This window comes from Oncorhynchus keta, chromosome 35, assembly GCF_023373465.1.
Source record: "Oncorhynchus keta strain PuntledgeMale-10-30-2019 chromosome 35, Oket_V2, whole genome shotgun sequence".
Taxonomy (NCBI): Eukaryota; Metazoa; Chordata; class Actinopteri; order Salmoniformes; family Salmonidae; genus Oncorhynchus; species Oncorhynchus keta.
This window is the reverse complement of record NC_068455.1, coordinates 75,770,709-75,914,887: the sequence shown is the minus strand read 5'-3', so window position 1 is coordinate 75,914,887 and position 144,179 is coordinate 75,770,709. Positions and strand designations below refer to the sequence as shown.

Genomic DNA, 144,179 nt, shown 5'->3' with positions numbered 1-144,179 from the left:
AGTCTGTTGACATGTAGAACGGAATACGGTACTTCCCCCTCAACACGCGCTCTCTCAACTCCTATAGGGGGAGAGAGATGGGAGAGGTCAGAGGTCAGTCTAGACATGTAGAACGGAATACGGTACTTCCCCCTCAACACGCGCTCTCTCAACTCCTATAGGGGAGAGAGATGGGAGAGGTCAGAGGTCAGTCTAGACATGTAGAACGGAATACGGTACTTCCCCCTCAACACGCGCTCTCTCAACTCCTATAGGGGGAGAGAGATGGGAGAGGTCAGAGGTCAGTCTAGACATGTAGAACGGAATACGGTACTTCCCCCTCAACACGCGCTCTCTCAACTCCTATAGGGGGAGAGATGGGAGAGGTCAGAGGTCAGTCTAGACATGTAGAACGGAATACGGTACTTCCCCCTCAACACGCGCTCTCTCAACTCCTATAGGCGGAGAGGTCAGAGGTCAGTCTAGACATGTAGAACGGAATACGGTACTTCCCCCTCAACACGCGCTCTCTCAACTCCTATAGGAGGAGAGAGATGGGAGAGGTCAGAGGTCAGTCTAGACATGTAGAACGGAATACGGTACTTCCCCCTCAACACGCGCTCTCTCAACTCCTATAGGAGGAGAGAGATGGGAGAGGTCAGAGGTCAGTCTAGACATGTAAAACGGAATACGGTACTTCCCCCTCAACACGCGCTCTCTCAACTCCTATAGGAGGAGAGAGATGGGAGAGGTCAGAGGTCAGATATGTAGAACAGGATATGGTATTTCCATAGATAGATAGAGGACTCATCTTTGTATCTGTGCCATTATAGGGTCTGTGACAGCCTCAATGGTGCTGCCTGTGCTATCTCCATTTTAAAGTAGTACATTTTCTTCTTCACGATTGGCTGATCCCTCCTGATGACCCAGTTAAACATGACTCCAACCAATGATGTTGGAAGACCCTCCCAGTTGACTACATTAAAATGGTGGAGGTCCTCAGTGGCGCTGCCCATGGTAATACTGCCTTTTGGCCACTAGAGGCCTCTATCATTCTCTATGAGTATTTCCCCCTCAACTCATATAGGGGGAGACAGAGGAGCGATTAGGGGTACGAGGTCAGGGGTTAAGGGTTAGAGGTCAGTCTGTAGAACAGAATACAGATCTCACACACACACCTGTCTATGTCACCATCCCTCTCACACAGCCCTCTATGTCACCATCTCACACACCCGCCCACCCCTCCCTCCATCTCCCCACACACACCTGTCTATGTCACCATCTCACACACCCCTCTCTATGTCACCATCTCACACACCCGCCCACCCCTCCCTCCATCTCCCCACACACACCTGTCTATGTCAACATCTCACACACCCGCCCACCCCTCCCTCCATCTCCCCACACACACCTGTCTATGTCACCATCCCTCTCACACACCCCTCTATGTCACCATCTCACACACCCGCCCACCCCTCCCTCCATCTCCCCACACACACCTGTCTATGTCACCATCCCTCTCACACACCCCTCTATGTCACCATCTCACACACCCGCCCACCCCTCCCTCCATCTCCCCACACACACCTTGAGGTTCTGTCCATCGAAGGGCAGCGACCCTGACACCAGTGTGTACAGGATGACCCCCAGGCTCCAGACGTCCACCTCGGGTCCGTCGTACTTCTTCCCCTGGAACAGCTCTGGGGCGGCGTAGGGAGGAGAACCGCAGAACGTGTCCAGCTTACTGCCCATTACGAACTCATTACTGAAGCCAAAGTCTGCTATCTTGATGTTCATGTCAGAGTCCAGGAGTAGATTCTCAGCCTGGTGGGGAGAGGAGAGAGAGAGGAAGGGAGAGAGAGAGGAAGGGAGAGAGGAGAATGGAGAGGAGAGAGGAGAGAGAGAGGAAGGGAGAGAGAGAGGAGAGAGAGAGGGAGAGAGAGGAAGGGAGAGAGAGAGAAGGGGAGAGAGGGAGAATGGAGAGGAGAGAGGGGGAGAGAGGAGAGGAGAGAGGGGAGAGAGGAGAGGAGAGAGGGGAGAATGGAGAGGAGGGAGGGGAGAGAGGGGAGAATTGAAAGGAGAGAGGGGGAGAGAGGGAGAATTGAGAGGAGAGAGGGGGAGAGAGGGAGGAAAGAGAGAAGAGAGAGGAAAGAGAGGGGGGGAGAGGGGGGAGAGGAGAGAGAGAGGGGGGAGAGAGGGAGGAAAGAGAGGTGGGAAGAGGGGGGAGAGGAGAGAGAGAGGGGGGAGAGAGGGAGGAAAGAGAGGAGAGAGGGGGAGAGGAGAGAGGAGAGGGAGAGAGAGGAAAGAGAGGAGAAGGGGCAGACAGAGATGCACTCAGTAACCTGTTTATTCTCTAGTTCCCTATGCAAAGTTTGTGTTTGTCATTTTCTAAAAAGGAAGCGAAAGAGTCCAAACATCAAACAATGAGCAGACAAATGGTCAGTTAGCCTGGTCCCAGATCCATTTGATGCCAGTTAGCCTGGTCCCAGATCCATTTGATGCCAGTTAGCCTGGTCCCAGATCCATTTGATGCCAGTTAGCCTGGTCCCAGATCCATTTGATGCCAGTTAGCCTGGTCCCAGATCCATTTGATGCCAGTTAGCCTGGTCCCAGATCCATTTGATGCCAGTTAGCCTGGTCCCAGATCCGTTTGATGCCAGTTAGCCTGGTCCCAGATCCATTTGATGCCAGTTAGCCTGGTCCCAGATCCATTTGATGCCAGTTAGCCTGGTCCCAGATCCGTTTGATGCCAGTTAGCCTGATCCCAGATCCATTTGATGCCAGTTAGCCTGATCCCAGATCCTTTTGATGCCAGTTAGCCTGGTCCCAGATCCGTTTGATGCCAGTTAGCCTGGTCCCAGATCCGTTTGATGCCAGTTAGCCTGGTCCCAGATCCGTTTGATGCCAGTTAGCCTGGTCCCAGATCCTTTTGATGCCAGTTAGCCTGGTCCCAGATCCGTTTGATGCCAGTTAGCCTGATCCCAGATCCTTTTGATGCCAGTTAGCCTGGTCCCAGATCCATTTGATGCCAGTTAGCCTGATCCCAGATCCTTTTGATGCCAGTTAGCCTGGTCCCAGATCCATTTGATGCCAGTTAGCCTGATCCCAGATCCGTTTGATGCCAGTTAGCCTGATCCCAGATCCTTTTGATGCCAGTTAGCCTGGTCCCAGATCCTTTTGATGCCAGTTAGCCTGATCCCAGATCCTTTTGATGCCAGTTAGCCTGGTCCCAGATCCATTTGATGCCAGTTAGCCTGGTCCCAGATCCTTTTGATGCCAGTTAGCCTGATCCCAGATCCATTTGATGCCAGTTAGCCTGATCCCAGATCAGTTTGTGCTCTTTCCAACTCAGTCTTGTTGCCACTGATAGGATATGGACTAGCGTAATCTAGCCTCTGATTTGGGGTCAGATATTAAAATTCCCATAATGTTTTCAGCGTTAAGAATGTGACTCAATGAACCTGATCCCAGATCTGTGGTTAAGACTGACTACCAGTGGTGTAAAGTACTTAAGTAGTTTTGAGGGGGATAACTGTACTTTACTATTTATATTTTTGACAACTTTTACTTCACTACATTCCTAAAGAAAATAAATGTACTTTTGGAGTGTACTCCATACATTCTCCATGACATCCAAAAGTACTCATTTTGACAGGAAAATGGTCCAATTTCACACACTTATCAAGAGAACATCCCTGGTCATCCCTAATGTCTCTAATCTGGTGGACTCACTAAACAGAGAACATCCCTGGTCATCCCTACTGCCTCTGATCTGGCAGATTCACTAAACAGAGAACATCCCTGGTCATCCCTACTGCCTCTGATCTGGCGGACTCACTAAACAGAGAACATCCCTGGTCATCCCTACTGCCTCTGATCTGGAGGACTCACTAAACAGAGAACATCCCTGGTCATCCCTACTGCCTCTGATCTGGAGGACTCACTAAACAGAGAACATCCCTGGTCATCCCTACAGCCTCTGATCTGGAGGACTCACTAAACAGAGAACATCCCTGGTCATCCCTACTGCCTCTGATCTGGAGGACTCACTAAACAGAGAACATCCCTGGTCATCCCTACTGCCTCTGATCTGGAGGACTCACTAAACAGAGAACATCCCTGGTCATCCCTACTGCCTCTGATCTGGAGGACTCACTAAACAGAGAACATCCCTGGTCATCCCTACTGCCTCTGATCTGGAGGACTCAATAAACAGAGAACATCCCTGGTCATCCCTACAGCCTCTGATCTGGAGGACTCACTAAACAGAGAACATCCCTGGTCATCCCTACTGCCTCTGATCTGGAGGACTCACTAAACAGAGAACATCCCTGGTCATCCCTACAGCCTCTGATCTGGAGGACTCACTAAACAGAGAACATCCCTGGTCATCCCTACTGCCTCTGATCTGGAGGACTCAATAAACAGAGAACATCCCTGGTCATCCCTACAGCCTCTGATCTGGAGGACTCACTAAACAGAGAACATCCCTGGTCATCCCTACTGCCTCTGATCTGGAGGACTCACTAAACAGAGAACATCCCTGGTCATCCCTACTGCCTCTGATCTGGAGGACTCACTAAACAGAGAACATCCCTGGTCATCCCTACTGCCTCTGATCTGGAGGACTCACTAAACAGAGAACATCCCTGGTCATCCCTACTGCCTCTGATCTGGAGGACTCACTAAACAGAGAACATCCCTGGTCATCCCTACTGCCTCTGATCTGGAGGACTCAATAAACAGAGAACATCCCTGGTCATCCCTACTGCCTCTGATCTGGAGGACTCACTAAACAGAGAACATCCCTGGTCATCCCTACTGCCTCTGATCTGGAGGACTCACTAAACAGAGAACATCCCTGGTCATCCCTACAGCCTCTGATCTGGAGGACTCACTAAACAGAGAACATCCCTGGTCATCCCTACAGCCTCTGATCTGGAGGACTCACTAAACAGAGAACATCCCTGGTCATCCCTACAGCCTCTGATCTGGAGGACTCACTAAACAGAGAACATCCCTGGTCATCCCTACTGCCTCTGATCTGGAGGACTCACTAAACAGAGAACATCCCTGGTCATCCCTACTGCCTCTGATCTGGAGGACTCACTAAACAGAGAACATCCCTGGTCATCCCTACAGCCTCTGATCTGGCAGACTCACTAAACAGAGAACATCCCTGGTCATCCCTACTGCCTCTGATCTGGAGGACTCACTAAACACACTGTAAATGATGTCTGAATGTTGGAGTGAAATTATTTATAATTTTACTTTTTATACTTAAGTACATTTAAAACCAAATACTTTTACTCAAGTAGTATTTCACTGGGTGACTCACTTGAGTCATTTTCTATTAAGTTGTCTTTTACACAAGTATGACAAATCGAGTACCTCTTCCACCACTGCCGACTACAACGCAGAGCAATATATAACTTTAAACTATACATGGCAGAGCGAGGAGCAGAGAAGGCTGTGTTGCCTAGCAACAGGAAGGTGTTCTCGGCACGAGCGCTCAGCGTGAAATAGAACACGATGACATCATCGGACAGGAGACAACTCTGAACACACAGACACCGATGGGCAAGTGACTGTTAGGAGCCTGTGTAAAGGTCATAGTTCAAGCTCTTCCGGCCGTAGCCCCCAGCTACTTAGCGCACACACACGCGTTATAGTGTGTAGAGGGAGAGTCTCACCTTCAGATCTCTGTGGACAATACACTTCTGGTGACAGTACTGGACCGCTGACACGATCTAAACAGGGATGGAGAGAAGGATTGAGAATGGGGAGGAGGAAAGCAAATAAACCCCATCTCTCATTCAGACACACACACACACACAGACACAGACAGACAGACAGACAGACACACACACACACACAGACACACACACACACACACAGACACACACACACACACACACACACACACACACACACACACACACACACACACACACACACACACACAGACACACAGACACACAGACACACAGACACACACACGCTCCTCACCTGTCTGAATTTGGCACGTGCCTCCTTTTCTTTCATCCTCCCGTGAGCGACCAGGTAATCAAACACCTCCCCTGGAGGACAGAGGAGAGGAGCGAGGGGTAGAGGAGAGGAGAGAGGGGTAGAGGAGCGAGGGGGGAGAGGAGAGAGGGGGAGAGGAGCGAGGGGTAGAGGAGCGAGGGGGAGAGGAGAGAGGGGAGAGGAGAGAGGGGTAGAGGAGCGAGGGGGAGGAGAGAGGGGGAGAGGAGCGAGGGTGGGAGAGGAGAGAGGGGGAGAGAGGGAGAGGAGCGAGGGGGAAGAGGAGCGAGGGGAAGAGGAGCGAGGGGGAGAGGAGCGAGGGGGAGAGGAGCGAGGGGGAGAGGAGCGAGGGGGAGAGGAGCGAGGGGGAGAGGAGAGAGGGGGAGAGGAGCGAGGGGGAGAGGAGTGAGGGGGTGAGGAGCGAGGGGAAGAGGAGAGAGGAGAGGAGGGAGAGGAGCAAGGGGGAGAGGAGCGAGGGGAAGAGGAGAGAGGGGGAGAGGAGAGGAGGGAGAGGAGCAAGGGGAGAGGAGCGAGGGGGAGAGGAGAGAGGAGGGAGAGGAGCAAGGGGAGAGGAGCGAGGGGGAGAGGAGAGAGGGGGAGAGGAGAGAGGGGGAGAGGAGCGAGGGGAGAGAGGAGCGAGGGGGGAGAGGAGCGAGGGGCGAGAGGATCGAGGGGAGAGAGGAGCGAGGGAAGAGAGGAAAGAGCAAGGGGGGAGAGGAGCGAGGGGGGAGAGGGGAGAGGAGCGAGGGGGAGGGGGAGAGGGGCGAGGAGAGAGAGGGGCGAGGAGAGAGAGGAGCGAGGAGAGAGAGGAGCGAGGAGAGAGAGGAGCGAGGAGAGAGAGGAGCGAGGAGAGAGGAGAGAGAGGAGAGAGAGGAGAGAGGGGGGAGAGGAGCAAGGGGCAAGGGGGAGAGGAGCGAGGGGAGCGAGGAGCGAGGGGAGCGAGGGGAGAGAGGAGCGAGGGGAGAGAGGAGCGAGGGGAGAGAGGAGCGAAGGGAGAGAAGAGCGAAGGGAGAGAGGGGGGAGAGGAGCGAGGGGGAGGAGAGGAGCGAGGGGGAGAGGAGCGAGGGGGAGAGGAGCGAGGGGGAGAGGAGCGAGGGGGAGAGGAGGAGGAGGGAGAGGAGCGAGGGGGGAGAGGAGAGAGGGGGGAGAGGAGCGAGGAGGGAGAGGAGCGAGGAGAGAGGAGGGAGATGGATGATAGGAGAGAAAGGATGAGAGAAGAGAAACAGTCACAGAAAGGTAGCAGTTCTTTAGTTCACCTGAGGCCGTATGAAGGCTACATAGCTATCAAATAGTGAAACATGATTTGAGGGTCAAAGGGGGAAGGATTTAACTGTTGCACACAGATGACTCAGGGGAAGTATTTTTGACACGGGCACACACTCACCTCCACTGGCATACTCCATGACCAGGTACAATGTCTTCTCCGTCTCGATCACCTCAAATAACTTCACTGTTGAAGGGAGAGGGTTGGCGGGAGGGAGAGGGGGGAGAGGGGAGGAGGGAGAACAATTTGATTTAGATTCAATCACCTATAGCAGCATAGCTTGGTTCAAGATTCTTTGGCGTGATTCTAGTTCATTGACTTGATTCTTGATTCAGATTCACTTGACTGTGACAGGATCACTAATAATTGAGTCAGCTCACCTATGTTAGGATGATTCAACAGCTTCATGATTCTCACTTCTCGGAAGAGCTGAAGAGGACAGAGAAGATAGTCAGCACTGTGTGTGTGTGTATATCTCATATCATATCCTACTCTGCTACAGGGGATCCCTGTAGTCCCCTCATGAAATGTAATTTAGGCTGGATTCCTGTAATATATATATATATATATATAAATGTAATTAAGTCTCGTGTCCTGTAATATATATATATATATATATAAATGTAATTAAGTCTCGTGTCCTGTAATATATATATATAAATGTAATTAAGTCTAGTATCCTGTAATATATATATATATATATATATAAATGTAATTAAGTCTCGTGTCCTGTAATATATATATATATATATAAATGTAATTAAGTCTTGTGTCCTGTAATATATATATATATATATAAATGTAATTAAGTCTCGTGTCCTGTAATATATATGTATATATATATATAAATGTAATTAAGTCTAGTGTCCTGTAATATATATATATATATATAAAACCAGCCTATATGTATATATATATGTAATTAAGGCTGATTTCCTGTAATTAGGTCTCTCTGAGATCTAGACCACCAGAGAGAAATGGATGGAGAGAGCGAGAGAGACAGCGGGAGAGCGAGGGAGAGAGAGCAGGAGAGAGCGGGAGAGAGAGCAGGAGAGAGCGGGAGAGAGAGCAGGAGAGAGCGGGAGAGAGCAGGAGAGAGCGGGAGAGAGAGCAGGAGAGAGCGGGAGAGAGAGCAGGAGAGAGAGCGAGAGAGAGCGGGAGAGAGAGCGAGAGAGAGCGGGAGAGAGCGGGAGAGAGAGCGGGAGAGAGAGCAGGAGAGAGCGAGGGAGAGAGCAGGAGAGCGAGGAAGAGAGCAGGAGAGCGAGGGAGAGAGCAGGAGAGAGCGAGGGAGAGAGCAGGAGAGAGCGAGGGAGAGAGCAGGGGAGAGCGAGGGAGAGAGCAGGAGAGAGCGAGGGAGAGAGCAGGAGAGAGCGAGGGAGAGAGCAGGAGAGAGTGAGGGAGAGAGCAGGAGAGAGCGGGAGAGAGCAGGAGAGAGCGAGGGAGAGAGCAGGAGAGAGCGAGGGAGAGAGCAGGAGAGAGCGAGGGAGAGAGCAGGAGAGAGCGAGGGAGAGAGCGAAGGAGAGAGCGAGGGAGACAGCGGGAGAGAGCGAGGGAGAGAGCGGGAGAGCGAGGGAGAGAGCGGGAGAGAGCGGGAGAGAGCGAGGGAGAGAGCGGGAGAGAGCGAGGGAGAGAGCGGGAGAGAGCGAGGAGAGAGCGGGAGAGAGCGAGAGAGAGAGAGAGCAGGAGAGAGCGAGAGAGAGAGAGCAGGAGAGAGCGGGAGAGAGAGCAGGAGAGAGCGGGAGAGAGAGCAGGAGAGAGCGGGAGAGAGCGAGGGAGAGAGCAGGAGAGAGCGAGGGAGAGAGCAGGAGAGAGCGAGGGAGAGAGCAGGAGAGAGCAGGAGAGAGCGAGGGAGAGAGCAGGAGAGAGCGAGGGAGAGAGGGAGAGAGCGGGAGAGAGCAGGAGAGAGCGAGGGAGAGAGCAGGAGAGAGCGGGAGAGAGCAGGAGAGAGCGAGGGAGAGAGCAGGAGAGAGCGAGGGAGACAGCGGGAGAGAGCGAGGGAGAGAGCGGGAGAGAGCGAGGGAGAGAGCGAGGGAGAGAGCGGGAGAGAGCGAGGGAGAGAGCAGGAGAGAGCGAGGGAGAGAGCGGGAGAGAGCGAGGGAGAGAGCGGGAGAGAGCGAGGGAGAGAGCGGGAGAGAGCGAGAGAGAGAGCGGGAGAGAGCGAGGGAGAGAGCGGGAGAGAGCGAGGGAGAGAGCGGGAGAGAGCGAGGGAGCGAGGAGAGAGCGGGAGAGAGCGAGGGAGAGAGCAGGAGAGAGCGAGGGAGAGAGCGAGGGAGAGAGCGGGAGAGAGCGAGTGAGAGAGCAGGAGAGAGCGAGGGAGAGAGCGGGGGAGAGAGCGGGAGAGAGAGCGGGAGAGAGAGCGGGAGAGAGCGAGGGATAGAGCAGGAGAGAGCGAGGGAGAGAGCGAGGGAGAGAGCGGGAGAGAGCGAGGGAGAGAGCGGGAGAGAGCGAGGGAGAGAGGGGAGAGAGGGGAGAGAGCGAGGAGAGAGCGGGAGAGAGCGAGGGAGAGAGCAGGAGAGAGCGAGGGAGAGAGCAGGAGAGAGCAGGAGAGAGCGAGGGAGAGAGCGGGAGAGAGCGAGGGAGAGAGCGAGGGAGAGAGCGAGGGAGAGAGCGAGGGAGAGAGCGAGGGAGAGAGCAGGAGAGAGCGAGGGAGAGAGCGAGGGAGAGAGCAGGAGAGAGCGAGGGAAAGAGCGAGGGAGAGAGCGAGGGAGAGAGCGAGGGAGAGAGGACCCACCTTCTGCAGACTGGAAGAGTTGAGTTGTGTTTTATCAATAATCTTAACAGCCACCTAGAAATGATACACTACGTTAGACTCAGCAGACAGAGAGACCAATGTGCACAACACCTTGACAAAACCAAAGAATTCAAACAAAGGGTCAGGTGACTAGAGAATGAGCAGCACTTCCTACTCCACATTTGACTCAGATGCATTTTCCTCCTGAAATGTAAAGAAAGAACTGCCTGTCGAGGAGAACACTTGCATTTTGTTCGGGAAAAATGTAAGAGACAGTACCTCCATGTCGCGTAGATCTCTCTCTCTGTGTGTGTCTCTCTCTCTCTGTGTGTGTCTCTCTGTGTGTGTCTCCTTTCTGTGTGTCTCTCTGTCTCTCGCTCTCTCTCTCTCTGTGTCTCTCTCTTTGTGTCTCTCTCTCTCTGTGTCTCTCTCTCTCTCTGTGTCTCTCTCTCCGTGTCTCTCTCTCTGTGTCTCTCTCTCTGTGTCTCTCTCTCCGTGTCTCTCTCTCTGTGTCTCTCTCTCTGTGTCTCTCTCTCTGCGTGTCTCTCTCTCTCTGTCTCTCTCTCTCTGTCTCTCTCTCTCTGTCTCTCTCACTGTCTGACAGTGAGTTAACTGCCTTGTTCAGTGGCAGATTCTAAGACAGACAGACCGACCCAGTTCAGAATGCTGAACACTGTCTGTGCCTGGTGGAACACAGTGAGGACAGAATGTTGACTGGTCCAACAGAACACCCACTTCAACTCAACGGAGAGAGACAGTTGGGCTGCATCTCAATAGTCTACAATGGCTTCCTCTCCTCTCCTTCATCAAGTCCTTCAGGAGGAGAGCGGTGGGATAGAAGAATGAAAATCAAGAATGAAAATCAATAATGGTGTGTGAGAGAATGCGTGTGTCTGAGCTGAGGGGGACTGTAGGGGTGGTTCAAAATGGATCCAGTCAAAATGCAGAAGGAATTGAGATACAGCCCAAGTCCAAAGTGGAGGCTACACAGGAAGTGATGCAACAAGACAGGAAGCAGTTCCTGCCAGAAGAGAAATTGGTGTCTCTGTGTGTATGTTGAAAAGTGTGTGTGTCTCTGTTACCTCTTTCCCGGTGAGGACATGGCGTGCCAGTTTGACTTTTGCGAAGTTTCCCTTGCCAATGGTCTTCAGCAACCGATAGTTACCGATGTGAGGGGTCTCTTCCGCCGTCGTGGCAACCGAGTTCCGACATCGCGGCATGCTGGGACGGCCCCCCGCCTTGGTGTCCTGTTAGAAGAGAGGGAGGGAGAGGAGGGGAGAGAGTTGTTTAAGTACAGGGATCATCAACTAGATTAAGCCAATTATTTCTTGAGCGGAACCTACTTACAAATAATTGGTAGACTGCAAATTGACCGCAAGAAACCCAAACAGATATTTGAATGAAGCATTATATTATCTCAAACCTTGCTAACATATATGTATATGATCACAAACACTGACTTTAAAAAATGGGCCTGGGATGCTGGACCATGTTTTACTCCAACACTTCCCACAGTTGTATCAAGCTGGCTGGATTTGCTAAATAAAAATCAGTTGGACCTGATTAGCTGATGTTTTTACATTTATTTTTTGGTCTGAAAACTTGGGCAGCCAAATAAAAATCCCCCAGCAGCCAGTTGGAGAACCTTCAGTAGGTCATATGGTTGAGTGTAGTCTGGCCCAGTAGGTCATATGATTGAGTGTAGTCTGGCCCAGTAGGTCATATGGTTGAGTGTAGTCTGGCCCAGTAGGTCATATGATTGAGTGTAGTCTGGCCCAGTAGGTCATATGGTTGAGTGTAGTCTGGCCCAGTAGGTCATATGATTGAGTGTAGTCTGGCCCAGGAGTGTGAAGGTGAACCGAAAGGCTCTGGAGCAACGAACTGCCCATGCTGTCTCTGCCTGGCCGGTTCCCCTCTTTCCACTGGGATTCTCTGCCTCTAACCCTATTACAGGGGCTGAGTCACTGGCTTACTGGTGCTCTTCCATGCCGTCCCTGGGAGGGGTGCGTCACTTGAGTGGGTTGAGTCACTGACTTGGTCTTCCTGTCTGGGTTGGCGCACCCCCCTTGGGTTGTGCCGTGGCGGAGATCTTTGTGGGCTATACTCGGCCTTGTCTCAGGATGGTAAGTTGTGGTTGAATATATCCCTCTCGTGGTGTGGGGGCTGTGCTTTGGCAAAGTGGGTGGAGTTATATCCTGCCTGTTTGGCCCTGTCCTGGGGTATCACCAGATGGGGACACAGTGTCTCCTGACCCCTCCTGTCTCAGCCTCCAGTATTTATGCTGCAGTAGTTTATGTGTCGGGGGGCTAGGGTCAGTCTGTTATATCTGGAGTATTTCTTCTGTCTTATCCGGTGTCCTGTATGAATTTAAGTATGCTCTCTCTAACTTTCTCTTTCTCAGAGGACCTGAGCCCTAGGACCATGCCTCAGGACTACCTGACATGATAATAATAATAATAAATGCCATTTAGCAGACGCTTTTATCCAAAGCGACTTACAGTCATGTGTGCATACATTCTACGTATGGGTGGTCCCGGGAATCGAACCCACTACCCTGGCGTTACAAGCGCCATGCTCTACCAACTGAGCTACAGAAGGACACATATATTATATTATATATTATTATATTATTATTACATGATGACTCCTTGCTGTCCCCAGTCCACCTGGCCGTGCTGCTGCTCCAGTTTCAACTGTTCTGCCTGCGGAGCATACAAGTATCTAAGTATCTGACTGAGCGGTGGAAGGCAGCAGCAGGCGCGTAAACATTCATTCAAACAGCACTTTAGTGCGTTTTGCCAGCAGCTCTTCGTTGTGCGTCAAGCATTGCGCTGTTTATGACTTCAAACCTATCAACTCCCGAGATGAGGCTGGTGTGACCGAAGTGAAATGGATGGCTAGTCAAAGGTATATGAAATACAAATGGCATAAAGAGAAATAGTCCTATAATAACTTCAACCTAAAACTTCTTACCTGGGAATATTGAAGACTCATGTTTAAAGGAACCACCAGCTTTCATATGTTCTCATGTTCTGAGCGAGGAACTTAAACGTTAGCTTTCTTACATAGCACATATTGCACTTTTACTTTCTTCTCCAACACTTTGTTTTTGCATTATTTAAACCAAATTGAACATGTTTCATTATTTATTTGAGGCTAAATTGATTTTATTGATGTATTATATTAAGTCAAAATAAGTGTTAATTCAGTATTGTTGTAATTGTCATTATTACAAATACATTTTAATAATCGTCCGATTAAAATCGGTATCAGCTTTATTTGTCCTCCAACAATCGGCATCGGCGATGAAAAATAAAATCGCTCGACCTCTAATCAATACCCCGGTCAACAGCTCTGCACCCCCCACAGTCACAAGCCTCCCCCATTTCTCCTTCACCCAAATCCAGATAACTGATGTTCTGAAAGAGCTGCAAAATGTGGACCCCTACAAATCAGATGGGTTAGACAATCTGGACCCTCTCTTTCTAAAATTATCCACCGCAATTGTTGCAACCCCTATTACTTGCCTGTTCAACCTCTCTTTCGTATCGCTTGAGATCCCCAAAGATTGGAAAGCTGCCGCGGTCATCCCCCTCTTCAAAGGAGAGACACTCTAGACCCAAACTGTTACAGACCTATATCTATCCTACCCTGTATCTCCAAACTGTTACAGACCTAAATATATCCTACCCTGCGTTTCTAAAGTCTTCGGAAGCCAAGTTAACAAACAGATCACAGACCATTTCGAATCCGCTATGCAATCTTCTCCGCTATGCAGACTCAAGAGCCTTGGTTTCTCAAATGACTGCCTCGCCTGGTTCACCAACTACTCCTCAGACAGAGATCAGTGTGTCAAATCGGAGGGCCTGTTGTCTAGACCTCTGGCAGTCTCTATGGGGGTGCCACAGGGTTCAATTCTCAGGCCGACTCTTTTCTCTGTATACATCAATGATGTCGCTCTTGCTGCTGGTGATTCTCTGATCCACCTCTATGCAGACGACACCATGCTGTATACTTTTGGCCCTTCTTTGGACACTGTGTTAACTAACCTCCAAACGAGCTTCAATACCATACAACACTCCTTCCGTGGCCTCCAAATGCATCCTTCACTCATGCTTCTAAACATACCCTTGTAAAACTGACTATCCTACCAATCCTTGACTTCGGCGATGTCATTTACAAAATAGCCTCTAACACTACTCTGCAAACCGGATGTAGTCTATCACAGTGCCATCCGTTTTTATCACCAAAGTCCCATATACCACCCACCACTGAGACCTGTATGCTCTCGTTGGCTGGTCCTCGCTTCATATTCGTCGCCAAACCCACTGGCTCCAGGTCATCTATAAGTCTTTGCCAGGTAAAGCCCCACCTTATCTCAGCTCACTGGTCACCATAACAACACCCACTAGTAGCACACTCTCCAGCAGGTATATTTCACTGGTCACCCCCAAAGCCAACTCCTCCTTTGACCACCATTCCTTCCAGTTCTCTGCTGCCAATGACTGGAACAAATTTTTAAAAATCACTGAAGCTGGAGACTCACATCGCCCTCACTAACTTTAAGCATCAGCTGTCAGAGCAGCTTACAGATCATTGCACCTGTACACAGCCAATCTGTAAATAGTCCATCCAACTACCTCATCCCCATATTGCTATTTATTTCTTTGCACCCCAATATCTCTACTTGCACATTCATCTTCTGCACATCTATCACTCCAGTGTTTAATTGCTATGTCGTAATTACTTCGCCACTATGGCCTATTTATTGCCTTCACCTCCCTAATTTTACTACATTTGCACACACTGTATATAGACATTATTGTGTTAGTGACTGTATGTTTGTTTATTCCATGTGTATCTCTGTGTTGCTGTTTGTGTCGCACTGCTTTGCTTTATCTTGGCCAGGTATCAGTTGTAAATGAGAACTTGTTCTCAACTGGCCTACCTGGTTAAATAAAGGTGAATTGTTTTTAATTTAAAAATCACACACACACACACACACGACAACTGTGGGCATCTGAACAAGAGAGAGAGAACAAGAAAGAGAGAGAGAGAGAGGTCCCTCTACAGCTGTAGCAGCAATCAGACCAATCTGGCTAACCTTTTAGACGGCAGCCTCTGAACTCAATCCCAGTTCAGATGAACAAACCAATCTGGCTAATCCAGCCTTTAAGAGGACAGCCTCTGAACTCAATCCCAGTTCAGATGAACAAACCAATCTGGCTAATCCAGCCTTTAAGAGGACAGCCTCTGGTGTATCACACAAACAACTGTATTTCTGACATCATTATCCTTAGGACATGTTATCGAGGTCCTGCTGGGGTGTGTGCTTGACGTCAACACACACACACTCCCTCTCCTACCTTATTTGCTAACGAGACTCACATTCTGTTCAGAACCTCTCTCTGCCGCCTCTACAATTATGTGTGTGTATGTCAAAGAGCTGTGTGTGTGCATGACAGAGAGCTGTGTGTGTGTGTGTGCGTGTGCTGACTGTCCTCGTGGCGCATGTCAACATTTGCTAGACTGGTGAGAGGAAGTTACAGCATTATCCCCATAACACTGATAAGAGCTGTGTGTTTGTGTGTGCGCATCCGTGTGTGTTTGAGAGAGCGGTGTGTGTGTGTGTATTTTATAGTGTGACTCTTGCAATATCCTCTCTAGCACCCCCACTCTCCATCTCTCCCCCCCTTTCATCTCTCCATCTCCCCCCCCTCCATCTCTCTCTCCATCTCTCTCCCCCTCTCTCCATCTCTCTCTCCCCCTTCTCCATCTCTCTTCCCCCCTCTCCATCTCTCTTCCCCCCTCTCCATCTCTCTTCCCCTCTCCATCTCTCCCCCACTCCATCTCTCTCCATCTCTCTCCCCCCACTCCATCTCTCCCCCACTCCATCTCTTCCCCCTCTCCATCTCTCTCTCCCCCCCTCTCCATCTCTCCCCTTCTCCATCTCTCCCCCACTCCATCTCTCTCCCCTCTCCATCTCTCCCCCACTCCATCTCTCTCCCCCACTCCATCTCTCCCCCTTCTCCATCTCTCCCCCCACTCCATCTCTCTCCCCCCCACTCCATCTCTCTCCCCCTCTCCATCTCTCCCCCTTCTCCATCTCTCCCCCACTCCATCTCTCTCCCCCTCTCCATCTCTCCCCCTTCTCCATCTCTCCCCCACTCCATCTCTCTCCCCCACTCCATCTCTCCCCCCCACTCCATCTCTCCCCCCACTCCATCTCTCCCCCACTCCATCTCTCCCACCCCTCTCCATCTCTCCCGCCCACTCCATCTCTCCCACCCCCTCTCCATCTCTCCCCCACTCCATCTCTCCCGCCCCCTCTCCATCTCTCCCACCCCTCTCCATCTCTCCCGCCCACTCCATCTCTCCCACCCCTCTCCATCTCTCCCCCCACTCCATCTCTCCCACCCCTCTCCATCTCTCCCCCACTCCATCTCTCCCACCCCCTCTCCATCTCTCCCCCCACTCCATCTCTCCCACCCCTCTCCATCTCTCCATCTCTCTCTTCCCCCCACTCCATCTCTCCCCCCCCTCTCCATCTCTCCCGCCCCCCTCCATTTCTCTCTCCCGCCCCTGCCCCCCCATCTCTCTCCCGCCCCCTCTCTCTCTTCTTCTCATCCCCTCGGTACTATTGTGCAGGATTTTCTCCGCTCTCATTCCTTAACAGCTGCACGCCAGCCACACACACAAACAAACTCACCTGTTATAATTATAGATGTGCAGACAATTGATGTCATTGTTTTGTTCTCACATTACTTTCAGCTAGCTAGCACTGACTCATAACGCTAGTTACAGAACCAAGACACACACACACTGACTCATAACGCTAGTTACAGAACCAAGACACACACACACTGACTCATAACGCTAGTTACAGAACCAAGACACACACACACAGACTCATAACGCTAGTTACAGAACCAAGACACACACACAGACTCATAACGCTAGTTACAGAACCAAGACACACACACACTGACTCAAAACGCTAGTTACAGAACCAAGACACACACACACTGACTCAAAACGCTAGTTACAGAACCAAGACACACACACTGACTCAAAACGCTAGTTACAGAACCAAGACACACACACACTGACTCAAAACGCTAGTTACAGAACCAAGACACACACACACACTGACTCAAAACGCTAGTTACAGAACCAAGACACACACACACTGACTCATAACGCTAGTTACAGAACCAAGACACACACACACTGACTCAAAACGCTAGTTACAGAACCAAGACACACACACACTGACTCAAAACGCTAGTTACAGAACCAAGACACACACACTGACTCATAACGCTAGTTACAGAACCAAAACACACACACCGATTCATAACGCTAGTTACAGAACCAAGACACACACACACACACTGACTCATAACGCTAGTTACAGAACCAAGACACACACGCACACTGACTCAAAACGCTAGTTACAGAACCAAGACACACACACACACACACACTGACTTATAACGCGAGTTACAGAACCAAGAAATGTTTATCCCAGTGTGTGGGAACGGTTTGACTCAACCCTCATTACTACTGTCCTTTCCTAGGGAACACGCATACACTCAGTGAACAGCCACACACACGCACGCACACACGTTAGAAGAAGAGAGTATTTGAAGACCTAAAGACACAGACAGACACCTACATAAGTCCATAGCAATGATAAGTCCAATGGGGGGAGATCACACACACACACACATACACCCTCCTGTGTCCTGGTCGTGATGGATGTGTTGCCATGGTGATTTGTTGCTGGCTGTAGCTGCCCTCACACCATTTCCCCTTCTCCTCCCTCTTGTGTCCTCTGTCATCCCTTCTCTTCCACCTCGATCTTTGTATTCAATGATGGGAGATGGATGCAAGATATTCTGTCATGCACACACACACACACACACTCCGTATTTATATTACTTAGACGCTGTTGCACACAGAGAAAGTCAGCCATGAGTAGGGTGAACTAAAAATAAAATGTCCACCTACACACCCTCATACGCTCTCGCTCACGGACAGGGATGTGTGTGTGTTATACGAACTCCATAGAGTAAAGGGTTTGTGTTGGTACTTGTCAAGGGAGAATGCATTTGCGTTGAAATGTGTGAAACTATGAGCTCGTTAACAACAGGGGGGGTTATTTAAATAAAGAACCACCTTATAGCATGAACAGCGCCATCTAGTGGTCAGAACCTTTATGTATATCTTTTTTTTTAAACGAGGCAAGCCACTTAAGAACAAATTCTTATTTACAATGACGGCCTACCTAGTGGTCAGAACCTGATCATATCAGGATGCAGGATGGGACTTAAACCCAACAAATTCAATGACAAATCTCTCTGAACAGGGTGAAAACACCATCACCAAATTCACAGAGAATACATTACATAGGAAGAAACAATACTCCAAGCGATAGCTCCATATTAGATGTCAAACATAGAGAACGGACACTATATACACTTGTTGTTTGGTTGGGGTGTTGCAGAGGTCCGTGGGGGGCTTTTGACCACTTTTTGGGATTCCTCATGTCGTACTCATTGTTAGAAATAGTTTTCGTCCAAATCATCTGTTAGGTATTATAATTATTTAATGTTATATGATTTTTTACATTTTTTATTCAACAAAATATTTTATCTTATCTGTTTCTAACTACAGAGACATTTCCAGAACCATTTGAAGTGTCATGAAATGACCTACGAAACAGAAACAGAGGGAGATGGGGGGGTGTCCTACGAAACAGAAACAGTGGGAGATGGGGGTGTCCTACGAAACAGAAACAGAGGGAGATGTGGGGGTGTCCTACGAAACATAAACAGAGGGAGATGGGGGGTGTCCTACGAAACAGAAACAGAGGGAGATGGGGGTGTCCTACGAAACAGAAACAGAGGGAGATGGGGGGGTGTCCTACGAAACAGAAACAGAGGGAGATGGGGGGTGTCCTACGAAACAGAAACAGAGGGAGATGGGGGGTGTCCTACGAAACAGAAACAGAGGGAGATGGGGGGTGTCCTACGAAACAGAAACAGAGGGAGATGGGGGTGTCCTACGAAACAGAGGGAGATGGGGGGGGTGTCCTACGACGCATAAATAGAGGGAGATGGGGGGGTGTCCTACGAAACAGAAACAGAGGGAGATGGGGGGGGGTCCTACGAAACAGAGGGAGAAAAGATTTTAAAAAACACAGAAATAAACTAGAAACAAGAAAGCAGCCAAGTCCTTTTCCCCCTCTCACACCCCAACCCAACATACACAGGACGCACACCTACAGGACGCACACCTACAGGACGCACACCTACAGGACGCACATGCCAGGTGGTGTCTGAGAAAAAAATTATAATAATAATTGCCCAAAAACTCCAGCCACCCGAGACATGGACTGTTCTCCGTGCTCCCGTCCGGCAGACCGTACTTGCGCATCAAGGCTCAGATGACCCCTGACCATAAGACTATCCACACTGACTCTATGCTCATCCACAGGTCTCTTCCCACTCAGAGACACACACCTACACTGCTGCTAATAGGATTATTAATTAGATGTTCATTGATTACCATTAGTATCAATTTATCCTGCAACTGGTCACTATTACTCCTGTTTACATGTATATATTACCACTAGTATAGTCCTGTTACCACTAGCATAGTCCTGTTAACATGTATATATTACCACTAGTATAGTCCTGTTACCACTAGCATAGTCCTGTTAACATGTCCAGTGGGGCAAAAAAGTATTTAGTCAGCCCCCAATTGTGCAAGTTCTCCCACTTAAAAAGATGAGAGGCCTGTAATTTTCATCATAGGTACACTTCAACTATGACAGACAAAATTAGAAGAAAAAAGTCCAGAAAATATCATTGTAGGATTTTTAATGAATTTATTTGCAAATTATGGTGGAAAATAAGTATTTGGTCAATAACAAAAGTTTATCTCAATACTTTGTTATATACCCTTTGTTGGCAATTACAGAGGTCAAACATTTTCTGTAAGCCTTCACAAGGTTTTCACACACTGTTGCTGGTATTTTGGCCCATTCGTTCGTTCATGCAGATCTCCTCTAGAGCAGTGATGTTTTGGGGCTGTTGCTGGGCAACACGGACTTTCAACTCCCTCCAAAGATTTTGTCTCATAACCCGCAGTCCCAGCGGTTACATGCACAATTTATATCTATTTGTATTTATTATGGATCCCCATTAGCTACTCTTGCTGGGTCCAGCCAAATTAAGGCAGTTAAAAATATATATTTTTAAACATTACAATAGATTCACAATAGATTTCACAACACATTGTGTGCCCTCAGGTCCCTTCTCTACAACACAAAATCCATGTTATCGTGTGTGTATGCATATGTCTGTGCCTTTGTGTGTGTCTCTCTTCACAGCCACCCTGTTCCATAACGTGCATTTTTTAAATCCATTTTTAAAATCTAATTCTACTGCTTGCATCAGTTACCTGATGTAGAATAGAGTTCCATGTAGTCATGGCTCTATGTAGTACTGTGAGCCTCCCGTAGTCTGTTCTGGACTTGGGGACTTTGAATTGACCTGCATTGTGGGGTATGCATGGGTGTCCGAGCTGTGTGTCAGTAGTTCAAAACAAGGAGCTCGGTGCATTCAACATGTCAATCAATACCTCTCATAAATACAAGTAGTGATGAAGTCAATCTCTCCTCCACTTTGAGCCAGGAGAGATTGACATGCATGTAATTAGTATTATATCTCTGTGTCCATCCAATGGCCAGCTGTGCTGCCCCTGGTTTGAGCCAACTGTAGTCCCTCTGTGGCACCTGACCACACGGCTGAACAGTATTCCAGGTGTAACAAAACTAGGCCCTGTAGGACCTGCCTTGTTGATAAGTGTTAAGAATGCGTCGCTTTATTATGGACAGACTTCTCCCCACCTTAGCTACTGTTTCGACCATGACAGTCTTCAATATGCGCCTCGTAATTTGATAAGGAGGGCGTGAGCAGTGTGTCCCTGACGTGTCCGTCTTCACTTGTAGCTTACTCCGGAGCGGAAAACGCCTGCGAGAAGGACCTGGTCACGCGATGGGCATTGGCTAATTAAGAACTGAGATATCTGAGAGAGCCATGTGAGCGAGAGGTGCTTCAGAGCAAGGTGATTGACAGCCGGGAGAAGGGAATTATAATGATTATATTCAGCCCAAGGGCACAACGGCCACTGTGGCTGCAAAAGGCAGGGATTTTTGGGATGTTGCCGGGAAATTCGAGGTCTGGTGAGAATATGATCAAGCACTTGACAAATTGTGAATGAGAGACTGATGAAGTGTGTACAGTCTGCACAAGAAACAAAGCAGAGCTCATGCCTTTAATGATGATCAGATACAAGTTGCATGAGTCACATCATGCAGCCTTAGAATGTATAAAAATCAAAACATTATAACAAAGTTTGAAGAACTAAAGTTACATAAATAACTAAATGAAGCATACAGGAACACTTGTTTCTTTGTTAACCGATCAACACAGCCGCATGTGCGCGGTCCCTCGGAAATCGTTGCCAGAAAAATCTCATTTTATTTCATACATGTTCAATTGTATTCTCCATACTATAAAATAAACTAAAAAATAATGCCATGGAATTCTAAATTAACTAGTTGTAGCCCACAGCCATATGGCATCGCCAGATCAGGACCTAACAGAATATCACACTTGACTCAAGTCATTCAATGTTTAAAATAACTTTGTTAACTAAAGAAAAGAAAATACCCTACTAAATAGGCCAAGCCTAACTAATACATTTGTTTACCCTGATTTTACCAGATAAATTGACTGAGAACACATTCTCATTTACAGCAATGACCCCGGGGAATAGTTACAGGGCAGAGGAAGGAGGATGAATGAGCCAATTGGAAGATGGGGATGATTAGGTGGCCAGATGGTATGAGGGCCAGATTGGGAATTTAGCCAGGACACCGGGGTTCTTTCCCCTACTCTTACGATAAGTCCCATGGGATCTTTAGTGACCACAGAGAGTCAAGACACCCTTTTAATGTTCCATCAGAAAGACGGCACCCTACACAGGGCAATGTCCCCGATCACTGCCCTGGGATATTAATTTAGACCAGTTTCAGAAACTCACTTTATATCTCAGAATATCACTCTATTCTGCTGCATCCTCCTCCTGTCCCACATCAAGTAGCCTATTGTACATCTTGTCCCACATCCTATTGGATCTCCTGTCCCACATCCTGTCCCACGTCCTATTGGACCTCCCGTCCCACGTCCCATTGTACCTCCTGTCCCACATCAAGTAGCCTATTGTACCTCCTGTCCCACATCCTATTGATCTCCTGTCCCACATCCTGTCCCACGTCCTATTGGACCTCCCGTCCCACTGGACCTCCCGTCCCACATCCCATTGGACCACCCGTCCCACATCCCATTTTATTAAATTGGCTAACATTTCTAAAAACATGTTTTGACTTTGCCATTATGGGGGTATTGTGATGTCATTATGGGGGTATTGTGATGTCATTATGGGGGTATTGTGTGAAACATCCATTTCATCCACTTTAACTGGTGCATCAAGTGACAGAACAACTTATCCAACACACAATTAAGGGCAACACACAGCTCAACTGGGAAGGCCACTTCTCTGTCACTCACACTTACTTAAGCCAGAGGTTGTAGCTGCCAGCTAGCATGCAATATTGGTGTATAACCAGACCGACTTACAGGAAGGAACCCAAGGGCACACATTTTTCACCTAGGTCGGCTCGAGGATTCGAACCTGCGTCATTTTGGTTACTGGCCTGCCGCCCTGGTCAAAAGTAGTGCCCTGTAGAGAGTGAGATAAGGTGCGCTGCCATTTGGCACGCAATCTTTATCAACTAAAAGTGTAACCCTACGTAAGCGTTTTATAGACATTGTAATGTCCTAAAGATGGCTTTTTATTATCCCTCCTTCCTGACTGTCACAAGCGGGGAACTCCACAGCCGCTCAGAGAAAACAGACCTTTGGAATAGCTGATTAACAACTATACAGGAGAAGACAGACATGTAAGACAGACAGGTAACTGGACTTGGCAGCCCTTTCCAAAGACTGACAGTTAAAAAGGAACACACCTTGCTGTTACAGCCTTCTAGACCAGAGGTCATTCTGAACAATAACACTGCTCTGCACAACAGACGACAAGGGCTGGGTCCTATTCATTAGTGCAGACCGTAGTAAAACTGTTTGCAACAGAAAATAAAACTTGCAGAAAATGTCCATGATTCTAGGGCTGGCATAATTACTTTTTGGTATTTTCTTAAAACTGCATTGTTGGTTAAGGGCTTGTAAGTAAGCATTTCACTGTCAGGTCTACTACACCTGTTGTATTTAGCATTTCACTGTAAGGTCTACTACACCTGTTGTATTCAGCATTTCACTGTAAGGTCTAATACACCTGTTGTATTCAGCATTTCACTGTAAGGTCTACTACACCTGTTGTATTCAGCATTTCACTGTAAGGTCTACTACACCTGTTGTATTCAGCATTTCACTGTAAGGTCTACTACACCTGTTGTATTCAGCATTTCACTGTAAGGTCTAATACACCTGTTGTATTCAGCATTTCACTGTAAGGTCTACTACACCTGTTGTATTCAGCATTTCACTGTAAGGTCTACTACACCTGTTGTATTCAGCATTTCACTGTAAGGTCTACTACACCTGTTGTATTCAGCATTTCACTGTAAGGTCTACTACACCTGTTGTATTCAGCATTTCACTGTGAGGTCTACTACACCTGTTGTATTCAGCATTTCACTATAAGGTCTACTACACCTGTTGTATTTGACACGTGACAAATAACATTTGATTTGATCAAGAAAACAAAATGTCATATAACTATAAAAATATAACAGCTGACTGGAGATGGGACGGCCGGGCCAATCGAGAGGTTGACTCTTAATGTGTTTAAACTTGGTTGCTCCTTGCTTAAACAAGCAAACGAGTATCCGGTTGCCCTGGTAACGCACCCCACAATGCAGCAGCAGCACGTAGAAATAGAATGGATAGAATGGGATTGGAACCTCTTAACACTGGCAATTTGAATGGTAAAGTCATGGCTACACTTGCAATGGCTGCCTGGTATTGGGATGCCATTTCCATGGTAACGTAGAACAGGTCAGAGTATTCAACCAGGGTTCCGAATCCACCTAGGGGTCCGTAACGGTACTGCATCTTTAATGATGTCAAATTAAATCTCAACTCCTAACATTGAAGCAAATTAACACTCACTGGAGTATCTGACAGGCGTTGAAAGAGCACCAGGCTTCCATTGAGACTAGTGCCGCTGACTGCCGGTAAGCTTTTATGACTTGGAAATAAACGCAGGGCTCACCTTTGTTTAACCAGCTCAACAGCTGCTCTCAGTGAAAATGTGTTTAGAGTTAGCTTCCTAGCTAATAGGCGGTTACAGTTTACACTTCCTCTTCCAATTATAATGCAGGGAGGTGAAAATGGAGAAAAAAAACAAGCTACCAAATCTATTAATTGTTGATCATTTTTCCTTGCCATTATTATTCACCCGATGATAAAACAAGACACTGGGATTCATTTGGATGTATTTTTGCTAATGTATGACAGTGGTCCCTGGGTCGAGGCTTTGCCAGGGAGGGGGTACCTGATGTATAATGTTAACTGATGTGGCTCGTATTCTGTGATGTCAGTTGAGTCAACAAATCACAGTACAAAATGTAAACCTATTTTGCTCCTATGGGTACAGTCGCTATGGCCACCAGTCCACCCATTATGACATCATTACCAACTTGAATGGGGATGCCCGTTCTATTCAAGGCTTTTGGGCCCCCTGCCCCAGTTCCTAAAGGGAAGTGGACTGCAGCGTGACAGGATGCAGAGGCTCTCTTTGTAGGGGGCTTTTCTGACCCACTCAGGTGGGTGCTACATTTCAGTAGTGGACGATCCAGCCTACCTGAGCTGTGACTATCAAAGACGACGAGGTGCCCGATGAAGAGCTCCGTCCGTAGCTTGTCTGTCAAGACGTCTGGACTTTCCCGCCTGGCGGTACCATCTATGCGGCCTCTCAAGATCGATACTACCTTTCTGAACTGCCTGTCATCCAAAGCCGTGGAAAACCAATTGTCCAAGATCTGCCAGATCCCTACATTTGTTTTGTTCAATTGTTTGTGGATTTTAAAGCGACTTAGATTCTAATTGTAATGAAAAGCGCTTTTTAAAATGAATACGTTAATTATTTTTCTATGGCAGCCAGGAGCAGAGGAGAAAATGTGGCTGGGGTCATTTAGTCAATTACTGTTATCCAAAATTACAGGACCATCACAGCTCAACCCGATGCTTCCGTTTGTAAATGGATACGACTGTTGTTGAGCCTGGAATAGACTTAGTCTACCCGTACTGCCAGTGAGTGTGAGTAAATGGCTGTGTGTGTCCTAGTCAAAGCAGACTAGGCAGCTGCAGAGGTTGGTTTTATAGTTGACTTTCTCCACATTTTGTTACGTTACAGCCTTATTCTAAACTGGATTCAATTGTTCCCCCCTCAATCTACACACACAATAGCCCATAATGACATGGCAATACCCCATAATGACATGGCAATACCCCATAATGACAAAACAAAAACAGGTTAAGACATTTTTGTAAATGTATTAAAAATAAAACTGAAATACCACAATTACATAAAAGTATTCAGCCCCTTTACTCAGTACTTTGTTGTTGAAGCACCTTCGGCAGCGATTACAGTCGTGATTCTTCTTGGTTATGACGCTACAAAGTGTCTCCCATTCTTCTCTGCAGATCCTCTCAAGCTCTGTCAGGTTAGATGGGGAGCGTTGCCACACAGTTATGTTCAGGTCTCTCCAGAAATGACAGAGCCGGTTTAAATCCAGGCTCTGGCTGGGCCACTCAAGGACAGAGACTTGTCCCGAAGCTACTCCTGCGTTGTCTTGGCTATGTGCTTAGGGTCGTTGTCTGGTTGGAAGGTGAACCGTCGCTCTAGTCTGAGGTCCTGAGCGCTCTGAAGCAGATTATCAAGGATCTCTCTGTACTTTGCTCTGTTCATCTTTCCCTCAATCCGGACTAGTCTCCCAGTCCCTGCCGCTGAAAAACAGCCCCACGGCATGATGTTGCCATCACCATGTTTCACCATAGGGATGATGCCAGGTGTGCCTTTCCACTTTGTCATTATGGGTTATTGTGTTGTTGCTGTAGATTGATTAGGGGGGTTATTTAATATTTTTTTTTAGAATAAGGCTTTAACGTAACAAAATGGAAGGGGTCTGAATACACTGTATATCTCTTCACCCCCAATAGGGAGTAGGTCTCCACTACCATTTCTGCTTCAAAACCTTTCCTCGACTCTGGCCATCATGTCCCATATCACAATAAGTAAACAAACAAAATGCCAAACAAATAACAGACTTAGTCTTATTATTTGACCCCCCCAGAAACCCAATTCAACCACTGGAGAAGTCCTCTCGCAAGGATCTCAAAACAGTTTCTAAACCACAATGAATTTAAAAACACAAACGTTTGCGTATGTTGTGGTGGACTGTCATTACAATTACTTTGTGGAGATCTGGGAAAATGGTGTTTGTTGTGTAGCCACTGAATGGCTCTGAATTCACTGTCAGCATGCAGTCAAAACCACAACCCCTTTTGGAGCTAACTGGTGCTCTCAAATTGGATCCTGATGATGTCGACCGCTCATGGGAGTTGTATCGATAACAGTGACCATGGTTACGACAACATCCCGTTATTATTCTGAGATACTCAATAGATACTACAGTTAGATACATGCAGCTTATCTTCTGTGACAGCTTGTTGTCCTAGATGACGAAATAACGTAGTGCTCATCAGAATACATGTCTTCCATCAGTAGAAGGAACACATTAGTAATCTAGTTAACACTCGGTTAAGTTGTCTGTTTCGTTTAGGGCCTGGGGAGAAACACAACAACAGTGGTAAGATAAATCCAGTGAAAAAAATGGCAAAATGTCATAAGTTCGACCAGTTTAAAGGAAATAAAAAAGCTTTCTCTGATAAAATGTGTTGAAGATTACACACGTAGTCACATTTTCTCAAGAGACGCTGAAAGAAATCATTCCTGTTACCATGACAAACAAGTACATTTGTTGTATCATTTTACTGCAAGAATTGCATAATTCTGCATGAGTTAATATTACTCTACATGTCATTCTTTTTCTTTATTTAACTAGGCATGTCAGTTAAAAAACAATTCTTGTTTTCAATGACGGCCTACCGGGGAACAGTGGGTTAACTGCCTTGTTCAAGGGCAGAATGACATTTTTTTTTACCTTGTCAGCTCGGGGATTCAATCTTGCAACCTTTCGGTTACTGGCCCAACGCTCTAACCACCAGGCTACCACCAGGCTACCACTAGGCTACCACTAGGCTACCTGCCAGCCCACATGTGAGAGGTTATACTCTGTGTTCATACTTCATTTACTATTTAATTTAACCCATATGAATTTCAAATTTGGAATAATAACATTTATTAAATGACACAGGGATACTCAAAAGGTACAAGCATAAAGCTAATCCTGAATAAGACCTTAAGTGGGATATGAGCTAATACCCGCAATACTGTGGTCATTGCTAACTTAGCTACCTAACATATTTTCTCAGAATGTAAGTTCTACTAAGTGGCTTGCTAGCTAGCTAGCGTTAGCAATGTTGTGGTCAATGAGAGAACAAGCTAACAAAAGTATAATTTCAGATTCAAAACTGACTCCAGCAACTGGCTCTGTGTTTCAGGAATCACAGCATAAAGTACTCCTGGTGCCCTGTTAAACATGCATTTGTTTAGAAAACGCTGTATTTCCACATTGCCCTTCAAGCGATTTAAAACGTGAGCTCGTCCAACGACATCTGCTCTCCATTGGTTGCTGAAAACTTAGAGAAGGGTCAATTACAAGCCAGGGTCATGTCATCTGATGTGAAGTGTTTCCCAAGCAGATTCACTGTAGCCACTAGGCCGTGTGTTATGTGATGCTGTGGAGGGGTCAGGGTCAGCCCTATAAACTGAGTTTGTAGGTGAAAGGGCACGAATGGACGTGAAAAGACTCACAGTAGGGATGGGCACAGTTAATCAAATATCCAGATATATCCAAACGGAGGTTAGTATTCGAATGCTTGTTCATTGTTGTACATCACTCATCTCATTGGTATGTACTGTACTTGATACCATCTACTGCATCTTGCCTATGCCGTTCGGTACCATCACTCATTCATATATCTTTATGTACATATTCTTCATCCATTTACACTTGTGTGTATAAAAAAATGTAGCGGTTGTGGAATTGTTAGGTTCGATTACTCGTTGGTTATTACTGTCGGAACTAGAAGCACAAGCGTTTCGCTACACTCGCATTAACATCTGCTAACCATGTGTGTGACAAATAAAACTTGATTTGTTGGGAGGGAGGGGGAGCTATTTTGACAATAAAAAGGTTTGATTTAACAACTGTACAGTATTTCCCCCACTTCAAAAAGCAATTACAGGCTCGCACCGAACAGAGCTTCAACAAGACCTGAGGCACAACAATGCAAATAAACTTCTGGTAACATAATCTGTTCTATCAAGGTGAAAAATCAGACTTGTCTTTCTGTTGGCAACCTCTGCATGTGCATTTGAGTCATTCTGATTGTTTTTTTTTTTTAACTATATACACACACAAATATTATTCAAATGGTGAAATAATGACAAATGTCCATCCCTAACACACACACACACACAGAGACACCTACACACACACACACACACACAGAGACACCTACACACAGTAAAGCAGATGGAAAAATAAAAACTGCTATTTTTACCTCAACTTACTGTTCAGTGTTAGCATAGCACAATTTCTAAACATGGTTGTGCATCAGTCTTTCGCTCATGTCAGTCGCTCAATTAGCCTACGTCAGCAAACAACTGTTTTGATTGGTGAGTTAGTCTAGCGGCCTGCACTCTACACTTGAAGTAATCATTGTCGAATTACAATTGCAATTTTTTTTAAATAAAAGTTTCTCTTTTTTATTATGGTGTATTGTGTGTGTAGACTGATGAGGGGGGTACTTTTAGAATAGGGGAGTAACATAACAAAATGTGGGAAAAAGGGGGGAAGGGGTCTGAATACTTTCTGAATGCACCGTACACCAGGTGCCGACACTTAGAACCGTGTTTGACACGATGTCATAGCATGTGTCACACTGCAGGGCTCCAGTGTGTCCGACCTGTGAGCTCAGAGGGCCATCTCTAAATAGAGCCACAGCCAGAAAGAGAATAATCCCAAGTGTGTATGGGGGACCCATTATACAGCCTGATACAAAGCTTAAAAAAAAAAACATTGCATCATTTTCCTCAGACATGATTGGCTAGAATCACTCACTTGTATAGATAGTCTGTATCCCAAATGGCACCCTGTTCCCTATATAGAGCCAGAGGTCACGTTACAGTTCTGCAATCTCCATTTTCAAAACAAAACCATCAACAACAAAAAACCTGCGTTTTAGAAGTAAAAATGTATTTTTTTGTAGGCTACAACTGAAAAAAAAGAGAAGTCACGACAGTCATGCCCTTTTCGTGAATTGTCATCCGAGTAGATCAGCGCAACTGAAGCACAAATTTAATCTGATGCAGAGTGTGAAATACAAAAAAAAAACGAAGCATTTTAGGTTCTGCATTTACAAAACTAAGCGAGATACAGTATCTTATGCATCATTTATATTTTGTTCTCGTGAAAAACGATTTCTGCGTTAACGCAAACCCCCCCCCCCGATAGAGCACTACTTTAGACCAAGGCCCACAATGCTCTGGTCAAAGGTAGTGCCCTAGATAAGGAATAGGGTGCCACGAGAGACTGAAACTAAGTGTGTCTACTCTGCCATTCTGGCTCCTCCCCAACTGATATCAATGGCTGCCCTGAGAAAACAAGCTTAGTTTGGTCATGACACTAAGAAGCTGATATGAGTTTCACTATTCGCACTTCGACCTTTGCAGACATCTGCATTCACTTCACCTTTGTGGTAGTCATCGCACCAACATCAATCAATAACACACACGTTCAAATTCCACCCAGGAAGACGTTACCTGTTTGGGTAACACACCCTGGATGCCAAGCCAATCACTGAGGGCTATGATTAAATGACAAATCATGTCCCCCGGAAACAACGAGAGAACCAGTGACACACACTGTTAATCTGTTTGTATAGCTACTATAAAAATAAAAATAAACCCTCCATGACCCCACCACCATCAGCCCAACTCCCTGGTTACGTCCCAAAAGACACCCGGCAACATCGCCCGTCCAAACATTTACACATCTAAAGTAAAGGAATTAAGAATTTGTGTGTATTGTGAAATTGTTAGATATTACTGCACTGTTGGAGCTAGAAAGATAAGCATTTTCACTACACCCGCAATAACATCTGCTAAATGTGTATGTGATCAATAAAATGTGATTTGATATACGGAGCACTACTTGCCAAACGTCTTATCGACCCTGCACAAAAGCAGTACATTATAGAGGAAAATGGCCATTGGGCCAGACGCTGTAATATTGAGGACCTGGCGGGTCCCTTCCATACTAAAATGCTGTGTGGTTTGTTTCAGACGTGGCCAACCGACAGCTCAAATTGAGAATCTCCTTCCTTCCTTCCTGGATGGAATTTGAACCTGTGTGCGCGCGGGCAAGCGTGCTCGTGTTGAGCGAGTTCATCGGCTGAGCTGACAGCGCAGCTTCGTGCCATTTCCAGCCCAGGCAACCAGTGAGTGTTCTCTGCAGCTCGAGTCACCTGAGCCAGGTGGGCCAGTGGGAGGGAGTGACATCACAACAGGGCAAGTCCCCACAACACCAGAAGCAGAAATCCAAGGACCAGGGCAGTATTCATCAGGCACCAAACAGAAGAAAACTGATTGAAAACAGGGAGGAATCTTTCTGGACTTCCCCTTTTCCATTAGGAAAAAATAAAACGTTGTTGGAAATAGTGTACGCTGATGAACATGACCCAGCTTACTGGTTTAAACTAGCCTCTGAACACACAGCCAGGGGAACTGAAAGGTACAGGAAAAACAGACAACTGTTAATGCCAACAAAGTGGCTTGGTGTGTTATTATGGGATGTTATGACAACCTATAATAATAATAATGAATGAACATACTGTAATTTGATTATGACAGATAGCTAGCTAGCTAAAAATGGGGTTTGGTCAGTTGGAACATTAGTGGTAAAGATGAATATTCAGTCATGATCAACCGTCTAGGACAATGGTCACAAAGTAAACAGGTACACCTAGCTAGGAGGTTTACAACACAGCATTCCTATTATTAAGAGATTCATCTAAACCATATGGAATATACATTACAGTGACATAGCAATACCCATAGAACTAGAATTACTATCAATAATTACATACTTTTAGTCATGTTGTGTATGTGGACAAATGCTCAAATGCTCGAAGAAGATCGCATTCCAAAATCATTGGCATTAATATGGAGCATTAATATGGAGTTGGTCTACTCTTTGCTACTTGAACAGCCTTGATGTGGGGGGGGGACTTGCTTCCATTCAGCCGCAAGAGCATTCAGATTCATCCCAAACATGTTTGATAGGGTTGAGGTCAGGGCTCTGTGCAGGCCAGTCAAGTTCTTCCACACTGATCTCGACAAACCATTAGTGTATGGACCTCGCTTTGTGAACGGGGGGGTATTGTCATGCTAAAACAGGAGGGTTGGAAGCACAGAATCATCTAGAAAGTCATAAACGCTAAAACAGGAAAGAGCCTCCCCAAACGGTTGGAAGCACAGAAAGTCATAAACGCTAAAACAGGAAAGAGCCCTCCCCCAAACGGTTGGAAGCACAGAATCAACTAGAAAGTCATAAACGCTAGGAAAAGACCTCACGGTTGGAAGCACAGAATCAACTAGAAAGTCATAAACGCTTCATTTCCCTTCGCTGGAACTATGGGGCCGAGAGCCCAAACCGTGGAAACACGTTTCATGAGGCTCCCAACTAATAGTTATTGTGCTGACGTTGCTTCCAGAGGCAGTTTGGAACTCGGTAGTGAGTATTGTAACCAAAGACGTCACACGCTCCAGCACTCTGTGGTCCCGTTCTGTGAGCTTGTGTGGTCTACCACTTTGCAGCTGAGCCGTTGTTGCTCCTAGACACTTCCACTTCATAATAACAGCACTTACAGTTGACCGGGGCAGCTCTAGCAGGGCAGAAATTTGACAAACTGACTTGTTGGAACGGTGGCATCCTATTACCCACGTTGAAAGTCAAAGAGCGCTTCAGTAAGGCCCTTCTACTGCCAGTGTTTGTCTATGGAGATTGCATGGCTGTGTGCTCGATGTTATACAGCTGTCAGCAACGGGTGTGGCTGAAATATCAAAATCTACTAATTTGAAGGGGTATCCACATGCTAGTGTAGTTTGCTATTCTATTTCTGTGCCAATACAAAAGGACATGAAATGACAAGATAAAAAAAAATATATATATATATATATATACCTCAATTGGGTTTCAGGTCGGGAACACCAGAATGAGTGTGTGTAGGAGTTGGATACCAATTTGATTTCTCGGTTGATGGTAAAATAAAACAAGTTTACATAGCCAAAACAATCAGTCTGGATCAATGCCAGTTGGCTTGGCTAGTCACAGAACCGCACTCACAGTGCTGGTCACACGCAGTTCATTGCCAAACAAGGAGCATAAAGAAACAAGCTACTGTGTTTGACGTTAGCAGGAGAGGATAGTTTGTTTTCTAGCTAAATGTTAGTTGACAAGAAAAAAAAAATGTAGTTAAGAGAGTTTAGCACCGATTGTTCTGGGTAGATTGATAGCATTAGCAAAAAACAAACAAAAAATCTTACCTGGCCACCTGACGAATTGTCAATGACGGCCAACAATGGCGTCCTGGCCGACATTTTCAGGGATGTTGTAGAAAATAAGTGTCGAGGGGGAAGACGAATATAGTTTCAGGATCTTGTGTTCATTTAGCTAGCAGTGGTAAAAAAATAAAATAAAAACACAGTCTACTAGCTATCTGTGTGTTAGACACACACACACTGTGTGATCAACAAGTTGAGTCCTTCAGTCGTACATGTTTCCCATGTCAACACAGGGAAACCGGGGGGGGGTCCAGAGTTCAGCCGTTTGAACCCCCTGGGTATATTACTATTTCTACCGGTAACACACGGCTAGCAGATAGGTCTCAGACGGATAGCCACCAGCAATTAGCTATGAGTCGTCTATAGCTCGACAACAACAGATACAGTTCGCGTTAATAAAACGTTTTTTTTAAAAACAACACATTCACCGTCGGCTAGTTGTGGCTACATATGAGGAAGCACACATCCTAAGTGAAAGTTTATCAGTGTCAAAGTCTTACAGGCAGCTTTTTTCCCCCCCATTCAATGACAACTAAACGTTTAACGGAAATCTCACCAGGTAACGTTAACGGTGGGGGGGGGGGGTTGTTGTTAAAAAATACAAAAACCGGAGGACTTCAACTTCAGGCCAAGTTAGCCCCACGCTCGACCCGACGTATATAACGTTAAATATATATATATATAAATAAAGCTTTCGGGGCTTGCCAGCACCGTTGATTATAAAAATAGAAACTCGACGTTATTCTCCAATAGCCGGTTAACTAAACCACCACCTGGCCTAATGAAACGTGCTACTGAGCAAGGAAATCAGAAACGGGTTGATTAGTCCATGTATACACTTGTGAATAGTCAGCTCGTTGTCTAGCAACGAAACAAAATCTACAACATATTTATAAATCCTTGGAAATCGCTTCCCGTCTTCGTGATTTTAATAAAGGTCGTTTCAAATGCTGCACTGCAGCCCTGCGCGGTCCGATCCCTGAAAACGGTGTTTATTTCCGCGAGAGCCGCTGAAGAAATCAAGTTGTGTTTAAAAAAAAACAATAATAAATCGATTAAATTGGCAACAGGGTTTGAGTGTCAACGAACGAGCTGCGCCCGAGTGGCACTAGCAAATGGAGCCTAATGCACACAATCGAGCCCGATACCGGAAAAAGCCCGACACCGGAAAAAGCCCGAGCGAACAGGTTGTTACTAGTTACCACAGCCACAATGTAAAAATGGCTATCATAAAAAAAAAATGTTTAACAAACATTTTTTTTTTTTTAAGTCTTAAATTGAAGGTTTGCATAAAGTTAGCAGGGTGGTTCAGGCTAGGGTTAACGTTAGGCTTAAATTTGGATTTTAATAAGATTCATTGTAGAAATGGGCGGGGTTTAGCCAGAATTGATGACTTTGTGGCTGTGGTTACAAGTGACGAACGAGCGAACATGGCCGCTTGAACCACGACTGAAGGGGCGGGGGGCGCGCTCTGACTTCGGGTAAACTCGGTATATTACGGAAAGTATACACCGTACAGGTGTTGAATACAGCTGCAACCAGAATATTCACTTAATGTAGCGACGCCTTCAACTGTGAAAGCAACGCAACGCACATTTATAAACCTTAATATCCCTGGTCTGTCATGAATGTTGTATACAATTATACTTGAACTTACCCTGCGAACCATGCAATACGAACCAATGTCTTGCAGGTGTTTTTACATACATACATACGTGCCAGATGATAGAATTGTCTACTACAGTCCATGCACTGTAAAAAGGCAGGTAAATAATACTGTCCTGTAGATTGATTTAAAATTCATCTGACGGACCAACCACACAGAAAACCGGTAGAGTCTAAATGTAATTGTATTCAACATTCTGGCTTGTGAGGAAACTTTCCTTTTGCAGTGCCTCGTTTCAGACCGTATACCAATAATCAACTTCAAAAATACACATATACCACAACGGTCATAGGAATGATGATGGTGTCTAAGAATCGTTGACAGACATGTTCTCCACTTTAGCTACCTACTCACCCATAGCGAAGACATGTCTACAAACAGACTTTCTCAATTCGTATTTCCTCAAGTCCTTGCATCTCCTCTACTCAACACTTTCTCAAAACCCATTGGAAAAAAAATGTCAGGGGGGGAAGGAACTTGGACCACCTTCTACAAAGGAGAGAGGAAAAACATGATAGCTATCGACTCGTCTCTCAGCAGAGGCCATTGTAATAGATCTACAGCCATCTCAAGTCTAGGCTACACGAATCAGCCTGCTATGCGTCATTCTCTTTAAGACTATACAAGGGAGTCTCTTTTAGTATCTTTCAGTTTATTCAGCATGAATGTACAAAAATAAAAAAAGCTGCCTAAGAAAAGAAAGCAACACCATTTTGAAACTAGATCCATACCAATAAACCTGACGATATATTTGTTATACAATGGGGAAAATGAAAAAAAAAAATGTATTCACAGAATTCTCAAAATTGTCATTAAAAAAAAAGAGCAATTGTCAAATAATTAAGCTTCAAAATGTTGATTTCATACATTGTGACATCATGAGAATGGTCACAAGTGTCCAGATAAGCACAAGATTCCTCCACATCCTATTTATTGAATATAGTTTCTCAGCCCATATCGAGATAGCGTTTAAAAGGCCAATATCGGCTGATAAAAATCGGTCAGGCTCTAATTAGAATGTGAGTACCGGAGACACAGAACTTGGGTAGCTTTAAAAAACATACTAATTGGAACGTAGAAGAAAAAAAAAATATATATATATATATATATTTATTTCTATGACTAAGTTTTAAAGTATTTTTTTTTGTCTACAACCCACTTTCCCAGTCCGATTGAGTTATGGAATTCAATTGGAAAGTGAGCAGAAACAGACTGGCAACCCGGCTTCAAATTATGCTTCAGTTCCACTATGGTTAATGACCATCTAAAGTTAAAAATATAAAATATAATAAGCAGCTTGTACACACGTCACACCTCTAGGCTGACCAAAATAATTTTAAAAAACACTGCACTTGAAGTGCAAACTGGTTCAGTCAAACCATAAATCCTCACTTTATAAACCCCAGGGTTGTATTCAATAGGAACCAAACTGTCCAAAATAGAACTACTTTAATTTGTCCAATAAGGAACCCTCATTTTCTATTGCAGTTTTGCTACAGTGTGCACTAATGAACACGACCCAGACGGCTCGAGTTCCAAAACGGCAACCCATTCTCTACATAGGGCTCTGGTCAAAAGCAGTGCACTACAGAAATATATATTTCCTGGAAAGTATACATGTTTTAAATGTATCAATAACATCAGTCTGACCATTCCCTCATCACCCTGAGAGACGTTTAAAAACAAACTACTAGCACTTCCTGTTTCTAATGACGGGAAAACATCTGACTTTGAAGATCTGTGAGATTTCTCTAATACACCCATAGGGGCTGTGTGTGGGGCCAGAGCCCTGGTCCAAAGTAGTGCACTATAATAGGGAATAGGGTTCCATAGAGCCCTGGTCCAAAGTAGTGCACTATATAGGGAATAGGGTTCCATAGAGCCCTGGTCCAAAGTAGTGCACTATATAGGGAATAGGGTTCCATAGAGCCCTGGTCCAAAGTAGTGCACTACATAGGGAATAGGGTTCCATAGAGCCCTGGTCCAAAGTAGTGCACTATATAGGGAATAGGGTTCCATAGAGCCCTGGTCCAAAGTAGTGCACTATATAGGGAATAGGGTACCATTTAGGATTCCACTCATGTGGTTTATGTTGTGTTCATAACCAAGTGGGAAGTAAATAGCACGTGAATAAATCCAACTGGTTTCAACTTTGATTGGCTAATGGCAAACAAGCTGCGTCAACCACAAAACTATAAGTACTGTTATCATGCTGACAAACAAATCATAGTGAAAAAAAAACAAAAAAAAGATGAATAGATAGCTTTTTATAAATAATGTTTAGTTATTGCATTTAGCTGCCGAAATTGCGGTTATTGGGGTCATTTCCTTACTTAAGGGGAGGTCAGAATGTGGGAGAAGTCGGAGCTCAGGGATAATATACAAGTGTCCCACCAGTAATGACCTTTTGGAGAGGCATTCAGGTGGATTTTTCCCAGTTGTACGTGGTAAATTCCCAATTGGTTATGAACACAGCATTAATTCTGGTCCAGCAGTTCAGCGACAGTCAGGGTCGTCAGGTCGGAATAGAAGTTCCCCTCGTTGTTGCCCCCTCCAAATACCAGCAGGGTTTTGGGGGTACGGTCGGAGTTTCGTTCTTTGCCGTCATCCTTGAATGAAAGGTTTTGATTGGCTAGCGCCATGGTGATGATGGAATGTCCAGCTCTGGGCACGGAGAGCTGTGGGTGAACCAGTTCAGTCCAGGTGTTGGTGTCTGCAACACACACACACAGTGTTTAGAGCCTGGTTCTGGAGGAGTGTGTGTGGCGAGAAGCAGGGTGTGTGTGTGTGTGTGTGTGTGTGTGTGTGTGTCTGACCTGTGTTGAAGGTAAAGGTGTCATTGAGGGCCTGGTTCCCATTGTATCCCCCGTGGACCACAAACGTAGAGTCAGAGAGTAGCACACAACCATGCCAGCTGTAACACACATCCATGTAACTGCTCAGTTACAACTTTCATAGTGAGGAGCAACAGTATCCAAAAGCAGAAAACATTTATGAAGACGGACAAAGCATTGCATCGATTACAGGTTCTCCCTTATATAATAAGAGAACGATTCAATGGCACTTCCTGGGTTAAAAGGGTTCACTTTACATTAAAGGATGAATAAAATGTCTGTCTGAATTATGAGAGACTCATTGAGTCTTTAAACGGTTTCTGTAACCTACATTCCCGTGTATTAGTTAGTCCTTTAGTCCTACCTGCGAGGAGAGGGAGGTGAGCCATTGGTCTGAACAGATGAAAAGTCCATCAGTCCTGAAAACAATCCATTAACTTTAGTCAGGATCGTCCATTAAGCAACACTTGCCTCTGTTTTCCAGGGAGTGTTGGGATCCATAAATCAATAAAGATAGTGACTAATAATTAAATAAACAGTGACTCATAATTAAATAAACAAAGACAATCTCATTTAAAATGTTAGTCCAATGCCTTCCCTCTAATAACTAACCGGCCAATTGTATCGCAGACCGTCAGACGAGCTGGAGGGCCACGAAGAGTAAACTAAATGACACACAGACCTACTGGACAAACAAGCCTGTGTCTCTTACCCAGGTCAAGCATGTACATGTCGTTGAAGCAGAGTGGAGTGTCCCAGCCTCCGAACACATAGATCTTCCCCTGGGTGACGCAGGCCGAGTGACTGGAGAGAGAGGGAGGGGGGGGGAGAGAGAGAGAAGAAGGGGGAGAGAGAGAGAGGGGGAGAGGGAGAGAGGGGGGAGAGAGGGAGTGAGGTCATCCCATGTCCACTACTACTATTATTATTGCTGTTGGTCCCACCATTTATTTACATATATATTGTTCGATATGTATACTTTGACAATGTAAGTAATAATGAACTTGCCATGTCAATGTGAGAGAGAGTTAGAGAGAGCGAGAAAAGGGAGCGAAGGAGACAAGAGGGAGAGAAAATGAGGGTAATCCTCTGATCTGTACTATAGAAGTTATTTGTACAGCTAATCTGCGCTTTAACTTGCTAAAAATCAACCCAGGTATTAGCTGCCAGTCTGTTTGTGCCATCGTACCTACTTCCTATGGTCATGTTTGGTTTGACAATAGGCAATGGATTTTGACAAGAGACCAAACAGATCTGAGCCCAGGCTACCCACGTGGATGTGAATCAAGAGTTAGAAAGAGGAGCGCTCTTTCTAACTAATGGTCTGAAGCGTTTTCGGTTTGGATCCGTCCATCTCACCCTGAGCGGGGGGCGGGCTTGTCGCCTGTGACGATGGGCTGGTACCAAATGGAGAGATGTGGGTCGAAGATGTAGAGGGAGTCACTGCAGCCGTCGGGTTCAGGGTGAGGGCGAGGGAACACCCCTCCCAGGACAAATAGTTCACCCCGAAACATGCTGCAGCTGTGATAGGCTAATGGAGGTACTTTTCCCTGGGCCTGGAGAGGAGAGGGAGAAGGGGGGTGGAGAGGAGGGTAGAAAGATCATTCATGTTATTACATTTGCACAGATGCAAGCTTACACCTATCCAGTCCCAGATGATTAGGTGCATGTGTCCAGTCTCACCTCCACTGTGCTCCACTTCCAGCTCTGTGTATCAAGGATGTGAACGTCGTTGAACCACTTTTTGTTCTTAGAACCCCCGAACACAAAGATTCTTTTGGAATCGGGGTCGTAGGTCGCAGTATGGCCAATCCGGGCCTCGGGGGTGGGGCCTTCTGCCAGCGTCTCCGCGGGAACCCATGACATGTCCTCTGAAGGGTCGACAAAAAAAAAAAGGAAGTGAGGGTGTCAAGTGAACCAATTAAAAACAAAGATCCAAAGTACAAGATAAACACAGCTAGCTAAAGTGCCTTCAGAAAGTACTCACACCCCCTGACATTATTCACATTTTGTTGTGTTTCGACGTGGGATTAAAATGGATTTAATTGTTGTTGTTTTTTTTAACAAACACAAAATACTCTTGTCAGTGAAAGAAATACAAACACCTAAAAAAATATATATATATACAATGATTAATAAAAACACAAATAGCTCTTGAATAGATAAGTATTCAACCGCCCAGGTCAAAACACGTTAGAATCATCTTTGACAGCGTTTTACACCTGTGAATCTTTTTAGGGACAGCTTTGCTCAATATTGGTTATTTATTTATTTTTAAACTTAAACCGCTGTCAAGTGGGTTGTTGATCATTATTATACAGCTATTGTTAAGTTTTGCTATAGAATTAAGATGATTTAATTAAAAACTGTAACTAGTCTACTCAGGAACATACAACATTGTCTTGGTAAGCAACTCCATTGTATATTTGGCCTTGTGTTTTAGGTTAATGACCTGCTGAAAGGTGAATGTCTCCCAGCGTCTGTTGGAAAGCAGACAGAACCAGGTTTTCCTCTAGGATTTTGCCTGTGCTGAACACTATTCAGTTTCTTCTTATCCTAAAAATAAAAATCTCCCTAGTTCTTGCCGATCACAAGCATTCCCATAACACGATGCAGCCACCTCCAAGCTTGAAAATATGAAATGGTACTCAATGATGTGTTGTGTTGGATTTTCCCAGAAGATAATGCTTTGCATTCTGGACAATAAGTAAGTTTCTTTGCCACATTTTTTGGCAATATTACTTCAGTAGCTTATTGCAAACAGGATGTATGTTTAGGAATACAGGCTTCCTCCTGATCACCCTGTCCTTTAGGTTAGTATTGTGTAGTAACTACAAGGTTGTTGATCCATCCTCAGTGTTTAATGGCTGTGATAGGAGAGAACTAACTGTTTAACAGTCACCATTGGCCTCATGGTGAAATCCCTGAGTGGTTTCCTTCCTCTCTGGCAAATTAGTGATGAAGGACGACTGGGTGTATTGATTCACCATCCAAAAGTGTAATGACTAACATCACCAGGCTCAATGGGATATTCAATGTCTGCTTTTAATTTTTTTAGCCATCTACAAGATTGGATGCCCTTCGTTGCGAGGCATTGGAAAACCTCCCTGGTCTTTGTGGTTGCATCTGTGTTTGAAATTCACTGCTTGACTGAGGAACTTTGTGTGGGGTACAGAGATGAGGTCATCATTAAAACAAATCATGTTAAACACTTACTGCACATAGAGTGAGTCCATCCAACTTGTGAAGCACATTTGTACTCTATTTAGGCCATAACACAGAGGTAGAATACTTAGACATTTCATCTTTTCATAGATATATATATATATTTTTTTAAACAACTAAATTCTACTTTGATATCATGGGGAATTGAGTGTAGATCAGTGACACAAAATCTAAATGTAAATCACACTTCAATTCAGGCTGCAACAACAAAATGAGGAAATAGGAAAGGCCTGTGAACACTTCCTGAAGGCCTTGTACCCTCCATTACGGCTCTGTTATTGGTATCGACAGGGGGCTCTATACACCCTCCATTACGGCTCTGTTATTGGTATCGACGGGGGCACCCTCCATTACGGCTCTGTTATTGGTATCGACAGGGGGCTCTATACACCCTCCATTACGGCTCTGTTATTGGTATCGAAGGGGGCACCCTCCATTACGGCTCTGTTATTGGTATCGACGGGGGCACCCTCCATTACGGCTCTGTTATTGGTATCGACGGGGGCACCCTCCATTACGGCTCTGTTATTGGTATCGACGGGGCACCCTCCATTACAGGGGCTCTGTACACCCTCCATTACGGCTCTGTTATTGGTATCGACGGGGGCACCCTCCATTACGGCTCTGTTATTGGTATCGACGGGGGGCTCTGTTATTGGTATCGACGGGGCACCCTCCATTACGGCTCTGTTATTGGTATCGACGGGGCACCCTCCATTACGGCTCTGTTATTGGTATCGACGGGGCACCCTCCATTACGGCTCTGTTATTGGTATCGACGGGGCACCCCCATTACGGCCTGTTATCGACGGGGCACCCTCCATTACGGCTCTGTTATTGGTATCGACGGGGCACCCTCCATTACGGCTCTGTTATTGGTATCGACGGGGCACCCTCCATTACGGCTCTGTTATTGGTATCGACGGGGCACCCTCCATTACGGCTCTGTTATTGGTATCGACGGGGCACCTCCATTACGGCTCTGTTATTGGTATCGGCGGGGCACCCTCCATTACGGCTCTGTTATTGGTATCGACGGGGGCACCCTCCATTACGGCTCTGTTATTGGTATCGACGGGGGCACCCTCCATTACGGCTCTGTTATTGGTATCGACGGGGGCACCCTCCATTACGGCTCTGTTATTGGTATCGACGGGGGCACCCTCCATTACGGCTCTGTTATTGGTATCGACGGGGGCACCCTCCATTACGGCTCTGTTATTGGTATCGACGGGGCACCCTCCATTACGGCTCTGTTATTGGTATCGGCAGGGGGCTCTATACACCCTCCATTACGGCTCTGTTATTGGTATCGGCAGGGGGCTCTATACACCCTCCATTACGGCTCTGTTATTGGTATCGGCAGGGGGCTCTATACACCCTCCATTACGGCTCTGTTATTGGTATCGGCAGGGGGCTCTATACACCCTCCATTACGGCTCTGTTATTGGTATCGGCAGGGGGCTCTATACACCCTCCATTACGGCTCTGTTATTGGTATCGGCAGGGGGCTCTATACACCCTCCATTACGGCTCTGTTATTGGTATCGGCAGGGGGCTCTATACACCCTCCATTACGGCTCTGTTATTGGTATCGGCAGGGGGCTCTATACACCCTCCATTACGGCTCTGTTATTGGTATCGGCAGGGGGCTCTATACACCCTCCATTACGGCTCTGTTATTGGTATCGGCAGGGGGCTCTATACACCCTCCATTACGGCTCTGTTATTGGTATCGGCAGGGGGCTCTATACACCCTCCATTACGGCTCTGTTATTGGTATCGGCAGGGGGCTATATACACCCTCCATTACGGCTCTGTTATTGGTATCGACAGGGGGCTATATACACCCTCCATTACGGCTCTGTTATTGGTATCGACAGGGGGCTATATACACCCTCCATTACGGCTCTGTTATTGGTATCGACAGGGGGCTATATACACCCTCCATTACGGCTCTGTTATTGGTATCGACAGGGGGCTATATACACCCTCCATTACGGCTCTGTTATTGGTATCGACAGGGGGCTATATACACCCTCCATTACGGCTCTGTTATTGGTATCGACAGGGGCTATATACACCCTCCATTACGGCTCTGTTATTGGTATCGACAGGGGGCTATATACACCCTCCATTACGGCTCTGTTATTGGTATCGACAGGGGGCTATATACACCCTCCATTACGGCTCTGTTATTGGTATCGACAGGGGGCTATATACACCCTCCATTACGGCTCTGTTATTGGTATCGACAGGGGGCTATATACACCCTCCATTACGGCTCTGTTATTGGTATCGACAGGGGGCTATATACACCCTCCATTACGGCTCTGTTATTGGTATCGACAGGGGGCTATATACACCCTCCATTACGGCTCTGTTATTGGTATCGACAGGGGGCTATATACACCCTCCATTACGGCTCTGTTATTGGTATCGACAGGGGGCTATATACACCCTCCATTACGGCTCTGTTATTGGTATCGACAGGGGCTATATACACCCTCCATTACGGCTCTGTTATTGGTATCGACAGGGGGCTATATACACCCTCCATTACGGCTCTGTTATTGGTATCGACAGGGGCTATATACACCCTCCATTACGGCTCTGTTATTGGTATCGACAGGGGGCTATATACACCCTCCATTACGGCTGTTATTGGTATCGACAGGGGGCTATATACACCCTCCATTACGGCTCTGTTATTGGTATCGACAGGGGGCTATATACACCCTCCATTACGGCTCTGTTATTGGTATCGACAGGGGGCTATATACACCCTCCATTACGGCTCTGTTATTGGTATCGACAGGGGGCTATATACACCCTCCATTATGGCTCTGTTATTGGTATCGACAAACTATAGTTTTGGCAAGTCGGTTAGGACATCTACTTTGTGCATGACACAAGTAATTTTTCCAACAATTGTTTACAGACAGATTATTTAACTTATTATTTCACTGTATCACAATTCAAGTGGGTCAGAAGTGTACATTCATTAAGTTGACTGACTTTAAACAGCTTGGAAAATTCCAGAAGATGTCATGGCTTTAGAAGCTTCTGATAGGCTAATTGACATAATTTGAGTCAATTGGAGGTGTACCTGTGGATGTATTTCAAGGCCTACCTTCAAACTCAGTGCCTCTTTGCTTGACATCAAGGGAAAAATCAAAAGAAATCAGCCAAGACCTCAGAAATAAACTGTAGACCTCCACAAGTCTGGTTCATGCTTAGGAGCAATTTCCAAATACCTGAAGGTACCACATTCACCTGTACAAACAATAGTACGCAAGTATTAACACCATGGGACCACGCAGCCGTCATACCGCTCAGAAAGGAGACACGTTCTGTCTCCTAGAGATGAACGTACTTTGGTGCGAAAGGTGCAAATCAATCCCAGAACAGCAAAAGACCTTGTGAAGATGCTGGAGGAAACAGGGACAAAAGTATCTATATCCACATTAAAACGAGTCCTATATCAACATAACTTGAAAGGCCGCTCAGCAAGGAAGAAGCCACTGCTCCAAAACCGCCATAAAAAAAGCCTGACTACGGTTTGCAACTGAACATAGGGACAAAGATCGTACTTTTTGGAGAAATGTCTTCTGGTCTGATGAAACAAAAATAGAACTGTTTGGTCATAATGACCATTGTTATGTTTGGAGGAAAAAGGGGGAGGCTTGTAAGCTGAAGAACAACATCCCAACCGTGAAGCACGGGGGTGGCAGCATCATGTTGTGGAGTGCTTTGCTGCAGGGGGGACATGTGCACTTCACAACATAGATGGCATCATGAGGCAGGAAAATGTGGGTAAATTGAAGAAACAGCTCAAGACATCAGTCAGCAAATGGGTCTTCCAAATGGACAATGACCCCAAGCATGCTTCCAAAGTTGTGGCAAAATGGCTTAAGGACAACAAAGTCAAAGTATTGGTGTGGCCATCACAAAGCCCTGACCTCAATCCTATAGAATATTTGTGGGTAGAACTGAAAAAGTGTGTGCGAGCAAGGAGGCCTACACACCTGACTGAGGTACACCAGTTCTGTCAGGAAGAATGGGCCAAAATTCACCCAACTTATTGTGTGAAGCTTGTAGAAGGCGACCCGAAACGCTTGACCCAAGTTAAAAAATGTAAAGGCAATGCTACCAAATACTAATTGAGTGTATGTAAACTTCTGACCAACTGGGAATGTGATGAAAGAAATAAAAGCTGAAATAAATCACACTACTATTATTCTGACATTTTACAATCTTAAAATAAAGTGCTGATCCTAACTGACTTAAGACAGGGAATTTTTTCTAGGATTAAAAGTCAAGGAATTGTGAAAAACTGAGTATAAATGCATTTGGCTAATGTGTATGTTAACTTCAACTGTATAATCCTGTCTTAAGGTGAACTCACCAGTACACAGCTTCCACATGGGGTCCTTGCAGAACTGCATCCTGGATCCCTGGCCTCCAATCAGAATGGCTGTCTGGGGGTCGATGGGGCACAGGCTCTGACCCCAGCGGCCCGACGGGTTGACCAATGGGGCTGCATCGATGAGGCGGCACCGGGGTCAATACACTGGTTGGCAGTCTACACACAATAATCTATCCTTTCCACCCACACACACGTTAACTCACCAGTCTGTGTAGTGGGTGTCTTGGCCGGTCTACCCTTGCCCCTCGGAGGTGGAGTGTTCTGAGGGGTGAGAGCCGCACCTTCCTGACCCTCACTCTGGAGGAACAGTCTGGTCTGACCTCCTCTGCTCTGACCTCTGACCTTTCTGAGGGGGGTTGACTTCTCTGAAAATGACGACACCACTTCGATGGGACACGTGTTCTCCTTCCCTCTGTTCTCTTCCTCGTCGTCTTCCCCCGTTTGTCCCCTCTTTCTCTTCCCCTCCCTAACAGGGGAAGGGGCCACAGCGCTCTGGAATAGAAGAGGAGAGGGAGGAAAGAGAGGGAGGAAAGAGAGAGGGGGTGGAGAGAGGGAGGAGAGAGGGGGTGGAGAGAGGGAGGAGAGAGGGGGTGGAGAGGGAGGAAAGAGAGGGTGGAGAGAGGGAGGAAAGAGAGGGTGGAGAGAGGGAGGAGAGAGGGAGGAAAGAGGGAGTGGAGAGAGGGAGGAAAGAGGGAGTGGAGAGAGGGTGGAGAGAGGGAGGAGAGAGGGAGGAAAGAGGGAGTGGAGAGAGGGAGGAAAGAGGGAGTGGAGAGAGGGAGGAAAGAGGGAGTGGAGAGAGGGAGGAAAGAGGGAGTGGAGAGAGGGAGGAAAGAGGGAGTGGAGAGAGGGAGGAAAGAGGGAGTGGAGAGAGGGAGGAAAGAGGACAGAATGGAAGAAGTTAAACTGCGACTCAGTAATGACGTTGCCACAAGCAGGGTGAACTGCAGAAACTTTGGACGTGAGCCCGATATTGCAGTCTACCTCGTGCAACGCCGACTCTACCTTTGAGTGACATAAATTTAATAGAACGAGGTTCTAAAGTAACAATGGGCTCATCTCTTTTGAATTTCAAGATGGCGTCCTCTCCTTTCCCCAACATTCACTGGTGTGGAAGAACTTCCCCACAGCAGTGTTGAATGGCTCCCCAAAGGGCTGCCCAATTTAGTTCTTAAACTGTAGCACACTACACACCTTCATCATCAAACCTTTACATCATGGACTCAGGTGTTTTAGCGCCAGGGAAACAACTACAATGTGTACCCTTTAAGAAACACTTGGCCTAGAAGGACTGTGACGAGCCAGGCGTGTGGATCTCACCTCTGGGGTGTACTCCTTCATGGACAGGGTGAGGTCAAGGTTCATCATATCCCCTTTGGCCTGTAGAACAAACAGAGTCAAGTCCATCGTTGTTTGGATCGTCTCAAATGTAAACAAACATAGTGTATATCTGCGTGCTCTGGTTTAGAGATGGTATTCCTGCCACTCGATAAGATACAGACAAATAATTCCCGATTTAATTTCTCTCACCATCCCACTTTCTCCATCTCTATAGATTCCATAGTAGTTTAGGCCTCCTCAGGAGGTGCGTTGAACAAGGGGAAAAGTTTGTGAACGTTGACGAACATAGTCCATTAGTTATTTTGTTAGCTGTGACTGTTAGCGAACAGTCGGAGAAGGTAGCGTGCAGCGAACGTAAGTGTCTGTTTAAAACTGCCGCTTAACAATAAAAATCAACTGGATGTAGACTTTACACTGAACAAAAATATAAAAGGCGACAAGTGTTGCTTCATGAGCTGAAATAAATTACGGAAATGTTCCATACGCACAAAAAACAATATTTCTGTCAAATGTTGTTTTACATCCCTGTTAGTGAGCATTTCTCCTATTCCAAGATGATCCATCCACCTCACAGTTGTCGCCTATCAAAAAGCTGATTTAATAACAGCATGATCATTACACAGGTGCACCTTGTGCTTGGGGACAATAGAAGGCCACTAAAATGTGCAGTTGTGACATAACACCATGCCATATAGATGTCTCAATTTGAGGGAGCGTGCAATTGGGATGCTGACTGCAGGAACGTCTACTAGAGCGGTTGCCAGATAATTGAATGTTAATTTCTCTACTATAAAACTGCCTCCAACATCGTTTCAGAGAATTTGGCAGTACGTCCAACCAGCCTCATGTAGAGCCAGGCCCAGCCAATCAGAATACGTTGCCAGATAATTGAATGTTAATTTCTCTACTATAAACAGCCAATCAGAATAACTTTTTCCCCACAAGGTCTTTATTTCAGAAAGAAATACTCCTCATACTCCTGAAATAGACTTTGTGGGGAAAAACGTATTCTGATTGGCTGGGCCTGGCTGGGCCTGACTCTACATTGGCTGGGCCTGACTCTACATTGGCTGGGCCTGACTCTACATTGGCTGGGCCTGACTCTACATTGGCTGGGCCTGACTCTACATTGGCTGGGCCTGACTGCCAAGTGGGTTGGTCTATGATCCCACCGGTGGAGAAGCACCCCTGCCCAGTCATGTGAAATCTATAGATTAGGGCCAAATGAAATTATTTCATATCGACCGATTTCCTGCTATATGAACTGTAACTCTAAAATATTTTAAATGGTTGTGTTTATATCTTTGTTCATTATATAGGAATCGCTAAATCATTTTTAGATTGAAGTCGCTAAAAGCCACAGTAATCCTGACAAAAAGCCGTTTGATGTTTCACTAGCACTTTGGAATGTTTATTCAATTCGCTCAGCTGAAATTGTTACTCTGGCAACATGTTCGCCGCAAACAGAAGCCTTGTTGAACTCGCCTCCGGTGTCCTCCTTCCAAGCTGACAGTCAACAACTCACTCTGTCCCATCTGTCCATCCATCCATCCATCCACTCACCAGGTGTCCTCCTTCCAAGCTGACAGTCAACAACTCCATCTGTCCCATCTGTCCATCCATCCATCCACTCACCAGGTGTCCTCCTTCCAAGCTGACAGTCAACAACTCCCTCTGTCCATCCACCCACTCACCAGGTGTCCTCCTTCCAAGCTGACAGTCAACAACTCCCTCTGTCCATCCATCCACTCACTCACCAGGTGTCCTCCTTCCAAGCTGACAGTCAACAACTCACTCTGTCCCATCTGTCCATCCATCCATCCATCCACTCACCAGGTGTCCTCCTTCCAAGCTGACAGTCAACAACTCCATCTGTCCCATCTGTCCATCCACTCACCAGGTGTCCTCCTTCCAAGCTGACAGTCAACAACTCCCTCTGTCCATCCACCCACTCACCAGGTGTCCTCCTTCCAAGCTGACAGTTAACATCACTCCCTCAGTCCAGCTCTCCTCTTCCCACTGCTCCCATGTTAAACACCTGAACCAGGAACAAGATAATGTGACAATCCCACTACAACACTTTACATCCCACTATTACCTTATAAGACGGTGGTTCTCAATACTGGACCTGGAGATAAAGGATGAACATTTCAGGTTTTTTCCTTAGGGTCCCCAGGACCAGGATTGACAAATACTGGTCTAGGAGACATGCAAAATAAACTTTAACTTTGGACAAGTCAGTCAGTGAGTGTGTGCCTTCTTACGGGACATTCCAAAAATATCCTTCCATGTAATTGTCTACATCATAGCTCGCTGGGCCACGTTCAGTAAGCAAATGTTGTGTTACGTTTTCAGATAGCAATGTCACGAATAGAATGATTTCTTGTGCTACATGTCAGGGAGGCATTTTTGCTTTTCGTGACATTTCCTCGACGTTGTGTTCCTCGACGTTGTGTTTTTCTGAACGTGTCCTGGCCCTGGAAATATAGGAACGTACCGATTATACGGTGTCAGTTTTCCTATGGTGATTGGAACTCTGTCGGCGTCGTTGAGTTCTGCGTTGACGCAGACCCTGTCTCCCCATCGCCCCCTGGAAAACAGCACCACCTGCTGGCAACTCGGTGGTACTGCAACGGAAAACTGGGCTGACCCGTTTGCACTGTAAAGGAGAGTTAAATATGAACTACTTAACGCTACCTATTACTTAAGTAGCTAGCTGGTGCAAAAACATACTTACACTTGAGCTACTTTATATCATGCATTTTCCTACATGTTGACAAGACTTCATGTGTTGGGGGTAACCATACCAGAATCTAGCGTTGACTGCTGCACCATGCGTGATTATGGAAGTTTGTGATAGCATAGCTAGCTAAATGCATTTAGAAAAACATGCAACTCACACATTAGTGTTATCGATTAACAAACACAAATCATTTGAAAAGGCGATACATTTACGATAAATAGCCATCTAGTATCGAATAAGATACATAAAACTATCGTTACACGGTTGGCTAGCTAACGTTAGATAATTTACCATAGGAGCTTTAGGGGCGCATCATTCACTCCCAAAACAACGTAGACCCCAAAATCATCCATTTGCGTTGTCCTTCTCCTCCCGAAGCAAAGCTTGATATTTGGAGATAGAAATAAACTCAAACCATGAAGCTAATTTGATTAATTCTCAAAAGTAGTGGAGATTCTAATCAAATATCTCCCTGTCTAACTTCTCATCTCCCGCCACCGTAGAAGCATAAAATACAAAACCCGCGCCACTTCTCGAAGTTTGACACCTTCCGTGTAGCCAATCAGACGGCTGGGTTCAGCAGCGTCGGATGAAGACATGGTATCCGGCCACTGAGGCATTCCATAGGCGGGATATTCAGATTCCTGTGTTCAACAACTTTGAACGGTCTCCAAATGAAAGAACTGTTCAGAATTTCAAGTTCTGCTCTTGAAACTGTAAATGTTATGGTTGGTTGAGTTGTATCTTTAAGTCTATAAAATATATCCAGTTAGTAAATTGAAGAATACGACTTTGTTCTTTAACTAACTTTCATAGTTACATTTAAAAAATACAACAAATAAGTAGACTCTAAAGTGTAATTTTATGATCCGATTTCCTCTCTCCACTTTTTGGAAGTTAATACAGACAAAAAAACAGACATCTGAAACCAAAATCGTATAATTTTGTAATAATGATATATAATAATGAGTAGCTTTCGGGCTCCTGAGTGGCGCAGTGGTCTAAGGCATTGCATCTCAGTGTAAGAGGTCTCATTACAGTCCCTGGATTGAACCCAGGCTGTATCACATCCGGCTGTTATTGGGAGTCTCATAGGGTGGAGCACAATTGGTCCAGTGTCGTCTGGGTTTGGCTTGGGTAGGCCATCATTGCAAATAATAATTTGTTCTTAACTGACTTGCCTAGTTAAATAAATGTTTTTAAAAAATAGTTATTTAGTATGCAAGGTGAGTTGTAGATCATTCAGTCTGACTGTAGTCTTCTGTCGTGTCGCCCTAAACTATATAGCCCGGGCTGCCTGTGAGGGCCTTCCTGGCGTGAGCGACGGCTAAATCGGCTCAAAAAAAAGTTACATAGGTTAAGCACGTGGAGCCTAATGAGTAGAATTCTCGGTTGTCATGCAAAATAAGCTGTGTTTCCATTAACTTGTACAGTGATTTTTTTTTTGTTGTCGACATTTAGAAAATTCATATAGAAAATAGATGCGGCAACTGTCTGCTTTACAGTGCAGGTCCATTTAACTATCTTGTGTCGATAAAAACAGCTGGATGTAATGACGTCACATCAACAACAAAACAAACCCGTAGCAAGGTTTCCAATCAATTTCAGACAGTTTTCATGCGAATATATAAATAAAAAATCTGCATAAGATGCGCATTTTCCCACCAGAGAAGTTTGCATCAAACTGATTTATAGTCTGTCACAGTGTACGCGTCATAATACCCATAAAACGTAGCGGTAAAACCACGGAAATGGCTGTAAAAATAGTTTTTTCGACTTACATTTTTCACCTCGTGAATTGTACAAAAACTTCAAATAAAATATGTGTTTGGTGTAGCCTTACAATGGCGTAACGTTTTGATAACCGTGTAATTCTCTTATCGGACAATATGAGTTTTATCAATATATTCACCTCAATTAACTCTCAAAATGTGGAATGACCTCAGCAAGAGCACAAATTCCTGCAGAAAGCTCCTGCGCATCATCTCAAACCGAACTACGGTTCACCAGCGCGATCAGAGATCTGTGCGCAGTCCATGATGAATCCATGTGCTGTCCCCTTTCTCAGTGGTAGAGGTTAAAAGTATTTTTCTTGTTCATTTCCAGCGCACCTCTCCAGGGTGCTGTTGGAGAGTAGCATCGCAGCGGCGCTCCACCAACGCTCCGTACCCCAAAAAATAATCAATTATAAATCATGTAGCAGGGTTGGATACGTTACTTTCTAAATGTAATCCGATAGTTACCGGTCTAAAATTGGAATCAGTAACGTAACTTTTGGATTACGCAAATTGAGTAACATAATCTGATTACATTCCGTTACATTTATATTACTTTCCGCTTAAACGGCATCAGAAGAATACACAATTGTATGTTACCAATTGAATGACATTTATTGCAGGATAAATCAATGTTAAAGTTTATATAGCTGGCCATTATATATATATATGGATGTTAAGTTGTACTTTATGGGTTGGTTATGTAGGCTTCTTCTAACCCATCACTTTCTACTACATACAATATAAATTATATATCAATTATATATTTACATTAATAACCACAGTCTATAAGAATTTCAGTTATAATAATTATATTATAATTATAATTGATGTTATACCCCTCGATCTTCAATAATAGGACTTGGAAATATGGACGTATAGATTAGCCATTGTTTTACCTGAGCATAACCCCAAAACTAAGGATTTATTAGCCAGCCCTACTCTGTTGTTTATGATTTTGTTGTCATGGAGGACTGGTTGGAAAAGTTGAAAAATTAGTTGAAAAATAAATGCTGCCCTCATGGAATGGCATGTTTTGAGCACTACTGAAAAGTGCGATTTACATGTGAAAAATGAATGCCATGTGCTGCATTTGTTATAGGCCTATTGTTTACCTTTTTGTAGTGGACACTTTAATATCTTGATAATATGCAGCTGTTTAAAGGGCAAATCCACAGATGAAACAGTAACAAAGCGGTTGCCCCGCCTCTGTTTTGGTAAAAAGTGGAAATATGGGCCTGGAGAAATGTAACCACTCTCAGATTAATAGACAGAGCTATGGATGCAAGGACTGACCATCCATCATATTAAAATTGTTTTATGAGGCTATACATTGTTTGTTTACATTTACAATGTTTAAAAACATTGGAGTAAAACAAGTTTATATTTTGGATTCTTATGGAGTGTGACAGTAGAGCTAAGCTCATGAGGCATTTATAAGATATATTCTTCAAGAATCAATGTATATACAGTACCAGTCAAAAGCTTGGACACACCTACTCATTTCAGGGTTTCTCTTTATTTTTACTATTTTCTACATTGTAAAATAATAGTCAAGACATCAAAACTATAAAATAACACATATGGAATCATGTAGTAACCCAAAAAGTGTTAAACAAATCAAAATATATTTTTGACTCTTCAAAGTAGCCACCCTTTGCCGTGATGACAGCTTTGCACACTCTTGGCATTCTCTCAACCAGCTTCACCTGGAATGCTTTTCCAACAGGCATCTGCATTGTTTTCTGTTTGGGGTTTTAGGCTGGGTTTCTGTATAGCACTTTATGACATCGTCTGATGAGGGCTTTATAAATACATGTGATTAATTGAACGACATCGCCACATAGGCTGAACACTTGTTGGCTGCTTTTCCTTCACTCTGCGATCCAACTCATCCAGTTAAGGTGATTGTGGAGGCCAGGTTATCTGATTCAGCACTCCATCACTCTCCTTCTTGATCAAGTAACCCTTACACAGCCTTGTGGTGTGTTTTGGGTCATTGTCCTGTTGAAAAACAAATTATAGTCCCACTAAGCGCAAACCAGATGGGATGGCGTATCACTGCAGAATGCCATGGTAGCCATTCTGGTTAAGTGTGCCTTGAATTCTAAATCAATTAGACAGTGTCATTAGCAAAGCACCATCATACCTCCTCCATGCTTCACGTTGGGAACCACACATGCGGAGATCATCGTTCACCTACTCTGCGTCTCACAGAGACACAGTGGTTGGAACCAAAAACCTCAAATTTGGACTCAACAGACCTAAGGACAGATTTCCACCAGTGTCCATTGCTCGTGTTTCTTGGCTCAAGCAAGTCTTCTAATCTTGTCCTTTAGTAGTGGTTTCTTTGAGGCAATTTGACCATGAAGGCCTGATTCACACAGTCTCCTCTGAACAGTTGATGTTGAGTCCAAATTGAGTCAAAATTTGTTACTTGAACTCTGATGCATTTTATTTGGGCTGCAATTTCTAAGGCTGGTAACTCTAATGAACTTATATTCTGCAGCAGAGGTAACTCTGGGTCTTCCTTTCCTGTGGCGGTTCTCATGAGAGCCAGTTTCATTATAGCGCTTGATGGTTTTTGCGACTGCATTTGAAGAAACTTTCAAAGTTGTTGAAATATTCCATATCGACTGACCTTCATGTCTTAAAATAATGATGGACTGTCATTACTCTTTGCTTATTTGAACTGTTCCTGCCATAATATGGACTTAGTCTTTTACCAAATAGGGCTACCTTCTGTACACGCCCCCTACCTTGTCACAGCACAACTGATTGGCTCAAACACATTAAGGAAATACATTCCACAAATTAACTTTTAACAAGGCACACCTGTTAATTGAAATGCATTCTATTCCACCTCGTGAAGCTGGTTGAGAGTGTGAAGAGCCCGGGATCTCAATCCCATTGAGCATGTCTTGGACCTGTTGGATCAGAGGGTGAGGGCTAGGGCCACTCCCCTCAGAAATGTCCGGGAACGTGCAGGTGCCTTGGTGGAAGAGTGGGGTAACATCTCACAGCAAGAACTGGCAAATCTGGGGCAGTCCATGAGGAGGAGATGCACTGCAGTACTTAATGCAGCTGGTGGCCACACCAGATACTGACTGTTACTTTTGATTTTGACCCCCCCTTTGTTCAGGGACACATTATTCCATTTCTTTTAGTCACATGTCTGTGGAACTTCTTCAGTTTATGTTGTTGAATCTTATGTTCATATAAATATTTACTTTAATGACATTTGCTAAATCCACCTGCTAAAAGCCCTCCTCATCCCGAGTTGGTTTGTCATCCCAATGCCCGGTAGACCGTCCCCATGTGCAGTTGCAAACCGTAGTCTGGCTTTTTTATTGAGGTTTTGGAGCAGTGGCTTCTTCCTTGCTGAGCGGCCTTTCAGGTTATGTCGATATAGGACTCGTTTTACTGTGGATATAGATACTTTTGTACCTGTTTCCTCCAGCATCTTCACAAGGTCCTTTTGCTGTTGTTCTGGGATTGATTTTCACTTTTCGCACCAAAGTACGTTCATCTCTAGGATACAGAACATGTCTCCTTCTTGAGCGGTATGACGACTGCATGGTCCCATGGTGTTTAGGTACCTTCAGGTGTTTAGAAATTGCTCCTAAGGATGAACCAGATTTGTGGGGGTCTCACATTTTTTTTCTGAGGTCTTGGCTGATTTATTTTTTGATTTTCCCATGATATGAAGCAAAGGAAGGCCTTGAAATACATCCACAAGTACACTTCCAATTTACTCAAATGATGTCAATTAGCTTATCAGAAGCTGCTAAAGTCATGACATCATTTTCTGGAATTTTCCAAGCTGTTTAAATGCACAGTCAACTTAATGTATGTAAACCTCTGACCCACTGGAATTGTGATACAGTGAATTATAATCTGTCTGTAAACAATTGTTGGAAAAATTACTTGTGTCATACACAAAGTAGATGTCCTAACCGACTTGCCAAAACTATAGTTTGTTAACAAGAAATGTATGGAGTGGTTGAAAAACAAGTTTAATTGACTCCAACCTAAGTGTATATAAACTAGTTTTAATGACTCCAACCTAAGTTTATGTAAACTTGTGACTTCAACTGTATTCAACCCCCTGAGTCAATACATGTTAGAATCCCATTTGGCAGTGATTACAGCTGTGAGTCTTTCTGGGTAAATCTCTAAGAGTCATTACAGCTGTGAGTCTTTCTGGGTAAATCTCTAAGAGTGATTACAGCTGTGAGTCTTTCTGGGTAAATCTCTAAGAGTGATTACAGCTGTGAGTCTTTCTGGGTAAATCTCTAAGAGTCATTACAGCTGTGAGTCTTTCTGGGTAAATCTCTAAGAGTCATTACAGCTGTGAGTCTTTCTGGGTAAGTCTCTGAGATTTGCACACCTGGATTGTACAATATTTGCTCATTATTCTTTTTAAAATTCTTCAAGCTCTGTCTAGTTGGTTGTTGATCATCGCTTGAGAGCCATTTTCAAGTCTTGCCATAGAGTTTCAAACCAATTTAAGTCAAAAATGTAACTCGGCCACTCGGGAACATTCAATGTGATCTTGGTAAGCAACTCCAGTGTATATCTGGCCTTGTGTTTTAGGTTATTGTCCTGCTGAAGGGTGAATTTGTCTCCCAGTGTCTGTTGGAAAGCAGACTGAACCAGGTTTCCTCTGGTACTCAGTGATGTGTTGTGTTCGATTTAACCCAAACATAATGCTTTGTATTCAGGACAAAAAAGTACATTTCCTTTGCAACATTTTTTAAAAGTATTACTTTAGTGCCTTATTGCAAACAGGATGCATGTTTTGGAATATTTTTGTTCTGCACAGGCTTCCATCTTTTCACTCAGTCATTGTGGGGCTTGCACAGCAAGAGACCCAATCTTAGATATTCAACATACTACTACTTATTATTCTTTAGCTCGCTACAGCTACACCGTTTAAGCTAGAAACGCTGTTCAAACTTCAAAACTTGCCGAAACGGTCTCATTCGAGTTGCTTGTATACAACTTTTTGAAATCTGTTATAATGTTTTACGTTTTACATTTGTTTGTCCGCTTTTATGGCATTTCTTCTACATTCTAAGGCTCCCCATTGTGACATCATCACTTCCAACAGTGAAAACATGCAACTTTTGACACAAATCAGCTAATTATTCCACTTTGCAACTACTTAAGACAAACAGTTCAAGCATTTGTCTACTTCTCGGCATTTGGGGAAAAAGTTGCAGCAAGTTTTAAGTAACTGCATCAACAACATTTTCTGTAACATTTTTGCAAACAATGTCCATTTTGCCCACTACCCCCAACAAGTTAGACAAACCGTTAGAGCTTATGGAATATTAGGCTACTTCTCTGCTATTCGTATTTGTTAGCATAAGATCTTATGATACAGCTGTTCGAGTAACTGCATTACCACATCTTCCAACTTTTCCCAAACAACTGTTGTCGTACTTCTCTGCTTGTCAAACCCGAAAATGGATTAGAAACGTTGTGTCCCAATCTGTAACTAGAGCCGTTTTAGTAACTCATCACCTGTTCTCTTCTAGCAACGGCTTGAATTATGAGGAGAGTGACCACAATTAATTTAAATTTTTTAATTTTACCTTTATTTAACCAGGCAAGTCAGTTAAGAACATATTCTTATTTTCAATGACGGCCTGGGAACAGTGGGTTAACTGCCTGTTCAGGGGCAGAACGACAGATTTGTACCTTGTCAGCTCGGGGGTTTGAACTCGCAACCTTCCGGTTACTAGTCCAACACTCTAACCACTAGGCTACGCTGCCACCACAACAACACAAATATTGACGACAACAACAACTGAACCACACAACTACTGACCACAACCACACAACTACTGACCACATCTAGGGATGCACCGATATCCGATATTTTCCTTGCCAAAAAACTCAATACCAATTTTTTTTTATATATAGCAGCCTTTTAAACATTCTAGTCCAGTTAAATAGTTGAAACACTTACACACACACACTGACCAAAAAGTTATTTAGTTGGCATTTACGTGTGTACATTTACGGACGTACCAGTAAAACATAATCAAAACCTATTTCTTTCACTTACTTGCTGTGCTGTTTCGTTCATTTGTTCAATTGTTTCTTTCTCAACCAGCATTTCATCAAATCAAATTGTATTGATCATATACACATGGTTAGCAGATGTTCATGCGAGTTTAGCAAAATGCTTGTGCTTCTAGTTCCGGCAGTGCAGTAATAACCAACGAGTAATCTAATCTAACAATTTCACAACAGCTATCTTATACACACAAGTGACATCGGGTGTTGTAGGTGTCTTGGAGGGCAGATAGTTTGCCCCCGGTGATGCGTTGTGCAGACCGCACTACCCTCTGGAGTGCCTTGCGGTTGTGGGCGGAGCAGTTGCCGTACCAGATGGACCACAACTACTGAACCACATAACTACTGACCACAACTTCTGATCAAATCTACTGACTATTGATGGGAATTTAAAATTATTTCACTATTTGAATAATACAAAGTACAACTTTTTGAACTTCTTTCACTATTGCAAAAATAATACATAGTTACCATCTAGTTTAGATGTAGTATTGTGGAGTAACTAATGTTGTTGATCCAGGCTCAGTTTTCTCCTATCACAGCCATTTTAACTATGTAACTGGTTTAAAATCATCATTGGCCTCGTGGTGAAATCCCTGAGTGGTTTCCTTCCTCTCCGGCAGCTGAGTTAGAAAGGACGCCTGTGTAACCGATGTGAAATGGCTAGCATGGTTAGCGGTGGTGCGCGCTAAATAGTTTCAATCGGTTTTCACCTACTCCATCTGAGACCTTGAATACTGTTTTTCTGCAACTGTTTTTGTGGAGCGATTTACGACGCTTCGTGGGTGACTGTTGTTGATGTGTGCAGAGGGTCCCTGGTTCTGCTCTTTTTGCAGGACCAATATCTGTTACACCTGTATCTTTGTAGTGACCATCTGATCATTTAATGAATAATCTCACCATTGTCAATCTGATCAAGTTTGCTTTGTATGTTTCTATGTTTTGTTTGGTCATTGTATTAGAGTGGGCATTCTATGTTACATGTCTAGTTTGTCTATTTGACTTGCTGAATGGTTTCAATCAGAGGCAGGTGTTCGTCATTGTCTCTGATTGGGAACCATATTTAGGTAGCCTGTTTGGTGTTGGATTTTGTGGGTGATTGTTCCTGTCTCTGTGTTTGCACTAGATAGGGCTGTTTTGGTTTTTCCACATTTCTTGTTTTGTTAGTCTATTCATGTATAGTTTCTTGATTAAAGAACCATGAATAATAACCACGCTGCGTTTTGGTCCGCCTCTCCTTCAACTCACGAAAACCGTTACAACCATGCTCAGAGGGATATTCAATGTCTGCTTTTTTTATTTTTTATTTTGACCTATCTACCAGTAGGTGCCCTTCTTTGCGAGGCATTGGAAAACCTCCCTGGTCTTTTTTGTTGAATCTGTGCTTGAAATTCACTGCTCGACTGAGGAACCTTACAATTATCTGTATGTGTGGGATACAGAAGTCCCGTTCAAAAATCATGTTAATCACCATTATTGCGCACAGAGTCCTCTGGAGAGCAGCCTATGTGAGCTGAAGGAGGACATAGATGCTTTTCTCCATGATTGCCGCCACAAGAAATCCAACACATCTAGCGAAAATGTATTGATGAGGTCAGTTCCTATCTGATTATTTTTAGGTTTTTTTTGTGACATCTTCAATCAGTTGAATGGACTTCATTTGGGATCTCAAGGGAGGGATAAAACAGTCATTTCCCTACACTGCTCAACTATATTCAGTCATCATCAGTACAGACCACTCCCGTGAGTTTTTAGATAAACTGAAAGCTAACTTTGCAATGAGATGAGCGTAAACCCTAATCCCCTACACCACATATGTCAGAGTCAAGGCCCAGTAAAACACATCCAAAACCGAGAATTTTTTACGGCCCCTGGGATGATCTTGATTTATTATTAGTTTCGGCCCTCAGACCGCAGCAAGCCGGCAGCCCGCAGATCTTTTACACGCACCAATACTACATTTGATCAATGCACATGGTGACGCAGAGCAGTAGGCTGCTTCATTTCAATATTTTTGCACAGCAGTTGTCAGCATCACAGTAAAATTAACTTTCAGATACCCATCAAAAATGGCAAAACGGAAGGTGGACACTGAGAACCGGGGTTTCAAACAAGGTGGGAGTCGGAGTATTTGTTCACGGAGGTAGCTGGAAAACCTGTGTGTCTTCTGTGTGGAGAAAGTGTGGCGGTACTGAAAGAGTATAATCTGAGACGACATTATGAAACGAAACACGCGGACAAAAACAAGAATATGGACATGGAACAAAGGCTACAAAAGGCAGAGGAATTAAAACGAGGCCTCAAATCTCGACAGGCTCTGTTCAAAAAAGCCAAATCACAAGGCCAGGCTGCTGTCAAGGCCAGTTTTATTTTGCAGAAGAGATCGCTAAATCAGCCCGGCCATTTACGGAGGGGATTTCACAAAAACTGCATGATTAAAGTAACTACGAAGTTTGCCCAGAAAAAACTTCTTTTAAATGTGATCTGAGCAGAAACACTATTGCCGAGAATTTAGACCAGTTGTCCATCAATCTAAAAGAATTGTGAAAAAGGGAAAAGATTTCATTGATATTCTTTGGCTGTGGATGAAAATAATACATTTCTGACCATTGCCCAGTTGTCAGATGTAGTCATTGTGGAGTGGACTCCAGCCTAAGCGTGACAGAGGAGTTTTTTGCCATTTTCCTATGCATGGCACAACATCATTGGGCATGATTTGTATGAAGAGGTGTCAAGATGTGTAAATGAGATGGAGCTGCCTTGGGAAAAACTCGTGGGTTTGACAACCGACGGAGCACCTGATGTGTGGACACAGGAGCGGACTGGTGGTAAGATACGGAAAAAGATGCAAGAGGAAAACGCGACAGGTGAGCTGACAGCTTATCATTGTATCATACACCAGGAAGCTTGTGCGGAAAGCCTTGAAAATGGAGCATGTAATGAGCATCATGCAAGCGCACAGTTAACTTTATCAGAGCCAAAGGTTTGAATCACCGCCAGTTCAAGGCATTTCTGACGGAGTTAGACTGTTGTTGCATGGTGATTTGCCTTATCACACAGAGGTGCGATGGCTAAGCCAGGGAAAGGTGCTTCAAAGATGTTACACCTGTATCTTTGTGAGGAGATTTGTCTGTTCTTGGACAGCAAAGGGAAAGACACAACACAACTCCGAGACGAAATGTTTCTGTGTGAAATGGCTTTTCTGTGTGACATTACGAGTCATCTGAATGCAATGAACTTGCAGCTGCAGGGTCGGGATCGTGCATTCTCATCTCTGATATGTACAGTACAGTGAAGGCATTTAAAACCAAACTGACTCTGTGGGAGACGCAGATGCGGAAAGTTTGAGCCACTTTCCCAGCTGCCAGACCATGAAAGAGAAGCTCTCTACCAGTGCGTTCCCGAGCGCACAGTTGGCTGATAAAATAGGTATGCTTGCCGCTGACTTTGACGCCGATTTGCTGACTTTGAAGCACAAAAAGCAGGTTGGAACTTTCGGTAACCCATTTGCTGTTGTTGGAAAGCTCACCACCAAACCTCCAAATGGAGTTGATTGACCTCCAATGCAATGATGCACTGAGGGCAAAATATGCGGCAGTGGGTGCTGCGGAGTTGCCCGTTTCCTCCCGACACAATGCCCCAGCTGCATCCAGGCTGCTCAAACGTTGTCTATGTTTGGCAGCACATACCTGTGTGAACAACTGTTTTCTTTGATGAACTTGAACAAAACATCACACAGAAGTCGACTTACTGCTGAACACCTCCACTCAATTCTGAGGATTTCCTCAGCTCAGAGCCTACTGCTTTTTTTATTTTCGAACATTGATGAACTTGTGGAAAAGATGGGACACCACCAAGTATCACCCTCAACCTTTTGTTGAACATTACTGTGCAATCACATATTTAGAGTTTTTACTCAGTTCAAGTTTAAAAGTTAAAGTTTAATATTTGTTTTCACTGCATGTTACTTCTCCTTAAACAAAGTGTTGTTTTTGATTAATAGATTTTGCACTTTATTTTATTGTATTTCAATCCAATTATATTTTAAAAATATTTCAGAAGGAGTGGATGATAGAAAATTGCTATTATTGTTTTTTTCTTTGAAGTAAATTTAACACATCTTGCTAAAATGAAAATATAGGCTACTGATGGTGCCTTGAATACCGGTTTCTTTCATTTAATGTTCATGTTATGGGGATTTTTATATAAAGGAAATTTGTCTTTTGTGTCTGTTGAAAATTAAAGATTACTGACAGAGCCATAAGAAAATATTGCTTTATTTATCTGATCATATTGGAATATATTTGTTAGGTTTTCAGTAGGTTCAATTAGGTTCACTAGACTATATGCGTCATTTAAAAATTTTTCAATGAACATTCGAACAGTCCGGCCCTCGGCTTGTAGCTAAATTTTTTATTTGGCCCTCCGTCCATTTGACTTTGACACCCCTGCCCTACACCTTCTCTCACATCTCCTGTCTACTTCAAAGCCTCTCCTAATTAGCATCAAGGGCAGCCAGTCTAACCAAATGGTGCTTAGATGGCCTGCTGGAGACATGGGCATGGCAGGGTTCCGATGGAGACTGCGGATGACATGGGCATGGCAGGGTTCCGATGGAGACTGCGGATGACTACAGCTCAGTCAAGGAACTCCGTCAAACTGTCTTATGTCCTCAAGCAAACGGCGTAAATGAACTGGAAATGAGGTGTGTGTGTGATAGGATTTAGTATTTAGAATGTGAATGACATATGACCCTCACCAATTAACAGGCATTATCCTCACTAATTAAAAGGCATTATCCTCACTAATTAAAAGGCATTACCGTCACTTGTCCGAGGAAAAGTAGGAATATGTTGTTTGGTATCTGTGTGACCACACAGTTTTCACATAGATGTTGGAATATGTTATGAGAGTATTCAAAATACCAGTGTTGTAGTACTGTTATGAGAGTATACACAATACCAGTGTTGTAGTACTGTTATGAGAGTATACACAATACCAGTGTTGTAGTACTGTTATGAGAGTATACACAATACCAGTGTTGCAGTACTGTTGTGAGAGTATACACAATACCAGTGTTGCAGTACTGTTATGAGAGTATACACAATACCAGTGTTGTAGTACTGTTATGAGAGTATACACAATACAAGTGTTGTAGTACTGTTATGAGAGTATACACAATACCAGTGTTGTAGTACTGTTATGAGAGTATACACAATACCAGTGTTGTAGTACTGTTATGAGAGTATACACAATACCAGTGTTGTAGTACTGTTATGAGAGTATACACAATACCAGTGTTGTAGTACTGTTATGAGAGTATACACAATACCAGTGTTGTAGTACTGTTATGAGAGTATACACAATACCAGTGTTGTAGTACTGTTATGAGAGTATACACAATACCAGTGTTGTAGTACTGTTATGAGAGTATACACAATACCAGTGTTGTAGTACTGTTATGAGAGTATACACAATACCAGTGTTGTAGTGCTGTTATGAGAGTATACACAATACCAGTGTTGCAGTACTGTTATGAGAGTATACACAATACCAGTGTTGTAGTACTGTTATGAGAGTATACACAATACCAGTGTTGTAGTACTGTTATGAGAGTATACACAATACCAGTGTTGTAGTACTGTTATGAGAGTATACACAATACCAGTGTTGTAGTGCTGTTATGAGAGTATACACAATACCAGTGTTGTAGTGCTGGATTGTGGTCTCAAGACCAGGTATTGAGTGACTCGGTCTTGACTCGGTCTTGACTCGGTCTCGGACAATGCGGTCTCGTAATTTCTTCCCGAGACCAGCAGAGTAGTAAACTCATAATCATCGACCCCCCCGTGTTCAGGCAACACATAAAACAGTGTCGTCAGGCCTGATACACATTTATAAAGTATGCTTCCTACTTTACTCATAACATTATTCTCTAGGGCTGTCCCCTACTAAAACAAATATTGGTAGACCAAGCATTTCGCTACACCCGCAATAACATCCTGCTAAATATGTGTATGTGACCAATAAAAGTAGATTTGATGCCGGTGTGCCCGGCACCAACTAACATACTCCGTTCAAAGGCACTTCAATCTCTTGTCTTGCCCATTCACCCTCTGAATGGCACACATACACAATCCATGTATCAATTGTCTGAAGGCTTAAAAATCCTTCTTTAACCTGTCTCCTCCCCTTCATCGACACTGATTGAAGTGGATTTAACAAGTGATATCAATAAGGGTTCATAACTTTCACCTGGATTCACCTGGTCAGTCTATGTCATGGAAAGAGCAGGTGTTGTCAATGTTTTGTATACTCAGTGTACATGATTAATTTAAATGTCCAATTTATTTTACCTTTATTTAACTAGGCAAGTCAGTTAAGAACAAATTCTTATTTACAATGACGGCCTAGGAACAGTGGGTTAACTGCCTGTCCAGGGGCAGAACGACAGATTTGTACCTTGTCAGCTCGAGGGTTTGAACTTGCAACCTTCCGGTTACTAGTCCAACGCTCTAGCCACTAGGCTACCCTGCCGCCCCAAAACATTGATGTTTCAATCGCGGACTGCCCCTTTAGCATGTTCCTAATAAAACTCCTCTTCACCTGCTTCTGCTTTCAGATCTATTTCTCAACTTACTGTATCGGTGCAGTAATAGCAAATGCTGTGTAAGCTAGCTGTACCAATAAATAAGCACCTATCCATCTGTGGTAATAGCTTCAGGCGACCACTAGATGGCGGTGTAGGACCACTACATTGTGCAATACAGTACAGTATCCGTCAACCCAGTCCTGGTCCTGCAGCCACAGAGGAGCTTTCGAAGTGAACTCTCCACTCTACATTGTCTGAATATCAGCAGAGAGGAAGAGGGAGAAAGAGGGAAGAGTGTCATTACACGACCTCATACATCTCTCCTTCTTCAGTGCATTTCTATCCTCCTCTCATCCCCCTTCTTTCTTTTCCCACTCATCCTCTCTCTAAATCTCTCTTTCCCTTCCTCTTGTGACAAAACAAGCAAGTATAGTGTAGAGAACAATTGTACCATCTAAACCGCTGTGAAATATATTTTTCATAACCAAACATATTGTATATTCAGCTGTTTGAAGATGGTGTACTAAAACTGTTAAAGACAACAAAAAAACAACTTAAAAACTTTATAAAAATGTGCAGTAAATTAACATTTACTTATCTAATACTTCCTTCGGGAACAGAACACCTGAGTGTGTCCAAAATGGCGCCCTATTTCTGATGTAGTGCACTACTTTTGATGAGGACCCATAATGCTCTGGTTGAAATGTAGTGCACTGCTTTTGATGAGGACCCATAATGCTCTGGTTGAAATGTAGTGCACTACTTTTGATGAGGACCCATAATGCTCTGGTTGAAATGTAGTGCACTACTTTTGATGAGGACCCATAATGCTCTGGTTGAAATGTAGTGCACTACTTTTGATGAGGACCCATAATGCTCTGGTTGAAATGTAGTGCACTATTTTTGTTCAAGACCCATAATGCGCTGGTTGAAAAGTAGTGCACTATTTTTGATCAGGACCCATAATGCGCTGGTTGAAAAGTAGTGCACTATTATAGGATTAGGGTGCCGTTTGGGACAGTACCCTCCGTTTGGGACAGTACCCTGTTGTAGAGAGGTGGAAAGGGGTTAAGAGGGAGTAAGACAGAAACAATATATCTTCAGGAAAGAGTTGCTTATACACTATTTGTCCTGTTTCACCGCATGCAAAAGTGGGTAATCTGTACCTGTGTGAAATGGAAATGTGTTTTTTTGCATATCTCAACTCCCTCTGAGAGTGGGGTCACAGCCAGGGACCAGGCATTATTGACGGTGACCCTGGAGCAATTAGGGTTAAGTGCCTTGCTCAAGAGCACATTGGCATATTTTTCCCATTGTCGGCTCGGGGATTTAAACTAGCAACCTTTCTGTTACTGGCCCAAATCTCTACCTGCTATCCTTCCATCTGTCCAATACTTTTCCTCATACATTTTGACCTAATGCTGCTCAATCATGATATAATATATCATTTGAATATGTTCTGCCTGTGGATATGGAACCCTGAGCTGTTCACCGGATGTGCTGCCTTGTCCCGGAACTGCTGTTTTCAGCTCTCTCTCTACCACACCTGCTGTCCAGACCTCTGAATGGTTGGCTATGAAAAGCCAACTGACATTTACTCCTGAGGTGCAAGACGTGTTGCACCCTCTACAACCACTGTGATTATTATTTGACCCTACTGGTCATCTATGAACGTTAGAATATCTTGGCCATGTTCTGTTATAATCTCCACCCGGCACAGCCAGAAGAGGACTGGTCACCCCTCAGTGCCTTGTTCCTCTCTCGGTTTCTTCCTAGGTCCATGCCTTTCCAGGGAGTTTTCCCTAGCCACCGTGCTTCTACATCTGCATTGCTTTCTGTTTGTGGTTTTAGGCTGGGTTTCTGTAGAAGGACTTTGTGACATCTGCTGAAGTAAACAGGGCTTTATAAATCAAATCAATTTTTATTAGTCACATATGCCGAATACAACCGGTGTAGGCCTTACAGTGAAATGCTTACTTACAAGCCCCTACCCAACAATGCAGTTAAACAAATATGAATAAGAAATAAAAGTAACAAGTAGTTGAAGAGCAGCAGTAAAATAACAATAGTGAGACTATATACAGGGGGTACTGGTACAGAGTCAGAGGGGAGGGGCGGAGCACCGGTTAGTTGAGGTCAAAATGCATTTGATATATTGATATTTTGGGAGATACTGATTCACTCCATTTTAGAGGGGATTTAGAAACACTTCAATTAAGGGCTGTGTTTCATGTAGACTTACCCTGGCATGGTGCTTCGTTCACTCTCTCGGACAAGGTTCATTTTATCAATATATTTGCCTGTATTTACCCCCCTATTCCAAATTAAATGCTAATTAGCTGCTAATGAGGCTATCATATAGATCTACAAATGCCTTATCTCTGGTTTAACTATCTAATGTTAGCTACATTTAGTAATAAATAAATTGACTACATTTGATCAAATTGACAACTTTGTGAACTATCTTGGGAAGTTCTAAATTTACACAATACATGTTCATAAAAACTAGTTTAGCTTTCTTTGGCTTTTATAAACCAACAGTATAGCTTACTAGTTAACTAGCGAGCTCACTGAGATGATGAAGCTAGGCGTTCTTGATAATGTTTGTGTCTGTTGGGTGGTAAAGCCTACTTCCAAGTGCTACTTGACTTGTAGCTTGCTGTTTCAGAGATTGACTACTTAGCATCCTCTCTGGAGTCAAAAGTGTTGTTACTCTACAGGCAGGAAGACATTGATCTGTTTGCTGTTACAATCTAGCCAGCAGATCATAAGTACAGCCAGTAGGCAATAGGGATGTGGACAAAATCTAGCCAGGCAATATTTTCTCTACAGGCAATATTTTCTTTGGACGATATTATATCGATACTCTGACTCCCAAGTATCGATTTGTAAAATAATTAATAAAGTACGTATATTTGTTTTGCTAGATGCCGTTAGCTACCGATAGTCAGCTGTAACAGCACCAAAACTCAAGTACTTTTCAACCTATAGCTTCGTTCTCCATCTACTTTTTTAAAATGGTGAGCCAACATGTTTTCATCACTTTTATTTCCATGATCAAAACACATTTTCTGATGCTCTCTCGTCTCTCTGCCGGAGACATATTGGGAGCGATATGTTTACGAAAATATCAAATAGCAGCAATAACATCGCAATTTCAGATCGTGAATGAGCAGCATGAGCAGCAACTGAATTGATGAGAAACTCTTGAGAAAATGGAAGGAGATATTTTTTGCAATTGTATTTCGTGGCATCAACAATCAGCCTGCCCCCCTTCCTTTATCACCATGAGAGACATTCCTAATCAAACGATCAGATATTCCTGTTTCTAATGAAGAGAACTACAGACTTTGAACAGCGGACCTATTCATTTCTTACAATCCTCTGTGCTGTTTGATCATTACCTCAATCATTCAAATCAAATTAAACTTTATTTTACAGAATGTTTTCAACATTAAAATCGATCATAGATCTATATCAGTTCCTGCGTGGTTAGGTTCTGCCTGAGACCGAAACTTCCCCCGTGTGAGTCCGTATATGTGCAGTTAGGTGTTCCTTGCGAATGAATCCTTTACCACAGTAATCACAGCTAAATGGTTTCTCTCCTGTGTGAGTCAGGATATGTCGCCTTAGGTCCCCTTTCTGATTGAAGCTTTTACAGCAAAAATTACAGCTGAATGGTTTCTCTCCTGTGTGAGTCAGGATATGTCTCCTTAGGTCCCCCTTCTGAATAAAGCTCTTCCCACAGTCACCACAGCTAAATGGTTTCTCTCCTGTGTGAATCCTCATGTGCATGGACAGATTTCCTTTTTGTTTGAAGGTCTTGCCACAAAAGGGGCAGGTGCAGAGTTCCCCCATTGGTGGGATCAGATCCAATTGTGGGCTGCTGTCAATTCCTACTGGGTTGCTGCATATGGCTGAACTGTGGCTGTAGGCATTCTTCTGATTATCTGGAGGGCCACAAGGAATGTTGATACCCTTAAGGTGGGTCACAGTGCCAAAAGGTTCAGGATCTACTGGTATAGAGTCACTCTCTCTGTTCTCCACAGTCTGGGTTTGGGGAAGAGTCAAGGACTGAAGTGGGTCCTCCTGATCACGTTCACTTTTCACACAGGAAGGAGTGAAATTGAATTCTATGATATCAGGCTCCACCCCTTGAAGCTGCTCTTCCTCCTGACTGGTCCTGACTTCCTCCTGTTCCTCTTTAATCTGTTTGGTCTCTGGGTCCTTCTGTCCCAGACTGGGGCTCCACTCCTGCTCACAGTGCTGCTGCTCAGGGGGAACCTCCTCTTCAGAGACAGAGAGCTGCAGGGAGTCTGGAGGGAAGGAGAGGAGGTGCAGACACTTGAATCATACATTTGAATGATATATTTCTAAGATCTAAACAGCCTTTAGACAGACTGTATCTCTTTAGATGTGCCTGAGTTCAGGTAGCTTGGGCCAGTTTCTAGACAGATATTGTATCTCAGTCTAGCAGTATAAAACTAACCCACAGTGTGAAGTATATACCGTCTGTGCCTGTTTGGCAATGCTTTTCCCACATTGGAGGGTATATCAGTGGTCAGTGGTCAGTGCTGATAACAATGCTTAGTTTGCATTGTCAGTTAGTGCCAAGGAAATTATTCAATCCAATCATTATCACCATCCAATTCAAAACCTATGGTTGAACCGACTCAACTTAGCTCTGGGATGTTTAGATATGGCAGAGTGTGTATTCTTAGGTTTTCCATTAGCTGTAACTGTCTGCTGAATGGTGATGGATGAAGAAAGGGGTGGGAATAAACTATTGAACTGTTGGGAGAAAAAATATTTTATAACCTATGATGTCATATTTTGTAAATAAACTGTTGTTCGTGGTTACATGTCAGCGTGCTCCGAGAATAAATACTATTATCTATTTTTGATAAGACTGGTCTCTGTCTATTTTATGCAAATAAGAATCTTACAAATTCTCATAAAATAGACTAAGTGAATTCAATTAATGAAAACATATTGGAATAATGAAATGACACTAACAGAGTAAAGGTCAATACATCAAAACTAAGAAATAACACATGGAATAATGTAGCAACCAAAAAGTGTTAAACAAATCTAAATATATTTTAGATTTCAAAAAGTAGCCACCCTTTGCCTTGATGACAGCTTTGCACACTCTTGGCATTCTCTCAACCAGCTTCATGAGGTAGTCACTTGGAATGCATTTCAAATAACAGGTGTTCCTTGTTAAAAGTGTATTTGTGGAATTTATTTCCTTCTTAATGCATTTGAGCCAATCAGTGGTGTTCTGATAAGGTAGGGGTGGTTACAGAAGATGGCCCTATTTTGTAAAATACCAAATCCATATTGTGCCAAGAACAGCTCAAAAATAACCAAAGATCTCTCTCTTTTTTTTATTTAATTCGTAGGATATGAAGCCTATGTCGGGACTTGCCAGACAGTGACTCTAAAGTGAGTGACTCGTCAGTGTAGCCTAGCGAATCGCTGAGAGATATGTTAATTTGTCTCCCTAATTGGCATATTGGTGTGCTTTTTGGAGTGTTTTTTCCATGTCCATGTTAGTCACTGCGCTCTGTAGAGTTCCTATTTTCTCATGTCAATTAACTCGTGACATTCCTGCATTACTTATTATATTAATTTAACCAACAAATACGATAGCCAGTTTAAAAAGCTTAAGGGTACACAACTGTGTACATATCTGGTTGTGTTGGCAAAATCACTACATATCCCAACAAGCCGATGGATCTCAAAAGTGAACTTGGATCCTTCGCCACCGTCGTCTTACACGACAGATATCTCAAACCAGTCATGACTATTCAATAAAACAAACCCGAATGTCTTATTGTATAACTAGCAAAGGAGTTTTGAAGATGAGTGTGCAGTATTTATAAAGTTTGGCAATGAGGACGAAAACTAGCATAGTTCAGCTAGCCAACTAGTTTAGCCGGGGACACCTGGGGAAAACAACCTTGGGACAGGATATAGCTGGGCGCGCATGCGCACTATGCTAATTCAGGAGCGATTGTAGTTTTTATGCCCTGATACCAGGGGCTGGCATCGAAATGTGCGCTAAAAAAAAATAAGACAAATAAATCAGATGACTTATATTTAAGGTGAGGAAATATATATAAAATCCCGAAATCAGCTGTAACTGTCAATAAATAGTCAAACAAAGCTAGGGGTTAATAGCTCACCACTACTTTAATTTATTTTTCAAGAAAAGGTTGTTTTAATAAAATAACAATTTGGAGAACAAAAATCATTGTGGCATTTAATATATTGCAGTAAAATGTAAATAAGTTGAATCTCAAGAGAAGATGTTTAATGTTTAAAAGGTTTCATGTTCTCCACTTAGAAGATTGTCTGGATCATATAGGCTAGGACCATATCCAAAACAACTAAACAATATCCAAAACAACTAAACAATATCCAAAACAACTAAACAATACACTGAATTACTAAATGTTCAGACATTTAGATTGAAATGCAAGTCTTTCTCAGAGAAGATGGAAACTCGAGTCGCAAATGTAAGGGGGCTGCAGCACTCCTACTTCGCCCGGCTATGCCAGAGGCCACCAAAATAAAGCTCATTCAGCAAAAATGTTTAACCAGGAAGGCATGGCTGGTTCCTTTTTCTATTTGGCTGGCTAATCAACATACACGGAGTAGAATTTGGTGTTTTCACAGAAGCCTAGTAATTACTACACGTGCTTAATTAAGTCCCTTTTTTTGTTGAGCCCACAACTTTACGCTGTGTCCTTAGAACTGGGCATCTGGCTCGCGCCCAGTGTTGTGCCGAAAAGCCACCCCCCCTTCCCGTGAACGGGCACGCACTCAATTCTTCATTGCTGCGATTGCTCGCTAGGATTCTGGCAGAGGGAGCTTTCGGCACAACACCAGGAGGCAGCCCAGCTCCAAAACGAATGCAATCAACTTTCAGCCGAAACACGCAAACACAGGCGTCCGGGCGGGATTAATCGAACCCCCTCAATGTTTATCGCTCATTAGGGGACGACGCAAGCTATCGGTAGATCCACATACGAACCTATTCTACATAGTTTTATGTCCGGTGTGATCCGCAGCAGGCTCCGTAGACGATTATTCTCCTCCTGGTACTCCACCACCATTTTCTCTACTTCCCCGAAAATCTCCACAGCAGCCGCAGTTAAACGATCATTTAAAAACACACTCAACAACTGTAGTTTATACATTTTCAGTCGAATGAGAGTTGGGTAGCCTAATTCAGATCTTTCAGTGGGTATTTCTTTACTCCAATTCTACTTCCGTGTTTTAGTCAAGGAATCTTCGAAAATCCGTTGTTCTATTGGCTGGCGAACCCAGAAACATACAACAGCGCCACCAGCTGGATGGGAGTTGAATACTGTGCAAAGCAGCCTACATAATCAATGATTCATCAGGAGTCGACTGTTAATCATTACTCTACACAGCATTACATCAATAATCATGAATGAGCAGCATTATGTCAAAATTGACGAGAAATACTTTTGGACAAATGCAAGGAGACCTTTTCTGGAATTTTATTTCATTTCATGTATCGATAACATCCGTCTTGACTATTATCTCATCACCCTGAGAGACATTCTGAGTCAAACAACCAGATATTCCTATTTGGAATTATATAAAAACATGATAAAGACGTTGTCCATGCCTTTATCTCTTCAAGGCTGGACTACTGCAACGTAGTCTTCACCAGGATCTGTCAGGAGTCTCCAGAAACTCCAGTACATCCAGAACAGCCCTGCCAGAATCCTGATGAGGAAACACCATCACATCCCTCCCATCCTGGCTCCCCGTCTCAACACCATCACATCCCTCCCATCCTGGCTCCCCATCTCAACACCATCACATCACTCCCATCCTGGCATCTCTGTACTGGCTCCCCATCTCAACACCATCACATCACCTCCACCCTGGCATCTCTGTACTGGCTCCCTATCTCAACACCATCACATGACCTCCACCCTGGCATCTCTGTACTGGCTCCCTATCTCAACACCATCACATGACCTCCACCCTGGCATCTCTGTACTGGCTCCCTATCTCAACACCATCACATCACCTCCACCCTGGCATCTCTGTACTGGCTCCCTATCTCAACACCATCACATCACCTCCACCCTGGCATCTCTGTACTGGCTCCCCGTCTCAACACCATCACATCACCTCCACCCTGGCATCTCTGTACTGGCTCCCCGTCTCAACACCATCACATCACCTCCACCCTGGCATCTCTGTACTGGCTCCCCGTCTCATTCCAGATTAAATTCAAAACCCTCCTGCTGACTTTCCAGTGTATTCATGGTAATATGTCCATGTCCCTTGTAGCATCATCTCTGTTATTTATGTCAGTTGCCCTGTGTAATTGTGTCCATTAATATATATTTTGGGGGTTTTCATTTTATACACTTAGAGATTATTCTTTTATAACTAAAATCGCTTTACAAATGTAATCAATTATTATTTATTTTTATTATTATTATTATTATTATTACAGCAGACCTTTACATTTCCTACAATACTCTGTACGGTTTGATCATTACCTTGTCAATCAAATTAAACTTTATTTACATACACTGTTTTACAACATTAAGTCCATGGTACAGTATATGTATTTATCTGAGACCCACGATATGAATGGTCTGGGGTTGCTTTCCTTTCCTACGAGAGTTGTCCACATCCTGTCTTTTTATTCCCATCTTGTGACTGAAGATTTTCTTTCTTCTGTCTGTTTTTCTCTCTTTGTGGATATTGTCCATATGCTTCAGCAGATGAGTCTTCCGAGTGAATCTTTTACCACAGACTGAGCAGCCATGTTGTTTTTCTCCTGTGTGAGTCTGTCTATGTTCGGATAGGTGCTCCTTGCGATTGAAGCTTTTCCCACAGTCACCACAGCTAAAAGGTTTCTCTCCTCTGTGAATGCGTATATGCCTGGTAAGGTGCTCCTTACGATTGAAGCTTTTCCAACAGTCACCACAGCAAAATGGTTTCTCTCCTGTGTGAATACTCATGTGCCTAGACAGATGTCCTTTTTGTTTGAAGGTCTTCCCACAAAAGGGGCAGGTGCAGGGTTTACCACCGTGACAGAGTCGGACATGGGCCTTCAGTTTACAGGTGGAGGTATAGAGTTTTTTGCAGAAGAGGCATTCACTGGGTCTCTTCCTGGTGTGAGTCACATGCCTCTGCAGGTCAGCTTTCAGTGCAAATGTTTCACCACAGTCACGGCAGTGGTGAGTTTTTCTAGATGTGCTGGGTTTGAAACACTGTTTCTCCATTGGTGGGTTGAAACTCAACAGTGGGTTGGGATCCAATAGTGGGCTGCTGTCAAGTCCTACTGGGTCGCTGCTTATGGCTGAGCTGAGGATGAAAGCATTGTTTTGATTATCTGGAGGGTCACACAGATTGTTGAGATCCTTTAGGTGGGTCACAGTGGCGTAAGGTTTGAGATTCACTGGTTTAAAGTCTCCCTCTCTGTTCTCCACAGTCTGGGTTTGGGGAAGAGTCAGGGGCTGAGGTGGGTCCTCCTGATCACATTCACTATTCACACAGGAAGGAGTAAATATAAAGTCTTTGGTATCAAAGAACCCTTGAAGCTGCTCTTCCTCCTGACTGGTCCTGACTTCCTCCTGTTCCTCTTTAATCTGTGTGGTCTCTGGGTCCTCCTGCCCCAGACTGGGGCTCCACTCCTGCTCACAGTGCTGCTGCTCAGGGGGAACCTCCTCTTCAGAGACAGAGAGAGAGAGCTGCAGGGAGTCTGGAGGGAAGGAGAGGAGGGTCAGAGGTCATCGATAAAGCCTTTAGACATCATTGTTGGGGTCATTTCAAAAGGTGAACTGAAATTCAAATTCTATGATTGTAAGACTATAATCTATTTTCAATTACTTCCTTATAATGTGAAGAGAAGAAGCTATTTAGTAAAAAAATAAGAAGTTTGAATTGGTTCAATAACGTGTGTTATTGTGGGTTTATAACCTGCTGTGTCCAGTCTGTTTGTGACTTGAATACCCAGTTATATAATGGTCAAGTGATTGTGGCTCTGCATTACGGTGGATAATATCCCATTGTGCCGGAGCTACAGCACCTGCCTGTACAACCAAGAGTGAACAATAAACTAGATGCTCCAGACGTTGTCACTGCCAAAAATGTGTTTCCACTTTGGATATTGGTTTCATATTTGGATTTCCCTTGTCAATCTCTCTTTGACGGGAGATCCTAGGATGATGAAAGTGATATGTCTACAATCAGAAGATGGTCACAACTTGCAGGCTTGTTTTTGAGTTGCTGTGCGTTTTGTTGCCAACCTATTTTGCTATCTGACAACTTTACGGTTTTCACTTTTTAATTACCGTTCATATATTTATTTATTTTTTCCTCAACTTTTTCACTCCGGACGCTTTATCTGGACACGATTCGTCAGGACCTCCAACAGCCGAAGCTAAGTAGTAACATTAACATGATGCCTTCTAATTGCAGTCGCTGTACTCGCCTTACGGCGAGGATAGCTGTGCTACAAGCCCAGCTTCAGACGCAATCGTTAGGCAAGGGTAATCTCAGTGTAGGAAAGGATGAAACAGCGTCTGTGCCACCAGTAAGTTTTTTTTTATTTTTTTTATTTCACCTTTATTTAACCAGGTAGGCTAGTTGAGAACAAGTTCTCATTTGCAACTGTGACCTGGCCAAGATAAAGCATAGCAGTGTGAACAGACAACACAGAGTTACACATGGAGTAAACAATTAGCAAGTCAATAACACAGTAGAAAAAAATGGGCAGTCTATATACAATGTGTGCAAAAGGCATGAGGAGGTAGGCGAATAATACAATTTTGCAGATTAACACTGGAGTGATAAATGATCAGATGGGCATGTACAGGTAGAGATATTGGTGTGCAAAAGAGCAGAAAAGTAAATAAATAAAAACAGTATAAAAACAGTATGGGAATGAGGTAGGTGAAAAAGGGTGAGCTATTTACCTATAGACTATGTACAGCTGCAGCGATCGGTTAGCTGCTCGGATAGCTGATGTTTGAAGTTGGAGAGGGAGATAAAAGTCTCCAACTTCAGCGATTTTGCAATTCGTTCCAGTCACAGGCAGCAGAGTACTGGAACGAAAGGCGGCCAAATGAGGTGTTGGCTTTAGGGATGATCAGTGAGATACACCTGCTGGAGCGCGTGCTACGGATGGGTGTTGCCATCGTGACCAGTGAACTGAGATAAGGCGGAGCTTTACCTAGCATGGACTTGTAGATGACCTGGAGCCAGTGGGTCTGGCGACGAATATGTAGTGAGGGCCAGCCGACTAGAGCATACAAGTCGCAGTGGTGGGTGGTATAAGGTGCTTTAGTGACAAAACGGATGGCACTGTGATAGACTGCATCCAGTTTGCTGAGTAGAGTGTTGGAAGCCATTTTGTAGATGACATCGCCGAAGTCGAGGATCGGTAGGATAGTCAGTTTTACTAGGGTAAGCTTGGCAGCGTGAGTGAAGGAGGCTTTGTTGCGGAATAGAAAGCCGACTCTGGATTTGATTTTTGATTGGAGATGTTTGATGTGAGTCTGGAAGGAGAGTTTGCAGTCTAGCCAGACACCTAGGTACTTATAGATGTCCACATATTCAAGGTTGGAACCATCCAGGGTGGTGATGCTAGTCGGGCATGCGGGTGCAGGCAGCGATCGGTTGAAAAGCATGCATTTGGTTTTACTCGCGTTTAAGAGCAGTTGGAGGCCACGGAAGGAGTGCTGTATGGCATTGAAGCTCGTTTGGAGGTTGGATAGCACAGTGTCCAATGACGGGCCGAAAGTATATAGAATGGTGTCGTCTGCGTAGAGGTGGATCAGGGAATCGCCCGCAGCAAGAGCAACATCATTGATATATACAGAGAAAAGAGTCGGCCCGAGAATTGAACCCTGTGGCACCCCCATAGAGACTGCCAGAGGACCGGACAGCATGCCCTCTGATTTGACACACTGAACTCTGTCTGCAAAGTAATTGGTGAACCAGGCAAGGCAGTCATCCGAAAACCGAGGCTGTTGAGTCTGCCGATAAGAATTTGGTGATTGACAGAGTCGAAAGCCTTGGCGAGGTCGATGAAGACGGCTGCACAGTACTGTCTTTTATCGATGGCGGTTATGATATCATTTAGTACCTTGAGTGTGGCTGAGGTGCACCCGTGACCGGCTCGGAAACCAGATTGCACAGCGGAGAAGGTACGGTGGGATTCGAGATGGTCAGTGACCTGTTTGTTGACTTGGCTTTCGAAGACCTTAGATAGGCAGGGCAGGATGGATATAGGTCTATAGCAGTTTGGGTCCAGGGTGTCTCCCCCTTTGAAGAGGGGGATGACTGCGGCAGCTTTCAATCCTTGGGGATCTCAGACGATATGAAAGAGAGGTTGAACAGGCTGGTAATAGGGGTTGCGACAATGGCGGCAGATAGTTTCAGAAATAGCGGGTCCAGATTGTCAAGCCCAGCTGATTTGTACGGGTCCAGGTTTTGCAGCTCTTTCAGAACATCTGCTATCTGGATTTGGGTAAAGGAGAACCTGGAGAGGCTTGGGTGAGGAACTACGGGGGGGGCGGAGCTGTTGGCCGAGGTTGGAGTAGCCAGGCGGAAGGCATGGCCAGCCGTTGAGAAGTGCTTATTGAAGTTTTCGATAATCATGGATTTATCGGTGGAGACCGTGTTTCCTAGCCTCAGTGCAGTGGGCAGCTGGGAGGAGGTGCTCTTGTTCTCCATGGACTTCACAGTGTCCCAGAACTTTTTGGAGTTGGAGCTACAGGATGCAAACTTCTGCCTGAAGAAGCTGGCCTTAGCTTTCCTGACTGACTGCGTGTATTGGTTCCTGACAGATAGTAGTATAAATCCCCTGGCACAGTCCCCGCAGCCGGACACCTTTCTCACGGTTTCTGGAAGGAAATGCTGTAGGAAAGCTCAACCGGTGTCGCTCATTCAGCCGACAAACTTTCAACCGGTTTTCCCCATTAAGCAGCGGGTCGGAGTCAGAGGCCGAGCATTCTCTTGTCTCTACTCCTCCCGTTACGGGGTCTGAGACGCTGAAGCTTCCCACCATTAGCTCTGACAAATTGAAAACTGTAGTCATTGGCGACTCCATTGGCGACTCGCAGTATTAGACTTAAAACGAATCATCCAGCGATCATACACTGTTTACCAGGGGGCAGGGCTACCGACGTTAAGGCTAATCTGAAGATGGTGCTGGCTAAAGCTAAAACTGGCGAGTGTAGAGAGTATAGAGATATTGTTATCCACGTCGGCACCAACGATGTTAGGATGAAACAGTCAGAGATCACCAAGCGCAACATAGCTTCTGCGTGCATATCAGCTAGAAAGATGTGTCGGCATCGAGTAATTGTCTCTGGCCCCCTCCCAGTTAGGGAGAGTGATGAGCTCTACAGCAGAGTCTCACAACTCAATCGCTGGTTGAAAACTGTTTTCTGCCCCTCCCAAAAGATAGAATTTGTAGATAATTGGCCCTCTTTCTGGGACTCACCCACAAACAGGACCAAGCCTGACCTGCTGAGGAGTGACGGACTCCATCCTAGCTGGAGGGGTGCTCTCATCTTATCTACCAACATAGACAGGGCTCTAACTCCTCTAGCTCCACAATGAAATAGGGTGCAGGCCAGGCAGCAGGCTGTTAGCCAGCCTGCCAGCATAGTGGAGTCTGCCACTAGCACAGTCAGTGTAGTCAGCTCAGCTATCACCATTGAGACCGTGTCTGTGCCTCAACCTAGGTTGGGCAAAACTAAACATGGCGGTGTTCGCCTTAGCAATCTCACTAGGATAAAGACCACCTCCATTCCTGTCATTACTGAAAGAGATCATGATACCTCACATCTCAAAATAGGGCTACTTAATGTTAGATCCCTTACTTCAAAGGCAATTATAGTCAATTAACTAATCACTGATCATAATCTTGATGTGATTGGCCTGACTGAAACATGGCTTAAGCCTGATGAATTTACTGTTTTAAATGAGGCCTCACCTCCTGGCTACACTAGTGACCATATCCCCCGTGCATCCCGCAAAGGCGGAGGTGTTGCTAACATTTACGATAGCAAATTTCAATTTCCAAAAAAAAAAAGACGTTTTCATCTTTTGAGCTTCTAGTCATGAAATCTATGCAGCCTACTCAATCACTTTTTATAGCTACTGTTTACAGGCCTCCTGAGCCATATACAGCGTTTCTCACTGAGTTCCCTGAATTCCTATCGGACCTTGTAGTCATAGCAGGTAATATTCTAATCTTTGGTGACTTTAATATTCACATGGAAAAGTCCACAGACCCACTCCAAAAGGCTTTCGGAGCCGTCATCGACTCAGTGGGTTTTGTCCAACATATCTCTGGACCCACTCACTGTCACAGTCATACGCTGGACCTAGTTTTGTCCCATGGAATAAATGTTGTGGATCTTAATGTTTTTCCTCATAATCCTGGACTATCGGACCACCATTTTATTACGTTTGCAATTGCAACAAATAATCTGCTCAGACCCCAACCAAGGAGCATCAAAAGTCGTGCTATAAATTCACAGACAACACAAAGATTCCTTGATGCCCTTCCAGACTCCCTCTGCCTACCCAAGGACGCCAGAGGACAAAAATCAGTTAACCACCTAACTGAGGATCTCAATTTAACCTTGCGCAATACCCTAGATGCAGTTGCAACCCTAAAAACTAAAAACATTTCTCATAAGAAACTAGCTCCCTGGTACACAGAAAATACCCGAGCTCTGAAGCAAGCTTCCAGAAAATTGGAACGGAAATGGCGCCACACCAAACTGGAAGTCTTCCGACAAGCTTGGAAAGACGGTACCGTGCAGTACCGAAGAGCCCTTACTGCTGCTCGATCATCCTATTTTTCTAACTTAATTGAGGAAAATAAGAACAATCCGAAATTCCTTTTTGATACTGTCGCAAAGCTAACTAAAAAGCAGCATTCCCCAAGAGAGGATGACTTTCACTTTAGCAGTGATTAATTCATGAACTTCTTTGAGGAAAAGATTATGATTATTAGAAAGCAAATTACGGACTCCTCTTTAAACCTGCGTATTCCTCCAAACCTCAGTTGTCCTGAGTCTGCACAACTCTGCCAGGACCTAGGATCAAGAGAGACGCTCAAGTGTTTTAGTACTATATCTCTTGACACAATGATGAAAATAATCATGGCCTCTAAACCTTCAAGCTGCATACTGGACCCTATTCCAACTAAACTACTGAAAGAGCTGCTTCCTGTGCTTGGCCCTCCTATGTTGAACATAATAAACGGCTCTCTATCCACTGGATGTGTACCAAACTCACTAAAAGTGGCAGTAATAAAGCCTCTCTTGAAAAAGCCAAACCTTGACCCAGAAAATATAAAAAACTATCGGCCTATATCGAATCTTCCATTCCTCTCAAACATTTTAGAGAAGGCTGTTGCGCAGCAACTCACTGCCTTCCTGAAGACAAACAATGTATACGGAATGCTTCAGTCTGGTTTTAGACCCCATCATAGCACTGAGACGGCACTTGTGAAGGTGGTAAATGACATTTTAATGGCATCGGACCGAGGCTCTGCATCTGTCCTCGTGCTCCTAGACCTTAGTGCTGCTTTTGATACCATCGATCACCACATTCTTTTGGAGAGATTGGAAACCCAAATTGGTCTACACGGACATGTTCTGGCCTGGTTTAGATCTTATCTGTCGGAAAGATATCAGTTTGTCTCTGTGAATGGTTTGTCCTCTGACAAATCAACTGTAAATTTCGGTGTTCCTCAAGGTTCTGTTTTAGGACCACTATTGTTTTCACTATACATTTTACCTCTTGGGGATGTTATTCGAAAACATAATGTTAACTTCCACTGCTATGCGGATGACACACAGCTGTACATTTCAATGAAACATGGTGAAGCCCCAAAATTGCCCTCGCTAGAAGCATGTGTTTCAGACATAAGGAAGTGGATGGCTGCAAACGTTCTACTATTAAACTCGGACAAAACAGAGATGCTTGTTCTAGGTCCCAAGAAACAAAGATATCTTCTGTTGAATCTGACAATTAATCTTAATGGTTGTACAGTCGTCTCAAAAAAAACTGTGAAGGACCTCGACTTTACTCTGGACCCTGATCTCTCTTTTGAAGAACATATCAAGACCATTTTGAGGACAGCTTTTTTCCATCTACGTAATATTGCAAAAATCAGAAACTTTCTGTCCAAAAATGCAGAAAAATTAATCCATGCTTTTGTTACTTCTAGGTTAGACTACTGCAATGCTCTACTTTCCGGCTACCCGGATAAAGCACTAAATAAACTTCAGTTAGTGCTAAATACGGCTGCTAGAATCCTGACTAGAACCAAAAAATTTGATCATATTACTCCAGTGCTAGCCTCTCTACACTGGCTTCCTGTCAAAGCAAGGGCTGATTTCAAGGTTTTACTGCTAACCTACAAAGCATTACATGGGCTTGCTCCTACCTATCTCTCTGATTTGAGCCCTAGGACCATGCCCCAGGACTACCTGACATGATGACTCCTTGCTGTCCCCAGTCCACCTTGCCATGCTGCTGCTCCAGTTTCAACTGACCTGAGCCCTAGGACCATGCCCCAGGACTACCTGACATGATGACTCCTTGCTGTCCTCAGTCCACCTGGCCATGCTGCTGCTCCAGTTTCAACTGACCTGAGCCCTAGGACCATGCCCCAGGACTACCTGACATGATGACTCCTTGCTGTCCCCAGTCCACCTGGCCATGCTGCTGCTCCAGTTTCAACTGTTCTGCCTTACTATTATTCGACCATGCTGGTCATTTATGAACATTTGAACATCTGGGCCATGTTCTGTTATAATTTCCACCCGGCACAGCCAGAAGAGGACTGGTCACCCCACATAGCCTGGTTCCTCTCTAGGTTTCGTCCTAGGTTTTGGCCTTTCTAGGGAGTTTTTCCTAGCCACCGTGCTTCTACACCTGCATTGCTTGCTGTTTGGTGTTTTAGGCTGGGTTTCTGTACAGCACTTTGAGATATTAGCTGATGTACGAAGGGCTTTATAAATAAATTAGATTTGATTTAGAGAGCATGCTACACCCTTTGTTTTTGAGTTAAGTTCTGTTTTCATAAAGTGACTTTACATTGGTTTCAAATGGGGGAATGTATGCGCTCTAGGCTAAGGGACCGTCTTAAAAGTGCCATCTGCAGAACCTGGTCTTTACAGAAAAAAACATGTTTTTCTTAATCACAGGAGGTTGGTGGCACCTTAATTGGGGAGGACGGCCTCGTAATGGCTGGAGCAGAATAAGTGGAATGGTATCACATACATCAACTACATGGTTTCCATGTGTTTAATGACATTCCATTCGCTCAGTTCCGGCCATTATCATGAGCTGTCCTCCCCTCAGCAGCCTCCTGTGGTCTCAATTGAATGATCTTGAGATCATAAACCAATTTTATGTTGTTTTTCCCCACAACAATTACATTATGAAATTTGATCTTGTTTATTTTTTATGGATTGGTGTAAAAAATATGAGGTCAAAAAAATATGAATACACCCATCTTCTAACTTGGATACAATCTACTGTAGCCACTTGCATTACGTAGAGAGATAACAATCACTTGGAGCAAGGTCTCTGATGTACCTAATCCATGAAACATCCATTAGAATTCCTCATTTAAGGGCCTCCCAAGTGGCGCATTGGTCTAAGGCACTGCATCGCAGTGATTCTGGGTTCGTGCTCTGTTGCAGCCGGCCGCGACCGGGAGGCCCATGGGGTGGTGCACAATTGGTCCAGCGTTGTCCGGGTTAGGGAGGGTTTGGCCGGTAGGGATGTCCTTGTCTCATCGCGCACTAGTGACTCCTGTGGCGGGCCGTACGCAGTGCACGCTGACCAGGTCACCAGGTGTACGTACGGTGTTTCCTCCGACACATTGGTGTGGCTGGCTTCCTGGTTGGATGGGCATTGTGTCAAGAAGCAGTTGGGTTGGTTGGGTTGTGTTTCGGAGGACGCATGGCTCTCGACCCTCGCCTCTCCCGAGTCCGTACGGGAGTTGCAGCGATGAGACAAGACTGTTACTACCAATTGGATACCACAAAATTGGGGAGAAAAAAAAGGGTAAAAAAATAAATAATCCTAATTTAAAGTTAGCTGATTTTAAATGAATATTTCGGGAAAAAAATGTAATAGCTTTAATATCCACATGTGCAAAAAATATCTACTGACAAATACTGTTCTCTACTTTGGCAAAATTCCTTGTTTGAATTCCCTCTAACATGAATTTAAGATATTTAGCACTAAAACTTTGAGATCCCGCTTTGGAATTCTGACATGCCCGTAGAGTACATCATGTACAACAGTCTATAGAACATTTTGCCAAACAAGATATTTTCAATATTCATGGTGGGGGGGGGGGGTCATCTCATTCTAGACACATTCCGTTGGACTCAGAGAGCCATTGACAAGAGAACTCAGGATTAAAATGGGTTGCTAGGTTGGCCCAACCTAGCCTACAAGCAAGCTAGCTAATATCTCAAAATTTAACATCACAGTAAAATCAGATGTAAGGGGAAATATAATAATCTTTGGTAAAACCACAACAGAATTAATAGCTACATTCAAATAGTTTGATATTGTGAAACTATTGTGCTGTGTTGTAAATGGAATTACTGTGAATAAAAATGGTAAAAATCAAATCACTTCCTGCTTTTAGTGACGCAGATAATGTTTTTATCCATGCACGGAAAAAGTCAATAATGACGTGTGTGTTTGAATAGTGATCACTGAATCCCTAACAACAGTGTATTATTAATAGTGATGGGAAACCGAGGCTTTCCAAAGGCTTTCGGGACTTTAACCAAATTGTTCCGGAAAACAATGAATTGCTCACGAGCTTCATTACCTGTTCACAACAGTGGAGGCTGATAGGAGGAGTTGTAGGAGGACTGGCTCATTGTAATGGCTGGAATATAATCTATTTAACGGAGTCAAACATGCGGTTTCCATATGTTTGCTTTGTTCAATACCGTTCCATATATTCCATTCCAGCCATTACAGTGAGCCAGTCCTCCTACAACTCCTCCTATCAGCCTCCTCTGGTTCACAATGCACATTAATAACATCTGCTTGTCAGCAATGAATAACAGCGTCTAATTATGAGATGGTTTTTTTTCTCAAAATGTTTCCTTCAAAACTCCATAGCTCAGTGGTAAGTCGTTGGCTTTAGTAGCTCATGAATCAGTTGGAAAAGCAGGTTCAATGTTTACATTATGCTTCCCTTTCATGTCTTCGAAAAGCATCCTATGTAATGCCATGGATTCAGTTAAGACAGAAGAAGCTTATACTATACTAAATAAAATACTTGAAAAACAGTACATAGTGTGATTTCGCATAGATTATTTAGAAATGTGTTTTAATATAGGGATTTGACCGCATACCGTAAAATCCCCGACTATTCTAGAGTACACAACAGTACCTGCTTTGAGACCAGTCAGGTGAAACGTGTTATAACAACATCCTAACTATACTTGTAAGTACGGTGTCCAGTAGAGGTATTTAAAAGCAGCTTGGAATCGAAAAAAGCGCACCGTTTGAAAAAGCACGTGATCAAACGCATCGGTACACTGCTTTGCGGTTTTGACGCACGCCTCGATGCTCCGGTATCAAACGTACAGCACACATTATGAATTGAGTAGAACTGAACGCACCAGTTCGACATAGTTGTAACTCTGGTGTAATGAGCTCCGGTGTGATCCCCAGCAGTCTCCGTAGCCGATCATTCTCCTCCTGGTACTCCACTACCGTTTTCTCAACTGCCCCAAAAATATCCACAGCAGCCGCCGTTAAACGCTCATTTAAAAACACACGCAACAACTGTAGTTTATACATTTTCAGTCGAATGACAGTTAGGTATTCAATTCAGTCAGTAAGCCTTTACTCCACACAAGCTTGAATGCAAAATCAAAACAAAGACTTCTATGACACAAGCAAGAATAATGAAGTACTTCCGGGTCACGGATTTGTTATATCTTTCAGAATAAGTGTCCCATCGTGTATACTTTGTAAATAATTAGGGCAAAAATGATGTAAAATGTGTACAGTTATCCATATATTGTATGCTGCTTATCATACAAAGAATAATTACAAGTATTTCTACAAGATATTACTTGATTTATGTGTTCATGTTTTTGTTATAATGTGGTGAATCGGTTGTGGTTGTGTTTCAATACAGACATTATAACCTTCGCCTACACAGGAGGTAAATAAAATAAAAACTCCTGTGGTGTATACTTAAAGGAAAACTCCACCCTAAAATTATATTTTGGTATTTTTTTCCTTAGTCCATTGCCATTGTCCAAAAATGTTTAGCTCAGCAATCAAGTTCTCAAGATACTTTCAAAATACAGAAATCATCCCTGTATGACGCATTTTACATCATACGATGCTGCGTTTCGCAACTTAATTGTACATTTTCAGTTATAAAACTGACGATTTTGTATAAAAAAAATGATTGATGATGGGTGTACTGTGTATTGAATGGGTGTATATGGGTGTATTTAAATTGGCTAGTAGGTAGCTACTTCCCACGCCATTGTCGGACAGCAGAGCTTGACAAATGGGAGCGAAGGGCACTGTGTCCCGCTGATGTGGGTGGCCATGTTGTTGCCGTTCATGCCCTCCCCATTGATGAGTAGACTGTATGTATGTATCAAGGTACGGTGCAATACATTCAGAAAGTATTCAGACCCCTTCCCTTTTTCCACATTTTGTTACGTTAGTCTTATTCGAAAATTGATTTAAAAAAAAAAGTTTCCTCAATCCGCACACAACACCCCATAATGACGAAGCAAAAACACATTTAAAAAAAACTTTTTTGCAAATGTATTAAAAAACAAATACCTTATTCACATAAGTATTCAGACCCTTTGCTATGAGACTCGAAATTGAGCTCAGGTGCATCCTGTTTCCATTGATCATCCTTGAGGTGTTTCAACAACTAGATTGGAGTCCACAGGTGGACGTTCAATTGATTGGATATGATTTGGAAAGGTACACACCTGTCAATATAAGGTCCCACAGTTGACAGTGCATGTCAGAGCAAAAACCAAGCCATGAGGTCAAAGGAATTGTCCTTAGAGCTCCGAGACAGGATTGTGTTGAGGCACAGATCTGAGGAAGGGTACCAAAAAGTGTCTGCAGCATTGAAGGACCCCAGGAACATAGCGGTCTCCATCATTCTTAAACTGAAGAAGTTTGGAACCACCAAGACTCTTCCTAGAGCTGGCCCCCCGGCCAAACTGAGAAATCGGGGGAGAAGGGCCTTGGTCAGGGAGGTGACCAAGAACCCGACGGTCACTCTGACAGAGTTCCTCTGTGGAGATGATAGAACCTTCCAGAAGGACAACCATGTCTGCAGCACTCAACCAATCAGGTCTGTAAGGTAGAGTGGCCAGATGGAAGCCACTCCTCAGTAAAAGGCACATGACAGACCACTTGCCAAAAGTCACCTAAAGGACTCTCAGAACATGAGAAACAAGATTCTCTATTCTGAGGAAACCAACATTGAACTCTCTGTCCTGAATGCCAAGCGTCACGTCTGGAGGAACCTGGCACCATCCCTACGCTGAAGCATGGTGGTGGCAGCATCATGCTGTCGGGATGTTTTTCAGTGGCAGGGACAGACTTGGGCAAAGGTTCACCTTCCAACAGGACAATGACCGTAAGCACACAGTAAAGACAACACAGGAGTGGCTTCGGGACAAGTCTCTGAATGTCCTTGAGTGGCCCAGCCAGAGCCCGGACTTGAACCCGATCGATCGAACATACCTGGAGAGACCTGGAAATAGCTGTGCAGTGACTCTCCCCATCTAATCTGACAGAGCTTGAGAGGATCTGCAGAGAAGAATGGGAGAAAAATCGCCAAATATAGGTGTGCCAAACTTGTAGCGTCATACCCTAGAAGAATCAATGCTGTAATCACTGCCAAAGGTGCTACAACAAAGTATTGAGTAAAGGATCTGAATACTAATGTAAATGAGATATTTCAGTTTATTTTATAAATGTGCAAAACATTCTAAAAAAAACAGTTTTTGCTTTGTCATTATGGGATATTGTGTGTAGATATTATTATTTTTTTAGCAATTTAATCCATTCTAGAATAAGGCTATAATGTTGCAAAATGTGGAAAAAGTCAAGAGGTCTGAATACTTTCCATATACACTGTATATACATCTTTTAAAAATATGTTTCCCTGTATTTTCCCCTAACCCTACCACTCCTCCTCTAATTGGAGTAAACTAATGAACAACAACATTTAGGCTTCTACTTCCAGCTTATACATACATACTATATACATTTTACGGACACAATCCATTTTACAGAAGTTAAATTTTGTTTGTTTTTACTCCTATCCTTCCTCTAACCTTCACCTCTCCCACTATTTCTGATTTTTATTTAAATAGGCAAGTCAGTTAAGAACAAATTCTTATCTACAACGACGACGGCCTACCAAAAGGCAAAAAGGCCTCCTGCGGTGACGGGGGCTGGAATAAAAAATAAAAATAAATAAAATATAAATATAGGACAAAACACACATTACGACAGTAGAGACAACACTACATAAAGAGAGACCTAAGACAACAACATAACACTACATAAAGAGAGACCTAAGACAACAACATAGCAAGGCAGCAACATATGACAACACAACAATATGGTAGCAACGCAACATGGTAGCAGCACAAAACATATGGTAACAGCACATTATTGGCCACAGACGACAGCACAAATGGCAAGAAGTCAGAGACAACACCACATGACACAAAGCAGTCATAACTAACATCCATACAGTTTTATTTCTATTTGCCATATATTTAACTAAGCAGCAAAACTCTGCAGAGCTGGTAAGGTTGTATCCCCCATATATATATAACATTCAATTGGTTGCAAGAATTTTGTATAATCATTTAAATTGAAAAATTCAGCATTTTGAATCCAGCATCGTTTTGCGTCTCAATTCATAAACCACGTGCCATGGAATCGGTACATCAAAAATCTCTTCTCAACTATATGGCACAGTAGTAAATGTTTTGGTCCTTAAATTAAACTATACTTTTTCCATTTAGCCCAATGTTCTTTAATCAACGTTGGTCTTCAATGCAGGGCCGATAGACTTTCTTCCCCCTTCCATTTGCCTATACGATTTTTGCAGTAATGCTGCAATTAGTTGGTTGTAATTTTGAATAGAGTAGACATTTCCATATATTTTTGTTAGCTGCATGTGTAACATAACTCTACCAGTCCTATTTATGATATCCTTTACAAAGATTATTCATGTCTTTTTTTAATAATGTATATATTTTTTTTATCAATGAGTTAAATCATAATATTTGTTGTATTATTTGTTATTTTCTGGTGGATTACACTGAAATTGCAACCAACTTTCTATCGCTTGTTTAAAAAAAATAGAAATATTTTGGAGATTATTTCATTTTCAAATAACCGAAAGTGAGAGATTGTAATCTGAAAAAAGGGGAAAAGGCCATTCTTGAACATCAGGTGAGACATTATTAATATTATTTTAGTGAGAGGTCTAATGCTTTAATATTTGATCATTTCTGCTCTCCAAATTCATATTCATTATATAAATAGGCCCGTTTATTTTTGACTGGCTTGCCGTTCCAAATAAAATTGAATATTTTTTTCTGAGATAATTTAAAATAAACTATAATAATAATAATATATATAATAATAATAATAATAATAATAATATAATATTGTGGTCCTTCTGTGGCTCAGTTGGTAGAGCATGGCGCTTGTAACGCCAGGGTAGTGGGTTCGATTCCCGGGACCACCCATACGTAGAATGTATGCACACATGACTGTAAGTCGCTTTGGATAAAAGCGTCAGCTAAATGGCATATATTATATATTATTATTATAAAATAAACTGGTCGCTAGATGTAGGCAAGTCCATAAGCAAACTGGGAAATGACTAAAGATTTAATCAGGGCAAACTGGGATATGACTAAAGATTTAAAATCAGGGTAACCTGAGATATGACAAAAGATTTAAATCAGGGCAAACTGGGATATGACTAAAGATTTAAATCAGGGTAACCTGAGATATGACAAAAGATTTAAATCAGGGCAAACTGGGATATGACTAAAGATTTAAATCAGGGTAACCTGAGATATGACAAAATATTTAAATCAGGGTAACCTGAGATATTACAAAATATTTAAATCAGGGTGATTTTTCCACAAATTAAAATGTATTTTCCTTTCCAAGATAGCAAGATCTTGTCTATTTTTTTTGCTAACTTTCTATTAAAATGTATTGTAGTGAGATGCATTTATTTAGGGATCTGTATACCCAGTCTGTCCACTTCACCATCAGACCATTTTATTGGTAAACTACACGGTAATGTTAAAGTTGTATTTTTTAGTGATCCAACACGTAATATTATTATCATAATTCGGTAACATAAATTCTTAGTGTAACAGTGTTATCTTGACAAAGGTATTGATGTGAGTTTCTGTGTGTCTGTCTCCCCGCACGTTGGTTTCACCGTATCAATTGCTGGCGGTAATATTAAAGTCTCTGTAATGCTGTGTGGTTTTATAGTGTAACAGGTCTCGCCATTCACTGTGGGAAGTGTGGCCTTTTACCATGATATCAGGACGCTGTCTGGCCTTTTACCATGATATCAGGACGCTGTCTGGCCTTTTACCATGATATCAGGACGCTGTCTGGCCTTTTACCATGATATCAGGGCGCTGTCTGGCCTTTTACCATGATATCAGGACGCTGTCTGGCCTTCTACCATGATATCAGGACGCTGTCTGGCCTTTTACCATGATATCAGGACGCTGTCTGGCCTTCTACCATGATATCAGGACGCTGTCTGGCCTTTTACCATGATATCAGGGCGCTGTCTGGCCTTTTACCATGATATCAGAGCGCTGTCTGGTTGAAATACATCCTTTAGATTTTAATATATATTAACCTTAAACATCTGTATGAAAATGATTGTAGAAAATGTAAAAATGTAGAAAATAGTAAAAAATAAAGAAAAACCCTTGAATGAGTAGGTGTGTCCAAAATGTTGACTGGTACTATATATATATATACAGTACTATATATATATATATATATACAGTACTATATAGTATATAGTATATATATACAGTATACGGTACTATATAGTATATAGTATATATATACAGTATACGGTACTATATAGTATATATATATATATACAGTATACGGTACTATATAGTATATATATATATATACAGTATACGGTACTATATAGTACCAGTCAAAAGTTTGGACACACCGACTTATTCAGGGGTTTTTCTTTATTTTTACTATTTTCTCTCAACCAGCTTCACCTGGAATGCTTTTAATCAATTCTCAGGAGTCTACTGTATATCATTACTCCATAAAATCTGAAATCAATATCATGAATGAGCAAGATTTGGTGAAAAATCGAAGGGAAATAGTTTGATGAGATATTTTACAGAAAGTGTTTTAACGTTTTAATGTGTCAATGGCATCAGCCAGACCATTCTCTCATCACCTGAGAGACATTCCAAAACACATTACCAGGAATTCCTGTTTCTAGGGTAAGTAATCCTTCTCACCCCCTAAAAAGATTTAGATGCACTATTGTAAAGTGGCTGTTCCACTGGATGTCATAAGGTGTATGCACCAATTTGTAAGTCGCTCTGGATAAGAGCGTCTGCTAAATGACTTAAATGTAATGTAAATGTAAATGTAATAACGTGAAAACAGACTGAACAGCAGACCTGTGAATTTCCTACAACGCTTTGTAATGTTTAAGCATTACATCATAATTCAAATCAAACTGTATTCATATAGAATGTTTTACAATAGTAAATCCATCACACCACCATCTATTGATCTCGAACCAACCGCATAAATTATCCAGAGTAGCTTTCCTTTCCTACGAGTGTTGTCCACATCCTGCCTGTTATTCCTATCTTCTGACAGAACATCTTTATCCTCATTTTCTTTATTCTTTCACTATTCATCCTGTTTTCTTCCTTTGTGGATGTTTTTGACATGTGTCAGCAGGTTAGTCTTTTGACTGAAGCTTTTGCCACAGTCACCACAGCTAAATGGTTTCTCTCCTGTGTGAGTCAGTTTATGCTTCCTTAGGTTGCCCTTCAAATTGAAGCTTTTCCCACAGTCACCACAGCTAAATGGTTTCTCTCCTGTGTGAGTCCTTATATGATCTGTAAGGTGTCCCTTCTGATAGAAGCTTTTCCCACAGACACCACAGCTAAATGGTTTCTGTTGTGTGTGAGTCAGCATATGATTCCCTAGGTCTCCCTTCTGATAGAAGCTTTTCCCACAGTCACCACAGTTGAATGGTTTCTCTCCTGTGTGACTCAGTTTGTGCAAGTTCAGGTGCCCCTTCTGATTGAAGCTTTTCCCACAGTCACCACAGACAAATGGTTTCTCTCCTGTGTGAAGACTCATGTGCCTGGACAGATCTCCTTTGTGTTTGATGGTCTTGCCACAAACAGGGCATGTGCAGGATATCTCAATGTGACAGAGTTGGATATGGGCCTTCAATTTACAGGTGGAATTGTATTGTTTATTGCAGAAGCGGCATTCGCTGATTATATTCTTGTTGAGAGTCACGTGCCTCTGCAGTTCAGCCTTCAGAGGAAACGTTGCACCACAGTCACGGCAGTGGTGAGTTTTTCTAGACGTGGTGCTGAGTTTGGAACCGTGTTCCCCCATTGGTGGGTTTGGATCCAATGGTGGTTTAGGATGCAATGGTGGGCTGCTGTCGAGTCCTACTGGGTCTCTGCTTACGGCAGAGCTGTGGCTGAAGGCAATATTTTGTGTATCTGTAGGGTCACAGTGAATGTCAAGATCCTTAATGTGGGTCACAGTGGCAAAAGGTTTGAGATCCACTGGTTTAGAGTCTCTCTCTCTGTTCTCCACAGTCTGGGTTTGGGGAAGTGTCAAGGACTGAAGTGGGTCCTCCTGATCACATTCACTTTTCACACCTGAAGGAGTGAATATGAACTCCATGATATCAGGCTCCAGACCTTGAAACTGCTCTTCCTCCTGACTGGTCCTGACTTCCTCCTCTTCCGCTTTAATCTGTGTGGGCCCTGGGTCCTTCTGCCCCAGACTGGGGCTCCACTCCTGCTCACAGTGCTGCTGCTCAGGGGGAACCTCCTCTTCAGAGACAGAGAGCTGCAGGGAGTCTGGAGGGAAGGAGAGGAGGAGCAGAGGTTACCTAGACTTCAGACATCAGGGTTGTGGTCAATTTGGATTAAAGACAGTAAATTCAAGACTGGATAAACTGTATCTCCAATTCAATAACTGTAAAACTAGAATCTGGCTAAAAACTAGGTGTCTGGCTAGACTGTAAAAACTCCTTCCAGACTCATATTAAGCATCTCCAATCCAAAATTAAATCTAGAATTAGCTTCTTATTTCGCAACAAAGCCTCCTTCACTCACGCTGCCAAACATACCCTCGTAAAACTGACTATCCTACCAATCCTCGACTTCGGCGATGTCATTTACAAAATAGCCTCCAACACTCTACTCAGCAAACTGGATGCAGTCTATCACAGTGCCACCCGTTTTGTATGCTCTCGTCGGCTGGCCCTCACTACATATTCGTCGCCAGACCCACTGGCTCCAGGTCATCTATAAGTCTTTGCTAGGTATAGCTCCGCCTTATCTCAGCTCACTGGTTACCATAGCAGCACCCACCCGTAGCACACGCTCCAGAAGGTATATCTCACTGGTCATCCCCAAACCCAACACCTCCTTTAGCTGCCTTTCCTTCCACTTCTCTGCTGCCAATGACTTGAACGAATTGCAAATATTGCTGAAGTTGGAGACTTATATCTCCCTCACTAACTGTGAGCATCTGCTATCTGAGCAGCTAACCGATCGCTGCACACAGCCCATCTGTAAATAGCCCATCCAATCTACCTACCTCATCCCCATATTGTTTATTTACTATTTTTTTCCCTCTTTTGCACACCAGTATCTCTACTTGCAAACAAATCACTCCAGTGTTAATTTGCTAAATTGTAATTACTTCGCTACAATGGCCTATGTATTGCCTTACCTCCTTACTCCATTTGCACACACTGTATATAGATTTTTCTATTGTTATTGACTGTACATTTGTTTTACTCCATGTGTAACTCTGTGTTGTTGTTTTTTGGTCGCACTGCTTTGTTTTATCTTGGCCAGGTTGCAATTGTAAATGAGAACTTGTTCTCAACTGGCCTAACTGGTTACATTTTTAAAAATTAAAAAATCTTTCAACTACTTCTCAATTAATTGAAAATATTATTATTATTATTATTATTTTTTAAATGTAACTAGGCAAGTCAGTTAAGAACAAATTATTATATACAATGACGGCCTACCCTGGCCAAACCCTAACCTGGACGACGCTTGGCCAATTGTGCGCCCTATGGGACTCCCAATCACAGCCGGATGTGATACAGCCTGGAGAATAAGATTAATTTCTAAAAGCTGTTCCATTTTTTAAAGAATACATTCAAATCACTTCCTGTTTTTTTACGACAATGTTTTTATCCATGCGTGGTTTAAAAACAGCTTCTTAAAAAGGTACTATATGGTGATCACTTTTAGCACAAATAGCTTATCAATAAGGTAGAGCTAACTATTGCTCGCTACCAGTATGTATCTAAATACGAACCTATTCTACATAGTTGCATCTCCGGTGTGATCCGCAGCAGTCCCCGTAGCCGATCATTCTCCTCCTGGTACTCCACTACAGTTTTCTCAACTGCCCCGAAAATCTCTACAGCAGCCGCCGTTAAACGATCATTCAAAAACACACGCAGCAACTGTAGTTTAGACATTTTCAGTCTTCAGTTTAGTCAATTGATCTTTCGTTACTCCACGCAGGGAATTCAAAACAAAGTCAAAGACATGTATAACTAAATCCCCTTCTGTCTGTGACACAGTCGTATCCAATCCTACTTCCGTGTTCTAGTCAAGGAATTGAGGAAAATAGCTCCAAAGACTTGCATAACTAAACCAAGATAGACCTTTCGTTTCCAATGGGAATAAATTAGTCATAGTGGGCAGAACACGCAAGGCGGTGGGCAGAGCCATGCACGAGCTAACGAGATCCTATTGGACCGTTCTACCGTCAGGGAACGCCTATCCTTGTGCAATAACTAAATTCGCCTTTGCGCTCCTTTTAGACAAAGCGATGTTGAAAGACTTTTGCACAGGATAAAGTCTTCAAAGCTTAGCTTTGGGAACAGAAAACTTTATTGCGATCCAATAATGACAACATTTGAAGAATTTCGGCCAGAATCCATCTCCATCCATCTTCTCCCACTGCCGGGCACTGTGCTTCCTCTCACTACCATATTTGGTAACGAGTGGGAACGCCAAGCAGATGCCTCACATTTATATATCCGGTGAAATATCTGTCACATTGTTCTATCTGTGATACATCGGTTCAAACTAGTTGGTGGCAAACCCGGAAAGAAACAACAGCGCCGAAAGCTGGATGGAGGTTTACTACTATGCATGGCAGCCTGGTAAAAGGGAAATGATCATTACATGTAGACAAACAGTGGATTAATATCATAAATATAGGATCATCTGGAATAATCCATTTTCATCAGGAGTCGACTGTGTAGCATTAGTTTGAATGAGGTCAGAATGTTTGTTTAACCTTTATTTTAACAGGGAGGCATGCTGAGACCAAGGTCTCTTTTACAGATGAGCCCTGTAATTACACAAATACACACATTTAATACACTATGAAAAGCAAAGAACCGATATGAAACACAGTCATAGAAAACAAACACATTCTACATTAAATAAGGTCCTCAATCAACTGTCTGAAATGCCCTAACGGCACCAAATCATCAAATTTGCGACTTTTTGAGATTATTCCACAAGGAAGTTTACCTAACTCTGTAGAGAACAAAGGAATATCCAGAGTTAGCCATCTTTGGTAACTTGTACGTCTTAAAAGTGATTAGTGATGTTAGGTACAGCGGGAGATTTTGTAAAATAGCTTTATGAATCAAGAAAGAGTATTGCATCGATCTGCAAGACTTCAAGGAGGGCCAACCTACTCTCTGATACAGAATGCAGTGATGTGAACCTGTCGCCCGTAATAAAGTGTAGTGCTCTGTGATAAACTGCATCTAATGGTTTCAGTGTATTTGACAGCTGCATTAACGTAGATATTGTCGCCGTAGTCTATGACCGGTAGGAGCGGTGATGATAAATACTCATGGACAAATGCAAGGCAAGGTCTTGAAAGCACATTTGAAATGTATCAATAATCTGGGGTCGAAGGTGATAATGGAAAGAGATAACTACATTTGGGGAAACAGTTAAGAAAAGGGGGGATACCTAGTCAGTTACACAACTGAATGCATTCAACCGAAATGGTCTTCCGCATTTAACCCACCCCTCCTGAATCAGAGAGGTGCTGGGGGGACACACACACACACACACCGATGACATGGATATCGATGAAGGCAGCCCCCCCGGGTGCCTTCATCGATATCCATGTCATCGGTGTCCGGGGAGCAGTTGTTGTTGGGGGTTAGCTGCCTTGCTCAAGGGCAGAACAGCAGATTCTTCCACCTTGCTGGCTCAGAGATTCAAACCCGCAACCTTTCGGTTACTGGCCCAACTCTCTAAACAGCTAGGCTATCTGCCACCCGTCACAACAAGCAATAAGGTCATCTAGGATGATCATTTATTATTATTTCTCTAATTTTAAAGATAAAATTGATGGGTTTTGTGGGTGAAAAAAGATACATATAGGGACAAACTGAAGAGCAAAGATGTACGTCAGACTACAGGAGAAGAGAGAGAGAGTCTACCAGACACATAGTCTACGAGTCCTAATAAGGACAAACATACCAAAGAACATACCAAACTAAACATAAGGGGAACATAGGATAAGAAGTAATGTATTATTAATAGGATATGAAGATGCTGAAGGAATGTTAGAAGGGATACATAGTCCACGAGTCCTAATAAGGACAAACATACCATAGAAACACACCGAGCTAAACAGAACGGGCCCATAGGATAAGATGGACGTATATTATTTTTGGGATAGGAGGAGGTCCTGCCACCATTATAAACTTAACCAAGGCAGATATGGGCGTTATTGGGCGTGAACAAGCAGGATGGACAGATTGAAAGATAATGGTGGCGGATGGACTAAGGGAGGTAACCACATTTACATGTGGGATGGATTCATATGTTATGTGTGTATAAATACAGAGCCAGAGCTCAGGGAAGGGAGTTGTTCCGCGGACCAGCTCGGCTTCTGATATTCTGTATTTCAAAGCCTTTATTGAATTCACAAGTTCTTGTAAGTGTTATATTTGATAAACGATTTTCTACGACAGTTTCCCTAATGTTTTAGCCACAAGGGGGAGTCAGTCTAAATATGGAAGGCAGGTTCACAACAAATTCCCCTCTTCCAGCCATGCTTTTCTCCAAAGCAGAGTGTCCAAACAAACTGACAGAAAATAACTTTGTTTTGAGACATTCTTTAAGAATTCTAAACCAGATTAAACATGTTTATAAGGTGAAGGATACCACTATATACACTCCCAATATGTTTTAATCATTATTTTGTTCCACCTTGGTCTGATAAGGTGTTTGTTGAAGGGAGGGAGAAGAGGCAGGCCACAATTGAAGAGCTAGACATCGAGAAGCAATTTCCACCATTTAAACAGTTAAAGAACAAATTTGAAAGCTAATTCAAAATATTCTGCTATTTAGAAGTCAGACACTATATAGAATTCCAAACATGTGCAACATTTGATAACCTGTTACAGCACCCTATCCAACTCAAAACACCTAGCGCTCTATTCAATCAGATCTGCTTTAACCCGACATCCACATAGGGGTTGTAACACGTGACCACAGGAACAGGATGGACGGGGACGGAGGCCCATATTCGGACATGCACACGTCATCATGACGCAGGGTCATAAATCAATTACTTTGACGCGTGCCGTCTACTTTAATCTCTCTGAGGTGGAACTGCGTTAGGCTTACGGTGTCCACATACTAGGTTCGGTTTGCTCCTAGCAGGACCAGGTGAAGCAAACTTTTGTCTTGCATACTCCCTTTGGTTGAAAAAAGCTTTACAGTTTGTCCCTCTTGAGACGCCATAGCATCAAATAGCAAACATTAAGGACACCTTCCTAATATTGAGTTGCACGCACCCCCCCCGTTTGCCTTCAGAACAGCCTCAATTTTTCTGGGCATGGACTCTATAAGGTGTCAAAAGTGTTCCACAGGGATGCTGGCCTATGTTGACTCCAATGCTTCCCACAGTTGTGTCAAGTTGTCTGGATGTCCTTTGGGTGGTGGACCATTCTTGATATACACAGGAAACTGTTTAGTGTGAAAAGCCCGGCAGCGTTGCAGTTCTTGACACAAACCGATGCGCCTGGCACCTACTACCATACCCCATTCAAAGGCACTTACATCTTTTGTCTTGCCCATTCACCCTCTGAATGGCATTCATACACGATCCATGTCCCAATTGTCAAGGCTTAAAAATCCTTCATACAAAACATTTAAGGACACCTGCTTTTTCCATGACAGACTGACCATGTTAATCCAGACGAAAGCTAAAGTCCCTTATTGATGTAACTTGTTAAATACACTTCAATCAGGGAATATGAAGTGTATTTAACAATCAATAAGGACACAGCTTTCACCTGGATTAACCAGGCTGTCATGAAAAGAGCAGGTGTCCTTAAATGTTTTGTACACTCAGTATAGACTTCCTCAAAATAGCCAGAATGAATCTGAGATAAATCAAGAAATCTGTAATAAATTGACATTTTTGCCAAGGAGGCCTTAGTCGTGCATTTTTTACGTCTTACTAAGATGTTTGGTTCAGTATTTCTCAAGTGAAAGAATGTGCACGAAAACAAGTATTTTCTCGTTGAATGACAACAAACACTTCATTGAAGAATCCCCACTGTTGAACAATCATTGACGAAGGGGCGTAGACTTCGGCTACCTAAATTCGACAAGCCTCAAGAAAAAAAGTCTAACACAGATAAACTACAGAAAACATGTCTCCAAAACCAGCTATTGCCAAAATTAAATTTAAACCATCTAGTGTTCAGCAAAATAACAACACAATGTCAAATACAGGTAGCCTAGTCAAATAATTAACATCCAATCACATTAACCGTTACTCTCTCGTGGGAATTCCACTATGTAGCCAAACGTAGCTGCTGCTCATTCCGTTTGCTCAAAAGTTGATAAATGGTTAAAAAAAAGTAAGTCCATAGACTTGCAGGTGTAGTACTGCTACTACCAGCTGTCGGCGGCACAAGCTGTTCTGCTTCCACGAGCACATCCAATGCTAGCATCAGTAATTCTACATTTGTTGTTAACCCAGCTAGCATGGACACAGACAGTTGTGAATCTGATGCAGTCGAAGAGCTACTGCCCCCTTACCCGGGAAAGCACCGAACAACAGGCGCACATATGATGAGAACTACATTGATTTGGGGTTCACTTATATTGGAAGTCGTGCCTTTCCTCAGCCACAGTGTGTTACAGTGGGGCAAAAAATAATTTAGTCAGCCCCCAATTGTGCAAGTTCTCCCACTTAAAAATATGACAGAGGCCTGTAATTTTCATCATAGGTACACTTCAACTATGACAGACAAAATGAGAATTTAAAAAATCCATAAAATAATCAAATATTGTATGATTTTTTATGAATTTATTTGCAAATTATGGTGGAAAATACCTATTTGGTAAATAACAAAAGTTTCTCAATACTTTGTTATATACCCTTTGTTGGCAATGACAGAGGTCAAACGTTTTCTGTAAGGCTTCATAAGGTTTTCACACACTGTTGCTGGTATTTTGGCCCATTCCTCCATGCATGCTCCATGCTCCATTTTGGCCCATTCCTCCATGCAGAAAAACAGCCCCAAAGCATGATGTTTCCACCCCCATGCTTCACAGTAGGTATGGTGTTCTTTGGATGCAACTCAGCATTCTTTGTCCTCCAAACACGACGAGTCAAATTTTTACAAAAAGTTAGATTTTGGTTTCATCTGACCATATGACATTCTCCCAATCTTCTTCTGGATCATCCAAACGCTCTCTAGCAAACTTCAGACGGGCCTGGACATGTACTGGCTTAAGCAGGGTGACACGTCTGGCACTGCAGGATTTGAGTCCCTGGCGACGTAGTGTGTTACTGATGGTAGGCTTTGTTACTTTGGTCCCAGCTCTCTGCAGGCCATTCACTAGGTCCCCCCCCCGTGTGGTTCTGGGATTTTTGCTCACCGTTCTTGTGATCATTTTGACACCACGGGGTGAGATCTTGCGTGGAGCCCCAGATCGAGGGAGATTATCAGTGGTCTTGTATGTCTTCCTCTTCCTAATAATTGCTCCCACAGTTGATTTCTTCAAACCAAGCGGCTTACCTATTGCAGATTCAGTCTTCCCAGCCTGGTGCAGGTCTACAATTTTGTTTCTGGTGTCCTTGGACAGCTCTTTGGTCTTGGCCATAGTGGAGTTTGGAGTGTGACTGTTTGAGGATGTGGACAGGTGTATTTTATACTGATAACAAGTTCAAACAGGTGCCATTAATACAGGTAACGAGTGGAGGACAGAGGAGCCTCTTAAAGAAGAAGTTACAGGTCTGTGAGAGCCAGAAATCTTGCTTGTTTGTAGGTGACCAAATACTTATTTTACACCATAATTTGCCAATAAATTCATTAAAAATCCTACAATGTGATTTTCTGGATTTTTTCCCCTCATTTTGTCTGTCATAGTTGAAGTGTACCTATGATGAAAATTACACGCCTCTCTTATCTTTTTAAGTGGGAGAACTTGCACAATTGGTGGCTGACTAAATACTTTTTTGCCCCACTGTATATGTGCAAAAATACTTTCTCTCAACTCGATGAAACCTTCACTCGTGCGCAGAAGTTTAGAAACAAAACATGCCAATTTGAAAAATAAGCCGTGGGAGTTTTTTGATCGAGAATTAAGATGACTTTCGAGTAGTAAGCCATGTATAAAAGCAACACATACCATTAATAAGAAGGGGCTAGAAGAGTCTTGATGAGTGAGCTGGTGAGTGGCCAGGACAGACAAGCCCCATACTATAGTGGAGGACTTAATTCTTCTGGCTGCCGCGGATATGGCTGGGACAATCCTGGGGGAAAAGGCAAAACAAAACTACACAGACAATGCCTTCATTAAACAACATTGTTTCATGACGAATCAGTGACATGGCAGGAGATGTTCTGAAACAATTACTACTTTGCATACGAGCCAGTGAATTCTATGCGTTACAGCTGGATGAGTCAACAGACGTGGAGAGCCTGGCACAGCTCCTGGTATATGTCTGTTACAGCTGGGTGAGTCAACAGACGTGGTGGGCCTGGCACAGCTCCTGGTATATGTCCGTTACATTTATGAGGGGTCAATTAAGGAAGACATCCTCTTCTGCAAACCACTGGAAACCAGGATAACAGGAGAGGATATTTTTAAAGTACTGGACAGCTTTGTGACAGCAAATGGACTTTGGTGCTCAAGATGTGTTGGTATCTGTACTGATGGCGCAAAAGCCATGACAGGGAGACATAGTGGAGTGGTAACGTGGTGCAAGCAGTTGATCCCGACGCCTCTTGGGTACACTCCAGCATCCACCGAGAGGCTCTTGGGTACACTCCAGCATCCACCGAGAGGCTCTTGGGTACACTGCAGCATCCACCGAGAGGCTCTTGGGTACACTGCAGCATCCACCGAGAGGCTCTTGGGTACACTGCAGCATCCACCGAGAGGCTCTTGGGTACACTGCAGCATCCACCAAGAGGCTCTTGGGTACACTGCAGCATCCACCGAGAGGCTCTTGGGTACACTGCAGCATCCACCAAGAGGCTCTTGGGTACACTGCAGCATCCACCGAGAGGCTCTTGGGTACACTGCAGCATCCACCGAGAGGCTCTTGGGTACACTGCAGCATCCACCAAGAGGCTCTTGGGTACACTGCAGCATCCACCGAGAGGCTCTTGGGTACACTGCAGCATCCACCGAGAGGCTCTTGGGTACACTGCAGCATCCACCAAGAGGCGAGAAGAGATGCTGCCAAAGGAATGCCTGACAGACGTTTTGGACACTACAGTGAAACTTGTTAACTTTGTTAAAGCAAGGCCCCTGAACTCTCGTGTATTTTCTGCACTATGCCATGATATGGGCAGCGACCATGTAACACTTTTACAACATACAGAAGTGGGCTGGTTGTCAAGGGGCGAAGTATTGACATGTTTTTTTGAATTGAGAGATGAACTTAACATTTCTTTACTGACCATCATTTTCACTTGTCTGACCACTTGCATGATGACCAGTTTCTCACACGACTGGCCTATCTGGGTGATGTTTTTTCTCACCTGAATGATCTGAATCTAGGATTACAGAGACTCTTCGCAACTATATTCAATGTGCAGGACAAAATTGAGGCTATGATTAAGAAGTTGGAGCTCTTCTCTGTCTGCATTAACAAGGACAACACAAAGGTATTTCCATCATTGTATGATTTTTTTGTGTGCAAATGAACTCAAGCTTATGGACCATGTCAAATGTGATACAGGGAAGCACCTGAGTGAGTTGGGTGTGCAATTACGCAGTTACGTTCCCGAAACGGATGACACAAACTGGATTTGTTATCCTTTCATGCCCTGCCTCCAGTCCACTTACCGATATCTGAACAAGAGAGCCTCATTGAAATTGCAACAAGCGGTTCTGTGAAAATTGAATTTAATCAGAAGCCACTGCCAGATTTCTGGATTGGGCTGCACTCAGAGTATCCTGCCTTGGCAAATCACGCTGTTAAGACACTGATGCCCTTTGCAACCACGTACCTATGTGAGAGTTGATTCTCAGCCCTCACTAGCATGAACACTAAATACAGACACAGACTGTGTGTCGAAAATTATTTAAGACCGAGACCTTCTCCAATAGAACCCAACATTGTAGAGTTATGTGCATCCTTTCAAACACACCCTTCTCATTAACCTGTGGTGAGTTATTCACTACTTTTGATGAACAAAATAAAGTTTTATATGTAAGATGGCTAAATAAAAGAGCAAAATGATTGATTATTATTATTTGTGCCCTGGTCCTATAAGAGCGCTTTGTCACTTCCCACGTGCCGGGTTGTGACAATAACTCTCACTCATTCTTATGTTTAATAATTGTATCGTATAGTGTGTGTGTTTGTCAGGCTTACAGTGATGGCAAAGAACAACATTTGAGATTGTGCTTAAGACTTGCTCTATGTCAGATCAAACAGGCCCTGAGTGGAACATCCCTGCCTGGGTACGCATTGGAAGAGGATCCACCTTCTTGCCGTTAAGTTCCAAGTTATTTCTTGAGGACAGAGGGGTTCATACATGTTCACGATGGTGTTCACGACACACCGCTGTACGTGTGTCATCATATCAAGCACTTTAAAGTAATCTCCCCACCTGAAGCTAAAGACAGGCACAAAATAGTGGACTTATGCGCATGCTTTTGAAGATACAGATTTTGTGGCATTTGAGCTATTGAATTCAGAACAACCTAAAATGGTCACTTTGGAGTCTGGACCCGTATGCCACTGAAGAGATTCTTATGACTTTCAAATCATCTCGCCCGCAGACTTCCTCTTCCAATGCGTACCCAGGCAGGGATGTTCCACTCGGGGCCTGTTCGATATGACATAGAGCAAGTCTTATCTCAAGCCATTCTCTCATGCGAAAACCAGGAGAAAATGGCTTATGATGGTTTTGTCCTAGACATGAAGGACACAACACACCTAGAATTGGTATAGAAGACATGTTTTCTGTAGTTTATCGACTTATACTCAGGCAAGACCTACACCCGGAAATGACTTTTTCATGATACAAGGAGTCACAAGCTACCCAACAGCTCCATAAGTTCACTACAAAAACTGTTTCACATTTTTCTAACAGTTCAAACTCAAACTTATTGCAAACATTTGCTTTACTTCCTATCATGTCACATAAGCACACCATAAATAGCATGAGGACATCCGTACAGGATATCTTTAAAAGGGCATAAACACATGACACAGAAATAGCTCATCAATCACCTTTTGACACATTCTGTTTATTATATTCTCTCTAGTTGCCCGTAAAAAGATGCAATAGTCTCTACAAGCCAGAATGTTGAATAAAATTATATTTAAAATTATATTATATCACTACTTTTAGTAAACAGATACTTCAGGTAGCAATTCCCTTGTGTAGCATATTTCAACTCCCCCCACCCTCGCACAGCTTGCTGGGTAATGTAGTCTTAATGTTATTAAACGCATAACACACTATGTTTGAGCTGCTTTCGAAAGCAAAAGTCTAATTGAAAACATTATTGACATTGTTTCAATTCGATTTTCATAATAACAAGCTAGGACTGATGTTTGTTTGGTTACCAAGGCAACTGCTGTAGCTATCTAGTAAACTTGTTAGCTAGGTACTTCAGTGAACGTTTAACACATTTCTACCTGCAAATGTGTTCAATTACAGCCCTGAAATAAAAGGGATATTCAACTCAGGGCTCCATCTGTTCTCTGGACAATAATATGCAACTCCCGTAGGTTAGTTCCATTCTGCTAGTGCTTCGTGGAACCACATCTTTCACATCATTCATTATTTTCCAGAGAACTCATAGCCCCTTATTGATGATCCCTTACTTGGGTGATACAGTAGTTTGACCTGCATTCAGAGTTGTCGGAGAATGATCCACAGGGTTGTTTAAAATTCTATAGGAATTGAAGGGATTGTATTATTATATATATTATCTGTTGGGAGTGGGGAAAAAGTGATTGCATTTGTTTTGGAAAAGCCTCCTGGGTGTGACCCAGTACCCGTTCAAAGCCCATGGCAAAAGTTATGTAGCCTAGGCTAGATTAAGAATTTGGAGTAATGAGTAGGATTCTGTGCTTTCACAAACAAAAGTGGTCGATTTTGATAAAATGCTTTAATTGCCTTCCAAATGAAAACGTGAACATATATTGTATGGAAAATAGATGTACCACGATGCACCATGCCGCTTTATTGACACCTTGACGGAGTAGCGCGGTCCTCCTTCACCGGTTTCTCCCAATCACGTCACAGGCCATAAACCAGTGCACTCCGACTGGGATTATGAGAACTCAGTAATAGAGCCCTACAGTGGTGGTGTCATAATACTGTAAAACGGTTCCAATTGTTTTCTTTACCATTTATTTATTTTTTAGAAACACTTAAAATAAGGGATGTGTTTCGCGTAGGCTTACCCTGGGTGTGACGTTTTAAATCTCCCTCGGCCAAGTGAACTTTTAGCAATATATTCAGCTCTGTTTGCTCTTAGATTCGAAAATGCTAATTAGCATTAAAGTAGACATCATGCAAGATTGAAAATCCCTGCAAACTCTTGCACGTCATCTCTAGTGGACACCTATACTAACAGGTATGGTGTCAATTTAAAACTTGCACAGGTCAATTCACAGTATTGTCAATTTAAATAAATTTAGTCAATTTATTCATTACTATATTTTAGATAACATTAGATAGTTAATCCAGAGATTCTTACCTTTGCCTCGATTCTGCAGTCTCATGCAGATCATCATGGCATTTGTAGTTCTTTTTGATAGGCACATTAGCAGCTAATTAGGGTTTCATTTTGGGGTGTAAATAGAGCCGAATATATTGTCCAAAAGTCAACTTGTCCTAGAGAGATTCACACGTTTATCAAAACGTCAGTGCCAGGGGAAATAGACATGAAACACAGCACTTATTTTAAGTGTTTCTAAAATCCACTATGAGAAAAATGTATGCTGGAAAAACAATTGGAACAATTTCCTTGCTTGACCGCTAGGTTTTATGGATAATATGACTCATACTGTGGTACTCTATTGCGCTGGGGCAGCGCTACCCAACTTCGTCATTCAACTCATCAGGGGTTTGATGATTAGTCAGGTGTGCTTGTCTGGGGTTACTATAAAAATGTAAGAAAAACACATGCAACAACTGTAGTTTACACATTTTCTGTGGAATGGGAGTTGCGTAGCCTGGTTGTTAACATGTCAATCTTTACTCCACACAATGAAGGCAAAATCAAGTCGAGGTGGTCGTCACTAGTTACCACAGCCATAAAGTCATAGACCCCGCCCATTTCTACAATTGATATTTTTAAAATGTGATTTTAAACCTAACCTTGCTCCACACTGCTAACGTTATGCTTAACCCTAACCTAAAATTGCTGATTTTTTTTGTTTTCATATGTAACGGATGTGAAATGGCTAGCTAGTTAGCGGTGGTGCGCGCTAATAGCGTTTAAATCGGTGACGTCACTTGCTCAGAGACCTTGAAGTAGTGGTTCCCCTTGCTCTGCAAGGGCCACGGCTTTTGTGGAGCGATGGGTAACGATGCTTCGTGGGTGTCAGTTGTTGATGATTTGTGCAGAGGGTCCAGACTAATGTTATACTGATACATTTTTACAATATAGCCATTTTTTTCTTTTTCTGACTGTGGTAACTAGTGGAAGCATTCTTCTTACGTGATCTAGTCAAAAACAATTGAAAAGTCGTAATTCCAGTAGGTGGCGAACCCAGAAACAGCGCTGCCAGCTGGATGAAGGTTTATTAAGGCAACCTACAGATCAGTAGTAAATGGAAACAATAACTAAACTAAAAAAAAATGTTCCTCTTTCAGGACCCTGTCTTTCAAAGATAATTCGTAAAAATCCGAATAACTTCACAGATCTTCATTGTAAAGGGTTTAAACACTGTTTCCCATGCTTGTTCAATGAACCATAAACAATTAATGAACATGCACCTGTGGAACGGTCGTTAAGACACTAACAGTTTACAGGCGGTAGGCAATTAAGGTCAGTTATGAAAACTTAGGACACTAAAGAGGCCTTTCTACAGACTCTGAAAAACACCAAAAGAAAGATGACCAGGGTCTGTGATCATCTGCGTGAACGTGCCTTAGGCATGCTGCAAGGAGGCATGAGGAATCCCTCCATCAGTGCTCAGACTGTCCGCAATAGGCTGAGAGAGGCTGGATTGAGGGCTTTTAGGCCTGTTGTAAGGCAGGTCCTCACCAGACCTCACCGGCAACAACGTCGCCTATGGGCACAAACCCACCGTCGCTGGACCAGACAGAACTGGCAAAAAGTGCTCTTCACTGACGAGTCGCGGTTTTGTCTCACCAGGGGTGATGGTCGGATTCGCGTTTATCGTCGAAGGAATGAGCCTTACACCGAGGCCTGTACTCTGGAGCGGGATCGATTTGGAGGTGGAGGGTCCATGGTCTGGGGCGGTGTGTCACAGCATCATCGGACTGAGCTTGTTGTCATTGCAGGCAATCTCAACGCTGTGCATTACAGGGAAGACATCCACCTCCCTCATGTGGTACCCTTCCTGCAGGCTCATCCTGACATGACCCTCCAGCAGGACAGTGCCACCAGCCATACTGCTCGTTCTATGTGTGATTTCCTGCAAGACAGGAATGTCCGTATTCTGCCATGGCCAGCGAGGAGACGGATCTCAATCCCATTGAGCACATCTGGGACCTGTTGGATCGGAGGGTGAGGGCTCAGGCCATTCCCCCCCTCAGAAATGTCCGGGAACTTGCAGGTGCCTTGGTGGAAGAGTTTGTTAAGTTTGCTTAAAATAAACGCAGAGGACGTTTCTTTTTTTGCTGAGTTTACATGTCGACAAACAGTTTAGGCTGATCTGGGAGAATCCATTCTCCACCGGGAGTCAACTGTATATCATTACTCTATACAAGATTAAATCAATATCATGAATGAGCAGCATTAGGTGAAATCTGTTGAGATTTCTCTTGGAGGTTTATTTAGGCAACCTTTTCTGGAATTGTATTTTATGTATCAATAATATCAGACATTATGAGAGGAATTACTAAACAAATGCCCAGGAATTCCTATTTTGTAATTACGTGAAAACATCAACAGACTTCGATCAGCAGACCTGTGACTATGTACCATTTGATCACACACCTATTCGTTTGGACCCCAAAGCAAGAATGATCCAGAGTAGCTTTCCTTTCCTACGAGTGTTGTCCACATCCTGCCTGTTATTCCCATCTTCTGACAGAACATCTTTATCCTCATTTTCTTTAGTCTTTCAGTTTTATTCCTGTTTTCTTCCATTGTGGACTTTATCCACATGCCTCAGAAGATTTGTTTTATGAGTGAAACTTGTGCCACAGATTGAGCAGCCATGTTGTTTCTCTCCTTTGTGAATCTGTATATGTTTGGCTAAGGTGCCCTTGTTTCTGAAGCTTTTATCGCAGTCCTCACAGCTAAATGGATTCACTCCTGTGTGAGTCCGTATATGAAAGTTTAGGTGACCCTTCTGATTGAAGCTTTTCCCACAGTCACCACAGCTAAATGGTTTTATTCCTGTGTGAGTCAATATGTGCAAGTTTAGGTGACCCTTCTGATTGAAGCTTTTCCCACAGTCACCACAGCTAAATGGTTTCTCTCCTGTGTGAGTCAGTTTATGTCTGGTTAGGAGCCAGTGACAATTGAATTTTTTACCACAGTCACCACAACTAAAAGGTTTCTCTCCTGTATGAGTCAGTATGTGCCTCCCTAGGTCTCCCTTCTGACCGAAGCTTTTCCCACAATCACCACAGCTAAATGGTTTCTCTCCGGTGTGAGTCAGTTTATGCCTGGTTAGGTCCTTCTTGATACTGAAGCTTTTCCCACAGTCATGGCAGCTGTGGGTTGTTTTAGAACGGGTGCTGTGTTTGGAATGGTGTTTCCTCAATGGTGGACTGGGATCCAATGGTGGACTGGGATCTAATGGTGGACTGGGATCCAATGGTGGACTGGGATCCAATGGTGGACTGGGATGTAATGGTGGACTGGGATGTAATGGTGGACTGGGATCTAATGGTGGACTGGGATCCAATGGTGGACTGGGATGTAATGGTGGACTGGGATGTAATGGTGGACTGGGATCCAATGGTGGACCGGGATGTAATGGTGGACCGGGATGTAATGGTGGACTGGGATCTAATGGTGGACTGGGATGTAATGGTGGACCGGGATGTAATGGTGGACTGGGATCTAATGGTGGACCGGGATGTAATGGTGGACCGGGATGTAATGGTGGACCGGGATGTAATGGTGGACCGGGATGTAATGGTGGACTGGGATCTAATGGTGGACCGGGATCTAATGGTGGACCGGGATGTAATGGTGGACTGGGATCGAATGGTGGACTGGGATGTAATGGTGGGCAACTGTCAAGTCCTACTGGGTCGCTGCTTACAGCTGAACTGTGGCTGAAGGCATTGTTTTGATTATCTGGAGAGTCACAGGGAATGTCAAGACCTTTTAAGTGGGTCACAGTAACAAAAGGTTTGGGTTTAGAGTCTTAACTTAAATGTAGAGTCACTCTCTCTGTTTTCCTCAGTCTTAGTTTGGGGAAGAGTCAAGGACTGAAGTGGGTCCTCCTGATCACATTCACTTTTCACACAGGAAGGATAGAGTTTGAACTCTATGATATCAGGCTCCACCCCTTGAAGCTGCTCTTCCTCCTGACTGGTCCTGACTTCCTCCTGTTCCTCTTTAATCTGTTTGGTCTCTGGGTCCTTCTGTCCCAGACTGGGACTCCACTCCTCCTCACAGTGCTGCTGCTCAGGGGGAACCTCCTCTTCAGAGACAGAGAACTGCAGGGATTCTGGAGGGAAGGAGAGGAGGAGCAGAGGTTACCTATACAGCCTGGATACAGAGGTCACCTATACAGCCTGGATACAGAGGTCACCTATACAGCCTGGATACAGAGGTCACCTATACAGCCTGGATACAGAGGTCACCTATACAGCCTGGATACAGAGGTTACCTATACAGCCTGGATACAGAGGTTACCTATACAGCCTGGATACAGAGGTCACCTATACAGCCTGGATACAGAGGTCACCTATACAGCCTGGATACAGAGGTCACCTATACAGCCTGGATACAGAGGTCACCTATATAGCCTGGATACAGAGGTCACCTATATAGCCTGGATACAGAGGTCACCTATATAGCCTGGATACAGAGGTCACCTATATAGCCTGGATACAGAGGTCACCTATATAGCCTGGATACAGAGGTCACCTATATAGCCTGGATACAGAGGTCACCTATACAGCCTGGATACAGAGGTTACCCAGCTATACAGCCTGGATACAGAGGTCACCTATACAGCCTGGATACAGAGGTTACCCAGCTATACAGCCTGGATACAGAGGTTACCTATACACTCTTTAGACATGCTTGAGTGCACAATAACATTTCACATTTTTAGCTAATGGAAACTCGAAAAGGAAAACAAAAAAAACATTGTCTCAAAGCCGTGTTACACAAAAACCTCTTTGTAAATCTGTTTTAAAACAGCTAACAGTAAGCGTATCTTTTGTATTTGTAAAGTTATTTTTGGATGATAATTAAGTTGAGGGTTCAAGGTTTACAAAACTGTAATCACAACTGTTTCTAGATAAAACGTTTAACACTTAACCAAATCGTCATCCTGAGCTTTATCAAAAGGGACGTTGAATAGATCGGAACATCTTTCAGAGCAAGTTCAGATAGAATTTTACTCAACACTCGTTAAATGGAAAAGATTTGTGACACTGCTGTCCAGGGAAAGCATTTGTACATTGGGGTATTTTTATCAATTCACGGTAAAAGTAATAAAAATACAAATTAAAATGGTTTAAATGGTGACCGCTGAAAGCCTAAACAGTTTATTAATTTAGTAGAACTATAGCTAATTATCAGTAGATCTACATACGAACCTATTCTACATAGTTGTATCTCTGGTGTCCTCCGCAGCAGTCTCCGTAGCCGATCATTCTCCTCCTGGTACTCTGCTACTGTTTCCTCAACCGCACGAAAAATCTCCACAGCAGCAGATGCCGTTAAACGTTCATTTAAAAACACACTCAACAACTGTAGTTTAGACATTTTCAGTGGACTGGGAGTTGGGTGTTCAGCGAGTACGGCTTCTTGACATGGGTTCTCCAGATCACATTCACTTTTCACACAAGAAGTAGTGGATATGGAGTCTTTGGTATCAAAGAGCCCTTGAAGCTGCTCTTCCTCCTGACTGGTCCTGACTTCCTCCTGTTCCTCTTTAATCTGTTTGGTCTCTGGGTCCTTCTGTCCCAGACTGGGGCTCCACTCCTGCTCACAGTGCTGCTGCTCAGGGGGAACCTCCTCTTCAGAGACAGAGAGCTGCAGGGAGTCTGGAGGGAATAAGAGGAGGAGCAGAGGTCACCTAGCTATAAAGCCTGGATACAGAGGTCACCTACAGCGCATTCGGAAAGTATTAAGATCCCTTGACTTTTTCCACATTTTGTTACGTTTCAGCCTTATTCTAAAATTGATTAAGCTTGGCACACCTGTATTTGGGGAGTTTCTCCCATTCTTCTCTGCAGATCCTCTCAAGCTCTGTCTGGTTGGATGGAGAGTGTCACTGCACAGCTATTTTCAGGTCTCTCCAGAGATGTTAGATCGGGTTCAAGTCGGGGCTCTGGCTGGGCCACTCAAGAACATTCAAGTCAGTCCTGCATTGTTTTGGCAGTGTGCTAAGGGTCGTTGTCCTGTTGAAAGGTGAACCTTCACTCCGGTCTGAGGTCCTAAGCGCTCTGGAGCAGGTTTTCAACAAGGATCTCTGTGTACTTTGCTCCGTTCATCTTTCCCTTGATCCTGACTAGTCTTCCAGTCCATGCAGCTGAAAAACATCCCCACAGCATGATGCTGCCACCAGCATGTTTCACCGTAGGGATGGTGTCAGGTTTCATCCAGACGTAACGCTTGGCATTCAGGCCAATGATTTCAACCTTGGTTTCATCAGACCAGAGAATCTTGTTTCTCATGGTCTGAGAGTCCTTTAGGTGTCTTTTGGCAAACTCCAAGCAGGATGTTATGTACCTTTTACTGAGGTGTGGCTTCCATCTGGCCACTCTACCAAAAATTGTCCTGATTTGTGAAGTTCTGCACAGATGGTTGTCCTTCTGGAAGGTTCTCCCATCGCCACAGAGGAACTCTGGAGCTCTGTCAGTGACCATTGGGTTCTTGGTCACCGCCCTGAATTTACCAGAGGTAGACTTCAATCAAGTTGTAGAAACATCTCAAGTGCGATCAATGGAAACAGGATGTACCTAAGCTCAATTTCAAGTATCATAGCAAAGGGTCTGAATACTTAATGTAAATAAAGTATTTCTGTTTTTATTTTTTTTTAATAAATGTGCAACATTTATAAAAACCTGTTTTTGCTTTGCCATTATGGGGTATTGTGATGTCATTATGGAGTATTGTGATGTCATTATGGAGTATTGTGATGTCATTATGGGGTATTGTGATGTCATTATGGAGTATTGTGTGTAGATTGATGAGGATGTTTTTTCATTTAATCCATTTTAGAATAAGGCTGTAATGTAACAAAATGTGGAAAAACTCAGGGGGTCTGAATACTTTCCGAATGCTCTATATATATATACCACATAATTAAATAGAACTCTTAAATTATTAACAGAATTGATAGATCTCTATGATCTATATAGCCAAGCAGGTTCTAACCTCAAGTGGCATAACTAAAACATATTTTCTGGAACAAGCCATTTCTAAGAGGTCACATGTTCACTCAGTGTGATCTAAACCACTCAGTGTGACCTAAACCACTCAGTGTGACCTAAACCACTCAGTGTGACCTAAACCACTCAGTGTGACCTAAACCACTCAGTGTGACCTAAACCACTCAGTGTGACCTAAACTACTCAGTGTGACCTAAACCACTCAGTGTGACCTAAACTACTCAGTGTGACCTAAACTACTCAGTGTGACCTAAACCACTCAGTGTGACCTAAACCACTCAGTGTGACATAAACCATTCAGTGTGACCTAAACCATTCAGTGTGACCTAAACCACTCAGTGTGACCTAAACCACTCAGTGTGACCTAAACCATTCAGTGTGACCTAAACCATTCAGTGTGACCTAAACCACTCAGTGTGACCTAAACCATTCAGTGTGACCTAAACCATTCAGTGTGACCTAAACCATTCAGTGTGACCTAAACCATTCAGTGTGACCTAAACTACTCAGTGTGACCTAAACCACTCAGTGTGACCTAAACCACTCAGTGTGACCTAAACCATTCAGTGTGACCTAAACCATTCAGTGTGACCTAAACTACTCAGTGTGACCTAAACCACTCAGTGTGACCTAAACCATTCAGTGTGACCTAAACCATTCAGTGTGACCTAAACCATTCAGTGTGACCTAAACCACTCAGTGTGACCTAAACCACTCAGTGTGACCTAAACCACTCAGTGTGACCTAAACCACTCAGTGTGACCTAAACCACTCAGTGTGACCTAAACCACTCAGTGTGACCTAAACCACTCAGTGTGACCTAAACCATTCAGTGTGACCTAAACCACTCAGTGTGACCTAAACCACTCAGTGTGACCTAAACTACTCAGTGTGACCTAAACCACTCAGTGTGACCTAAACCACTCAGTGTGACCTAAACCACTCAGTGTGACCTAAACCACTCAGTGTAACCTAAACCACTCAGTGTGACCTAAACCACTCAGTGTGACCTAAACCACTCAGTGACCTAATACACAAATGCTATGAACTCTATAAAAAAACTATTTCCCCTGCAATAGGCTCAGAGAAATTCAGTTTAAAATATTACATATTTGCTCTATTTAACCCCTCAGACTCAAGTTTGACACACTCACTATTTTTGCACTTTTTGCCTTTGTCAATTGTTTGTTACTGTTGTTTAGTCTTTAACTGTTGAACTGTTGTTTTACTGCCAACAAGTGGTATGTTGTGGTCTTGCACAAAAAAAATACAAGGGAAAAAACAAGTATTTATTTAACCTTTATTTAACAGGGCAAGTCAGTTAAGAACAAATTCTTATTTACAATGACGGCCTACCCCGGCCAAACCCTAACGACGTTGGGCCCATTGTGTGCTGCCCTGTGGAACTCCCAATGACGGCCTACCCCGGCCAAACCCTAACGACGTTGGGCCCATTGTGTGCCGCCCTGTGGAACTCCTAATTACTTCGGTTGTGATGCATCCTGGAATCGAACTAGGGTCTATAGTGACGCCTCTAGCGCCGAGATGCAGTGCATTAGACTGCTGCGCCACTCGGGAGCCCCAAATTGAATTCCCTCAATCTCTCGTGGACAGACGACCAAATTATGCAAGATTTTAGTTTTGGGTTAACTGGGATTAATGTCTTATAAACGTCTAGTTCCAGATGTAACTTCGCTAGGTAAAGCTCTGCCTTATCTCAGCTCACTGGTCACCATAACAACACCCACCCGTAGCACACGCTCCAGCAGGTATATCTCACTGGTCATCCCCAAAGCCAGCACCCCCTTTGGCTGCCTTTCCTTCCAGTTCTCTGCTGCCAATGACTGGAACGAATTTAAATAAAAAATAAAAAAAAATCGCTGAAGTTGGAGACGTATATCTACCTCACTAACTTTAAGCATCAGCTTTCTGAGCAGCTTACCCATCGCTGCAGCTGTACACAGCCCATCTGTAAATAGCCCATCCAATCTACCTACCTCATCCCCATATTTGTTTTTATTTACTTTTTTGCACACCAGTATTTCTACTTGCACATCATAATCTGCACATCTATCACGTGTTAATTTGCTGAATTGTAATTACTTCGCTACTATGGCCTATTTATTGCCTAACTTCCTCAAGCCATTTGCACACACTGTATATAGACTTTTTCTATTGTGTTATTGACTGAACGTTTGTTTATTCCATGTGTAACTCTGTGTTGTTGTTTGTGTCGCACTGCTTTGCTTTATCTTGGCCAGGCTGCAGTTGTAAATGAGAACTTGTTCAACTGCCTACCTGGTTAAATAAAGGTTCAATTTTAAAAAATTAACTATCTCAGCTGTCCGGATGGGCTGTGTTCGCACGGAAGAAAAGTGATTGCATTTGTTTTGGAATTAGGCTACCTCCCGGGCGAGAGCGAAGTGATCGGCTCTGGCCGACAGCGAAGTCAACTCAAAACAAAAGTGACGTAGGAGCAGGCGGAGTTAAGCGTAATTCAGAGTGATGATTTAATGCCAGGGACCTTCGGTATTTCACAATGGGCCGCCGTACTATCTGTCTGGCTCTATACACGGGTTGATGCACCTCCTAAAAATTCCCAACCCACGCGGCGACTCCTATTTGATGGTTGGAGAAATTGCTTGAGACACTCTGAGAATTAGAAATCTATGAAAGCTAACGGATTACTATCTTAAAAACATTGCTGTGCTGACGTGAACACGTTTTGAGTTGTTTTATGGAAAATGGATGCTGCGTTGTTGACAATATGACCGAGCGAAGTACATTCCTGTTCTATTTGAGCAGAGCGTAACTCCCTCACCGGCTTCGATCGCCTGGTCACGCAACCGGAACAGCGTAATCGAATCCCCTCATTAATACGACACCAGTGCCTTCCATTTGGCAAGTAAAAGTTGGTTGAAAATGTACCACGCTTTGCAAGAACAGATGACATTATTGTACACTACATTATTCCATATGTGTTATTGTACCCCCGCATATTGACTCGGTACCGGTACTCCTGTATATAGCCTCGTTATTGATATTTTGTGTTACTTTTTAATTATTTTTTTACATTCGTTTTTTGGTAAATATTTTCTTAACTCTTCTTGAACTGCACTGTTGGTTAAGGCCTAGTATGTAAGCCTTTCATGGTAAGGTCTACACTTGTATTGGGGGCATGTGACAAATACAGTTTGATTTGACCTATATACAGCCTGAAACTAATGACATGTGGAATAAAATAACATTTGAATTTACTTTACCGGTTGTCCATGGTTTTGTGCTTGTAACGGATGGATTTCTGCCTGCTTGATAACTCAGATACACATGAAAACATTAAATAACCCAGGGAATCGATAGAACATCACCCAGAGATGCATAAAATCAATATAACATCCAAAATGGATGAACAGTTCCTTTAATATACACAGGAATGCGGTCTAACCCTAGTGCAGCTGAAAGCAAGCGGGGTCAGATCTGCTGGCTACCTAAAAAGTGTATAAAACAGTAGATATACATACTAACCTATTCTACATAGTTGTATCTCTGGTGTCCTCCGCAGCATTATTCGTAGCCGATCATTCTCCTCCTGGTACTCCACTACCGTTTTCTCAACTGCCCCGAAAATCTCCAGAACAGCCGCCGTTAAACGCTCATTTAAAAACACACGAAACGCATCTAGTTTATACATTTTCAATCGACAGAGAGATAGCTGGACATTCAGTAGTGATGATACCGGAGCATGCGTTGAAATCGCTAAGTTTATTTCGAAGCACTGTGCGGACGCTTACATTTCTTATCGTGGTTTGGTAGAAGACAAAAAGGCGACACCACAGAGTCTATAAACCCAGAGGCGCAACATTGCTAGACTTCCGGAAACGCTTGCGAAGCAGAACAAGCAGGCCGGGTTAGATAAATCAATGAGAGTTTTTAATTAGTTGTTAATTATCTCGAAATCTAAAGGCACAACCTAGATTCGAGCCATTGTCTTAAGTAGTTGAACATGTTATTACTCATGAAAGTGACAAACACGTTTTCAAAGACACGTTTTCATTTTTGTCAAAAATTACTTTATACTTTATATATATTATATATATATATATATCGAAGGAGTGCGTTTTACAGTGTGCACATGCGCAGTTCGGCACGAGAGCCCGTTAGAGCCCGTTAGACCTGTTTCTACGCATGACTTTCGCTAGCCAAGGTCGCCATGACTTCGCCTACAAGCATGAGCGGGGATTTCTATTAGAGAACAGTTTCTGCCTATCTTCATTACTGTCCTGTCTTTGGTTTCACTACGTACGCGCGCCACGTCTTTGTTCAATAATTTGGCTTTTCTAAATGATTTTGACCTGCAGGTGGCACTAGTGTACACTGTTGATCAAAGCCTTGAGTAAATGCACCTATTTTCGACACAATTGGTTGGAAATGCTCAATATTTCAGGAAGCGCGTGGCCTTCACAAAAAAAAGTACGCTCAGTTTCAATTCTGTAAATGTCGTCTGCTTCTGTTCGTATCAGCGGGTGGTGAGTGCATAAACACTATGGTGCGCGACTCAGCTGTTACTTCACCAGCATCCGCCCACAATTGCTAATAACCGATCCGCAACCACCGATTTATACGTGATAAAGTAATCTGAGGCCTGCACCCAACCCTAACCTAATATAGAACATGCGCTATGGGCTACAGTCAAAGTCATAGAAATATTTTTTGACAGGGGTGCAAGATTTGTTTTGTTGTTGCCTGATTTAGATATGTTTCTGCTTTATAATTTATTGTCTATAATTAGACACAATAGACACGCCTCTTTTGTAATTATATGTTGCCCTAGAAGACTAAAATAAATCCCTGCTCAACAAATAATGTACTAGATCCATAGAATGAATGCTTCAATCTAAAGTTCTCTGTCATCTTTCGTGGAGCAAAGACATTTAGGGACTGCGGAGAAATGACAATAACGCAACAATAATAAAAAAAACAAACGGGAAAGATTTTCTATGTAACATGTCCAAATGACATCAGTTTTACCAGTTGTAAAGGAAAAAGAAAGCTGTGAAAACGAACCAACGTGTTTCTGATAAGATTTAACTTTATCTTCGCTACATATTTGATGTGGTTGAAATACTGTCAGCTTTTATTGTTATTTTATGAGGAAGACAGCACCCCTTTGCCTCCGGGGCTTGATATGAACTTTTTCTGTCCTTTCCCAAAAGCATTATTTGGTGATTGGCTGTGTATGCTATTTGGCATGTGTACAGTTAAGCCCTAAAGTTTAGGTTTAAGCACTAAAATACTAGCACACAACTCAGACCCCACAAGACATGTCACCAGAGGTTTCTTCACAGTCCCCAAGTCCAGAACAGATGATGGAAGGTGCACAGTACTACATAGAGCCACGACTACATGGAACTCTATTCCACAGTACTACATAGAGCCACGACTACATGGAACTCTATTCCACAGTACTACATAGAGCCACGACTACATGGAACTCTATTCCACAGTACTACATAGAGCCACGACTACATGGAACTCTATTCCACAGTACTACATAGAGCCACGACTACATGGAACTCTATTCAACAGTACTACATAGAGCCACGACTACATGGAACTCTATTCCACAGTACTACATAGAGCCACGACTACATGGAACTCTATTCCACAGTACTACATAGAGCCACGACTACATGGAACTCTATTCCACAGTACTACATAGAGCCACGACTACATGGAACTCTATTCCACAGTACTACATAGAGCCACGACTACATGGAACTCTATTCAACAGTACTACATAGAGCCACGACTACATGGAACTCTATTCCACAGTACTACATAGAGCCACGACTACATGGAACTCTATTCCACAGTACTACATAGAGCCACGACTACATGGAACTCTATTCCACAGTACTACATAGACCCACGACTACATGGAACTCTATTCCATAGTACTACATAGAGCCACGACTACATGGAACTCTATTCCACAGTACTACATAGAGCCACGACTACATGGAACTCTATTCCACAGTACTACATAGAGCCACGACTACATGGAACTCTATTCCACACTACTACATAGAGCCACGACTACATGGAACTCTATTCCACAGTACTACATAGAGCCACGACTACATGGAACTCTATTCCACAGTACTACATAGAGCCACGACTACATGGAACTCTATTCCACAGTACTACATAGAGCCACGACTACATGGAACTCTATTCCACACTACAACATAGAGCCACGACTACATGGAACTCTATTCCACAGTACTACATAGAGCCACGACTACATGGAACTCTATTCCACAGTACTACATAGAGCCACGACTACATGGAACTCTATTCCACAGTACTACATAGAGCCACGACTACATGGAACTCTATTCCACAGTACTACATAGAGCCACGACTACATGGAACTCTATTCATGTTGTGTTGTTGAGATGTGGTGGTATTGAACATGTTGTGTTGTGGAGATGTTGAACATGTTGTGTTGTGGAGATGTGGTGGTGTTGAACATGTTGTGTTGTTGAGATGTGGTGGTGTTGAACATGTTGTGTTGTTGAGATGTGGTGGTGTTGAACATGTTGTGTTGTGGAGATGTTGAACATGTTGTGTTGTGGAGATGTGGTGGTATTGAACATGTTGTGTTGTGGAGATGTTGAACATGTTGTGTTGTGGAGATGTGGTGGTGTTGAACATGTTGTGTTGTTGAGATGTGGTGGTGTTGAACATGTTGTGTTGTGGAGATGTTGAACATGTTGTGTTGTGGAGATGTGGTGGTATTGAACATGTTGTGTTGTGGAGATGTTGAACATGTTGTGTTGTGGAGATGTGGTGGTGTTGAACATGTTGTGTTGTTGAGATGTGGTGGTGTTGAACATGTTGTGTTGTTGAGATGTGGTGGTGTTGAACATGTTGTGTTGTGGAGATGTTGAACATGTTGTGTTGTGGAGATGTGGTGGTATTGAACATGTTGTGTTGTGGAGATGTTGAACATGTTGTGTTGTGGAGATGTGGTGGTGTTGAACATGTTGTGTTGTTGAGATGTGGTGGTGTTGAACATGTTGTGTTGTTGAGATGTGGTGGTGTTGAACATGTTGTGTTGTGGAGATGTTGAACATGTTGTGTTGTGGAGATGTGGTGGTATTGAACATGTTGTGTTGTGGAGATGTGGTGGTGTTGAACATGTTGTGTTGTGGAGATGTTGAACATGTTGTGTTGTGGAGATGTGGTGGTATTGAACATGTTGTGTTGTGGTGGTGTTGAACATGTTGTGTTGTGGAGATGTGGTGGTGTTGAACATGTTGTGTTGTGGAGATGTGGTGGTGTTGAACATGTTGTGTTGTGGAGATGTGGTGGTGTTGAACATGTTGTGTTGTGGAGATGTGGTGGTGTTGAACATGTTGTGTTGTGGAGATGTGGTGGTATTGAACATGTTGTGTTGTGGAGATGTGGTGGTATTGAACATGTTGTGTTGTGGAGATGTTGAACATGTTGTGTTGTTGAGATGTGGTGGTGTTGAACATGTTGTGTTGTGGAGATGTGGTGGTGTTGAACATGTTGTGTTGTGGAGATGTGGTGGTATTGAACATGTTGTGTTGTGGAGATGTGGTGGTATTGAACATGTTGTGTTGTGGAGATGTTGAACATGTTGTGTTGTTGAGATGTGGTGGTGTTGAACATGTTGTGTTGTGGAGATGTGGTGGTGTTGAACATGTTGTGTTGTTGAGATGTGGTGGTGTTGAACATGTTGTGTTGTGGAGATGTGGTGGTATTGAACATGTTGTGTTGTGGAGATGTGGTGATGTTGAACATGTTGTGGAGATGTGGTGGTGTTGAACATGTTGTGTTGTGGAGATGTGGTGGTATTGAACATGTTGTGTTGTGGAGATGTGGTGGTGTTGAACATGTTGTGTTGTAGATATGTGGTGATGTAGGGGTGTTATATGATGTACTGTTTTATCTTTAGCTCATTCAGTACAAACATAGTTCACTGTTTTATCTGTTGTTTTATATATAATGTGGGTGCTTTGGTGTGTCCTTGGCAGGAACTAATGGGGATCCCAAATAAATAAAAATACCAGATAGCCTAAAAGAATGAAGGAAAAACCTCAATGTATCCTATATAAATTTCACATGTAATATATTTATGGATTTTTAAAAAAACGTATTGTTTCTCTTCATTCAACCGATGACATCATGACTTCCCATCAAACCAAATCCTTGAATGCCTTACCCCTTAAAGTTTGCAGTTGTATCTAAAAAATACACTATTTTGCTCAAAACCTTTTTTTATTTTTTTCCTTTTAGCGTGTGTTCTTAATAAGAACCCGGGGATTATCGTGTCATAACTCCCGACCAATGGCTGTTCGCATCGGGCCGGGGACAGCCCTTAGGAAGGAATTATCACACTATTTATACCTGGGTTTTAGGGCCTTATTGCTTTAACAAAACGGTTGCGAACATAATTGTGATTTTTAATTATTAAAAAAAAAAACATTTTTTCATATTTTATTTTAATAAGTAAATTAGTTTTATTTAATCCTTCCACCAATTGATATAGTCTGGGCAAAAGCCAGTACCCACTGGCCACACTCCTACTACACTGTAAAACTATTCCCTGTGAATTTACAGCATTATACTGGCACCACAGTTGTGAGCTTAGTAGTATAATTTTGCTTTACAGCAGATAGTACTGTAAACTACATTACAGCATATTTTCCTTACTGTAAAACATAGTAAAGCATTCCTGCTGTAATATGTAACACGGGTTAAAACCCTGGATGGGACAAATTACATTTAAAAACATTTTACTAAACCAGTTTGTGATCAATTAGTATTTGGTAGCATTGCCTTTAAATTGTTTACCTTGGGTCAAATGTTTCGGGTAGCCTTCCATAAAAAGTTGGGTGAATTTTTGGCTCATTTAATTTCTCCTGACAGAGCTGGTGTAACTGAGTCAGGTTTGTAAGCCTACTTGCTCGCACACACTTTCTCTGTTCTGCCAGCAATTTTTCTATAGTATTGAGGTCAGGGCTTTGTGATGGCCACTCCAATACCTTGACTTTGTTGTCCTTAAGCCATTTTGCCACAACTTTGGAAGTATGCTTGGGGTCATTGTCCATTTGGAAGACCCATTTGCAACCAAGCTTTAACTTCCTTTTTTCACCATAATTTGCAAATAAATTCATAAAAAATCCTACAATGTGATTTTCTGGGTTTGTTTTTCTAATTTTGTCTGTCATAGTTGAAGTGTACCTATGATGAAAATTACAGGCATCTCTCATCTTAAGTGGGAGAACTTGCACAATTGGTGGCTGACTAAATACTTTTTTTGCCCCACTGTAATTACTGTGACATTGGATTGAGCAGGATCAGGAGAACCAGTTAGAGTTGGTCCACAGGTGTATCTCAATACTCTCTTAGTCTCCTCTCTGTGTCTATGTGTCTAGGTGCACGGTGTTTCCTCCGACACATTGATGCGGCTGGCTTCCGGGTTGGATGCGCACTGTGTTAAGATGCGCACTGTGTTGGGTTGTATATCGGAGGACGCATGACTTTCAACCTTCGTCTCTCCCGAGCCCGTACGGGAGTTGCAGCGATAAGACAAGATAGTAGCTACTACAATTGGACACCACGAAATTGGGGAGAAAAATGGGTAAAAATTCAACAAAAAACAACAACAGATGGAATAAACAAAACATACAGTCAATAATACAGTAGAACAAAAGAAAACAAAAAGTCTATATACAGTGAGTGCAAATGAGGTAAGTTAAGGAAATAAATAGGCCATGGTGGCGAAGTAATTACAATATAGCAATTAAACACTGGAATGGTAGATCGGCAGAAGATGAATGTGCAGGTAGAGATACTGGGTTGCAAAGGTGTAAATTACATTTAAACATTGCAGACGGCATGTCACTTCTGTTACAGTATTTGAATATGCCATATCATTTGTTTAAAATTGCTGAAATGTGTTGATGCCAAACGTGAAAAATGCATAACATTTGTATCTGTTGTCCACATATGTTGACTTTCGGGCAAAGGTGTTTCTTTGGTTCGGTGGAACAGCATTTATCAGCTCTCTGTGCGCCGAAGTCTTATTTTCTGTGGATTTAGCGCCATCTGGAGGGCAAGGAGGACAAAATCAGTACTGCACCAGCGGAGGTGAAAGGGGACCGGCTTTAAAAACAAATCCAAGATGGCTACGTGTGAGTGTTCAGCACAAATGTCCTTGTTTATTTCCCCCCCTCCTTGTTGGTAAGAGTTTCTGCTGCTTTACAAATGTGAAAGGGTTCAATGCACACACTAAGCCTGAGTCCTCTCAGCTCTGAGTATATGTTTTTCCTAGATACAGAGTTCGGATCAGTTTAGTTTCTACTAGCCTAGCAAAGATTGTTGGGAGGTGGGGGAACGACACCAATCACAGCACCAGCACGGCCCTGCTACTCTACATAATCCCCAGCCTGCCCGGCGGCTCGGTAAAAGGCAATTGTTAAAGCTTTTAGATACTACCTCAGAGAGTGCTGTGTGTTTGAAGCATATGAGTCTTAGCAGGGTGCTTCCAGAGAATAACTGTCAATGAGACTGCTAACCAAGGTGCTTTATCTTTATGTTATGGCACTTTTTGTACATGTGAAATGACCGTTCCCCTAATCATTATCTGTTGTTGTTAGCATTGACAGGATACACTTTAAAGTGTTAAGGTAAGTGGTAAAATAGTTAAAAACGCCTTCTAGCTGGGCTTAGAAATCATTGTAAAATTTAAAATGTTCATCCATTTTGCTTGCCATAGAAAAAGCCTTTTTGTGAAATCATATGTATACTGTAGCTCGTCTTGTCTTGCAAACATTCCAACCTGTGTTTCAGTCTACATCACTTTGCTTGGCCTATTTCTTGCTTGTAGATGTCTGCCCACTGTTTATCTGTCTCTTTGTAGCTTTTTAAATGTAGATTGTCTAACCAAGATTCCGAACCTCTTCCAACACTGATCAAAACTCAAAGTGCATTCGCTGTCAACAGGATGTTAACAGGTTTTGAAGCTGAAGATCTATTGTAATTTTAATTATTTCATTTATTTCACTGAAATGTTGTGAGACTAACTCCTGTAACAACCCCCCCCTCCCCCCTGCTGTGCCAGCTCCTACTGCCCCTCAGACCCGGTCAACCTCCCAGACAACAGCTGGACCAGTGCAGCATCCTGCTGGCGCTCCGGTAAATGTCTCATCTCACCTATGTCTTGGCTATTTAATTTAGCTTTTGGTTGTGTGGTGATGGAAAATCAATGTATTGATTCTCTGCTCTGCAGCAGGTGCTTCTTCTCCCTGAGGGATGGAAGCAGACCCTCCCAAGGAGCAGCAAGAGTAGGTCAGTCAGGCCGTCTTCACAAGGAACAAGCGGCTCAAATGTGTCCTGAAAAGCCAGCTTGAGCTGTGGTCCTCCCCTCCCCTGCCTCCTAACATCAGCCATCAGCTTCTCCCTCCGGCCGTTCTGCTTCTGGATGCCCTACCGCCTGTGGTCCTCCCCTCCCCCCTAACATCAGCCATCAGCTTCTCGCTCCGCCTACTTCCTCCGTCCGTTCTGCCTCTGGATGCCTTACAACCTGTGGCCTCCCCTCCCCTGCCTCCTAACATCAGCCATCAGCTTCTCCCTCCGGCCGTTCTGCTTCTGGATGCCCTACCGCCTTTTTGGCCTTTAAGTTTGTGTGCACCCAGCCACAGTGTAAGCGCCACAAACTCACAGGCTGTGGGGTGTACAAGACGGTTCGGAGGGTGCTTGACGTGGACGGCTGGTATTATATGGGGACAGAGTACCTGGAGTGCTGCATCTGTAAGAGGAAGCTACTAGCAGGATGGTCGCTGGAGGTCTTGAACCAGCTGGACGCAAGTCATCGCTACAAGTTCCCAGCCATCTTGACTTACAGGTTAGTAATTCACACCTCTGAAAAACAAAGCTCTTGTTCACTTTGAGGAAAAACTTTTTTTTTTAAATGATCATAGTGAGAAAGAGGCGGTTAGGAGGTTCTTGTCACCGCTGAGGTTTTGATGTTTCAAAGCACCATTGAATTGTTAATTAGCTCTTTGATCTGAATGTCTGACCTTTGACCTCTTATCAGGAACTGTTCAAATAAAGCAGTGTTTCAGAGTCAACTTTTCCCCAAGCCCCTCCTTCCGTTATCAAAGTGTTTGTAGATCCTCCCCCACACACACACTCCTCACCCTCTTCTCCTCTTTTTTACCCCCCAATTTGTCTCTGTGTGTTAGGCTGTCCTGTGACCTGAAGGTGGTCAGGCTGATGAGGGAGAGGACACTGTTCCCCAGTGACCCAGGCTGTACAACCAGCTGAGGGAGCAGCACAGCCTGACCTGGATGAGTCGGACCCTGTACTACCTGTCTGTCTGTGACCACTTTGTAGTCCCAGGTGCTGCACCACTGAGGGTAACACTTCCTCCTCCCTTTTTGGATGTGCCCTCAGCCCAGTGGCTGCTGACTGTCCACGGCTACGACGTTCTGTTCCAGCTAGAGGACTTCAAGGCCCGAGTCACCTCCATCTTTGGGTCCATCCTGAAGATGGATTCAACCAAAAAGGTGATTTTCTTTTTTATATGTTCTTTTTACCAGAAATAAGACTAGTTAGAGACAACTAAATGAATGATAACTTATTATTACTTATTTTATAATGACTTGTAGTCTTGAAAATTAGAGGTCGACTGATTTATGATTTTTCAACGCCGATACCGATTATTGGAGGACCCAAAAAAAACGATGCCGATTTTAAATAAATAAATAAAAAATGTATTTGTAATAATGACAATTACAACAATACTGAATGAACACTTTGATTTTAACTTAAAATCTATTTAGCCTCAAATAAATAACGAAGCATGTTCAATTTGGTTTAAATAATGCAAAAACAAAGTGTTGGAGAAGAAAGTAAAAGTGCAATATGTGCCATGTAAGAAAGCTAACGTTTAAGTTCCTTGCTCAGAACATGAGAACATATGAAAGCTGGTGGTTCCTTTTAACATGAGTCTTAAATATTCCCAGATAATAAGTTTTAGGTTGTAGTTATTATAGGACTATTTCTCTCTATACCATTTGTATTTCATACAGTGGGGAGAACAAGTATTTGATACACTGCCGATTTTGCAGGTTTTCCTACTTACAAAGCATGTAGAGGTCTGTAATTTTTATCATAGGTACACTTCAACTGTGAGAGACGGAATCTAAAACAAAAATCCAGAATGCATGATTTTAAAGTAATTAAAACCTTCCAGAGAGAGACAAGGCAGCAGTCTCCTACCCCGAGAGGTTCGTACTGCACATTGTTCTCAACTCACTACAACACATAAAGACATGAGTATATTTCTCATTAACATGATGTTTCCTTTTTGTTAACTTCATCTGCCTTCAGCTCCCTGCTTGGCCAAGGCTCTGGACCTGCTCAGTGGCCCAACACCAGCAGGACAGTAGAGGCCATTTTCGTTGAGCTGTGCCACAAATACCGTGCAGGCAAGACTGTGATTGGGAACCGGGTCAACAGGTGGGCTGCTATCCTGGGGGATTACAAGAGAATCAGGACCATGGTGCTGGGCAGCCCAAACCTGATTACCCACACAAGGCTGCAACTGTTCCAGTTCAACAAGTTGACCTTGACACAGTGTTAAGTTTTATATATTTTATGTGTAGTTCACTGGTTGACACAGTGTTAATGATAACAATTAACATATTTCACTCTTTTCACACAGGTGCAACAAACCAAACCATTGGAGAGAGTGACTCAGGTGCAACAAACCAAACCATTGGAGAGTGACTCAGGTGCAACAAACCAAACCATTGGAGAGAGTGACTCTGCACCAGACCCAGGACAGCATGACTGCAGAGAGGGAGGAGTCGGGCCTTATCCACGCAGTCAGGAGCACCTATCAGCTTCCAGAGGACAGAATGGGGCAGGCTACACAGTGTGGTAGAGCAGCCACTAGTCAGTCACTTCCACCTCTACCGCCACCTAGTCTGCCTACCAACTCCTTCCCTATTTCTCCAGTCTCCCAAGACCTGCCCTCGACCTGCACTCCTCTGCCCCCTCCTGCTGGTGGCCCCAAGGTATCCAGGACCACTGAATGGAGGAGGAGGCTGGAGTCTGGGAATAAAGTCAGGGCTCACAAACCGTACGAAGGACACAACTGCTCTAAATGTGGCGAGCCTAAAACTTGTGAATTTGTATGTATGGAACTGTGAGATTCTGTGCCGCTACCTCTGGCAGCCAATCGGTGGAGGAGTGGCTGGCACTGATGAGGTCCCAGCATGGTGTTAGCCAGGGCCAGTAAACATCGACTGACTGACTGACCTGACTGCACACCATTTGTTGAAGTTCGGGACATCCTCAGGGAGCCTGTTTCCCAATATCTATTACTCACGATGGATAGAGCTTTCTAGAGGGCAGGTTTTGGGACTGTGATCAATGTAGTCTATACTCTTCCCTTGTAGGAGTCACCTCCCCAGCTATACATTTTATGACCCCAATGAGTTTCCCTCCTTTCCCCTGTTGAATGTCCATGGTCCTCTTTGTTTAGCTGTCCATCTTCTGGGCCTGACCCTGCTCTCTGATCCTAGACAATTTCCTCTTATCTGATTGGGTCAAACTTTCTAAATTAGTATACACACAGTTTCATGGCCTAAACTCCATTAATCCTCACAGTAATCATTCACTAAACAGGATACAAACAAACTAGTTTAACTTGAAACATTTGACATTTTAATAGAATCCATCAGTGTGATTTTCAGTTACACAACATAAAATAACATTGTCTATTTCCTTTGTAGAGGAATCGTATGTGTTACCTCTAAATGTGTGACATTTTCCTCATCGATTCTTCCCTGTCTCTTTATCTTCAGAGGGAGATGCAATGCAGGACTACCAGCATGTCCGCAGGCCTGCCAGGGCCTTGGTGGGGGTGAGGAACCGTCAGTTGTTGTCGGACCGCAGGGTAGACGGTCTGGTGGAGCTGTGGCTGGTGCTGCCAGCCTACAACAAGCAGCGCTTGATCTACCCTGCCCAACACCAGGAGAGGATAGTTTGGGGGCGGTTCAAGGCACTGAAGGGGAAGGACTCTTTCCAACAGTATGTTGTTAATATTCATGTCCTCCACCTGACTATTATATTGTCGCTATATTAAATGCATATGAAGGTCAGGCGATGGCTATCATTATTTTTCTATGTTCTCCAATTATTTATCTCCTCCGTTTCAGTTGTCTTCTCGGACTGAACTCGGGCCCTGCTAATTGGCCAGCCATCTTCTGTTTGGTGGAGGCCATTTGCAGTCATCTCTGCCAGATCCATCCCAGCACCACACAGTCTGCCGGGGTCATCAGGGAGGCAGTGCTGAACAGCCCGAGGTTGATGGCTCAGACCAACCTTCAGCTCTTTGAGCTGAATTAAAGGACCATCAGTCAGTGGTAAGATGTTAACTTATGGAAGACTTGTTACATAAAAGCCATGTGACTAATGACAATCTGAGTGACAGCTTGTGTTTGATTTCTCTCCCTGTTTCAGGTACTCCCGGCGTCAGAGGGAGAGGATGGTGCTGCAGAAGGGATTGGGGCTCGCTCCTGCCCCCCAGCGTCAACGCCCAGCCCCTCCCTACAGCCAAGCCCCTTCACTACCAGCGGGAGGGGATACAGGCACCTTTCCCTACACCGACACCCCCGGGTCCCACGCCAGACCACCCAGCAAGGACGGCCCGCCCATTCTGCCAGCTCACCTGGATCAACAACCCCCCAGCACTTCCCGGCCCTATAGTGATGGCAAAACAATTTATTTTCAGGGTTGAACTGATGGCACCTGCTCAACATCCTGGATCATGGCAGACATTGAACAACTCCTTCAGATTGCTATCAAAGACTATGTATTTTGGATCTTGCACACACACTCTTCGATAGTATATCTTGGCTCGAACTGTGACGATTGTGATTCTGAGCTCTCCGGTTCTCACAGAGAGTTCTGGTCTTCACTGATCTCACTCTCCGTCAGCTCCATCTGTGGCGTATAGGGGCAGGACTCGGTAGTATACTGATGGTATTCATCGTAATCTAGCTGGGCCCCGAGCTCTTTAGTGATGGTCCCAGTGGACCTCTTCACCACAACACAGGAACACTCTGGCACCCAGGGGTCAGTTTGGCTGTACTAACCCTTCTTTCCTGTTGGTAGAAAACCGTTAAGGCATCTTTTAGGCTATAGGTATATTCAAGAATCACTGTGTATTGTCCATTTTATGTCCAAAATGGCCTCCGGGACGACAGATTGTGTCTTGAAATAAACTATAGCCTTATAAATAACATGGATTTGCTTGTGCCTCCTCCTGCAGTCTCCTCCAGGATGAAAACCTTTTTCAGGGATGTAGATGTCACCCTGAAAACAAACAAATGTTTTGTTAAGACAACTGAACCCAAATATAGAAGTTGGCGTTAACAAGCTACCTTTCTTGTATGCTTTGCCATTTTTCCCCCAGCAAACATTAGCTATGTCAACTTTTTATTTTTATTTTTTTTATTTAACCAGGTAGGCTAGTTGAGAACAAGTTCTCATTTACAACTGCGACCTGGCCAAGATAAAGCATAGCAGTGTGAACAGACATCACAGAGTTACACATGGGATAAACAATAAACAAGTCAATAACACAGTAGAAAGCAGGAAAAAAAAGTCTAGCTAAATAAAGTGGGGCTAACAAAACATTCAAAGAACAAATGTCAACTAAATGTATTACAGTAACATTACTTGACTGAGGTGGAAGCTAGCTACAGAGTAACTACCTAATAACAGGGCTACACAGACAAACTGTGCTGCAATTTTAGGTGCAGTCGAGTTACTTGCTAACGCTAGTTGCTGGGGGGGGGGGGGTTACACAAAACATTTCAGATGCAATTAACTTAAACTCACGCCATTCTGTACAAATGTCCGCAACCGCAACATTCAAACGAGGCTACAAAAAAAACTAGCGACTGTGTTGACTTCAAAATCGGGGGTGTGAACTAGGTTTCTATTCTAGTGTTGATCAGCATGGTAATGTCTCTATAGTATTGGATAAAAGTTGAAAAAAAACGGACGCTCCGTTACATCGTGGCGTGTCATGCTGTAACGTACAGTGCGCATAAAGCTACTATTTCTGTCTTACAATCTCTCTCCACCAGGTTTAGCACTTCTATCATCCTTTAAAAACAAGAAATGGACAGGGGTAAGGGGGGGATACCTAGTCATTTGTTTCGTCATCATTGCATGCGATCATCATTCTCAAAGCCTCTGTTTACTTTACTTCTAAGATCACTTTAGCACCGCCCTAAAAACCCGATTCAAATTCGACACAAACCTTCAAATAGGTATGTAATGACACATTATATAAACTCTTTATAGTGATTTATTTACATTTTAAAGGTTATAAGTTGGACAAAAAGCAATTTTCCCACACATCTCTCCTTCTCACTATCACGCATTAGTTTCGCTTCCCCACCCGCCATTTTTAAAAAGACCGGACGAGGCTCATTGCCTGCTTGAATTATGCATTAACCGGCAGTGTTGAGGTCATGTAATTGATTCTGTTGCAAAGGGGAGAAATTGTGCTTTACAATGGTATTGACATTACAGTTGATCTGGAAGTATTACGTTTTTGGGGCGCTAAAATAAGGGCAATTGTACGGACCAAGGCGATGTACGAGTTTATGTTATCTTGTTACCGAGTTTATGTTATCTTGTTACCGGAAGTGCTGGCTGCAGATCCTGCTCGTGCCAGCTGACACGTCTTAAGGCCTTGGAGACACTTCTTCAAAATTTGTGGGTCCTTGGGCAGCCGATGGTCGTTTACCGAGGGATTTTTTGTTGTTGAGCCAAATCCCACAGCCGGGTGCTATACAGTTAATGTTTGAATTACTACATTTTGTTGCCATCTTCGTTGTCCTAACCTCACTCTCTTCGAAATTGAACTGTATTTTAAGGCAATTAAATACTCAACTAACAAAAAAAACTGTTAGATGTATAAGTGTATGTATGTTCCTTAAGGTCCTTGTGTAATGTGATATTTTACCCCCTAGCCCAATTGTCCTTTGTAAATTATTCATATATACTCATGTTCCCACATGTACTTCCTGTATTGATTTGTTGTTAAATAAAACATAAAATAAAAACCTCTCTTCGATTCACTCTCCACGCGAAAACAAAATACCAGATAACTTGCTGATTCCTGTCAGTCGTTACTATGGCAATTTAAAATGGCGCTGACCATAGCTCAAATAAACCAGGTCGACGATCAAAACACTAAATATAGAGACGTTTTTTATGTTAAATGCACATGTTTAGTATTAGTGGATTGAATACATCTCTTTGCTTAGATGTACTTCCTAAAGTGTTTCCATTCCGTATTAAAGTTTCATTGAGTTTGAGACATGTCACTTTTTACATCTTGCCTTGAAATGCTGCCTTTTATCCTTGTCGATTAGGACACAGTATCTGACTTGATTTGCGTTTAGTTCAGCCGTCCTGTTGCACTTACCCAACACGACCTCTAGAGGTGCACTTACCCAACACGACCTCCAGAGGTGCACTTACCCAACACGACCTCTAGAGGTGCACTTACCCAACATGACCACTAGAGGGGAGCGAACATCCACAGGAGTTTCGCAGTGCTTTCTCCACCACACAGTGAACACAGTAAACACAACGATCCCCCAGGGGGGAAAAAATAAGGAACGCTTCACGAATTTGCGTGTCATCCTTGAGCTTTAGCAGGTGACTGACTACATTTTTAACAGTTATCTTGTGATTGCAAACTGGATACAAATGTAATTCATTTTAAAAATCATTCGTCTGTATGCACAGCCCTAGCTTGAACCCCACCATGGCTGCTTGTTGCTTCATTGTTTAAATGTTTTTTTTGTCTCCTTGCAGCCTAAGGCACGTTCACGCAGATGAGCAGGGATCCTGGGCATATTTCTTTTGCCGTTTTTCAGTCAGTAGAAAGGCCTCTTTTAGTGTCCTACATTTTTATAACAGGAGATTAATCGCGTAATCTGTTAAAATGGAACCTTGGCGTTCGTTTGTTGGTAACGGTCGTGAGCATCAGAACAGACAACTATATATATTTTTTTAAATAAAATATTTTATCCAGTATAAAAATACATGAATATTTTTTATTATTTTTTATATGAATCAATATAACGATGATGCAGTAAAACCGTCCTGATACTGGGTTTACATGGTTACTAAATGAGCAGTTCGCGGTAGAGTAGTGGGTGAAACCATTCACTTCAGGAAAAGGGGTGATATAAATAAAGTTTCCTTTCATTATGTGTTGTTGAATTCATACGAATATTTGCTGCCATTGTAGTAAGGTTGGCAATACGAGAGGTATTCAGACGATGTCCAGTGTCTGTGTTCTTTTGCCCATCTGAATCTTTTCTTTTTATTGGATAGTCTGAGATATGGCTTTTTCTTTACAACTCTGCCTAGGTCAGCATCCCGGAATTAGCACAAGTTTTCAGCTGTTCTAACATAATTGCAAAAGGGTTTTCTAATGATCAACTAGCCTTTTAAAACGATAAACTTGGATTAGCTAACACAATATGCCATTGGAACACAGGAGTGACCGGCGCTGATCATGGGCCTCTGTACGCCTATGTAAATATTCCATTAAAAATCTGCCGTTTCCATCTACAATAGTCATTTACAACATTAACAATGTCTACACTGTATTTCTGATCAATTTGATATTATTTTAACGGACAAAAAAGTGCCTTTCTTTCAAAAACAAGGACATTTCTAAGTGACCCCAAACTTTTGAACGGTAGTGTAGATGTTATTGAATTGGAACAGGAAAAACACTGCAGTGCACTTATGAGGAGTTGACTATCACTACTATCACTACTTCCCAGAAGTTACAATTTCAAACAATATCATGAATGAGCAACATTGGGTCAGAATGGATGAGAAACACTCATGGACAGACGGAAGGAGATAACATCTGGAATTAATGCATTTTAAAAAATAAATCAATAACATCAGTCAGAACATTCTGTCATCACCAGATATCCCTGTTTCTAATTACGTGGAAACATCAACAGACGTTGAACAAAATACAGACACTACTGTTATTTCATTTCCTAAACTTTTAATTCAAATCAAACTTTATTTACACAAAACATTTTAATAAAGTAAATCCATCATGTATCTATTTATCTGAAACCCACAGCAGGAATGATCCAGAGTAGCTTTGCTTTTCTAAGAGTGTTGTTCACATCCTGTCTTTTTATTCCCATCTCCTGACAGGAGATCTTTGTCCTGTCTTTCTTTGCTTTTCTAAGAGTGTTGTTCACATCCTGCCTTTTTATTCCCATCTCTTGACAGGAGATCTTTGTCCTAACTGTCTTTCTTTTTTTGTGTTTTCATCCTATTTTCTTTCTATGTGGATGTATCTTACGTGCGTCAGCACATTTACCATCTGAATTAATATTTTACCTCTGACTGAGCAGCCATATGATTACTCTCCTGTGTGAGTCCGTACATGTGCAGTTAGGTGCTCTTTGCGAATGAAGCCTTTACCGCAGTCACCACAGCTAAATGGTTTCTCTCCTGTGTGAGTCAGTATGTGTCTCCTTAGGTCCCCTTTCTGAATAAAGCTCTTCCCACAGTCACCACAGGTAAATGGTTTCTCTCCTGTGTGAATATTCATGTGCCTGGACAGATGTCCTTTTTGTTTGAAGGCCTTTCCACAAAAGGGGCAGGTGCAGGGTTTACCACCGTGACAGAGTTGGACATGGGACTTCAGTTTACAGGTGGAGTTATAGAGTTTTTTGCATAAGTGGCATTCACCGACTCTCTTCTTGGCAAAAGTCACATGTCTCTGCAGGTCAGCATTCAGAGGAAACATTTCACCACAGTCACGGCAGTGGTGAGGTATTCTAGATGTGGTGCTGAGTTTGGAATGGTGTTCCCCCATTGGTGGGTTTGGATCCAATGATGGGCTGCTGTCAAGTCCTACTGTGTCGGTGCTTACAGCTGAACTGTGGCTGAAGGCATTGTTTTGATTATCTGGAGGGTCACAGGGAATGTTGAGACCCTTAATGCGGGTCACAGTGCCAAAACGTGTGAAATCCACTTGTTTACAGTCACTCTCTCTGTTCTCCACAGTCTGGATTTGGGGAAGAGTCAAGGACCAAAGTGGGTCCTCCGGATCACATTCCCTTTTCACAAGGGAAGGAGTGAATTTGAATTCTATGATATCAGGCTCCAGACCTTGAAGCTCCTCCTGACTGGTCCTGGGTTCCTCCTGTTTCTCTTTAATCTGTGTGGGCTCTGGGTCCTCCTGCCCCAGACTGGGGCTCCACACTTGCTCACAGTGCTGCTGCTCAGGGTGAACCTCCTCTTCAGAGACACAGAGCTGCAGGGATTCTGGAGGGAAGGAGAGAGGAGGAGCAGAGGTCATCTATACAGACTTTAGACAAGCTGAGAAAACTCAATTCCACCATATATATATATACACATCTCAATGGAGTTGTGATGAGTGCTGGCAGAGTGTATCTCTGGCTGCATCGAGTCTCTATCTGTCCAACCTGTACAAATGTCCATTCTTTAACCTCTCTGGGATATGTGGGACGGTAGCGTCCCAACTGGCCAACATCCAGTGAAAATACAGAGCGCCAAATTAAAATAAATTAATATAAAAATCTAACTTTCATGACATCACACATGCAATACACCAAATTAAAGCCACACTTGTTGTGAATCCAGCCAACGTGTCAGATTTCAAAAAGGCTTTACGGCAAAAGCAAACGATATCATCTGATGACAGCACCCCAGCAAACAAACACAGACCATCATATTTCAACGCTCCAGGCGCGACAAAAAAAAAAGCAGAAATAAAGATATAATTCATGCCTTTCCTTTGACAAGCTTCTTCTGTTGGCACTCCAATATGTCCTATAAACATCACAAATGGTCCTTTTGTTCGATTAATTCCCTTCGATATATATCGAAAATGTCCATTTATTTGGCGCGTTTGATCAAGAAAAACACTGGTTCCAACTCGCGCAACATGACTACAAAAGTGACCTGTAAGGGTTGTCCAAACATTTCAAACTACTTCCTAATACAACTTTAGGTATTTTTTAACGTTAATAATCAATCAAATTTAAGATGGGATATACTGTGTTCAATAACGGAGGAAAACAATGTGCAGCGAGCCTCTGTGTAACGCGCCACTAACAAAGATTACACTTCCCTCTAGCCTCATTCTGAACAGTTACTGCTACTTCTTCATTTCATTTTCATTTCATTTCATTCTGAACAGTTACATCTACTTCTTCATTTCTCAAAGGAAAAACCTCAACCAATTTCTAAAGACTGTTGACATCCAGTGGAAGCGATAGGAACTGCAAGAAAGTCGACTAGAAATCTGGAATCCCAATGAAAATGCCATTGAAAAGAGAGTGACCTCAAATAACAAAACTTCTGAATGGTTTGTCCTCGGGGTTTCGCCTGCCAAATAAGTTCTGTTATACTCACAGACATGATTCAAACAGTTTTAGAAACTTCAGAGTGTTTTCTATCCAAATCTACTAATAATATGCATATCTTAGCTTCTGGGCCTGAGTAGCAGGCGGTTTAATCTAGGCCCGCTATTCATCCAAAATTCCGAATGCTGCCCCTATCCTAGAGAAGTTAATGCCTACCTTTGTACCTGTGTTTGACCTGTGTAATTTTATTTGGGTGTTGCAATACGTCGTTTTAGAATTTTTTTTTTAAACAACTTAATTCTATGTGAAGTCGGTCAAATCTGTCATTTAACAGACACTCTTATCCAGAGTGACTTACAGTAGTGAGTGCATACATTTTCTTACCGACAGAACAACACGACTTTAAACATGCACTTCACAACCAAATGTAGAAAAAGGGGCGTGAATACTTTATGAAGCTAGTTACAGTGTCTTCAGAGAGTAGCCACACCCCTTTGACCTTTTTTTTCTCCCTCCACATTTTGTTGTGTTAGAGACTGAATTTAAAATGGATTACATTTTGATGTTGTGTCACTGGCCTACATACAATAACCCCATAATGTCAAGGTGGAATTATTCAACTCCTTTGCTATGGCAAACCTAAATAATTTCAGGTGTAAAAATGTGCTTTACTAGTCACATAATATTGCATTCTGTCACCAACAATAATAGGAAAGGGAGATACCTTGTCAGTTGTACAACTGAATGAATGCATTCAACTGAAATGTGTCCTCCGCATTTAACCCAACCCCTCTGAAACAGAGAGGTGCGGAGGGCTGCCTTCATCGACATTCACATCATTGGCGCGCGGGGAACACTAGGTTAAAACCTCTTTGGGCGAGGCGGCAGTATTTTCACGTCCGGATGAAAAGCGTGCGCAAAGCAAACTGCCTATCACTCAAGCCCAGAAGCTAGGATATGCATGGTAGTATTGGATAGAAAACACTCTAAAGTTACTAAAACTGTTAAAATAATGTCTGTGAGTATAACAGAACTGATTTGGCAGGCGGAAGCCCGAGCACAATCCATCCAGGGATTTTGTTTTTTTTGGTCATTGTGTTTTCATTCTATGGGAAACCGGTCATTGTGTTTTCATTCTATGGGAAACCTGATTTATTAGGGCCCAGATTGCAGTTCCTATGGCTTCCATTAGATGTCAACAGTCTTTAGAAATTGATCCCTAGGATCCCTAAGAGGTTTTAACCTCCTTGCTCAGGGGCAGAATGACAGATTTTTAACTTGTCAGCGCTGGGATTCGATCCAGCAACATTTCGGTTACTAATAACGCTCCTACCCACCAGGCTACCTGCCGCCCTCCTGTGTTTAACATGATTTTTGAACGACTTTCTCATCTCTGTATCACACAATTATCTATAAGGTCCCTCAGTCAAGCAGTGAATTTCAAACAGATTCAACCACAAAGACAAGGGAGGTTTTCCAATGCCTCGCAAAGAAGTGCACCTATTGGTAGATGGGTAAAAATAAAAAAGCAGACATGGAATATCCCTTTGAGCATGGTGCAGTTATTAATTACACTTTGGATGGTGTATCAATACACCCAGTCAATACAAAGATACAGGCATCCTTCCTAACTCAGTTGCCGGAGAGGAAGGAAACCACTCAGGGATTTCACCACGAGGCCAATAGTCCCACTTTAAAACCGCTACAGAGATTAATCACTGTGATAGGAGAAGACTGAGGATGGATCAACAACCTTGTAGTTACTCACAATTACTAACCTAAATTACAGAGTGAAAAGAAAGAAACCTGTACAGAATACAAATATTGCAAAAAATGCATGCTCTTTACAATAAGGAACTAACTTAAAACTGCAACAAACAAAAACATGTGTCAAAGAAATTAACTTCATGTCCTGAATACAAAGCATTACATTTGGGGCAAATCCAACACAGCACATCTCCGAGTACCACTCTTCATATTTTCAAGCATGGTTGTTGCTGCATCATGTTATGGGTATGCTTGTCATTGGCGAAGGACTAGGGAGTTTTTTTAGGATAAAAATAAATGCAATAAAGCTAAGCACAGGCAAAATCCTAGAGGAAAACCTGTTTCAGTCTGCTTTCCAACAGATATTGGGAGACAAATTCACCATTCAGTAGAACAATAACCTAAACCAGAAGGCCAAATATACACTGGAGTTGCTTACCAATAAGACATTGAATGTTCCTGAGTGGCCTAGTTACAGTTTTGACTTAAATCTAGGGATGCATGATATGTGGGTGAACATATCGGAATCGGCCAATATTAGCTAAAAATCGTATCAGCCTGATGTCTCGTTTAACGCTGATGTTAAAAACCGATGTCGGGCCTCCCGGGTTGCGCAGTGGGCTGTCGCGACCGGGAGCTCTGTGGGGCGACGCACAATTGGCCTAGCATCGTCTTGGTTAGGGAGGGTGTGGCTGGTAGGGATATCCTTGTCTAATCACGCACTAGCAACTCCTGTGGCGGGCCGGGTGCAGTGCACGCTAACCAGGTCGCCAGGTGCACGGTGTTTCCTCCTACACATTGGTGCGGCTGGCTTCCGGGTTGGATGCTCGTTGTGTTAAGAAGCAGTGGGTTGTGTTTCGGAGGACGCATGGCTTTCGACCTTCGTCTCTCCCGAGCCCGTACGGGAGTTGTAGCGATGAGACAAGATAGTAGCTACTAACAATTGGATACCACGAAATTGGGGAGAAAAGAGGGTCAAATTCAAAAAATAAAAACCATGTCAAGTCTACACCGTGCTAACGTAGGCACATGACATAATGACGGCTACACGTGCAACACAGCATTCCTAACCTCGCCCACAATGTATGGATCCAGCAGTCATTTGAAAGAGTAAGAACATTTCAGCGACACAACTCAAAGGCGAAATCCATGAAAGCCAAGAGAATGGAATTCATTGCCCTTGACAATCAACCATTCTCTGTCATGGGTGATGTTGGCTTTCACCGACTGGTCGAGCACCGCTACACACTACCAAGTGCGCAATTTTTCCGATGTTGCCCTACCAGAGTTACACAGTGATAGCATCACTGCTATTAGTTTTACGACATACATACTATGGAACGCTGTTTGGGTCTTTGCATGTCAAAAAATATACAGTAGTACTGTCAAAGCTGTACAACAAAGTCTGCAAACAAGCAAACAGCGGCCACGAACGATGTGTTTACAATACCGCGTTTGGGGTTTTAGGCTGGGTTTCTGTACAGCACTTTGAGATATCAGCTGATGTACGAAGGGCTATATTGAGGTTTGCCTTCAAAATAAAAGTATGTCATTGACAGTGATGCAAATGAATACAAATAGTAGAATTATGCCATACATTTATTTTGAAGGCTAACCGCAAAGTCCACTATTGTGGCTAATCCTTATTGTAGCTAGCTTCACATAGATGGGTCCGACCACCATTAATCAAATAACAACTGTCTTATAAATTAGAGTCACACCTAACTACTGAAACAGACTGTTTCAGACTGTTTTGCTATATATTTGGGGAAGAACATTGTTTGCATCCATTTTTTATTTTTGATGACCAGTGTTGTAGATGAGCGAGACAACTTTACCAGCATCATAGCATGTGTCTCGATGAATCGTGGTGACATATGAAAGACGAGTGATAGTGTAATCAATGTGTAATAACTAAGTAAAAAAATGTATGAGCGCGTTCAATTATTGTGTGACGTGCAGTCATATTCACGTGCTGATTGGTCAAACAGTGTTTTTTGACGTGTATCTTTTTTTGATATGCAAAGACCCAAACGGCGTTCCATAAAAATCATGTCGTGGAAATAGTCGCTCAATCATATTTCACAAATAGCCTGTGAGTTTAAATAGACTTTTAATGACTTAATAATAAAAGCCGAGCTGATTAATGAAAACAACTAACAGACTACTTATAAATTTGTCCTCCTTACGTCATACTCATAGTAACTCCTCTTAATGGCTCATCGCCTCTAGCATTTAGCAACCGTTACCATATTGTCTTCATATTAGGACATGGAACCTGTAGAGCCACAGAAATAGTTTCATGCATGTAGGACCATAGTAACAGACCATGGCACCCTACAGGCACCCTGCTTACTCCTCTGAAAGGGACACCCCTGTTCTGGAAAATACCAAAGAGGTGTAACCATTTTTTAATTTGACCTTTATTTAACCAGGCAAGTCAGTTAAGAACAAATTCTTATTTTCAATGACGGCCTAGGAACAGTGGGTTAACTGCCTGTTCAGGGGCAGAACGACAGATTTGTACCTTGTCAGCTCGGGGGTTTGAACTTGCAACCTTCCGGGTACTAGTCCAATGCTTCCGGTTACTAGTCCAACCACTTGGCTACCCTGCCGCCCCATAGCAACAGTACATAGTTGGCCATAACACAGTTACAGGAATAACCCGTCGTGCACGTCTAATGGTGTCTAATGACCCAGAGCACATATGTTGGCTAAAATGTTGGGCTAAAATAATAAATATCGGGTATCGTTTTTTTTGGGCAAGGAAAATATTGGATATCGGTATCGACCAAACATGTCACTAATTAAACCGTCTTGGAAATCTATGGCAACACAAAGTCTGTTTAGTAATGATCAACAACCAACGTGACAGAGCTTGAAGAACTTTTAAAATAATAATGTGCAAATATTGTACAATCCAGGTGTGCAAATCTCATAGAGACTTATGCAGAATTCTTACAGCTGTAATCGCTGCCAAAGGGGATTCTAACATTTATTGACTCAGGGGTGTGAATACTTACGAAAATGAGACTTGTAATTTCATTTTCAATAAATTTGGAAACATTTCTAAAAACACGTTTTCACGTTGTCATTATGGGGTATTGTGTGTTGATGGGAGCGACAAAAATATATTTTGAATTCCGGCTGTAACACCAAAATGTAGAATTAGTCAAGGTGTATGAATACTTTCTGAAGGCACAGTAGCTAAGTACCTATTTTACGTTGTCGTATCTCTGGTGTGATCCCCAGCAGTCTCCGTAGCCGATCATTCTCCTCCTGGTACTCCACCACCGTTTTCTCAACGGCACCGAAAATCTCCACAGCAGCCGCCGTTAAACGCTCATTTAAAAACACACTCAACAACTGTAGTTTAGACATTTTCAGTCGAATGTGAGTTGGGGTAGTCTATTCAGTTTAATCAGTATGTATTTCTTTACCCCACACAAGGAATGCAAAATCAAAACAGTCGTTTCCAATCCTACTTCCGTGTTCTAGTCAAGGAATTTTAGAAAACTCCTTGGTTTTAGTGGGTGGCAAACCCAGACACGCACAGCAGCGCCGCAAGCTGGATGGGGGTTTACCTACTGTGAAAGAAAGTTTACAGACCAGTAGTAAAGGGAAACCATAAATACATGTAGACAAACAGTGGTTATCATAAGTATAGGATAATGTGGCATAATCAATTCTTCATCAGGAGTCGACTGTATATCAGTGTTAACTTTGGCAGCTATTTTAGATTTAGTTTTAGTCAGGGGTGAAAGCAAGGCGGTATGGCGTTCCAGACAAATAAATAGTGGGGGTAGCCTGTACCGGTAAAACATAAGCCTATCACAATAATTAAAACAAAATGTCAAGAAAACTGTAGGCTATTACACACGTATTTATCATTACGCATGTCAGAGGAATTAACAATTTGCGAATGGACTTGTGGTATTGCCTACAATTCAATATGCGATGTGGTTCTATGATAACACAGAAATTTTGCCCAAGGCAGAGATGAGTGGCTGACACCAAGATGCGCGCGGGGACAACTGTGAACGCATCAATTCTGTCCCTAATGACAATCGGCCAATGTCATTACACTTTTTGGTGTTTTGTGTAAAATATGTCTCTTTCCATTCACTACTGTTTGGAGGCTGGAAATATGGTAGGGTAGAGCGAGGTATGTTGACACACTTTTCACACTGTGTAACAATTACTAGGCGCAATACATCACAATGGAGCACAATACATCACAATGGAGCACAATACATCACAATGGAGCACAATACATCACAATGGAGCACAATACATCACAATGGAGCACAATACATCACAATACATAACAATGGTATACATGTCATACCAAATGAAATAAGGAAGTCTTGGGCACATATGTTGTATTCATTACATCTTTATATCTTATTTCAGTAGGGAGTTGTAGACCGTTAAATATAGAGTGTGCACTTGTGACAATTTTCCCCATCAGCGGGTAAATTGTCACACTACGTCAGGTAAGTTATCACATTGGATTATCAACAAATAAGAACAGCCTGTCTGAGCTTGTGCTAGGCAGGGCTGGAATGGTGCTGGGGCCTGGCAGGGCTGGAATGGTGCTGGGGCCTGGCAGGGCTGGAATGGTGCTGGGGCCTGGCAGGTTGGTGCTGGGGCCTGGCAGGTTGGTGCTGGGGCCTGGCAGGGCTGGAATGGTGCTGGGGACTGGCAGGTTGGTGCTGGGGCCTGGCAGGGCTGGAATGGTGCTGGGGACTGGCAGGGCTGGAATGGTGATGTGACCTGGCAGGTTGGTGCTGGGGCCTGGCAGGTTGGTGCTGGGGCCTGGCAGGTTGGTGCTGAGGCCTGGCAGGGCTGGAATGGTGGGGCTGGGGGACTGGAAGGTTGGTGGCAGGTTGGTGGGGCCTGGCAGGGCTGGAATGGTGCTGGGGACTGGCAGGGCTGGAATGGTGCTGTGACCTGGCAGGTTGGTGCTGGGGCCTGGCAGGTTGGTGCTGGTGCCTGGCCTGGCAGGGCTGGAATGGTGCTGGGGCCTGGCAGGTTGGTGCTGGGGCCTGGCAGGGCTGGAATGGTGCTGGGGCCTGGCAGGTTGGTTCTGAGGCCTGGCAGGGCTGGAATGGTGCTGGGGCCTGGCAGGTTGGTGCTGGGCCCTGGCAGGGCTGGAATGGTGCTGGGGCCTGGCAGGTTGGTGCTGGGACCTGGCAGGGCTGGATTGGTGCTGGGGCCTGGCAGGTTGGTGCTGTGGCCTGGAAGGTTGGTACTGGGGCCTGGCCGGGCTGGAATGGTGCTGGGCCCTTTGATCAGGAAATGATCGCAGAAGTTGACACGGGGGGAATAAAAACCAGCCTCGTCATGGACCCCGATGTCTTGCTCCCAGACAAACTAAACAACTTCTTCACTCGCTTTGAGGACAATACAGTGCCACCGACACGGCCCGCTACCAAAACCTGCGGACTCTCCTTCGCCCACAGCCAAGGTGAGTAAAACATTTATACGTGTTAACCCTCGCAAGGCTGCCGGCCCAGACGGCATCCCTAGCCGTGTCCTCAGAGCATGCACAGACCAGCTGGCTGGTGTGTTTATGGACATATTCAATCAATCCCTATCCCAGTCCGCTGTTCCCACATGCTTCAAGAGGGCCACCATTGTTCCTGTTCCCAAGAAAGCTAAGGTAACTGAGCTAAACGACTATCGCTCCGTAGGACTCACTTCCGTCATCATGAAGTGCTTTGAGAGACTAGTCAAGGATCATATCACCTCCACCCTACCTGACACCCTAGACCCACTCCAATTTGCTTACCTCCCCAATAGGTCCACAGACGACACAATCACACTGCACACTGCCCTAACCCATCTGGACAAGTGGAATACCTATGTAAGAATGCTGTTCATCAACTACAGCTCAGCATTTAACACCATTGTGCCCTCCAAACTCGTCATTAAGCTCGAGACCCTGGGTCTCGACCCCGCCCTGTGCAACTGGGTCCTGGAAATTCTGACGGGCCACCCCCAGTTGGTGAGGGTAGGAAACAACATCTCCACCCCGCTGATCCTCAACACTGGGGCCCCACAAGGGTGCGTTCTCAGCCCTTTCCTGTACTCCCTGTTCACCCATGACTGCATGGCCATGCACGCCTCCAACTCAATCATCAAGTATGCAGACAACACTACAGTGGTAGGCTTGATTACCAACAACGACAAGACAGCCTACAGGGAGGAGGTGAGGGCCCTCGGAGTGTGGTGTCAGGAAAACAACCTCACACTCAACGTCAACAAAACAAAGGAGATGATCGTGGACTTCAGGAAACAGCAGAGGGAGCACCCCCCTTTCCACATCGACGGGACAGTAGTGGAGAAGGTGGAGAGTTTTAAGTTCCTCGGCGTACACATCACTTGACAAATTGAAAGGGTCCATGCACACAGACAGCGTCGTGAAGAAGGCGCAGCAGCACCCCTTCAACCCCAGGAGACTGAAGAAATTTGGCTGGTCACCAAAAACACTTACAAACTTTTACAGATGCACAATCGAGAGCATCCTGTCGGGCTGTATCACCGCCTGGTACGGCAACTGCTCCACCCACAACCGTAAGGCTCTCCAGAGGGTAGTGAGGTCTGCACAACGCATCACCGGGGGCAAACTACCTGCCCTCCAAGACACCTACACCACCCGATGTCACAGGAAGGCCATAAAGATCATCAAGGACCATCAACCCCCCGAGCCACTGCCTGTTCACACCGTTACCATCCAGAAGGTGAGGTCAGTACAGGTGCATCGATGCTGGGACCGAGAGACTGAAAAACAGTCTCAAGGCCATCAGACTGTTTAACAGCCATCACTAGTCACTTTAAACAATGCCACTTTATATAATATTTACACACCCTACATTACTCATCTTATATGTATATACTGTACTCTATACCATCTACTGCATTCTGCCTATGCCGTTCGGTCATCGCCCATCCATATATTTATATGTACATATTCTTATTCATTCCTTTACACTTGTGTGTATAAGGTGGTTGTTGTGAAATTGTTAGATGACTTGTTAGATATTACTGCAGGGTCGGAACTAGAAGCACAAGCATTTCGCTACACTCGCATTAACATCTGCTAACCATGCGTATGTGACCAATAACATCTGATAACCATGTGTATGTGACCAATAACATCTGCTAACCATGCGTATGTGACCAATAACATCTGCTAACCATGCGTATGTGACCAATAACATCTGCTAACCATGTGTATGTGACCAATAACATCTGCTAACCATGTGTATGTGACCAATAACATCTGCTAACCATGTGTATGTGACCAATAACATCTGCTAACCATGTGTATGTGACCAATAACATCTGCTAACCATGTGTATGTGACCAATAACATCTGCTAACCATGTGTATGTGACCAATAACATCTGCTAACCATGTGTATGTGGCCAATAACATCTGCTAACCATGTGTATGTGACCAATAAAATTGGATTTGATTTGAATATAAAATATGGAGGTATACTATTCCCTGCGGCTGAGACAGCACAGGCCAGTGTGACGACGCGTTCCCCTTTCAGCGGAGGTCAGTGACCCTACTTGTTTGAATCCACATCTGCCCACCACTTTGTCAGGTGTATGTACATTCCATACGTCTCCTGGTCCAAGTGGATATCTCTGTAGCACTTCTGCTACATTGTTGAAGAAAGCAGTAACTCTTTAGGAACCCTGTAAACCACTCCAAGCTGGCCTTTTTCTGCGCCCATTTGCACAAACTTCAGCTGGTGTGCCACAGAAAACTGGTAGGCAAGTCTTCTGACCTCACTTGGCAACAGACCAAAATAAATGTCAGCTGACCTATTAATATACTAAACAACCTGCATCTCCAAATCAGGTTGAAAAACCTGCCGTGGCTTTGTATAGCCAACAACTGTTGTTGGCGTGACTGTCTGACTTTCAACTTCTTCTCTGGTAACCTTATGACAATACCGAGTCAGAGTATGGTAATTTATGTCAAAAAACTTTGCTGTACTCCTGATTGACTTGTTCTGCAACTTCACCTGCCTCACATCCTTTAACATTATGCCAGGTGGTGTGCTCTGCTATTTTATCTCTTTCTTTCTTTCCTTCTTTCTTTCTTTCTTTCCTTCCTTCCTTCCTTCCTTCCTTCCTTCCTTCCTTCCTTCCTTCCTTCCTTCCTTCCTTCCTTTCTTCCTTAAAAAACAAATTTCCTCATTGCAATGATATATTCATTACAGGCTAACTATACCCACCTCCCAGTCTACTATCCTTGTTGCCACAATGCAATTCATAACACCACATTAAATTCCACCTGGCTACCCCTACCCCGGTCAACTGCCCTGCGCCCCACACAGCAACTCGCCCAAACATTCCCCATTTCTCCTTCATCCAAATCCAGATAGCTGATGTTCTGAAAGAGCTGCAAAATCTGAACCCCTACAAATCAGCCCGGCTAGACAATCCGGACCCTCTCTTTCTAAAAATGATCTGCCGAAATTGTTGCAACCCCTATTACTAGCCTGTTCAACCTCTCTTTCGTCTCGTCTGAGATCCCCAAAGATTGGAAAGCTGCTGTGGTTGTCACCCTCTTCAAAGGGGGAGACACTCTAGACCCAAACTGCTACAGACCTATGTCTATCCTACCCTGCCTTTCTCAGGTCTTCGAAAGCCAAGTTAACTAACAGATCATCGACTATTTCGAATCCCACCGTACCTTCGCCACTATGCAATCTGGCTTCCGAGCTGGTCATAGGTGCACCTCAGCCACGCTCAAGGTCCTAAACGGTATCATAACTGCCATCAATAAGAGACAATACTGTGCAGCCGTATTCATCAACCTGGCCAAGGCTTGACTCTGTCAACCACCACATTCTTATCGGCAGACTCAACAGCCTTGGTTTCTCAAATGACTGCCTTGCCTGGTTCACCAACTACTTCTCTGATAGAGTTCAATGTGTCAAATCGGAGGGCCTGTTGTCCGGACCTCTGGCAGTCTCTATGGGGGTGCCGCAGGGTTCAATTCTCGGGCCGACTCTCTTCTCTCTATACATCAATGATGTTGCTCTTGTTGCTGGTGATTCTCTGATCCACCTCTACGCAGACGACACCATTCTGTGTACTTCTGGACCCTCCTTGGACACTGTGTTAACTAACCTCCAGACGAGCTTCAATGCCATACAACTCTCCTTCCGTGGCCTCCAACTGCTCTTAAATACAAGTAAAACTAAATGCTCCAGCAGGTATACTTTACTGGTCACCCCCAAAGCCAATTCCTTCTTTGGCCGCCTTTCCTTCCAGTTCTCTGCTGCCAATGACTGGAAAAAACTGCAAATATCACTGAAGCTGGAGACTCATCTCCATCACTAACTTCAAGCTCCAACTGTCAGAGCAGCTCACAGATCACTGCACCTGTACATAGCCCATCTGTAAAGAGCCCATCTAACTACCTCATCCCCATACTGTATTTATTTAGCTCCTTTGCACCCCAGTATCTCTACTTGCACATTCATCTTCTGCACATCTATCACTCCAGTGTTTAATTGCTATGTCGTAATTACCTCGCCACTATGGCCTATTTATTGCCTTTACCTCCCTAATTTTACTACATTTGC

The 144,179-nt window shown here is 43.6% G+C and overlaps 6 protein-coding genes and 1 long non-coding RNA gene across 25 annotated transcripts in view; 1 reads left to right on the top strand and 6 right to left on the bottom strand.

The window, feature by feature from the left end:
* The window catches only part of mark2b (MAP/microtubule affinity-regulating kinase 2b), a 99,443-nt gene extending 65,370 nt beyond the window's left edge, over positions 1-34,073 (bottom strand). For 6 of the 9 annotated variants that reach the window (XM_052497748.1, XM_052497746.1, XM_052497747.1 and 3 more), the window contains exons 1-9: positions 32,886-34,072; positions 11,081-11,245; positions 9,999-10,052; positions 7,648-7,696; positions 7,388-7,453; positions 5,989-6,059; positions 5,673-5,729; positions 1,567-1,803; positions 1-61 (exon numbers count right to left, since the gene is read on the bottom strand). The exon at positions 1-61 is cut by the window's left edge and continues 59 nt beyond it. In XM_052497748.1, coding sequence (XP_052353708.1) covers positions 1-61; positions 1,567-1,803; positions 5,673-5,729; positions 5,989-6,059; positions 7,388-7,453; positions 7,648-7,696; positions 9,999-10,052; positions 11,081-11,245; positions 32,886-32,939 — 814 coding nt within the window. In that variant the 5' untranslated portion in view covers positions 32,940-34,072. Of the gene's footprint in view, positions 62-1,566; positions 1,804-5,672; positions 5,730-5,988; positions 6,060-7,387; positions 7,454-7,647; positions 7,697-9,998; positions 10,053-11,080; positions 11,246-32,885 lie in introns of all 9 variants that reach the window. The other 3 variants (XM_052497743.1, XM_052497745.1, XM_052497751.1) reach the window with 2 other exon arrangements.
* A 1,129-nt stretch (positions 34,074-35,202) lies between these two features.
* krcp (kelch repeat-containing protein) lies at positions 35,203-49,684 on the bottom strand. Of its 3 annotated transcripts, none has more exons than XM_052497756.1 (12): positions 49,413-49,684; positions 48,890-49,051; positions 48,349-48,430; positions 46,372-46,431; positions 45,258-45,546; positions 45,034-45,165; positions 39,084-39,271; positions 38,760-38,956; positions 38,116-38,207; positions 37,768-37,822; positions 37,386-37,483; positions 35,203-37,282 (listed from the first exon to the last, which is right to left on the bottom strand). In XM_052497756.1, exons 1-12 carry the CDS (start codon positions 49,427-49,429, stop codon positions 37,047-37,049), a joined length of 1,608 nt encoding a protein of 535 aa, XP_052353716.1. In that variant the 5' UTR covers positions 49,430-49,684; the 3' UTR covers positions 35,203-37,046. The 3 variants fall into 3 exon arrangements, with proteins under 3 accessions (XP_052353716.1, XP_052353715.1, XP_052353717.1); XM_052497755.1 differs by having other exon boundaries at positions 49,427-49,682; XM_052497757.1 differs by lacking the exons at positions 48,349-48,430; positions 48,890-49,051; positions 49,413-49,684 and adding an exon at positions 48,087-48,175.
* A 17,127-nt stretch (positions 49,685-66,811) lies between these two features.
* Positions 66,812-70,797, bottom strand: LOC118369006 (zinc finger protein 184-like). Its single transcript, XM_035753519.2, has 2 exons — positions 70,632-70,797; positions 66,812-67,905 (listed from the first exon to the last, which is right to left on the bottom strand). Exons 1-2 carry the CDS (start codon positions 70,795-70,797, stop codon positions 67,082-67,084), a joined length of 990 nt encoding a protein of 329 aa, XP_035609412.2. The 3' UTR covers positions 66,812-67,081.
* LOC118369001 (zinc finger protein 836-like) lies at positions 69,894-88,677 on the bottom strand. The gene is made up of 2 exons (XM_035753515.2): positions 83,296-88,677; positions 69,894-73,358 (listed from the first exon to the last, which is right to left on the bottom strand). Exons 1-2 carry the CDS (start codon positions 83,474-83,476, stop codon positions 72,220-72,222), a joined length of 1,320 nt encoding a protein of 439 aa, XP_035609408.1. The 5' UTR covers positions 83,477-88,677; the 3' UTR covers positions 69,894-72,219.
* A 726-nt stretch (positions 88,678-89,403) lies between these two features.
* Positions 89,404-114,135, bottom strand: LOC118369000 (zinc finger protein 2-like). The gene is made up of 3 exons (XM_052497754.1): positions 113,808-114,135; positions 108,483-108,932; positions 89,404-90,840 (listed from the first exon to the last, which is right to left on the bottom strand). Exons 1-3 carry the CDS (start codon positions 113,971-113,973, stop codon positions 89,639-89,641), a joined length of 1,818 nt encoding a protein of 605 aa, XP_052353714.1. The 5' UTR covers positions 113,974-114,135; the 3' UTR covers positions 89,404-89,638.
* Positions 101,756-127,522, top strand: LOC118369008 (uncharacterized). Of its 9 annotated transcripts, none has more exons than XR_004822496.2 (10): positions 101,756-103,131; positions 120,347-120,511; positions 121,240-121,333; positions 121,441-121,514; positions 121,609-122,223; positions 122,564-122,887; positions 123,714-124,402; positions 125,195-125,420; positions 125,549-125,755; positions 125,853-127,522. It is a non-coding gene; the product is annotated as an uncharacterized LOC118369008 (long non-coding RNA). The 9 variants fall into 9 exon arrangements; XR_008094073.1 differs by lacking the exons at positions 101,756-103,131; positions 120,347-120,511 and adding an exon at positions 120,568-120,899 and having other exon boundaries at positions 123,714-123,842; positions 124,048-124,402; XR_004822493.2 differs by lacking the exons at positions 101,756-103,131; positions 120,347-120,511 and adding exons at positions 120,788-120,899; positions 120,977-121,006.
* Positions 127,523-130,266: 2,744 nt separating this feature from the next.
* Positions 130,267-138,057, bottom strand: LOC118369002 (zinc finger protein 25-like). The gene is made up of 2 exons (XM_035753516.2): positions 137,779-138,057; positions 130,267-131,732 (listed from the first exon to the last, which is right to left on the bottom strand). Exons 1-2 carry the CDS (start codon positions 137,942-137,944, stop codon positions 130,822-130,824), a joined length of 1,077 nt encoding a protein of 358 aa, XP_035609409.1. The 5' UTR covers positions 137,945-138,057; the 3' UTR covers positions 130,267-130,821.
* Positions 138,058-144,179: the final 6,122 nt, after the last annotated feature.

Excerpts from the sequence above, each read along its gene's own strand:
- krcp (XM_052497755.1), bottom strand. The coding sequence starts at position 49,488 with ATGGATGATTTTGGGGTCTACGTTGTTTTGGGAGTGAATGATGCGCCC. Across the intron at positions 46,432-48,348 it reads GCTTGGAAGGAGGACACCTG|GCCAAAGGGGATATGATGAA; the intron begins GTGAGTGGGTGG and ends TTTGTTCTACAG. Across the intron at positions 39,272-45,033 it reads CATGTGGAAGCTGTGTACTG|AGGACATGTCATGGGTTCCC; the intron begins GTGAGTTCACCT and ends TCGACCCTTCAG.
- LOC118369002 (XM_035753516.2), bottom strand. The coding sequence starts at position 137,944 with ATGTCTAAACTACAGTTGTTGAGTGTGTTTTTAAATGAGCGTTTAACG. Across the intron at positions 131,733-137,778 it reads GATACGACAACGTAAAATAG|AATCCCTGCAGCTCTGTGTC; the intron begins GTACTTAGCTAC and ends CCTTCCCTCCAG.
- LOC118369006 (XM_035753519.2), bottom strand. The coding sequence starts at position 70,797 with ATGTATAAACTACAGTTGTTGAGTGTGTTTTTAAATGATCGTTTAACT. Across the intron at positions 67,906-70,631 it reads CATAAAACTATGTAGAATAG|ACTCCCTGCAGCTCTCTGTC; the intron begins GTTCGTATGTGG and ends CCTTCCCTCCAG.
- LOC118369000 (XM_052497754.1), bottom strand. The coding sequence starts at position 113,973 with ATGTATAAACTAGATGCGTTTCGTGTGTTTTTAAATGAGCGTTTAACG. Across the intron at positions 108,933-113,807 it reads GATACAACTATGTAGAATAG|ACTCCCTGCAGCTCTCTGTC; the intron begins GTTAGTATGTAT and ends TATTCCCTCCAG. Across the intron at positions 90,841-108,482 it reads GATACAACTATGTAGAATAG|ACTCCCTGCAGCTCTCTGTC; the intron begins GTTCGTATGTAG and ends CCTTCCCTCCAG.
- LOC118369001 (XM_035753515.2), bottom strand. The coding sequence starts at position 83,476 with ATGTATAAACTACAGTTGTTGCGTGTGTTTTTAAATGAGCGTTTAACG. Across the intron at positions 73,359-83,295 it reads GTTACAACTATGTCGAACTG|ACTCCCTGCAGCTCTCTCTC; the intron begins GTGCGTTCAGTT and ends CCTTCCCTCCAG.